The sequence below is a fragment of the Hyperolius riggenbachi genome, chromosome 3 (assembly GCF_040937935.1).
Source record: "Hyperolius riggenbachi isolate aHypRig1 chromosome 3, aHypRig1.pri, whole genome shotgun sequence".
NCBI classification, from domain to species: Eukaryota; Metazoa; Chordata; class Amphibia; order Anura; family Hyperoliidae; genus Hyperolius; species Hyperolius riggenbachi.
Genome location: NC_090648.1, coordinates 208,701,555 through 208,829,774, shown reverse-complemented (window position 1 = coordinate 208,829,774; position 128,220 = coordinate 208,701,555). Strand labels below are relative to the sequence as shown.

The window sequence follows — 128,220 nt, the reverse complement described above, 5'->3', positions numbered from 1 at the left end:
GTTTGTATATTTATCGTTATTTGCATGTGTGATCACGTGTATTGCTGTGCATATGGGTCGCATATGTTTGCATCTTATTTGCATCATTGTATGTATGTATATATGTACCGTATTTTTCGGAATATAAGACGCTCCGGCATATAAGACGCACCTAGGTTTAGAGGGCAAAAATCAGGAAAAAAAAAAAAAAACTAAACCTATGTGCGTCTATACTGCAGGGGCGTCTTATGGACATTTATCCCCCAAAAACATTTTCTAAGCTACTCTATCTACACTACACTGCCCAGTTACACTACACTATGCCCTATTTCCCCATCAGTTACACTACAATACACTATACAGTAATACACTACACTTAAACTAAACTACACTGCACTAAACTACACTGCACTAAACTACACTGCACTAAACTACACTGCACTAAACTACACTGCACTACACTGTACTAAACTACACTGCACTACACTGCACTAAACTCCAATTAACTACACTACACTACACTACAATACACTACAATACACTTTCATACATTACCTGATCTTGCAGCCGCGATCCTCCCCCCGGCTGTCGGCGATCCTCTTCAGCATCCTCCTTTCATCCTGGGTCCCGCAGTGCGATCCTCTTCAGTGGCAGCGGTAGGCAGGGGCACTGGCCGCCTACCGCTGTGCAGAGCCGCCGGGGTCCGCTGGGCCATCTCCATAAACACTTCCGGGGTCCGCTGGGCCATCTGCATAATCGCCGCTGGAGTCCGCTGGGTCCTCTGAATAATAGCCGCTGGAGTCCGCTGGGTCCTCTGAATAATAGCCGCTGGAGTTCGCTGGGTCGCCGCCTCCATACACGCAGTCATCTGCACTAGCCGCGCACGTGCGCCAGGGGTCATGCATGACGTCATGCATGACCCCTGGCGCACGTGCGCGGCTAGTGCAGATGACTGCGTGTATGGAGGCGGCGACCCAGCGAACTCCAGCGGCTATTATTCAGAGGACCCAGCGGACTCCAGCGGCTATTATTCAGAGGACCCAGCGGACTCCAGCGGCGATTATGCAGATGGCCCAGCGGACCCCGGAAGTGTTTATGGAGATGGCCCAGCGGACCCCGGCGGCTCTGCACAGCGGTAGGCGGCCAGTGCCCCTGCCTACCGCTGCCACTGAAGAGGATCGCACTGCGGGACCCAGGATGAAAGGAGGATGCTGAAGAGGATCGCCGACAGCCGGGGGGAGGATCGCGGCTGCAAGATCAGGTAATGTATAGCGGCATTTCAGCTTCCCTGCGCACTCTGCGTTGATTTTTTTTTGTATCTTTAGAATATAAGACGCACCCACATTTCTCCCCAAAATTTGGGGAAGAAAAAGTGCGTCTTATATTCCGAAAAATACGGTATATATCACTGCAATTCCTGGTTGTTTGTACATAGCTTGCTGTGCATGTTGTTGCATTTATGCACCATATGGTTTTCATTAAACACTTTTGCACACTTCTGTTCCTGTTTCAGCATTTCTGCAAATTGTGGTCAATCCTTGCCATACCTACTTGCTTCGTGACACATTCATAATCTGCTTCACATTAAGATAAAAATAATAATCCTAATATGTATTTGTAGTTTTACAGTATATTTAGTTATAATAATAATAATTCCTTTTTTTGTATAGCGCCTTTCTCCTGCCGGACTCAAAGCGCTTATGAGGCAGCCACTAGAGCGCACTCAGTAGGCAGTAGCAGTGTTAGGGAGTTTCGCCCAAAGAAATCCTTACTGAATAGGTGCTGGCTTACTGAACAGGCATAGCCGAGATTCGACACAGGTCTCATGTGTCAGAGGCAGAGCCCTTAACCATTACACTATCCAGCCACCAGTTATAATAAGAAGCTGTGATTTCCTTAATGTTATTGTGTGTTTTGTCACAACAAGATATTTGTACTGTTTGTTTTTGCTTTTTTAAATACACAACTTTGTATGCATACATTTGTAATCACACAGGATGTTCAGTAAAAACATGGCTGACTGTCAATTTAAAGGACACCTGAAACAATCATGTACCAAATCCAGTCAAACTTTAGTCAAACATCTGATCTGCATCTGAGCTGCATGCTTGTCCAGTGTTCATAGCTAAAAGTATTAGAGGCAGAGCTGGGCAATTTGCATTAAATATAATCTGGCAGTCCCCAAATTCCAATATCCCTTTCTCTTCAGGTGTCCTTTAACCACTTCCAGACCATGCTGATGGAAATCTACATCCCTTTTTTACACCTGTTACTTCTGTCAGGGCAGAGATTTCCATCCTCCCCGCCGCACGCTCCCTCTGCTATCGTCGATTGCGCCGCTCTCTCACCACTGCAGCCCACTCGCTCTGCCTTTGGTATGACGGCAGAGTTCCCTGAGCTGGACAGGAGCCGATTTAATTGGCTCCTGACCTCATGATCACTGTAAGCTAATCACATTGGCTCACATTGATGACAGGGTCAGGAGCCAATTAAATTGGCTGCTGACAGGCTCAGGGAGCTCTGCTGTCATAGGGACGGCAGAGCGAGGGGCTACAAAGATGGAAGATCGGCATGAATGGCGGTGACATTGGTAAGCGCCGTTTTTTTAAACCAACAGTCTCTGGTCTTAAAGGGGGCAGAAACTGCGGTTAATCTGTGTCTTACTTGCCACAAGCTATTGTTTAATGTTGGTCTTGTTTGTCAGCCGATATTTCTAACATATTAACATTTAGATTGGTTATAAATGAAAAAACAAAATAACTAGTGTATTTAAAGAAGAACTCCAGTGTCATATAGAAGAATGTAGTAAATTATTCAGGATACACACTTTAATAATCCTTGTTTCAATATCAGAAACACTTCCTATATCTATATATTGCTATATATTGGTATGTAACCCCAGTAGTGATGCTCAAATACCCCTTTTTAAAATTCGAGTTTGGTCGAATTCGAATAGTAAATTATTCGAGGTCAGTCGAATATTCGAGTCGAATAATTTTTACTATTCGATTCGACTTTGGACTTCGAGCTCACTATTCGAGTCGGTATTCGAGCTCACTATTCGAGCAGACTATTCGAATTGGCCTTAAATAGCTTCCAACACTTGTTTTGAGGGTGAATGATGCAAGAAACATCTTTTTTTCCAAGTAACAACAGCAAGTGATTATGTGGGGATGTTCCTTTAAAAAAAAATGTGGAAAGAGAAGTTGTGTCCTAAATTTTGTTCAGTAGTGTTACTGTATATACTTGTTCTTCTTCTTCTTTATCTTTCTTCTTCTTCTTCTAGATCTTCTTCTTCTATATCTTCTTCTTCTTCTTCTTCTTCTTCATCTTCTTCTTCTTCATCATCTTCTTCTTCTTCTTCTTCATCATCTTCTTCTTCTTCTTCATCATCTTCTTCTTCTTCTTCTTCTTCATCATCATCTTCTTCTTCTTCTTCTTCTTCATCATCTTCTTCTTCTTCTTCTTCATCATCATCATCTTCTTCTTCTTCTTCTTCATCATCATCTTCTTCTTCTTCATCATCTTCTTCTTCTTCTTCTTCATCATCATCTTCTTCTTCTTCTTCTTCTTCATCATCTTCTTCTTCTTCTTCTTCTTCATCATCTTCTTCTTCTTCTTCTTCATCTTCTTCTTCTTCTTCTTCTTCTTCTTCTTCTTCTTCTTCTTTTTCATCTTCTTCTTCATCATCTTCACGTATTTCTCTTTTCAATTTTTTTTTAAAGAAATGCAGCTATTTTTGAGCGTAACAAATAGCTGGTGGGCGCACGCATGTTGGAAGCGCCATTGTATGTGCTCCCTGGCAGTGGAAACACAAAGACAGCAGGAGGTAAATTCAGCAGCAGGAGGAGGAGGATGAGTGTGTGGCAGCAGGCAGTCAATGAGGCAGGCAGCTCGCCGTGACATAATAGCCCTGGTACCTAGCGGTGATACCAGGGCTGTAAATAAACACAACAGGAGGTCCCAGACAGCGGTCGTGCAGCCCACATTGTGTCCAATACACAACTGGGACAACACAGTTTTCAACCCGGGCACCTCAGAAAAATTAAACCTTTTTTTTTTTTTTTAATGGTTTGTTTGGTTTTGGTTTTGCAACCAATATAGCTATTGTTTGACGTAATAGCTGGCGGCAGAGTGGCAGCAGAAGGTAATTCTGTGTACCCTGGCAGTGGGAAACACAGACAGACAGCAACAGCAGCAGGAGGAATGGAGGAGTAATGTGAGCAGCTATTGTTTGACGTAATAGCTGGTGGCAGAGTGGCAGCAGAAGGTAAATCATCTGTGTAGTGTACCCTGGCAGTGGGAAACACAGACAGACAGCAGCAGCAGCAGCAGGAGGAGGTGTGGAGGAGCAGTGTGAGTGTGGCAGCAGGTAGGCAGCGTGACATAATAGCCCTGGTACCTAGCGGTGATACCAGGGCTGTAAATAAACACAACAGGAGGTCCCAGACAGGGGTCGTGCAGCCCACATTGTGTCCAATACACAACTGGGACAACACAGTTTTCAACCCGGGCACCTCAGAAAAATTAAACCTTTTTTTTTTTTAATGGTTTGTTTGGTTTTGGTTTTGCAACCAATATAGCTATTGTTTGACGTAATAGCTGGTGGCAGAGTGGCAGCAGAAGGTAATTCTGTGTACCCTGGCAGTGGGAAACACAGACAGACAGCAACAGCAGCAGGAGGAATGGAGGAGTAATGTGAGCAGCTATTGTTTGACGTAATAGCTGGTGGCAGAGTGGCAGCAGAAGGTAAATCATCTGTGTACCCTGGCAGTGGGAAACACAGACAGACAGCAGCAGCAGCAGCAGGAGGAGGTATGGAGGAGCAGTGTGAGTGTGGCAGCAGGTAGGCAGCGTGACATAATAGCCCTGGTACCTAGCGGTGATACCAGGGCTGTAAATAAACACAACAGGAGGTCCCAGACAGCGGTCGTGCAGCCCACATTGTGTCCAATACACAACTGGGACAACACAGTTTTCAACCCGGGCACCTCAGAAAAATTAAACCTTTTTTTTTTTTTAATGGTTTTTTGGTTTTTGGTTTTACAACCAATATAGCTATTGTTTGACGTAATAGCTGGTGGCAGAGTGGCAGCAGAAGAAGGTAATTCTGTGTACCCTGGCAGTGGGAAACACAGACAGACAGCAGAAGGGCAGTACACAGCAGCCCACTGTAGGTGTAAAATGTGTGGCTGCAGGCGACGTAATAGTCAAAGTGAACCAGGCTGGCTTAGTGAGCAGGAGCCAGGAGGTGTTAAAGGGTGGTAAGGCACATTAACGATGGTTCCGGCAGCCAGTTCATGTCCCCCTCTCGCCGACAACAGGGGCCAGGAACTCGCCTTCCACCCACGCCTGGTTCATCTTGAGAAACGTCAGTCTGTCCACAGACTTGTGAGACAGACGTGAGCGTTTCTCGGTGACCACGCCACCAGCTGCACTGAAGCAGCGCTCGGACAGCACGCTGGAAGGGGGGCAGGACAGCACTTCCAGGGCGTACTGCGCCAGCTCGCTCCAGATCTCCATGCGCTTGACCCAATACTCCATGGGATCAACAGGGGCATCGCTGTCAAGCCCGCTGTACGACCCCATGTAGTCAGCCACCATGCGGGTCAGGCGCTGGCTGTGACCGGAGGAGGATGCTGCTGCATGCATCTCCTCTCTAGTCACTGCTGCCGGAGCCTCTACAGTCCTGTAGAGCTCGTGGCTGAGAGACAGCAGGTCTGTGGGGCGCTTGCTGCTGCTGGATGCAGGCACCTGCTGCTGCCTCTGTGCTGGCTGCTGGACAGTGGGGGTGGAAGGCTGGGGGAAGGCTTCCTCCAAGCGCTCAACAAGGGCCTGCTGCAAGCTCCTTATTTGTTGCGCTGGGTCTCCTCCTGCAGGCGGCAGGAACTGGCTCAACTTCCCCTTGAGGCGTGGGTCCAACATTATGCTGATCCAGATGTCCTCCCTCTGCTTCATCTGGATCACCCTGGGGTCCCTGCGCAGGCACGTCAGCATGTGCGCTGCCATTGGGAAGAGGCGGGCCACGTCTGCTGGCACATCGACGTCAGTGCTGTCCTCATCCTCCTCCTCTGCCGCCTCATCCTCTCTCCACCCCCGCACCAACTCAGCTGCGCTGTGCTGATCCCCCTCATCAGCAGCCAGGTCAGGGACCTCCACCAAGTCCTCCTCCTCCTCCCCCTCAGAGGTGGACTGCGCAGCTGGTTGCCGCTCCTGCTGGTCCAAGGCTGCCGCTCCCTGTTCCAGCAAAGCATCGAGGGCCCTGTTCAGCAGAGAAACCAGGGGCACCCACTCGCAGACCATAGCATGGTCCCTGCTCACCATGTTTGTGGCCTGCAGGAAGGGAGCCAGCACAAAGCACACCTGCTGCATGTGCCTCCAGTCATCATCGGGGACGATGGACGGGATGTTGCTGGTCTTGTCCCTTCTCTGAGCTGCGGAAACAGTGGCCAGGGCAAGGTACTGTTTGACAGCGTGCCTCTGTTCAACCAGACGCTCCAACATCGCCAGGGTGGAGTTCCAGCGAGTCGGAACGTCAAGGATCAGCCGATGGCGTGGCAGATCCAGCTCCTTTTGCACGTCTTCCAGGCTCGCACAGGCTGCAGCCGAGCGCCGGAAGTGACGCACAACATTCCTTGCCGTTTCCAGCAGTTCGCCCATCCCCTGGTAGGTGCGCAGGAACTTCTGCACCACCAGGTTCAGCACGTGGGCAAGACAGGGGATGTGGGTCAGGTTTCCCCTGTCTATTGCGGCAACCAGATTGGCCCCATTGTCGGCCACCACCTCTCCGACTCTGAGGCCTCTGGGGGTCAGCCAAATCCTCTCCTGCTCCTGGAGTTTGGCCAACACATGGGTTGCCGTCAGCTTGGTCTTCCCAAGGCTGACCAAGTGCAGCAGCGCTTGGCAGTGGCGGGCCTTCACGCTGCTGCTGAGGCGGGGGGTTTGGCCAGGTGTGCCGGAGGATGGCAGAGGATCGGAGGAACCTGCTGCAGTTCCCCTGACCCTGCGGGGTGGCACCACCCACTGTGTTGCTGCTGCTGCTGTGCCCGCTGCTGCTCTCCCATCCTCACCCCCTTCCACCAAGCTGACCCAGTGGACAGTGAAGGACAGGTAGCGGCCTGTCCCGAAGCGGCTGCTCCAGGAGTCCATGGTGACGTGGACCCTTTCACCAACCGCGTGCTCCAGCCCTCGCTCCACATTGGCCATCACAAAGCGGTGCAGTGCAGGAATGGCCTTGCGGGCAAAGAAGTGTCTGCTGGGGAGCTGCCAGTCTGGGGCTGCGCAAGCAAGCAGCGCACGAATGTCGCTCCCCTCCTGCACGAGCGTGTACGGCAGGAGTTGGGAGCACATGGCCCGTGCCAGCAAGCCGTTCAGCTGCCGCACGTGACGGCTGCTGGGAGGCAGAGCCCTAACCACCCCCTGGAAGGACTCGCTCAAAAGGCTCTGGCGTGGCCTTTTGCTGACACGGGAATCAGCAGACACAGCAGAGGAGGCCACTGAGGACTGGCTGCCAGAACAGGCCTCAGTGTCGGCGGCAGGAGTTGCAGAGGGGGGAGGAGCAGTGCGTTTCCGCACTCCTGCTGGTGCTGCTGGAGGAGCAGGAGGGCGGGTGGCTGCTGTTGCTGCTGCTGCTGCTGAAGGCTGTGCAGTGATGGGTGTGGTGCCACTGCCAGCACCAGATGCCTTCAGCCTCTGGAACTCCTCATGCTGGTGGAAATGTTTAGCCGCAAGGTGGTTGATGAGCGAGCTGGTGCAGAACTTTAAGGGGTCTGCACCTCTGCTCAACTTCCGCTGACAGTGGTTGCAAGTGGCGTACTTGCTGTACACAGTGGGCATGGTGAAATATCGCCAGATTGGTGACTTAAACATCCCCCTACGGCATGGAAGCGCTGCTGCCTGTCTCCCTGTGGTGGTTGGGGGGGGGGGCTTGGGGGGCTTGGGTGCGGCTGGTGGTGGTACTGGCAGATGCTGCTGCTGCTGCTGCTGAGCCTGAGACACCAGCAGGCTGTGGGACCTGCCTACTGCTGCTGCCAATGCTTGCAATGATGCGCCTCCTTGCAAGGCCCACAAGAGCATCCTCCTCCTCCTCCTCAGAGCTGCTGAGGACGACATCCCCTGGAGGTGGTGGCACCCAGTCTCTGTCTGTCACCGGGTCATCATCATCCTCCCCCTCCTGAAACATGTCCTGCTGGGATGAGGACCCCCCAAACTCCTCTCCTGATGCATGGATGGGCTGCTTGACTGTCGCCACAGTCTTGCTGTCCAATCCCTCATCCCCCAAAGTGCCCATCAGCATCTCCTCCTCAAGATCGCCAACAACAGCAGACAATTTACTCATGATGCCTGGGGTCAAAAGACTGCTGAATGACAGGTCGGCGAGTGACGGTGAACTGGCCTCCTCCCCAGACCCTGCTGGGCGGCTGCTGCGAACAGGGGTGGTGGTGGTGGTGGTGGTGAGGGTGGAGGCCTCGGATGCAGAGCTGATGGCGGGCTGCTCATCCTCCGTCATGAGTTGCACCACAGTGTCTGCATCCTTTTCCTCAATGGGACGTTTCCGACCCGGCTGGAGGAAAATGGGAGCAGGTGCTACACGCTGCTGCTGCTGTGTCTCTGCAGCGTGAGTTGCAGATGCTCCTGCTGGGCGGCGCCCAAGGCGTCCACGGCCAGTGGCTATGGGAGGAATGTTAGCCACTGACGCTGCTGCTGCTGCTGCGGAACTGTGCATGGTGGCGCGCCCGCGGCCGCGGCTTGCCACAATGCTGCTCCCTCTCCTCCTGATTCCCTTGCTGCCCTTCCCCTTGCCCAAACCGCGCTGGCTGCCACTTCCAGACATCTTAAATGTTTTGGGCGTATAGACAAAAGTTTTGTAAAAGGGCGGCTGAAAAGTGGGGTACTTTAATGGAGTGGGTTGGTTGGTGAGGTGACTGAGTGAGTGTCCCCTAGTACAGTAAGTAAGTAGTAACAGTCAGGAAGTACAACTAGCAGTTACAATAATCAGTAGTAATCACAAGTAAATTTAGTGTGTGTACACTCAGACAGTGAGTGCACGCACGCAGGAGCTAGTAGCCTATGGACAGTGACTGAGTGTCCTAGACTCCTAGTACAGTAAGAGTAAGTAGTAACAGTAAGTAGAACTAACTAATTACGATAATCAGTCAGCGATCAGAAGGAAATAGAGTGTGTGTTGTGTGTGTACACTCAGACAGTGAGTGCACGCACGCAGGAGCTAGTAGCCTATGAACACAGTGACTGAGTGTCCTAGACTCCTAGTACAGTAAGAGTAAGTAGTAACAGTAAGTAGAACTAACTAATTACAATAATCAATCAGCGATCAGAAGGAAATGGAGTGTGGGTGTGTGTACACTCAGACAGTGAGTGCACGCACGCAGGAGCTAGTAGCCTATGAACACAGTGACTGAGTGTCCTAGACTCCTAGTACAGTAAGAGTAAGTAGTAACAGTAAGTAGAACTAACTAATTACAATAATCAATCAGCGATCAGAAGGAAATGGAGTGTGGGTGTGTGTACACTCAGACAGTGAGTGCACGCACGCAGGAGCTAGTAGCCTATGAACACAGTGACTGAGTGTCCTAGACTCCTAGTACAGTAAGAGTAAGTAGTAACAGTAAGTAGAACTAACTAATTACAATAATCAATCAGCGATCAGAAGGAAATGGAGTGTGGGTGTGTGTACACTCAGACAGTGAGTGCACGCACGCAGGAGCTAGTAGCCTATGAACACAGTGACTGAGTGTCCTAGACTCCTAGTACAGTAAGAGTAAGTAGTAACAGTAAGTAGAACTAACTAATTACAATAATCAATCAGCGATCAGAAGGAAATGGAGTGTGGGTGTGTGTACACTCAGACAGTGAGTGCACGCACGCAGGAGCTAGAAGCCTATGAACACAGTGACTGAGTGTCCTAGACTCCTAGTACAGTAAGAGTAAGTAGTAACAGTAAGTAGAACTAACTAATTACAATAATCAATCAGCGATCAGAAGGAAATAGAGTGTGGGTGGTGTGTGTACACTCAGACAGTGAGTGACCGCACGCAGGAGCTAGTAGCCTATGGACAGTGACTGAGTGTCCTAGACTCCTAGTACAGTAAGAGTAAGTAATAACAGTAAGTAGAACTAACTAATTACAATAATCAATCAGCGATCAGAAGGAAATGGAGTGTGGGTGTGTGTACACTCAGACAGTGAGTGCACGCACGCAGGAGCTAGTAGCCTATGAACACAGTGACTGAGTGTCCTAGACTCCTAGTACAGTAAGAGTAAGTAGTAACAGTAAGTAGAACTAACTAATTACAATAATCAATCAGCGATCAGAAGGAAATGGAGTGTGGGTGTGTGTACACTCAGACAGTGAGTGCACGCACGCAGGAGCTAGAAGCCTATGAACACAGTGACTGAGTGTCCTAGACTCCTAGTACAGTAAGAGTAAGTAGTAACAGTAAGTAGAACTAACTAATTACAATAATCAATCAGCGATCAGAAGGAAATAGAGTGTGGGTGGTGTGTGTACACTCAGACAGTGAGTGACCGCACGCAGGAGCTAGTAGCCTATGGACAGTGACTGAGTGTCCTAGACTCCTAGTACAGTAAGAGTAAGTATTAACAGTAAGTACAACTAACTAATTACGATAATCAATCAGCGATCAGAAGGAAATGGAGTGTGGGTGTGTGTACACTCAGACAGTGAGTGCACGCACGCAGGAGCTAGTAGCCTATGAACACAGTGACTGAGTGTCCTAGACTCCTAGTACAGTAAGAGTAAGTAGTAACAGTAAGTAGAACTAACTAATTACGATAATCAATCAGCGATCAGAAGGAAATGGAGTGTGGGTGTGTGTACACTCAGACAGTGAGTGCACGCACGCAGGAGCTAGTAGCCTATGGACAGTGACTGAGTGTCCTAGACTCCTAGTACAGTAAGAGTAAGTAGTAACAGTAAGTACAACTAACTAATTACGATAATCAATCAGCGATCAGAAGGAAATAGAGTGTGTGTTGTGTGTGTACACTCAGACAGTGAGTGCAGTGCGCACACGCAGGAGCTAGTAGCCTATATGAACAGTGACAGTGAGTGTCCCTACGGGTACAGTAAGAGTAAGTAGTAAGTAAGTACAACTAACTAACAATAATCTATCAGTAATCAGAAGGAAATAGAGTGTGTGTACACACAGACAGTGAGTGAGTGCACACACGCAGGAGCTAGCTAGTAGCCTATAAACAGTGACAGTCAGTGAGTGTCCTACTCCTAGTACAGTATAACTACAATACTATTAGTAAAGGACAGCAGAAATACTGGTATAGATGAGAGAAATAAACAGAGGACAGCTGCCCACAGAGGCAAGGCCCCCCTTAGGCCTAAACCTGTAAGCTTGCAGCAGCTGCCTGTCTCTAATGTAACACACAAGCTACTAACTAAAATACAATGTCTATCTAACTAACAACAATATAGGTGTATATGGCAGGTGTAGGTGAGCAAAAACGCTAGGTAAATGATCACAATAGAGCACTTGCTAAGCCAAAGCACAAAGGAGCAACTCTCTCTCTGTACAAGTCTCAGGCAAGCATGGAGAAACGGAACATGGCGGCCGCTATTTATAGGGTAGGGGCTGGCCAGGGTCCCCCTCTGTGATTGGCTGCCGTCAGAGGGCCTGGGAGCCCTCTGATTGGCTCTAAGGACATCAATCTGGGCTATGACGCTATTCGAGCTCGGTACCGAGCTCGAATAGCGCCGGGTTGCTCGAATAGCTCGAATAGTGAATGGGCTATTCGAGTGTACTCGGATAGCCCATTCGAATAGCTACAGCTATTCGGAGCTCGAATACCGAGCTCGAATAGCTGAAAAAGAGCTCGAATATTCGAGCTACTCGAATATTCGAGCTCTGCTGAGCACCACTGAACCCCAGTGATGTTTGGCCTAGGCTGTAGATATGCAGAGCATTCTGGGAGACCAGGTAATATTTGTACTGGCTTCAGAACACAGTAAACAAACATTCAGCACTCCCTCTGTACCATATGATGCTGCTTCCACCCCTCTCTTTCATGCTCAAGCTGTGGTTTAAAGGGGGTATTAAGGGATGGGGGTACATACTCTTTAACAGCTGCATAATTGTGACAATTATCTAAACATCTGGTTGAAGTAAGTGAATTACCTGTACTTTAACTGCTTCCGGACTGAAGCAGTATGAATCTACGTCCAGCAGGTGGTGCTGCGGCTCTGACTGGACTTAGGTTCTACTGCCACAGTACTCCGCTCTATCATTGTTACTGCCGATCTCACCGCTCTACACCTGCCGCAATTCGCTTGCTCTGCCGTCTCTATGACGGTAGAGCTCTGTGAGCACGTCAGGAGCCACTTTCATTGGCCCCTGACCATCTGATCACTGTGAGCCAATCATATTGGCTCACATTGATAGACAGCGTCAGAAGCCAATGAAAGCAGTTCCTGACCAGCTAACAGCACTCTGCCGTCATAGAGACGGCAGAGAGAGGAGCCTGCGAAGTGGTGGGTATGTGCAGCGATTCGCTGGGAGGCGGCGTTTTACGGTACCAGCAGTGCCTGGTTCTTAATGGGGCAGAGACTGCTGGTACAGAAATGGTTAAAAATGTCTGAGTTTCCTATATTCACTAGAACTGGAGACATTACTCTATAAAACAGAAAACATGGTGAGTTTAAGCTGCTTTACTGGTAAGTGATTTTTTTTTTTACAGGTATGACTATTCGCTCTTGCTCTTTTTGGGGCAGTAAGATGCAGAAAATACTGTGTTGTCTCAGATTAAAAAGGTTGGTAGCAACAGTAAGGCAGTGTTATATATGGATAGTCAATACAGTGTTTAACCATACAATCTTAGTACACTATCTTTTTGAAAATAATTGTAATTTCTACCTACGACACATTCTTAGCTCATCAGCTTTTGATATATGCATATTCCTTTGATTAAATACATTTTTGTTAAAACACTATCAATAGAATTAATACAGATTGACTTTATAATGATTTGCCCAATGTTTCTTTTTAATGTTTTGTTGGGAAAACATAGTCACTATAGGAATATATAACATAAATATACCCATCAACTCTTTAAGTCTGTACGGAAAATTGAAAGCCAAGTACACATTTTGAACATCATCCTGCTTTAAAACTTCTTGCTTTTACTGATGGCTAACACGGTACAATACCCTACTGCTATTACTATAGTGGTGGAAAGCATTTTCTTCCAGTTTCTCTAGATTTTTTTTACATATGCTTCAATTATATTCATAAAAAGTATGGAAAAAAATGGCATAACTATTTTTCTTGCTATCTTAAAATCTTTCACCCCTTTTAAATTTCCCAAAAACTCTTTCAAGTTCTCATGTTTGAAAAGTGGCAGAAATGTTTTCTACCCAAATAACAGAATTTTTTTTTGCCAATTTAAAGAGGAACTCCAGTGAAAATAATGTAATACAAAATTGCTTCATTTTTACAATAATTATGTATAAATGATTTAGTCAGTGTTTTCCCATTGTAAACTCTTTCCTCTATCGTCTTTGCTACTGGCAAACAAGAAAAAAACTAGATAGCACCAACTGTCATTATCTAGATCCACAATCACTAACAATGTGATAGGCTAACAGGTTGTTGTTTTTGTTATAGATATACATATGTACAGAGGGAGATACTGCTTGCTTGGCAGTTGGAAACAACCGTTATTTCACACAATGCAACAAGGTTCACAGACAGTTAAATTGACTCTGTAGTATGGAAGGGACTTTTAACCATTTAAAGAATGTGAAAATAATGTAATAAAAAAGTGCTTCATTTTTACAATAATTATGTATAAATGATTTAGTCAGTGTTTGCCCATTGTATAATCTTTCCTCTCCCTGATTTACTTTCTGACATTTACCACATTGTTACACTTTTACTGCTGGCAGGTGATGTAAGTGGAAGGAGATGCTGCTTGCTTTTTTGGCATTTGGATCCAGCTGTAAACAGCTGTTGTTTCCAACATTGCAATGGGGTTCACAGACAGGAAACTGTCAGGACCATGGTCCTGACATCCCACTGTGGGAGGGGTTTCACCACAATATCAGCCATACAGAGCCCCCTGATGATCCGTTTGTGTAAAGGTAAATATTTCTTATGGGAAATGGGGTATCAGCCACTGATTGGGATGAAGTTCAATTCTTGGTCACGGTTTCTCTTTAAGTGCACATGTCTGGCACTATCTGGTATCCCCCTTAGTCAGGGTTAATGGAATAGCCACCCACTCCTAAATAAATAAATAGGTAAAAGAGTGTATGACAGTGGGTTCCTAAGGTTTAGAGGAGGGTCGGGGAGTCCAGACTTTTTCTTATTTTATTAAAGAAAAAACATTGCTTCAAAAATGACATACAAATAAATATAGCATTGATTTATGCTTTCATGGGTGCTTTATAAATTTTCCCGGAGGAGTAAGTATTTAAATGGCCTGATACTTAGTAAAACTGTGATCTGGATGTTTGGTGATAGCAAACTTGGTAAATCAGGCACTGGGCCTGATCCAATTCACTTTTTTCTCCTAAGTTTTCTCCTAGGTGATATTTTTACATTATAATTAACCTCACTGGCATTATAATTATTTCTAGATTTAAGGTCTAAAGCCATAACCTTTTTTTTACAAGCTTTTAGACCCTAAAAACAAGAAGTAAAAAAATACATTTGGGAGGTCTGCAGCAACTCCTGCATGAAACTTACTCAGGCACGGGATTACCACCCTGTTCTGCGGCTTTTCGTCTCGAGCCTAACTCGGGATTACCGCTAAGGAGGTTAAAATGCATTTTATGCCATCAGCAAGAAAACTTAGGCAGTACTTTTTCACCAGCTTTTTGATTCTTTTTCAACTGCAGAGTGCAAAAGTTATTTTAAACACAATATGAAAAATTATCTCCTGGGAGAAAACGTATGACATGAAGTGAATTGCATTGGACTCTTGGGTATTTTTTTGTACTAAGTTATTCATATATTTTATAGACAAAATGTATACATTCATCACTTGCAACACACATTTCTATAGAAACAAAAAACTTTTCAAATAAGTTAGGAAACACAGAAATCCAGATTAATCCTCTGGAAAAGTGTACAGCTAAGAGGGAGATACCTAGTTTCTACTTACATTACATCCATCCACTTCTCAATGGAATTGCAAATACAAAGCTAATGAGAAAATTACTGCAAACTTCTCTGTAGCCTCATACCCACCGTAGAAAAACCTCAGCCAAGACAATCTTTCTGCAGAGTCTCTTTGAAAATTTAGCATGTGTACAGCTGCCCAGTGACATGGTTCTTGACAATGGGAATATTCTGAATATTCTGTAATAGGTACTCACTCTAAAGTTGTCCATTAAGGATCTGATTTTACCAAATGTTTGAACTTCTGATTTATTGGTGTGGACAGTGTTTATGGAACCAATCAAATACAAATAATTGTCCTATTAATCGTTTATTGATCCATTTTGTAGATTGATTCCATATGAAATTATCGAATTGGTTATATTTTTCTGATTAAGATTCTCTTAAAATCCCCAGGGTAATGAGCACAGGTGTATGCGGGTACACATGCTGCCCTTTTAATTGCATAAGGCTTACATCTACAGTATATCCTTGTGCCAAACCTGGTGGCACAGAGGACATAGATAAATCGGCAATTGTAAAAACGTTAATCTTTCGTTTAAATAGTGAAACGTATAATAACGTTTAAAAAAAAAATTACTAAGTAACCCTCCCTGTACCTACCCCTAACCCCTAGACCCCGCTGTTGATGCCTAAACCTAAGACCCCCCCCTGTTGGTGCCTAAGTAACCCTCCCTGTACCTACCCCTAACCCCTAGACCCCCCTGTTAGTGCCTAAACCTAAGACCCCCCTGTTGGTGCCTAAACCTAAGACCCCCCTGTTAGTGCCTAAACCTAAGACCCCCCTGTTGGTGCCTAAACCTAAGACCCCCCTGTTGGTGCCTAAACCTAAGACCCCCTGTTGGTGCCTAAACCTAAGACCCCCCTGTTGGTGCCTAAACCTAAGACCCCCTGTTGGTGCCTAAACCTAAGACCCCCTGTTGGTGCCTAAACCTAAGACCCCCCTGTTGGTTTTTTCGTTTAAAAATAATGTAAGAAAAAAAAAGTACTGTTTTTCGTTTAAAAATAATGTTTGGAAAAAAATATTGTACTGTGTTTCGTTTAAAAATAATATTTAAAAATGTATAAATCATTAAATAATGTGTAATCATGAGAAACAGTAATAAAACATTAAGTCTCCGGGCGCCGCTTTTAAAACGTTAGTTTTCTCCGGCGCCCTTTTTTCCTATCGGGCGCCCATTAAACGATATTTATTATAGGAGTGAATGGCGGCGCCCGATTTGTCCACTAGCCTCAGGCGCCCGAATTTACTGTTACCCATAGATACAGTATATTGTAGCTGTGTCATAACTAGTTCAAGATGCTTTTGCGAGGCTCACTTGTCAGGCTCACTTAACAGTGGATTTGGGTTACGGGGGCTATACAGGAGACCCCAGTTGGTTACGATGATTTAGACTTGGATTACAGTAAATGGCAATAAGATAAACTTCTGGAAATGTATTTTTTTGTTTCAAATTGTGTAATTGGACAGAAAGTCAATTTAGTAAAAAAAAAAAAAGGCAAGCACTTAGTTGTCCAGATGGAACGGTAGAGCAAAATAGCTTTACACAAATATTGGCACAAAAACAAGAGAACAGCTAACAGTGGCCTTACTGTGTCATCACATAATTTTAAAGATCATTGGGTAATTGGGGGGTAGCTCAAAAGTTGGAAGACAATTATTATTACTATTATTACTATTGTAATCATAGGGAGAGTAAGTCATAGAATCATACCGAGAGAGCACAGAAGCCAGCGTTCCACAGTGAGTGTAAGACCCAAATCAGCTTCCCAGGACAAAATGGAGTTAGGTTTAGTAACCTCTAGTGGCTGGGAGATGATAGAATAGAGATAACATATTAGGCCACCCTCTACGGGTTTCTCAAAATATTTTCATGAGGGTGTTTTATTCATTTGCTCACAGTTAGATTTTTTTTAAAAAATGTTTAATTTAAATTTGGTACCCTTACACCCATTTCACTTGTGGATTATTGATATCTTGGGTCCCCCTTATAAATGGGAGGGGGGGGGGAGCTCCAGATTTCACAATAAATCACCGCTCATGCTTATCCTCACATGGGTGTAAAAAAACTACCTCTTCTTGAGGTGGGAATGAACATCTAGTCCTTGACATTCTACCACAGTACTTAACTTAGGAGATGATTTCCATACCCCTCTCACAGCGTATTCCCTGAATCCAATAACCACGTGGGCTGGTATTGTTAAGGAGGCAGAACTCCATGCTCAGCAGCTTAGTTGTCTTGGGCTATACCAGTCATCATGGGGGATAAGAGGTTAAAAAAAGCTTGGTGTGAGTCATGCTGTTTCTTTTAATGTTTAGCAAAAAAATTAAAGTGGAATATAACCCTACATTTCATCTTTGCACTAAAACATTATTTACATCATATTATATGCAACCAGCATTTTTTTTACTAGACCAGCATTCAAAGGGTTACACACAGGGCTTGAAAGTTGAGTGCAATGAAATGCTGCCGCATCCAAACTTCAGATAATGTTATATTGTGTTTACTTAAATGTATCAAGTGAGGAATGTGACGCATTCTCTGACTGCAGAGAAGCTGCTGGAGACAGAGAGACACTGAAAGCTTGTCTCCCTGCAAAACAGCAATGAATAAAACCAGTTATTAATAAAATGCAAAGTCAGGTCACAAAGCAAAAAACTGTACTTTTGGGAACCTATAACTTCTAAATAAATAACAATACGTATGCACAAATGCAAATATGATAACCGTATAGCATATAAAAAGAAGGTAAACATGTTTTCATTGAATATTATGTCAGGGTTTTAAACCGCTTTAATAAGATTAAAATAAATGCACGTGTGTTTATATAATAATATGTGTAGATATAATAATGTGGTAAACCTGTCTGTTATTTCAATATTTTGTTTTAATGTTTTTATCAGTGTTTAAACAGTATAAATAAATAAATAGAAATGCAGTTGAACTTTCACATTAACATCAATTTTATATTGAAACAGTAAGGCAAAAAAGTTAACATAAGCATGACAGAAGAATGGTCAATCCTGTTTAACATTAACAGGTAAAGAAGTTAAACACAGTATATAAATCCTATGGATGCATACCAGTGAACAGGTATTCACCCACAAGCACACTGATTTCTCCCCCCCCCCTGCCCCAGATCGCCCACAGCACCCCTCAGACCCCCCCCTGCCCACCCCCCAGACCCCTGTTTGCACCCAATCACCCCCCTAATCACCCATCAATCACTCCCTGTCACTATCTGTAAACGCTATTTTTTTTTACCCCCCCCCCTGCCCCCTCCTGATCACCCCCCCCCACCCCTCAGATTCTCCCCAGACCCCCCCCCCCTGTGTACTGTATGCATCTAACCCCCTGATCACCTGTCAATCACCTGTCAATAACCCATCAATCACCCCCTGTCACTGCCACCCATCAATCAGCCCCTAACCTGCCCCTTGCGGGCAATCTGATCACCCACCCACACCAAAAGATCGCCCGCAGATCCGACGTCAGATCACCTCCCAAGTGCAGTGTTTACATCTGTTCTCTACCCTAAACACCCACTAATTACCCACTAATTACCCATCAATGGGCAGCACGGTGGCGTAGTGGTTAGCGCTCTCGCCTTGCAGCGCTGGGTCCCTAGTTCGAATCCCAGCCAGGGCACTTTCTGCAAAGAGTTTGTATGTTCTCTCCGTGTCTGCGTGGGTTTCCTCCGGGCACTCCGGTTTCCTCCCACATTCCAAAAACATACGGATAAGCTAATTGGCTCCCCCTAAAAAAAAATTGGCCCTAGACTACAGTACTTACACTACATAATATATACATATGGCAATGGTAGGGATTAGATTGTGAGCTCCTTTGAGGGACAGTTAGTGACAAGATATATATATATATATGTACACTGTACAGCGCTGCGTAATATGTCGGCGCTATATAAATACTAAATAATAATAATTATAATAATCAATCACCCCCTATCACCACCTGTCACTGTTACCCATTAGATCAGACCCTAATCTGCCCCTTGCGGGCACCCAATCAACCGCCTACACGCTCAGATTGCCCTCAGACCCCCCCCCCCCCCCCTTATCAATTCGCCAGTGCATTAGTTACATCTGCTCTTCCCTGTAATAACCCACTGATCACCTGTCAATCACCCATCAATCACCCCCTGGCACTGCCACCCATCAATTTGCCCCTAACCTGCCCCTTGCAGGCAATCTGATCACCCACCCACACCAATAGATCGCCCGCAGATCCGACGTCAGATCACCTCCCAAGTGCAGTGTTTACATCTGTTCTCTACCCTAAACACCCACTAATTACCCATCAATCACCCCCTATCACCACCTGTCACTTTTACCCATCAGATCAGACCCTAATCTGCCCCTTGCGGGCACCCAATCACCCGCCTACATGCTCAGATTGCCCTCAGAGCCCCCCTTATCAATTCGCCAGTGAATTAGTTACATCTGTTCTTCCCTGTAATAACCCACTGATCACCTGTCAATCACCTGTCACTGCCACCCATCAATCACCTCCTGTCACTGCCACCCATCAATCACTCCCTTGCACTGCCACCCATCAATCACCCCCTGTCACTGCCACTCATCAATCAGCCCCTAACCTGCCCCTTGTGGGCAATCTGATCACCCACCCACACCAATAGTTCGCCCGCAGATCCGACGTCAGATCACCTCCCAAGTGCAGTGTTTATATCTGTTCTCTACCCTAAACACCCACTAATTACCCATCAATCACCCCCTGTCACTGCTACCTATCAGATTAGACCCCTATCTGCCCCTAGGGCACTCAATCACCCGCCCACACCCTCAGAATGCCCTCAGGCCCCAGGCCTGATCACCTCGCCAGTGCATTGCTTGCATCTATTCCCCCCTCTAATCACACCTTAAGACACCCATCAATCACCTCCTGTCACCCCCTAGCACACCTACCCATCAGATCAGGCCCTAATTTGCCCCGTGTGGGCTCCTGATCACTCGGCCAAACCCTCAGATCCCCCTCAGACCCCCTTCCGATCACCTCCCCAGTGCATTGATTGCATCTATTTTCCCCTCTAACCACCCCCTGAGACACCCATCAATCACCTCCTGTCACCCCCCTAGCACTCCTATCCATCAGATCAGGCCCAATACAACCTGTCATCTAAAAGGCCACCCTGCATATGACCGGTTCCACAAAATTCGCCCCCTCATAGACCACCTGTCATCAAAATTTGCAGATGCTTATACCCCTGAACAGTCATTTTGAGACATTTGGTTTCCAGACTACTCACGGTTTTGGGCCCGTAAAAGGCGGTATAGGAACCCCACAAACTGACCCCATTTTAGAAAAAAGACACCCCAATGTATTCTGTTAGGTGTATGACGAGTTCATAGAAGATTTTATTTTTTGTCAAAAGTTAGCGGAAATTGATTTTTTTTTTTTTCACAAAGTGTCATTTTTCACTAACTTGTGACAAAAAATAAAATCTTCTATGAACTCGCCATACACCTAACGGAATACCTTTGGGTGTCTTCTTTCTAAAATGGGGTCACTTGTGGGGTTCCTATACTGCCCTGGCATTTTAGGGGCCCTAAACCGTGAGGAGTAGTCTAGAAAACAAATGCCTCAAAATGACCTGTGATTAGGACGTTGGGCCCCTTAGCGCACCTAGGCTGCAAAAAAGTGTCACACATGTAATATCGCCGTACTCAGGAGAAGTAGTATAATGTGTTTTGGGGTGTATTTTTACACATACCCATGCTGAGTGGGAGAAATCTCTCTGTAAATGGACAATTGTGTGTAAAAAAAATCAAACAATTGTCATTTACAGAGATATTTCTCCCACCCAGCATGGGTATGTGTAAAAATACACCCCAAAACACATTATACTACTTCTCCTGAGTACGGCGGTACCACATATGTGGCACTTTTTTACACCCTAAGTACGCTAAGGGGCCCAAAGTCCAATGAGTACCTTTAGGATTTCACAGGTCATTTTGCGACATTTGGTTTCAAGACTACTCCTCACGGTTTAGGGCCCCTAAAATGCCAGGGCAGTATAGGAACCCCACAAATGACCCCATTCTAGAAAGAACACACCCAAACGTATTCCGTTAGGAGTATAGTGAGTTCATAGAAGATTTTATTTTTTGTCACAAGTTAGCGGAAAATGACACTTTGTGAAAAAAAACAATTAAAATCAATTTCCGCTAACTTGTGACAAAAAAATAAAAACTTCTATGAACTCACCATACTCCTAACGGAATACCTTGGGGTGTCTTCTTTCTAAAATGGGGTCATTAGTGGGGTTCCTATACTGCCCTGGCATTTTAGGGGCCCTAAAGTGTGAGGAGTAGTCTTGAAACAAAAATGACCTGTGAAATCCTAAAGGTACTCATTGGACTTTGGGCCCCTTAGCGCGGTTAGGCTGCAAAAAAGTGCCAATCATGTGGTATCGCCGTACTCGGGAGAAGTAGTATAATGTGTTTTGGGGTGTATTTTTACACATACCCATGCTGGGTGGGAGAAATAACTCTGTAAATGACAATCTTTTGATTTTTTTACACACAATTGTCCATTTACAGAGTTATTTCTCCCACCCAGCATGGGTATGTGTAAAAATACACCCCAAAACACATTGTACTACTTCTCCCGAGTACGGTGATACCACATGTGTGGCACTTTTTTGCACCCTAACTGCGCTAAGGGGCCCAAAGTCCAATGAGTACCTTTAGGATTTCACAGGTCATTTTGAGAAATTTTGTTTCAAGACTACTCCTCGCGGTTTAGGGCCCCTAAAATGCCAGGGCAGTATAGGAACCACACAAATGACTCCATTTTAGAAAGAAGACACCCCAAGGTATTCTGTTAGTAGTACGGTGAGTTCATAGAAGATTTTATTTTTTGTCACAAGTTAGCGGAAATTGATTTTTATTGTTTTTTTTCACAAAGTGCCATTTTCCGCTAACTTGTGACAAAAAATAAAATCTTCTATGAACTCACCGTACTACTAACGGAATACCTTGGGGTGTCTTCTTTCTAAAATGGGGTCATTTGTGGTGTTCCTATACTGTCCTGGCATTTTAGGGGCCCTAAACCGTGAGGAGTAGTCTTGAAACGAAATTTCTCAAAATGACCTGTGAAATCCTAAAGGTACTCATTGGACCTTGGGCCCCTTAGCGCAGTTAGGGTGCAAAAAAGTGCCACACATGTGGTATCGCCGTACTCAGGAGAAGTAGTATAATGTGTTTTGGGGTGTATTTTTACACATACCCATGCTGAGTGGGAGAAAGATCTCTGTAAATGGACAATTGTGTGTAAAAAAAATTAAAAAATTGTCATTTACAGAGATATTTCTCTCACCCAGCATCGGTATGTGTAAAAATACACCCCAAAACACATTATACTACTTCTCCTGAGTATGGCAATACCACATGTGTGGCACTTTTTTGCAGCCTAACTGCGCTAAGGGGCCCAAAGTCCAATGAGCACCTTTAGGCTTTACAGGGGTGCTTACAAATTAGCACCCCCCAAAATGCGAGGACAGTAAACACACCCCACAAATGACCCCATTTTGGAAAGTAGACACTTCAAGGTATTCATAGAGGGGCATGGTGAGTCCGTAGCAGATTTCATTTTTTTTTTGTCGCAAGTTAGAAGAAATGGAAACTTTTTTTTTTTGTCACAAAGTGTCATTTTCCGCTTACTTGTGACAAAAATTAATATCGTCTATGAACTCACTATGCCTCTCAGTGAATACTTTGGGATGTCTTCTTTCCAAAATGGGGTCATTTGGGGGGTATTTATACTATCCTGGAATTCTAGCCCCTCATGAAACATGTCAGGTGGTCAGAAAAGTCATAGATGCTGGAAAATGGGAAAATTCACTTTTTGCACCATAGTTTGTAAACGCTATAACTTTTACCCAAACCAATAAATATACACTGAATGGGTTTTTTTTTATCAAAAACATGTTTGTCCACATTTTTCGCGCTGCATGTATACAGAAATTTTACTTTATTTGAAAAATGTCAGCACAGAAAGTTAAAAAAATCATTTTTTTGCCAAAATTCATGTCTTTTTTGATGAATATAATAAAAAGTAAGAATCGCAGGAGCAATCAAATAGCACCAAAAGAAAGCTTTATTAGTGACAAGAAAAGGAGCCAAAATTCATTTAGGTGGTAGGTTGTATGAGCGAGCAATAAACCGTGAAAGCTGCAGTGGTCTGAATGGAAAAAAAGTGGCCGGTCCTTAAGGGGGGTAAAGCCCACGGTCCTCAAGTGGTTAAGCCTCTATCGGTTGGGTGAATTTATGTTATCCTAATAGGGTTCACCTTATGAGCCCTGTCTCATGCAAGGTGGGGCTTGCTTGAATGGCAGCTACTAATGAGAGAGATTAAAACAAGCATATGAAAATGTGTAGTTTTCCTAAGTACTCAATAAACTCTATAGTAAGGATACATAAATATATTTTGTAATAGTTGCAATTATGGTTAAAAAGATCTTTGTATAATCCACTTGTGCTTAAAAACAGTAATACCATTCATATTTTAGATTATTATAGAAAAAATGAGAAAAGGAACGAGAAGAAAGGGAAAGATACATCAGGGAAGGTGGGAAATGTTTCCGTGGTTGTATTGGCATATTTGATGAGTAGTAACGAGGCTAGCCTCTCATGCCGAAATTAATTTAGGACCTTCTGAATTCCCATAGTAGTTTTCTATTTGAGGCAACCAGACCTTTTAAAAAATATCTACGTTGTCAGTAAGAATTGCTTTCAATGTTTCGAAAAGTAAATAAACTGCCCCAGTTTAAGACTCTTGTCTTATGCCTAGCTTTGGAGCACTCCCACCATATGTGGAAATATGTACCCTCACCATTACAACTCTGAAACACTTTCCGGTGTTATATCCCTTGATCTAAGAGAGACGAGTGAGGTACCATCTGTATAAAAGTTTGTAGTTAGTTTCTATCAAATTTGCTGAGATCGAGCCTCTAGGACTTGGTCTTTAAATATATTGTAAGTCTTCCACGTCCAGGGTGATACCTAGTTCTTGCTCCCATATGATAATATATTTTAGTGTTGAGTGTTCAACTGTCAATTCTAAGTATAAGATGGAAATAATAGCAGGGGAGAAAGGGTCCTCATCACAGTGATGTTCAAAAATGGTCCTGGTAAGGGGGTATCAGTTGTTTGGAGGACAGCATGAGCATAATGGGCAACCTGGATCAATCAATAGCTCTCGGACTCCAGCATAGCTGTTTGATCTCGGAGTTGTGAGATTGACATGAACCCAGTGTCTTGTTATTTTAAGATTCCAGTGGCATTGTAATCATTTGTTAGGGCCTTTTTCTACTAGCCTGCAATTTGCGATTTGATTCTGATCGCAAATCGCAAGGTACATTAAACTAATGGAAACTGCAGCAGCAATTTCCATTAGTGCGATCCGATTGCGATGCGATTTTGGTCAAAGCGCAATCGTCGTCCTGCCGCATTTTGTATGCGATTGAGCTGTACTATAATGAGTATAGTAGCTCAATCGCAATCGCATGGTGGAAATTGAATTGCGATCGCATTTCATAGTGGAAAAGAGCCCTCTCTGAAGCCTCTTTAAAAATCAGTTTTTAGCTTTTATTTATGTTAAGGATCTAAAACGGCGCTACCCCGTGGCTAAATGAGGGTTTTATCACCCTCAAATCCTAGGGCAAAAATTCACGACTTTCTTGGTCATGGATTTTGCTGCCAAGGGAGGCAGAGCTTACCGCTGTAGCTCTGCCTCCATTCGCGTCAATCCACCACAGATCTCTGCCTCTCCCCTGCCCCTCTCAGTGAAAGAAGACTGAAAGGAGCGGGGAGAGGCGGTGATCAGCGGGGATTAATGCGAGGAGAGGCAGAGCTACTACAAAAAGCTCTGCCTCCTCCAGGAAATGCTCCTCTGTTTTTGCCCTGGGGATTTGAGGGTGATAAAACCCTTGTTCAGCCGCGGGATAACGGAGTTTTAGATCAGGCATAGATCCTTAAAGGATACCCGAACTGAAATGTGACATAATGAGAAAGACATGTGTATGTACAGTGCCTAGCAAACTAATAACTATGCTGTGTTCCTTTTTTTTCTTTCTCTGTCTGAAAGAGTTAAATATCAGGTATGTAAGTGGCTGACTCAGTCCTGACTCAGACAGGAAGTGGCTACAGTGTGACCCTCACTGATAAGAAATTCCCCTTTTTATCTCTTTCTTGCTCTCAGAAGCCATTTTCTGCTAGGAAAGTGTTTTATAGTTGGAATTTCTTATCAGTGATGGTCACACTGTAGTCACTTCCTGTCTGAGTCAGAACTGAGTCAGCCACTTACATACCTGATATTTAACTATTTCAGGCAGAGAAAGAAAAAAAGGAACACAGCATAGTTATTTGTGTGCTAGGCACTGTACATACACATGTCTATCTCATCATGTCACATGTCAGTTGAGGTATCCTTTAACATAAATAAGAACTAAAAGCTGATTTTTAAAGAGGCTTCAGAGTCTCTTTTAAGTACAGGTTTATTTGGCAGTTTCAGGCTGTGATATTACAAGTACCATCTTTTATCAGTTTTGTCTTATGCAGCCATGCATTGTACATTCCTAGCATCAGAGAGTTTTTGAGGTTTGTTTTACATATAAGAATAAAACTGCAATGGACTGTACAAATACACTGCTGTTTATCTGGATCATTGACAGTGTGGAAGAATCTGTACAGAATATCCTGTGCAAATAAAATGGTCAGCTGGGAATATTTATAGTACACTAATCAGTAAGCCTATGAAGGCTAACCATGAGTTGCACAATGCTTAGAAAATGAGGATATTGTTATATTCTGGCACTGAGTCAACCATTTCTGTGAAATATTTAGACTGTTGGGCTAGGTGTTCAAAACAAACACAATAAAAAATGTAAAGAGGAAAGCTAAATACAAGGGGATTTTGAAATCAAAACTGCTATGCTACTGTGTTTTACAATAACATTAAAAATATTACGCAAAGTTTCAGTCACTTTTACTTTATTGAATTATTTACCAGGATATATCCTTGAAAATATAATACAGCATTTTCAGATTAAAATACCTTAAGCCTCATTTTACTGTACATAACTAACATTACATACTTTTCCACCACACATTAGTTTTGCTTTTTATTTCTTAACTGTCAGCACATTTTAGTTGGCCATACATTTATAGATTTCCACCCAAAGTTACAAAACGAATGATTCCTTTCTGGAAAGAATCAATTCAGAAGGCATTGATACCTGCCATACGCTGCACATCAATTTCCAATAGATTCCAGCAGGGAATCTATTGAGAATTGATTGAACTGTATAGTTGCACTGCTCGATGCAGTGCAAAGCTATAGGCCATCGATCTGCCAATGCTCTTGCCCCCATCCTGTCTGATCGATACTTTTGATCAGTTTTCATGAAGGAATCAATTCCTACTCACACACTGCACATCAGAATTGGCCGAACTGCAGTGTTGCACTGCTTGATGCAGTACAACACTATGTGTCGTTGATCTACTGCCGCTCCTTCCCTGCCCCCCAGTTACCTTAATATTCCGTCCTGTCTGATCTATACTTTTGATACATTTTTTGTCAAAATTGACTGAAAGTTGTTTGATTGGAAATTGTGGGGGAATTGATCCTTTGCAAATTGATTGAATCTCCAGGGAATCGAACGTAAAAACGGATAAGTGTATGGGCACCTTTAGAATTTTATTGAAAGGATTTCTCAGTACATACATACACATTTGCCTGATCCCCTTATGTAGAAGCAAATCTAAGCATCATTAAGTGCTGAAACAGCTTCATAAATTCCTTGACTCACATGGTAACAGAAACAAATAAATAAGCAAACATTCACTGTGTTTTAATTCTCCAGCACTTGCATTTTTGGTTTAGAAGTCCTTCAGCAGATTACGCTACTGGTGCAGACTTCTGCAGCTCACTCTAGAGCAGAGAGTTGTCCTTTTTAGTTAAGGGGTGCCTTTCTCAGTTAGCATGGGGCTCCAGTTCTGTAATCTGAAACCTGTATTTGATACCCGTCCACAACCCAGTTAGTTCCTGCAGCTATATTAAAAACCGCAAAATGCGGCATATTGTAGTTAAAAGATCATACAAGGCTATAGCGAAAGAGAGTGTTCCTGTTGCCCTTAGCTCTCAGGATCCCAATTATTTATCATGTCCACAACTAGAGCCAGGACAAGGTCCTCCAGCACCCAAGGCTGAGACATCAACTTACGCCCCTCCATTCCTCTCACTCCAGCCGTCACACACTAATTGATATTAGAATAAGATTCGCCCCAGGGCCCCCAGCCCCCCCCAACACCTTAATCTCTAGTTATCTGGCTTGCAGTCACTGCCATGTATCCACTTTTCTTATTTCTCTTTGCTTCAAACACAATAGGGGAATGATAGCTGAGTGAGCTGTGCGCACCTCCTACACTGCACCCTAAGGCTGGAGCCTCTCTCGCCTCTGCCTCAGCCCGGCCCTGTCTCCAACATATTTAACAAAATAGAGGACCTACCAAGCCAACCCTTCATTGGTTGGTTTGATCCATCATGCACCAAATGGGAAGTTACTTTTTGCAGACACCAAGCATACTTTACAAGTGTTTGATGTGTTAGAAATGGAAAGGAGCACGGCAGACTTTCTTTTATGATGAGCAAAAGGAGTTTATATTAAAATTCTTATTTTTTATGATTTTTTTTTTTAATAAAAATTAATTTTGCTGTTTTGATACCTTTTACCTGTAGACATGAGGCTGTGCAATGGGGTTTTTGCCCTCAGCTTAGTCACTTTATTTATGGTAAAGTAGGTGGATCATATATGTTCCTAACCTTCTAATTAGTTTTCAGTGGATGTGCAGGAGGTATTATATAATTATTTAGTACTTACCACTGACATCTTTTGCAGGGCTTTACAGAATACATAGTTGTGTCACGAACTGTCCCTAATGCTGGGAATACACCATACAATTTTCTGTTAGATTCTTCTGTTAGATTTTCTGTTAGATTTACTGTAAATAGATTATTTTCTGAAGAGACTGGTCATTATCTTTGGTGCATTGTCTTCTAGTTATCTCCTGCTGAGTAGAACAATGCTAATTGCTAGTAGAACAATGCCTAATTGTTAGGCAGATAGATGGTTAGATAGATAATTTCCAACATGTTGGACGTTATCTATCTGGCAAGTAAATCTAACAGAAAATCTAACATAAAATTGTATGGTGTATTCCCAGCATTAGGAGGGCTCACACTCTAATCTCTACTATAGTCATATGTCCATCATCCCAGCTGGGGACAAGTCTAGGGCCAATTTAGGGGAAGCCAATTATTTATGTTTGGACGATAAAAGAAAAACACAGTCCAATCTAGTGTAGTGTGTTAGTGACAATAAGATACAGTGTACTATAAGTTTTTATTACATAGTGAATTATCTGCACTCCAGTCAGGTTTTTTCAGCATGGGCAGCTCCCTCCCCTCTCAGACTAGCTGAACCTGGGAGCAGAGACCTGTCTGTGAGGGATAAACAAAGCACACACACAGAGCCTGCAGGGGGTGTGGAGGGGGCATGCATAACTTCTCCCTATCACAGCAGAGGCAGCACATTCCTCTCTGGGCCGACAAAGCTTGACAAAGAAAAGAAGATTAGATATATTGGACAGCACGGTGGCGTAGTGGTTAGCGCTCTCGCCTTGCAGCGCTGGGTCCTTGGTTCAAATCCCAGCCAGGTCAATATCTGCAAGAAGTTTGCATGTTCTCGCCGTGTCTATGTGGGTTTCCTCCAGGCACTCAGTTTTCCTCCCACATCTCACAAACATACAGATAAGTTAATTGGCTTCCCCCTAAAATCGTCACTAGACTATGATACATGCACTGCACGATACATACATAGACATATGACTATGGTAGGGACTAGATTGTGAGCCCCTCTGAGGGACAGTTAGTGACAAGACTATGTACTCTGTACAGCGCTGCATAATATGTTGGCGCTATATAAATACTTAAATAAATAAATATATTACAGAGACAGTGCAACTAGAAAAGACTACAGTAATCCAGACTACATTAGAACAGGCATAGGAACTTATAGGATAGAAGAAATAAGACTGAAAATTTTGTTACAGAGTCTCTTTAACTCCAGGCTTCCTACAGCCCCATGAGGTACGTTGGCTGCTTCACCGTCCTCTCCGTTGCTTTGTAATCCTCCCCAGTAGTCTGGCTGTCCGCACTCTTCTGCGTATGCGCTGCTCAGCCGTGCGCCCTCCCCAGTTGTGCTTCCCCAGCTGTGAGTATTCTGCGCCTATGCATTAGTACTGCAAGAATGCTCCTGGGCACGGGAGCGCAGCGGGGGTGCACGCAGCTTGGTCGGGCATGCGCAGAAATGCACGCCTGTCTAGATTACCTGGAGGCATAGTAAAACAACGGAGCGGCCGTTGAGGATGGAGAGGAAGCCCCAGGTAAGTATAAATACACCCCTAAGCGACATCATAGGTACACTTTAATGCAAAATTAATTAGAGCAAATAATAAGTTTTATACTGTAAATGTTCATTTTGCAGAAATGCTCATGCATTCACATGCTTGTGTGCTGCAGGATTGCGCACCCCTCAATGGAGGAGTGTGATATGGTTAAAGGGCCTATCTAGACAATTAGTAATTTCACGTCGTTCCCCTTTAACTTCTACAAAACCATGGTTACCAAATAATATTACAGTATGTTTAGTTATGTTGATGGTTAAAACAATTTCCATGAAAGGGGAACTTCTTAATAGCACTTATACATGTTTAAGTTCAGGTGAAATACTGGCATGGCATGCACATCAGATATGAAACTGATAATATATTCTTGAAGTATAGATTGTCGGAAAGAGCAAATAGGAAGAGAGCTGTGGCAGAAGTGCCTGAAATGGAGAGAAGACTGTTGCTATTGTAGTCAGTAAACACAGTCTCTAAAGTTTCAGTGGAATGTAGTGCTTGGAAGTGAGCTCACAATGGGTCAAGTGTGTATTCTGAAGCAAGTAAAAGGGTGATGAAATTATGAATAGAAAGTTTAACGACTTTCCTCAAGGTTAATAAGGAAAGACTGGAGGAAACCTGAGACAGCCAGTTCAATAAGAAGCTGTTGTGGACTATACAGGTCCAAAACGGACGAAACAAATGCTTGTTATATGAATCATAACTTTGCTACTAATTTGCACTGATTTATTTGCAGAACAAAATCCCAAAAACAGCATTTATCTTGGTATAATTTAACTTTAAATTAAACTATGAATGTGTTTGTTTTACAAGTATGAAATACTAGATGACAATAAAAAAGGTGTTTTTATTGTTTCATTAATGGAAAGATGTTAAAGTTAGTTCAGCATAGCTCCTCTGTCTTTTATCATATCAATAGAAAGGATGACTAGCTGGCAAGCGACCATGCCAACCCACAAGTACAATCAGATTGGCACAGTCCCCCTGACTACCTTTGCACATATCAGTATATCAGTATTGTCACTCTGCACTATTCTCTTGTGGGGATTTATAAATGCTATCCTAGGCACTATTGTGATGTTAAAGAGAAACTTTACTGGAAAGTAGTAGTGGGAGAAAAATAAATCAATACATTCCAATGGGAGACATTAAAGAGAACCCGAGGCAGATTTATTAAATCTTAATAGGACACAGAGGCATGTTCAGTGCACAATTACATGCCTCTGTGTCTTTCTTCTGACGCTGCCAGTCCCCTCGGTCTCTGCTGTCCCCCCCGATAAATAGTGTCAGGCTAGCGACAATCTGCTTGAAGTACTCCTGGGTCGCGGCTTAGAGGAAGCTAGCAGAGGCAGGGAGCAGCAGGGGGAACCACGCCATGGAGGAGGCAGGGGAGGCTATGCAGGGAAAACTGATTGACAAGCTACCAGTTAAACATCAGGCTAGCGACAAGAAGATTTTTATCAGGGGGACAGCAAAGCTGGGGGGGGGGAGGGGACTGTCGGCAGCAGAAGAAGGACACAGAGGCAGGTCATTGTGCACAGAACATGCCTCTGTGTCCTATTAAGATTTAATAAATCCACCACGGATTCTCGTTAAGAAATGAAGAAACGCCATGTAATTTGCTCATGTTGTTTGATCCACAGTGAGCCTGCTAGCCATTGTCTTTGCTACTGGCAAACAAGAAAAAAACTAGATAGCACCAACTGTCATTATATCTAGATCCACAACCACTAACAATGTGATAGGCTAACAGGTTGTTGTTTTTTATAGATATACATATGTACAGAGGGAGATACTGCTTGCTTGGCAGTTGGAAACAACCGTTATTTCCCACAATGCAACAAGGTTCACAGACAGTTAAATTGACTCTGTAGTAGGGAAGGGACTTTTAACCATTTAAAGAATGTGAAAATAATGTAATAAAAAGTGCTTCATTTTTACAATAATTATGTATAAATGATGTAGTCAGTGTTTGCCCATTGTAAAATCTTTCCTCTCCATGATTTACATTCTGACATTTATCACATGGTGACATTTTTACTGCTGCCAGGTCATATAAGTAGAAGGAGATGCTGCTTGCTTTTTTGGCAGTTGGAAAATGCTGTAAACAGCTGTTATTTTCCATAATGCAACAAGGCTTCCACAGTGCGATGTCAGAACCATGGTCCTGACATCACACTGTGGGTGGAGTTTCACCACAATATCAGCCATACAGAGCCCCCTGATGAATCGTTTGTAAAAAGGAAAATATTTCTCATGGAAAAGGGGGTATCAGCTACTGATTGGGATAAAGTTCAATTCTTGGTTACAGTCTCTATTTAAGGCTCATTGGCTCAAGCCTTATAAGGGTTTTTTTTTTTTTTTTGCTTTCCTCCGTATCATTTGGCATATGTGTGGGTCCAGGGCAGTAATGTACCAATTTTTTTTTTCTGGTGGAACTTGATGCATATCTTTTTTTTTTCAACCAAACTATGAATACACTTTTATATCCTGAGTATACCAAGATAGAAGTGTTTAAAAATACTATTGATATTTCTGTTCCTAAAAAAACGTTTCTTCTGTGTTATGATTTTTCACACAGTGTTTTGCAAACCACTGAAGCACAGCTGGCTGGTGTGCTGTGCTTGGATAGTGTACTAGTTAAGGGCACTGCCTCTGCGTACATTTAAACACTGCATGCTAATTTGGGCAGGTCATAAACCGGAAAAAAAATATATAGTTGAAAGGGCACAGGCAATAGTGGTAGTACTCTCAGCATGTGGTACACTCAGCATACTAACGCCACAACCCACAGTGCTGGTAATACTTTGGACCTAATTTTCTCCAAAGCCATTGCACTTACCAACCTGGACATTACACCATTCCCCATCTCCGACCACCACCTCATCACCTTCACCCTCACTCCATCCAGCACCCTCTGTCCCCCTCCCCAAACTGGACGTTGCCAGAGAGATCTGCGCAACCTTGACCCCAATGTACTAGCCACACCCCTCCACTCTCTCTCCTCCTCCCTCCCCAGCCTAACCTGCCCCAACGAAGCGGCAGCTCAATACAACAGTAACCTCTCCGCAGCCTTAGACCATGCGGCTCCCCTGACCTTTCGTACCAACAGTCGCCCCAACCCCCAACCTTGGCACACTGCCCTCACAAAAAAACTACAAAATGAGACACGAGCTGCAGAACGCAAATGGAGGAAATCCCGCAACAACAATGATTTCCTGGGATACAAGACCAAGTTGCAGACGTACCATACTGCCCTCGCTGATAGTAAACAGACATACTTCACTCACTTGATCGCTACCCAAGCCTCCAACCCACGTCGTCTTTTTGCCACCTTTAATGCCCTACTTAACCCCACACCTCGCCCCCCCAACCTCCACCCTCTCAGCCACTGACCTATCTAACTACTTTATCAACAAAATTACAACCATCCGGAAGGATATTTCTCTCCTCCACTCTATCGCCCCCGCCTCCCCACCACATCCGACTCCTGCCTCTTTCTCCTCCCTTACCTCCTTCAATCCTGTCACGGTGGAGGAAGTCAACCAGCTACTGGCAACTTCACCTGCCACTTCCTGCCCCCTAGATCCGGTCCCATCTGATTCTCTGCGCCCACATTTTTCTCATCTGGCCCCTGTCCTCACCCATCTGTTCAACCTCTCCTTCTCCACCGGCATCTTCCCCTCTGTATTCAAACAGGCCACTGTGCTTCCCCTGCTAAAGAAATCTTCACTTGACCCTGCTCTGCCATCCAACTACCGCCCAATTTCTCTCCTCCCTTTTGCCTCAAAAATTCTTGAACGCCTGGCCCACCAACGCCTGACCAACTTCCTTAACTCCAACTCCCTTCTCGATCCCCTGCAATCTGGTTTTCGCACAGCCCATTCTACAGAAACCGCCCTCACCAAAGTGGTAAACGACCTTGCCCTTGCCAAAGCCGAAGGTAAATACTCCATCCTGCTCCTCCTGGACCTCTCCTTCGGCATTTGACATTGTCGACCACTCCCTCCTCCTCCACTCCCTGCAGCTAATGGGCATTCAGGACCTAGCCTTAGCCTGGATCTCCTCCTACCTCTCCAACCGCTCCTTTACAACATTTTTCAATGGCTCCTCATCCACTCCTGCACCCCTTTCAGTTGGTGTTCCTCAAGGTTCCGTCCTAGGACCCCTACTGTTCTCAGTCTATACTGCCTCAATTAGCAAAATCATCTCCTTCATGGGTTTCAATTACCACCTGTATGCCGACGACACCCAGATATATCTCCACACCCCAGACCTCTCCTCCTCTACCATGGACAAAGTCTCTGCCTGCCTCACATCCATTTCCTCCTGGATGGCTGCCAGGTACCTGAAGCTTAATTTGGACAAGACTGAGCTTCTAATATTCCCACCCCGCACAGCTGCACCCCTCCCAGATCTGCACGTCACTATTGAAAATGCTACCATCCGCCCTACCTCCTAAGCCCGCTGTCTAGGCGTTACTCTGGACTCTGAACTTTCCTTTACCACCCACATCCAAGGTATTGCCAGATCCTGCAACTTCCACCTCCGCAACATCTCCAAGATCCGCTCCTACCTGTCCCCTGACACCACTAAACTCCTTATCCACGCCCTTGTCATCTCCCGCCTAGACTACAGCAATTCTCTTTTATCTGGCCTCCCCTCTAACCGTACTGACCCACTTAAATTGGTAATGAATGCGGCAGCCAGACTGATACATTCTACTCACCGCAGAGCCTCTACAACTCCGCTCTGTAAAGCACTACACTGGCTCCCCATCAGCTTTAGGATCAATTTCAAAATCCTGTCCTTTGCCTACAAATCAGTGCACAAGACCTGCCCAACCTACATCTCTGATCTGGTCCACAGGCACATACCAGCCCGCCCCCTCCGATCCTCCAATGACCTGCGCCTAGTCGCACCACGCATAATTCAGTCACACGCACGATTGCAGGACTTCACCAGGGCTGCCCCTACTCTCTGGAACTCTCTCCCACCAGCCGTCAGACTCGCCCCCACCTTTAATACCTTCAAACAAGCTCTCAAGACTCACCTCTTCACGCTCGCATACCCCCCTACACCAGCACCATAATATGTTCTGTTAGACCCCCTCTCAAAAGACGCACCTGTTGTCTCCACCCCACCCTTTAGATTGTAAGCCTCCGGCAGGGCCCTCCTCCCTAACGTATCCAGCTTGATTATGCAATCTTACTCACAACCACCCCTCTTGTAGACTCGAACAGTCTCTATTTTGACCTATGACACTGTATTGTTATCAAATCATTTGCATGATCTTGTTTTGTTGTGAGTTTCCATATGTTCTACCTGTATGTTAACCCATTTATCTATTGTGCAGCGCTGCGTAATATGTTGGCGCTTTATAAATACAATAAATAATAATAATAATAATAATAATAGAATATTGGTACATTTACCAATATTCTACTACTTAATACATATAGTGAAATATCTGTAATATTTGTCGCTATTTTACTATGACCTAACTAGAGATGGGCCGAACGGTTCGCCGGCGAACGGTTCCACGCGAACTTCGGTGGTTCGCGTTCGCGTCCCGCTGGCGAACCTTTGCGGAAGTTCGGTTCGCCCCATAATGCACCTTGAGGGTCAACTTTGACCCTCTACATCACAGTCAGCAGGCCCAGTGTAGCCAATTAGGCTACACTAGCCCCTGGAGCCCCACCCCCCCCTTATATAAGGCAGGCAGCGGCGGCCATTACGGTCACTCGTGTGCTGCCTGCGTTAGTGAGAGTAGAGCGAGCTGCTGCAGACTGTCTCTCAGGGAAAGATTAGTTAGGCTTAACTTGTTCCTGGCTGGCTGCATACCTGTTCTGTGAACCCACCACTGCATACCTGTACTGTGAACCCACCACTTCATACCTGTTCAGTGAACCTGCCACTGCATACCTGTGCTGTGAACCCACCACTGCATACCTGTTCTGTGAACCCACCACTGCATACCTGTGCTGTGAACCCATCACTGCATACCTGTTCAGTGAACCTGCCACTGCATACCTGTGCTGTGAACCCATCACTTCATACCTGTTCAGTGAACCTGCCACTGCATACCTGTGCTGTGAACCCACCACTGCATACCTGTTCTGTGAACCCACCACTGCATACCTGTGCTGTGAACCCACCACTGCATACCTGTTCTGTGAACCCACCACTGCATACCTGTTCTGTGAACCCACCACTGCATACCTGTTCAGTGAACCCACCACTGCATACCTGTTGTGTTCAGTGAACCCACCACTGCATACCTGTTCTGTTCAGTGGACCCGCCACTGTATACCTGTTTAGTGAACCCGCCACTGCATACCTGTTGTGTTCAGTGAACCTGCCACTGCATACCTGTTCTGTGAACCCGCCACTGTATACCTGTTCTGTTCAGTGAACCCGCCACTGTATACCTGTTCAGTGAACCCGCCACTGCATACCTGTTGTGTTCAGTGAACCCACCACTGTATACCTGTACTGTTCAGTGAACCCGCCACTGCATACCTGTTCAGTGAACCCGCCACTGCATACCTGTTGTGTTCAGTGAACCCGCCACTGCATACCTGTTGTGTTCAGTGAACCCGCCACTGCATACCTGTTGTGTTCAGTGAACCCGCCACTGCATACCTGTTGTGTTCAGTGAACCCGCCACTGTATACCTGTACTGTTCAGTGAACCCGCCACTGCATACCTGTTCAGTGAACCCGCCACTGCATACCTGTTGTGTTCAGTGAACCCGCCACTGCATACCTGTTCTGTTCAGTGGACCCACCACTGTATACCTGTTTAGTGAACCCGCCACTGCATACCTGTTGTGTTCAGTGAACCTGCCACTGCATACCTGTTCTGTGAACCCGCCACTGTATACCTGTTCTGTTCAGTGAACCCGCCACTGTATACCTGTTCAGTGAACCCGCCACTGCATACCTGTTGTGTTCAGTGAACCCGCCACTGTATACCTGTACTGTTCAGTGAACCCGCCACTGCATACCTGTTCAGTGAACCCGCCACTGCATACCTGTTGTGTTCAGTGAACCCGCCACTGCATACCTGTTGTGTTCAGTGAACCCGCCACTGCATACCTGTTGTGTTCAGTGAACCTGCCACTGTATACCTGTACTGTTCAGTGAACCCGCCACTGCATACCTGTTCTGTTCAGTGAACCTGCCACTGTATACCTGTACTGTTCAGTGAACCTGCCACTGCATACCTGTTCTGTTCAGTGAACCTGCCACTGCATACCTGTTCTGTGAACCCGCCACTGTATACCTGTTCTGTTCAGTGAACCCGCCACTGTATACCTGTTCAGTGAACCCGCCACTGTATACCTGTTCTGTTCAGTGAACCCGCCACTGTATACCTGTTCAGTGAACCCGCCACTGCATACCTGTTGTGTTCAGTGAACCCGCCACTGTATACCTGTACTGTTCAGTGAACCCGCCACTGCATACCTGTTCAGTGAACCCGCCACTGCATACCTGTTGTGTTCAGTGAACCCGCCACTGCATACCTGTTGTGTTCAGTGAACCCGCCACTGTATACCTGTACTGTTCAGTGAACCCGCGACTGCATACCTGTTCAGTGAACCCGCCACTGCATACCTGTTGTGTTCAGTGAACCCGCCACTGCATACCTGTTGTGTTCAGTGAACCCGACACTGCATACCTGTTGTGTTCAGTGAACCTGCCACTGCATACCTGTTGTGTTCAGTGAACCCGCCACTGCATACCTGTTGTGTTCAGTGAACCCGCCACTGCATACTTGTTGTGTTCAGTGAACCCACCGCATCAGTGCGCATACCTGTGCAGTTAAGTGAACCCACCTACCTACGTGAGTGCACGCAGTGTGATATACCACTCCGTGCATACCCGATATGGACAAAACAGGTAGAGGAAGAGGTAGTGCCAGAGCCAGAGGAAGGCCACCCGGCAGGTCTGCGCGAGGTCGTGTAAATGTAATTTCGTGTGGACCTGGCCCACAGTACAGTGCTCGGAAGAAGGCACGTCCCATCACCTCCCAAGATTGTCAGGACGTGGTTGAGTATTTAGCATCTTGCTCAGCCACCAGCGCTACTACTAGCACCACTTCCGCTGCATTTGACACTTCGCAAGAATTATTTAGTGGTGAAATCACTGATGCACAGCCATTGTTGTTACAGCCAGATGATTTTTCACCAGCTCATATGTCTGCGTTACGCGGCAACACTATGGATGTAACGTGTAAGGAGGATGAAGGACCTACTGATGGTGCATGTTTGGATTTTTCTGAGGCAAGCGAAGCTGGGCAGGATGATTACGATGCTGATGATGATAGGGATCCTCTGTATGTTCCCAATAGAGGAGATGAAGAGGGGGACAGTTCAGAGGGGGAGTCAGAGAGTAGTAGGAGGAGAGAAGTTGCTGAAAGAAGCTGGGGCAGCTCTTCGTCAGAAACAGCTGGTGGCAGAGTCAGGCACCATGTATCGCCACCTATGTACAGCCAGCCAACTTGCCCTTCAGCATCAGCTGCTGAAGTCCCCATAGTGCCCACATCCCAGGGTGGCTCAGCGGTGTGGAAATTTTTTAATGTGTGTGCCTCAGATCGGACCAAAGCCATCTGTTCGCTCTGCCAACAAAAATTGAGCCGTGGAAAGGCCAACACTCACGTAGGGACAAGTGCCTTACGAAGGCACCTGGAGAAAAGGCACAAACAGCAATGGGATGGCCACCTGAGCAAAAGCAGCAGCAGCACACAAAAGAAAAGTCACCCTCCTTCTCCTCTTCCTCCTTCAGGTGCATCATCTGCTTCTGCCCCTTTCTCCCTTGCACCTTCACAGGCACCCTCCTCCACTCCGCCTCTGCCCTTGAGCGGTTCCTGCTCCTCTGCCCACAGCAGCAGTCAGGTGTCCGTGAAGGAAATGTTTGAGCGGAAGAAGCCAATTTCGGCCAGTCACCCCCTTGCCCGGCGTCTGACAGCTGGCGTGGCGGAACTGTTAGCTCGGCAGCTGTTACCATACCAGCTGGTGGACTCTGAGGCCTTCCGTAAATTTGTGGCCATCGGAACACCGCAGTGGAAGATTCCAGGCCGCACTTATTTTTCGAGAAAGGCCATACCCCAACTGCACCGTGAAGTTGAGAGGCAAGTGGTGTCATCTCTTGCGAAGAGCGTTGGGTCAAGGGTACACCTGACCACGGATGCCTGGTCTGCCAAGCACGGGCAGGGCCGCTACATTACGTACACAGCCCATTGGGTGAACCTGGTGGTGAACGATGGCAAGCAGGGCGCAGCGGACCAAATTGTGACACCTCCACGGCTTGCAGGCAGGCCTCCTGCCACCTCCTCTCCTCCTGCTACATGCTCTTCGCTGTCCTCCTCCTCCTTGGCTGAGTGGCAGTTCTCCTCTCCAGCTACACAGCCCCAGCTCCGCAGGGCCTATGCTGTATGCCAGGTACGACGCTGTCACGCCATCTTAGACATGTCTTGTCTCAAAGCGGAGAGTCACACTGGAGCAGCTCTCCTGGCTGCTCTTAAGAAACAGGTGGATGAGTGGCTGACCCCGCACCACCTGGAGATAGGCAACGTGGTGTGCGACAACGGCAGCAATCTGCTTGCCGCTTTGCATATGGGGAAGCTGACACACATACCCTGCATGGCACATGTCATGAATCTAGTTGTTCAAAGATTTGTGGCAAAGTACCCTGGCTTAGCGGATGTCCTGAAGCAGGCCAGGAAGTTCTGTGGGCATTTGAGGCGGTCTTACACAGCCATGGCACGATTTGCAGAAATTCAGCGGAAAAACAACATGCCGGTGAGACGCCTCATTTGCGATAGCCCGACTCGCTGGAATTCGACCCTGCTCATGTTCTCCCGCCTGCTAGAACAGAAGAAAGCCGTCACCCACTACCTCTACAACTACAGTAGAATGAAACAGTCTGGGAAGATGGGGATGTTCTGGCCCGACAACTGGACACTGATGAAAAATGCATGCAGGCTCATGCGGCCGTTTGAGGAGGTGACCAACCTGGTGAGCCGCAGTGAGGGCACCATCAGCGACTTAATTCCCTACGCTTACTTCTTGGAGCGTGCTGTGCGTAGAGTGGCGGATGAAGCTGTGAATGAGCGTGACCAGGAACCGTTACGGCAGGAACAGGCATGGGACCAATTTTCATCAGACCCAGCTGTTTCCTCAACACCTGCGGCAGCACAGAGGGGGGAGGAGGAGGAAGAAGAGAAGTCGTGTGCAGAAGACGAGTCAGACTCAGAGGATGATGAGCAAGGTGTTTCTTTGGGGGAGGAGGAGGAGGAGGGGACGGCGGCAGGAGAACACCCGCAGCAGGCGTCGCAGGGGGCTTGTGCTGCTCAACCTTCCCGTGGTATTGTTCGCGGCTGGGGGGAGGAGGTTGACTTACATGACGTCACTGAGGAAGAGCAAGAGGAGATGGAGGGTACTGGATCCGACTTTGTGCAGATGTCGTCTTTTATGCTGTCCTGCCTGTTGAGGGACCCCCGTATAAAAAACCTCAAGGGGAATGAGCTGTACTGGGTGGCCACACTACTAGACCCTCGGTACAGGCACAAAGTGGCGGACCTGTTACCAACTCACCGGAAGGTGGAAAGGATGCAGCACATGCAGAACCAGCTGTCAACTATGCTTTACAATGCCTTTAAGGGTGATGTGACAGCACAACGCCAGCAAGGTACCACTGCCACTAATCCTCCTCCCGTGTCCACGCAGTCAAAGACAGGACGCTCCAGCGATCTCATGGTGATGTCGGACATGCGGACGTTCTTTAGTCCAACGCCTCGCCGTAGCCCTTCCGGATCCACCCTCCACCAACGCCTGGAACGGCAGGTAGCCGACTACCTGGCCTTAAGTGTGGATGTAGACACTGCTGTGAACAGCGATGAGGAACCCTTGAACTACTGGGTGCGCAGGCTTGACCTGTGGCCAGAGCTGTCCCAATTTGCCATCCAACTTCTCTCCTGCCCTGCCGCAAGCGTCCTGTCAGAAAGGACCTTCAGCGCAGCTGGAGGCATTGTCACAGAGAAGAGAAGTCGCCTAAATCACAAAAGTGTTAAGTACCTCACCTTTATCAAAATGAATGAGGCATGGATCCCGGAGGGCTGCTGCCCGCCCCAAGACTAAGTCAGTCCCCGCACACACAGCATCTCTGCCTGCACGCCGTGTGACTGGCTGCCTGGGCTGCCCCAAGAAGACTAAGTCGCTCCCAGTCCCTCCACACAGCATGTCTGCCTGCAGGCCGCTTGACTACCTTCTCAGCCACCACCAACAGGGTCCGGGACTCCAGGCGGATTGCTGAATTTTTTAGGCCGCTGCTAGCAGCGGCCGCTGTAATAATTTTTCTGGTGCGTGTACATGACTGCCTAATTTTTCTGCCTGCACTGCGGGCAGCTGAAACAACAAAAGAAAAGGCATGTACATGCGCCCATTCCCCTTCGTGATCATTACCGTATTTGTCGCCGTATAAGACGCACTTTTTCTCCCCCAAAAATGGGGAGAAAAAGTCCCTGCGTCTTATACGGCAAAGGCAGGGAATCCCCAACTTAATAACGCCCGCCGATCCGAACCGCCGACCCGCCGCCACGTTGGGGATTCCCTGCCTTTCTGTGCCTGCCTTTCTGTGCCCGCCTGCGTCTCCTGGCCCCCAGATTGAGTGTTAATAGTGGCGGCAACTTACCTTTGCCAGGCTCCCGCGCTGATCCTAGATCATTGCGCTGCCCCCCGCTAGCTTCCTCTGCCTCCCCCCTCTGTATCTGGCCCCCCCGGGTGAAGGAATAAGTATCGGCAGCTTACCTCCGCAGTGCGCCCGCGATGACTGCAGACGTCCGTCTTCCAGGCACTTCTCGCTCTAGTGGCCGGCTTGAACTGCGCGTCATCAGTTCAAGCCGGCCACTAGAGCGAGAAGTGCCTGGAAGACGGACGTCTGCAGTCATCGCGGGCGCACTGCGGAGGTAAGCTGCCGATACTTATTCCTACACCCGGGGGGGCCAGATACAGAGGGGGGAGGCAGAGGAGGCTAGCGGGGGGCAGCGCAATGATCTAGGATCAGCGCGGGAGCCTGGCAAAGGTAAGTTGTTGCCGCTATTAACACTCAATCTGGGGGCCAGGAGACTCGGGCAGGTGGGAGGGAGGAAGGCAGGGGGGCAAATGAGGGCACATGGGGGCACCGGAGCACACATGAGGAGGCACCAGAAAAACACATGGGGGCACAGGAGGACACATGGGGGGGCACAGGAGCACACATGGGGGGCACAGGAGGACACATGGGGGCACAGGTCACATGGGGGGCACAGGACACATGGGGGCAGATGAGGACACACAGGAGAACCCATGGGGGGCACAGGAGGACACATGGGGGCACAGGAGGATACACAGGAGAACACATGGGGGGCACAGGAGGACACATGGGGGGCACAGGAGGACACATGGGGGGCACAGAAGGACACACAGGAGAACACATGGGGGGCACAGGAGGACACATGGGGGGCACAGAAGGAAACACAGGAGAACACATGGGGGGCACAGGAGGACACATGGGAGGCACAGAAAGACATGGGGGCACAGGAGGACACATGGGGGCACAGGAGGACACATGGGGGCACAGGGGGACACACAGAAGGACACATAGGGATATGGGGGGCACAGGAGCACACATGAGGACACACAGAAGGACATGTACAAGACGCTCCTGGAATATGGACGCACCAGGTTTAGTATTTTTTTTTTCCCTGGTTTTTGCCCTCTAAACCTGGGTGCGTCTTATATTCCGGAGCGTCTTATACGGCGCGAAATACGGTACCTTGCCGTGGTGAAGGGGCTTGCGTATCACAATGAAGCAATGACCGGCGCCTAGATGAGTGTCTCGGGGGGCACACAAAAGATAATAAGGTCGTTGCTTCATTGTGGTCAGACCAAATTTGATCAGCTGGACAGTCACTGTTCTGTCATTCAGCTACATCAGCCAGGCGACCATATGGGCTGTAAAGCCACCAAAACCTGCACTCTCGCCATGGTGCGCACCAGTCCAACACGGCCATCACTACACAAACAGCTGTTTGCGGTGCGTTACACGGTGAGTTTGGTGTGTCAGTGTGAAGCAGTACCTTAATTACACTACCTGATTGATGTATACACATGCAAGATGTTTTAAAGCACTTTAGGCCTGTCATTTAGCATTCAATGTGATTTCTGCCCTTAAAACGCTGCTTTGCGTCAAATCCAGATTTTTCCCCGGGACTTTTGGCATGTATCCCACTCCGCCATGCCCCCCCTCCAGGAGTTAGACCCCTTGAAACATCTTTTCCATCAGTTTTGTGGCCAGCATAATTATTTTTTTTTTCAAAGTTCGCATCCCCATTGAAGTCTATTGAGGTTCGCGAACTTTAACGCGAACCGAACGTTACGCGAAAGTTCGCGAACCTAAAATCGGAGGTTCGGCCCATCTCTAGACCTAACCTCTCCCTACTCTCACACAGAACCCCCCTTGGTGGTGCCTAACCTTAATCCCCCCATTGAGCAACTATACTGAACCTCCACCGTAGGTGCCTAACCTTAACTCTCCTAACCTTAACCTCCCCACCCCTTATGCCCCCCTGACCCCAAACCCCCCAGAAAAATGTGGGCGCCACGCTAAATAGCAGGTGTAAGGGCTGTTATTAGTAGCTGCAGTTTGCATTGCATGTGCCACACTATTTAGCGGGCACCCAAATTGATCTGTTCTGCCGCCTCTGATCTAGGAAACCAAGGTTCAAATCTTGGCTCTTCCCATTTAGTAAGCCAGTACCTATTCAGTAAGGAGTCCTTACCTGCATCTCTCAAGCACTTTGAGTCCAGCAGGAGAAAAGCACTATACAAATGTTAGAATTATTATTTGACCGAATTAACTAGTGGCGATTTGTAGACTGCATTATCGGAAGGCCATAGTTAATGCTGAGATAAGGGTATGTTAACCAAGAGGACACACATGCTGGCTTAGTGGTTAGCTAGTGCCCCAGGTTTGAATCATAGCTAGGACACTATCTGCATGGAGGTTTTATGTTCTACCCATATTTGAATAGGTTTGTCCCTGGTGCTCTGGTTTCCTCTAATATCTGAAAAACATATAGGGCAATTGTTTTGGGGAAAACATACTTGTATGTAAGTTGGATCAATCATTTTTTACAATGAAAAGCTTCCAGAGTGCAAAAGGCCATGTTTTGCATGCATTTCCACCACACAGAGGCAACAAGCAATTAATTACATATAGGTGGGGTTTTTTTCCATACAGGGCCTGTAGGTAAATGTTTTAGCCCATTCGCTGGAATAGAGATGGTTATGGGTCGCAGGGTCAGAAAAACGTCACAAGGTACCTCATGCTTGTATTTTGTTGCCTTGGAAAATACAATAGATTTTTTTGCTAGCGATGGTATAATGAATCAATCTAATATTCAGCCTTGTATAAGCAGACCCCTGAATATTTAGTTATGTGTTCACGATTAAACCCAGGAGACATTTAATAATACTGGAGACATGGTGGTCGGGATTTGCTCTCTAGGTGCGGCTCAGTTTATCTACCGCAACAAGAGCACAACCTGAAAAACAAACAAAATAAATTGTGGAAACATGAATCTGTAAGTACAGATGCAATATACAGTGGTGGCTACAGCTTCAAATTTTTTAAGGGGCACAAAGGGGGCACGATGGCAGGCTGGTGGGGCCCGTTTGAGTGATCAAAATCAATGTTTGTATGGCGAGCTTTAGAAATGTTTTGACGAATTCATGTGATAAAATCAAGGCTAACTAGTTCAGCAATGATAGAGGCCAAATGTAAACAGCAAGGAAAAGGGAAGAGGCAGGAGAGAGAGAAACACTTACGGCTTGATTCACAAAGCCATGCTAACTGTTTAGCACGGGTGTGCTAAACAGTTAGCACGTGAAGTGCCGTTCGCGGACTTTTGCAAAAGTCCAGTACTTGTGGCATTCTATAACCCACCTCATATGACATAATCAGCTTGTGGTTCTCTTGGGAAATCACTCTTCATTGTCTTCAATGACAGTGATTTGCGAGGGAAATATTCAATGACCCATGTCATAATCAACAATCTTCTGTTTGTTGTTGGCTTTGGCAAGTCAACTTAACAGCTTATCTGACCATTTCAGCAATATGCAGCATTCAACTCTTCCGAGATCTCTGTGAAGGGACATGTTGTACTAGTGGAGCCTGATCACGCTAATATTGTATTATATTATTTATTTATTGTATTTATAAAGCGCCAACATGTTACGCAGCGCTGGACATTAGTTTAGGTTACAGACAATGTTTAGGGGTGACATACAGCAAAATGACAATACAGGAATACAAGAAAGACCAGATCACGCAGCACATTATGAGCATAAGGTAATGCTTAGTCAGTCACTGGATGGAGCATGGAGATTAGGCAAGTTAGGTTCACTCAGATGCATAGTATGGGTTCACAGTAATGGAGGTGCATGATCAGGTAGGACACAAAAAGAGGAGGACCCTGCCCAAAGGCTTACAATCTAGAGTGAGAGGTGAGGACACGAAAGGTAGGGGACCAGAGTTCAGCTGTGGGTTTAGAGCACTTGTGAGGGGTAGTAGGCCAGAGTGAAGAGTTTTGAGGGCCTTCTTGAAGATGTTGAAGGAGGGGGCTGCCCTAATGGGTGGAGGTAGGGAGTTCCATAGTGTTGGAGCAGCTCTTGAGAAGTCCTGCAGGCGTGCATGGGACTGGGTGATGCGGGGGGCGGTTAGGCGAAGTTCATTGGAAGAGCGGAGTGAGCGGCTAGGTGTGTACCTCTAAATAAGATCGGAAATGTAGGTTGGACAGGTTTTGTGGACAGATTTGTAGGTCAGACACAGTATCTTGAATCTGATTCTGGACTGGATAGGAAGCCAGTGGAGGGATTCAAGGAGGGGATCCGCCGTGGTGGAGCGATGGGAGCAGTGGATAATTCTGGCTGCCGCATTCATGATGGACTGCAGTGGGGCTGTTCGGGTCATAGGGAGACCAGACAGCAGGGTATTGCAGTAGTCAAGGCGGGAAATTATGAGGGCATGGATGAGGAGATTGGTAGCGGCAGAGGTCAGGAAAGGGTGAATCTTACAGATGTCTTACGAAGGTGGAAGTTGCAGGACTTTGTGAGGTTTTGGATGTGGGGAGTGAAGGAGAGTGCGGAGTCCAGGGTGACACCCAGACAGCGGGCTTGAGAGGTAGGGCGAATGGTAGTGTGGTTAACCGTGACATGCACATCTGGGAGGTTCATGGATGGTCGGGGTGGGAAGAACATAAAGCTACCTCAACTTCCTTTTTGATTTTAAACTGTTTTTAAAAAGCTTTAATCAATCACCTCTTTTACCCTATTTGTGCCTTAAATGTGAGGCTCATAGACCTACACCAGGGAGCAGGGGAAGGAATGGTAACGTTTACACTTACATGCATACTTACTTGTAATACATCTTTTTTTCTTCTTGACTCTGCCCCTTTAATCTTCACAATTTCTGCTCCTGTGCAAAGGCACAACCCCAAAACATTAGGCAAATAGCTTGGAGAGTGGCTATGTTGAAAATGAATAGGATAGGTGAGAAAGGGGGAGGACATAGTGGAGTGGAGAGACAGATCAGAGTTGAGTGGGTGAGTATCAGGAAAGGCAATGTGGAGTGAAAGATAAATTAGTGGTGGTTGGTTAGGTGTGTGTCTCAACAAGTGACACATTGGGAGTGGACACTGCAGGCCACATTCTTGAACTAATGAAGTCCACCAAACTCACTTACCTGGGAATTTCATGCTTTTCCCTCTCAGACCACCACTTGATCAGGTTCTCACTTTCAGCATCCTGTCCTTCTTGCCCTCTGCCTCCCCCAGGTCACTGGCAAAGAGATCTTCATAATCTCAACCCCAAAATCCACTTGCACTCTTGACTTCCTCTACTCCTCCCTCCTGAAATTGTCCTGTCCCAACCAAGCCACTGCCCATTATAACCTCATTCTTTCATTTACCCTAGATGCAGCTGCTTACTCCCCAGCCCCTCAGCCCTGGCACACAACTCACACCAGCACCCTCCAAAAAGCTGCTTGAGCCTCTTTATTACTATCGATAACACATCCATCCACCCTATCTCTTAAACCCGCTGCTTGGGTGTCAGCATTGACTCTCAGCAACCGCCTTCTTATCCTGTATCCAGAATGTCTCTGGGCTGTGACACTTCCATCTCTGCGACATTGCCACAATCCACCCCTACCTAACCCAGAGCCGGGACAAGGTCCTCCAGCACCCAAGGCTGAGACACCAAAGTGCGCCCCTCCATCACTCCCACCCCAGCCGCGACCACCACACACTGATTGCTATTGGACTAAGAGGCGCCCCAGGGCCCCCAACCCCTTAATCTCTAGTTATCTGGCATGCAGTCACTTCCATGTATCCCCTCTTCTTATTTCTCTCTGCTTCAAACACAATAGGGGAATGATAGCTGAGGGAGTTGTGCCCCCCCTACTACACTGCGCCCTGAGGGCCCTCTTCCCCGTGCGCTCTATTTCGACCACCATATAATATTAAGGAGACCCCCAGAGCTCCCGCCGGGGCCGGAGCACATTGCTGAAGCCCCCCATGCAGCTGCGCCGTCACCCCTTTCAATATACTGTACATACCACTGCTAATTAAGTGCCGCCTCTCGCCGCAATTTAATTACAGTGTATGTGTCACTGTAATTACTGTGTATTGGAGCCCCAGCAAAGCATATTTGAATCTTCCAATTTTTTTTTTAATTCATACAGTGCAAAGAGAAAAAAACATAACAAGGCAGTAAAAATGCACCTTTATTTCAAAATAAAAAATGGTCACTACTGTACACATTGTGCTAGCAAAATAATTTAAGTGTAATAAACTGAATAAATAATGAACACCATTTGTAATTTCTATTTACAGTAGCACTATTTTTAGAAGAAGAGAAGAGTTGGCCGGTCAACAGTTCTTCCTTCAGACGAGGCAAGAATATGCCAGATTAACATAGAAGAGGTAAAGGATGAAAGAATATTTAAAAACAGGTAGATAATGGTGCTAAATTTTAGTAAAGTTTTAAAAGCAGGAATGTGGTAGCGTGCGGCCCCTCATGGAACTTTCCTAAGAGATGCAATTAAGAATGATAATTTTTTTTCCATCACACGACATTTTTTAAAGGAATCTGAGCACCTTTACATGAAAAAATATAAAATGAGCCTTCCCGTCAGGGAGGGTTGTAATAGAATGTGCCTTGGGGGTACTGGGGGTTGGGGTGATCAGCATTACTTACCTATGGGAGAGTTGCTCCTCTAGCCCCCCGCCCCTATTGGGATTCACCAGCTACCCCAGGGAACCACCGCAGGAACTGCAGTTTGAAGCTGCCATGGTGGTGTCATGCACCTCCTACCACCAAAATGCATGCTGGAAGATGTACTCACGTTGGCAGACCATATCTCCCGTCATGCATTGCGGTGACTGGGAGTGTGCAACACCACCGGAAGCATGACATTTCATATGTGCCTGGCAGTAATCTTTTATCCTAGATGGGTGCTGTCACAATAACAGTGTGAGTGAAGAGTCAAGAGGCATTTCACTCATGTGTCTGTGTTTTTTACAGCCTATTAGGAAAAGTTCTCACTTTCCATGCATGTTGTTTTACACGATTATCAATAGCAATACACAAACTGACCAAATAGGCGGAAGACAAATCACGTACAATACGACCAGCCACTGGCTTGATGGGGCTTCACAGATACGGTTTTACTCAACTATACTGTGAACATTGTGTCAAGGCTTCATGGGACACACAGAGTATATACATAACCTTAACCTCTTGACGACCAGCTAACGCCGATTGGCGTAAACTGGTCGTCTGCGGGTTACCATGGAAACGGCCGCTCAATCGAGCGGCCTTTCCATGTCAGTTCACGGAGGGTGTCTCAGTGAACAGCCGGAGAGCCGCCGATCGCAGCTCTCCGGCAAAATGTAAACAGGCGGGGAAGAAATCCCCGCTGTTTACATCATACGGCGCTGCTGCGCAGCAGCGCCGTTAGGCAGATCGGCGATCCCCGGCCTCTGATTGGCCGGGGATCGCCGGCATATGATAGGCTGAAGCCTATCCTTCAATGCGCAGGACGGAACTCCGTCCTGCGCATTACGGAGAGAGGGAGGGAGGGAGGTAAGGAGCGGGAGGGCAGAAATGGCTGCGGAGGGGGGCTTTGAGAAGCCCCCCCCGCAAAACGCAGATGGCCGGCGGCGATCAGACTCCCCCAGCAGGACATCCCCCTAGTGGGGAAAAAAGGGGGGTAGTCTGATCGCCCTGCTGGACTCCTGATCGGTGCTGCGGGCTGTAGAGCCCACGCAGCACCGATCAGTGTAAAATCCACTGGTCGGCAAGTGGTTAAAAATCGAATATGACACATTACTTACTTGTTCATTTATTTAGCAAAAACTTCCAAGACAAATATATTTCAGTTTTATGAAGTGACATTATATTACTTATATTATTCCAATAGACAAACAAAGACAATAGTGCACCAATTTGGAAGCAGTAATATTCTGTGCAGACAGAAAATATGTGCAATAATCCAAATCAGCCACCGTATAGTTTGTAATTATTTAGTGTAATGGATATCAAGCTCCAGGTCAAGACTTTCCAATGAAATCCACAGCACAAACTGTAAGGGTAGTTTAATACTATACCTCTTGCATTGCGCATCCTCAAAAATCCGATGCAATGCGACGCACACAGTCCATAGCGTTATGCTTGCACCACAACCGAGAACGTGCACATCAGCCAGTAACACTGAGAATGCTGCACGTTATTCCAATGGAAATTGCAGAACTGCACCACAAGTGCACCAGTGTGGAAGTGCCATTGGAATATGATTACATTGCGGTGCTTATGATGTCTGTTGAGTCATAACGCAACTGACGTAGTATGAAATGACTTTAAAGCACCAACCACTTCCACACTTTCCATATTCTCTATTTCTTCCTGTTTTATATATTTATGATAAACACAATAAAAAACATCACTATACATTCTGAAATGCAACTTATGTTTTAACTTATTTTTGTAAATCACCATGTAAAATGTGAGTAAAAGTTGTGCTTCAAGCAACAGTTCGTGGTAGATTTATTTTTACCTGCTGACGTATAAAATAGATGAAGGCTGACAATTACCGCTGACATGTGAAACCCTGATGAAGTACATTGGAGAACCACTAATTTAGTGTAATCAGAGGAAAGCCGATCTGAGGTTGGTTGCTATTTCATGTGTACATACAATACATTCATGCTTGTGATAAAATGCATTAAGTGTTTAGCTTAATTACTAAGTAAGAAAGTACATATACATAGAAATGTCATATCGCAGTCTCATTTTCAGCTATTGTTTTTCTTTGCTCCCTCTTGCACGATGTTCCTTCATCTCGAAATACAGCCTGAAGAATGGTCAGTAGAGTAACTTCTCCCCCGTGGCTCCCTTGGCGACCGACAAGGTAATAGACAAAAGGATTTATGGTACTATTGAGAGAACAGAACACCGAAAATATATCCATCATGGGAAACGGTGGCATGATATGGTGTTTGTACCAAGCCAGTATTAAAATTCTCATTGGCATTCCAAATGCAAGAAAAACCACAACGGTCACTGTGATGACCACATATAACTTCTTATACTGTCTTTGCTGAAATCGTGCCCCTACTTTAATCAGCAGAATTAGGCTTGACACAATCATAAATGGAATGAATATCACAAAGCTAAAGCAACAAATAATAATAAAGACAACTTTACACTCCTTGCTGGATTCTTCCACCAGGCCCTTGCGGTTGTATGTAACATTGTAACAAAACGCTAGCTCCAGCACACTTATGACACACGAAGTAATCCATATGAAGGTGCATATGACCGAAGACAGATGAGGTGGTCTCTTGCAGTGATACCACATTGGATAAAGGACAGACAGGCACCTTTCGATACTTATAGCTGTAAGAAGGCACAAGCTGGTGGTGTAACCAAATATACAAGATAGATGAAGGGCGTGTATAGTACCGATAAAGTGGACATCTTCAAAGTGATTCTGTGGCATAAGGCCGAAAACCATTTCAAGAACAGTTAATATAAATACGGAAAGCAGGAAACCAGCATCAGCCATGGCCAGGTTTAAGATATAGATAGTGGAAGTATTCCTCTTTATTTTAAAACAGAGGTACCACACCACTAAGCTATTGCCAGTCAGACCTATTATTGACACGATCATAATTATGGGCGAGATGATCATATTGAATACTGGCTTAAACAGCATGGTATGGTTATTCCAATACATCGCATCTTCTGTAGAAAGCTGAGCTGTGATGTTTTCTGGATCCATTATACAGGCCTACAAAGTGGGCAATGTTGCTAGTGCTCCTCCTCACACAAAAGAATGACTTAGTACCGTATGACGATTTGCTCAGCTTGAGTCACAGTTGTTATCTAGAAAGTACATTTATTTCAACCACAGATAGGTTTGAAAAGTTGTAGAAGGACATTTTCTTTTTCTTCTTCAGTAATTCCCTTCATTGCTGCTCATTTGCTGTTAATGAAATGTAATACCACAATGAATTCAAACATGCTCAGCAATAAAAGTAACAAATATTTGTTCTTTAAGTTGTGATTGCAATAACTGTATACGAGGTGAGCCTTAGGTCCAAAAATGGATAGATACCTAAGAAGAAGGTAGCCTCTGAATCCTGCAGAGGCTTCCCATGCCAGGTCTGCTCGCAGACCTCCGAAAGAAATCCAACAAGAGCTTGCCGGATTTCTGATTGCATCTGCGGTCCACTTTATGCACAAGAGCTCTGTGCTATGGCTCAGTGCTACTGTGCAAGCATGGACATGCTTGTGCATAAAGAGAAGTGTGGCCCAGATCTTTCAAAGGGTCTTGGAGAGTGGTGGTATCAGGAGCAAGGAGGACACTGGAAGCCTCTTGGGGATCTTAGGTATGTATGTATGTATCAGGTTCATCTGGGTTCACTTTATAGGGAAAGTGAACTTTTTGAAAATGCTACCTTCCTGTCTTTTTTCCCCCGAACCTCTAGATACTTTTTTCTTGCTCTATAGGTAAGCAGTCGCTACAAATGTTATTCAGTGCAGTTGCTAACAGTTAAGGCGCACTATAGCAGCATTTTGCCACTGCTCCAGAATGTCATACTTGTTAGCATCTGCAATGGATAACATCAATAGCAACTGCTTAGCATTTTAATTATTGAGGTTAATTGTAGCTACTTAAGAAGGCCCTAACATTGGTAGACACGCTGGATTAAACTCGGCTAAGGCGGCCGTTAAGGACCATCTAGCGTGCATACACAGGAGCCCCCAGATGTAGCCCCCTGTTGTTTTTTTGCTACCTCGATGTCTTTTCAGTCACCTCTGTTTTGCCGCTGTCAGCCCCGGTAAAGTCTGCAACTGGGCTCAGTCATGGACTGCTGTGCAAGCCCGGTACTGGCCATGCACCTCCCTGATAATGCTCCCATGACTGGTAATGTTTTGCGCATGCACAGTTCCTTAAAGCTAATGGGAATCGATTTAGAAATAAAAAAGTCAGATACTCACCTAAGGAGAGAGAAGGCTCGGTCCTAATGAGACTTCCCTCTCCTCTCCCGATGCCCGGTCCCGCTCAGGATCCCCTGTAGCAGTATTCGACCAGTTCGGTCAAATACTGCCACTTCCGCCGCCGAAGGGAGGTTTCGGAAGTCTTCGGGAGCACTCGGGCTCCCGAAGACGATCCACTCCATACTGCGCATGCGTGAGCGCCCCTTTATGACACACTTGCGCGTGTCTATGACGCACTGCGTGCGCAGTATGGAGCCGCCTGTCTTCGGGAGGACTCGGCTCCCGAAGACTTCCGAAGTCCCCGCAGCGGGGGATTTGAATGGAGGATCCTGAGGGCACCGGGAGATGAGATGGAAGGCTCATTAGGACTCAGAGCCTTCCCTCTCCTTAGGTGAGTATCTGACTTTTTTTTTTTAGGAGGGGTAACATTAGCTTTAAGACTGTAACTGCGCTTGTGCAGAACGCTCTTAAAGATGGGAGCACAATGGCCCGAAACCGTGCATGTGCAGTGGCCCACAAACCAGCTGGATCACAGACTTCACAGCAGCATAGCGTATTGGATCAGAAAGATATTGAGAGGTCTTACAGGCCACAGCAGGCTGGAGAAAGCCACAGGAAGCCCCATCCACCACCGGGATCTTTGAGTACTACTGAAGAGAGGGATGTTGAAGGAATCATGGAAAAGCATTTCTGGCTGAAGTAAGTTCAGCCCTCTGCCAGGAGAAAGCTCCACCCACCACCTGGGAGCCTATAAGATCTTTTTTGTATTGCGCTTCTCTGCCACCTTCACTCACAATTACCTCTTGCACCCCTCTACCCAGCAGCACTCATGGTGACCACTTCCACAGTAACCTATCAATGGCACCTGTCACTGCCTATTTAGGAGATGGAACAAAAAGGCTGCCTACTGCAATCTAGGGGGCTGGTGGGAGACATGAAGTCTGCCTGATACTGCTATCAAGGGAAGGGTAAGGGGGGATGGGGGCAGAGACTGCCTAAGGGCTGGTTCACATTACATTTATAAATGTAAAAATTCTTGCTAATGTAATGCTATTTGTTTGTTCTCAGGAGGGTAATTGTATTATAATAGCCACACTTACTGGAGAAGTGTGAGGGGGAATTATTATACTGATCACACTTCAGGACTGAGGGGGGGGGGTGGCAATTGGCCTGCTTGCTATGGTGTTACTGGGGCAGGGGGAAATAAGATGATTGATGTGGGGTTGGTACTGGAGCTTAGGTGGATCGGGGGAATGGAATTTTCTCAGGAGGGCACCATGCTTATAGTCTGTTCCAGTACACTTTATCTTGCTACTGAACTATCACTGCTTCTAACTAGTTTTTTTTTATATATTTTATTTACAATTTTGATCTATAATGCCCTTGTTTGTTCAAGTAACTAGTCTGTAAATATTTATCTGTGTAGTGCCACAGGTGAGAACCAAATTGATGCTATAGAATCAATAATAATAATAATAATGGCAGACAGATTGTTATATAATTAGCAACAAGAGATTTTGATTGGTTCATCTAAAGCCATCTCATGGTCAGTGCTGGCTTTGCACTCTATATAGCGATGATCACTAACTTATCATCCCTGTATGGAATTGGGTTTCATTTGGCTCCATGGAATCCATTGTAACCCAATTCTGGCAAATCAAGTGAGGAAATGCACAACTCTCCTTTTTTAATGCCTGTTTACAGGTACTTCATTATTTTCTAGCATACTACAATTGAGATTTAATGGGATTGAGTGATCCAAAGTTATATTGTCCTAGCATTATGAAGTTATTTATCCAGCTGAATTTTGGATTCACTTACAAAACATAGCAATTACAGTAAACAGAGCGATGATGAGGACATCATATTTACACAGCTATTTACTACATAAAGACTAATGGGCTGTGCAACATAAACACTGTGGCCTAAACTGAAATTAACCTTTTATGCAGATTTTACATTCATCATTTTCCCGACAAAAACCGGAGGCAATTTTTTGTTTCTTTGCTACCGGGCAATCTGTGTTTGTGATTTTTTAAATCACAGGACAGGTTGTACAGAAAAAAAAAATTGCCAGTTAAGTCATGTCCCTAATGCTATGAATTATCTACTGTATGCATTTAGCTATCTGCCTGAAATTCACATTTTAAAAGGAAAATTAAAGCAACAATTAAAGAAAATCACCATTCAGTACAGAAAGGTTCTCACGTCCCTAATGCTATGATTTATTTATGCATTTAGCTATCTGCCTGAAATTCATATTTTACAAGGAAAAGTAAAGCAACAATTAATGAAAATCATCATTCAGTACAGAAAGGTTCCCAGTAACAAATGACAAGCATTATTTCTGCTTTCCTACCTCGATTCATAAGCAGATAATAATTACATGTATGTGTGGTTGCAACGGTATATAATGCTTTGCTGGAGTCTCATATTATTTTCAATTTTAGGGGTTCAATTTTAACTTTGAAGTATGCACAGTGTGATGTAAAATCTCGTTAATTCAGCTCTTATGTAAAAATAAATAAGCTTTTTAGCACTCTCCTGTTATCAGTATTGTTTTCTCAGCCAGATGAACGTCTTTTGTTCCAAAAATATACCAAGGTGCTTAATTTTCCTTCAGATACCAGAAAAATAGTTTGACTAGAGTATAAACCTAGGGGAGAAACTTAGGCTGCTACTTTTAAAATGCCCATCTCCATATAATATTGCTGGTGAGCCAATAGCACAACCTGGTGTCTAATGGTTCCACTCTCTTCCCCCTACAGCAGACCTGGTGTCCTGTGGTCACCCCTCCCTCTTCTATACAGCATATCTGGTGTCTGCTGGTCCAACCTTCCTCATTTATATGTTACCTGGTGTCTAATGGTCCACCCTCCCTCCCCCATACATTGCACCTGGTGTCCAGTGGTCCACTCTCCATTACCTATACAGCATTACCTGGTGTTTAGTGGTCCCGTCCCCCATACAACGTAGCTTCCAGAACTTCAAATTAATTATCAAGCCAATTTTTACCAAAATTCAACAACGTATAAGATTTGACCTACTATGTATTTCAACTCTGCTTATGAGAGGAAAAGCTAAGGTTACTCAGTGTCTGATAAATTAATTCCTTTAAGCTATAGTAATGCATTGCAAAGCCACAGTGCTAAATAAAGTCAATATAAAGTAATGTTTGTTGAAATACTTTGCACAGGTGTTTAAAAGAAAAGTCAACTCAATAGTTGTTGGCAACCTTTTCTGTATCTGTACCTGAAATAATTTGCTGTGACTAAAGCCTGTGTTCTCTCTAGCCAATCACCCGTTCTGAGGCTGGCACCATCCAGTGTCTCTTATGGGAAGGATCAGAACATTGCAATGGTTCCATGCATTGCATCTTCATATTATTCAGCACAACTTACAGGCACTTGACAGAAATCTGGAAAGAGAGAAATTAATACATCAGCAGTGCACATCTAAAAATGCTTGCTGAGGTGTAAACAAAGCAGCTATATGAATTTCATGCATTAATAAAGGTTTTTGTAATAGATAGCGGAGATACCGTCGCAGAGGCAAGCGGCATGGCGGCTATCTTCGCGTATCAGCCAGCGGCCTCGGCCAAGCAGTTACATGCTGGTGCTCTGTCTGGTCCTTCTATTGCACATAGATTGAGGGCTACGCGCGCGCGCGCACCAGGCGACAGGACCTTTATGCGAATAGAAGGGGAGTCAGCTGATCTGCCAAGTCAGCTGACTCCAACAGTACGCTGGATTGGCTGAATGACTGGGGCGGCGCTGTGGAGCATTTCTGTATATATAGTACCAGCCTGTCAGTTGCTCCGTGTCTGCTGTTGCGAATGCTAACGTGTTAGCGCTCAGACCTTAGTCAGATCCCAAAGTGTGCTAGAACCAGCTGGAGCTGGGGATCCACACTTAGCGGATTCTGTTGATAGCTTAAAGTACTATTTGCATTGTATTATCTGTTATGACCTTCTGCTTGCCTTTACTATTCTCCTGCTTTCTGATTCTGTGCCTTCGCCTATCTGATCCAGTTGCTGACTCTGCCTGAACTTAACTCTGAGTTAGCCTTCTGTCTCTGTACTGTATCTGTCCATACGTTGCCGATCCTGCCTGTCTGACTATCCTGTCCTCACCAGTGGGCCTAGCCACTGTTGAGGGATTCATAGTATTGAGTCATCTGCTTCTCAAGTGATCTCACTAGCTGCAGTTCAGTCTTAATCACCTGCCCCTCAGATGATCATTACTTGTAGCATATTTGTAAACACCTGCTCCTCAGGTGTTACTGGCTGCAGTACAGTCTTAATCACTTACTCCTCAGGTGAAAGCCCTGACTGCTGTACAGTCTTACACACCTGCTCCTCAGGTGTCCACTGGCTGCAGTACAGTCTTAATCACTTGCTCCTCAGGTGAAAACCCTGACTGCAGTACAGTCTTAATCACCTGCTCCTCAGGTGATTCCCGGCTGCAGTACAGTCTGAATCACCCGCTCCTCGGGTGATCTTATCTGTACTGCATTACGTCTCCAGCTTGGTGGGCAAATACTCTTGTGTTCTATTGAGATACCTATCTCCACCAGCTCCTCTGGGGTAGCAGGTATCTCTATCATTACTGTTGCACCAAACACCTGTCCTTACATTGGTTGTCCTGGTTCTGGCTATACTAATATTATTGGTGATTCTGCAGATCACACATAGTCAGGTATAGCATCTGTATTATTGGTGATACTGCAGATCACCAATAATCAGAGAAATCTGTCTCGCTGACACCAATCGTTACAGTTTTACATTTTTTGTTGATTATACCTGCAGATTTAGTACAATTACATGTGCATGTGTTCTATTATAATTATTATTTATTGTATTTATAAAGCACCAATATGTTATGCAGCACTGGACACAGCACTGGACAATAAATATATACAGTATAAGGATGACAAACATAACAAGCTTAAACAACATAGGACAAACCTATACAAGGCAAACGGTACAAGATACATGATCATGCGATTTTGAGCTGGTTAGGTAGGACCAGTAATACAAGTATGAGGCTGTCATAGGAAAGGAGCACATGATCATGTAGAATACACTAGGGAAGGGAGGACCCTACTAAAGGCTTACAATATAAGGGGGAGGGGGGGAGAGGTGGACAAACTAGGTAGGGCTGTGGAATAAACACAGAACATTTATATCGTGCTTTTCTCCTGGCGGACTCAAAGTGCCAGAGCTGCAGCCACTAGGACACGCTCTACAGGCAGTAGCAGTGTTAGGGAGACTTGCCCATGGTCTCCTACTGAATAGGTGTTGGCTTACTGATCAGGCAGAGCTGAGATTCAAACCCAGGTCTCCTGTGTCAGAGGCAGAGCCCTTAACCATTACACTAATAAATATTCAGTAGAGAGTTACTGTGTGGCAGGGGGTGTGTAGGCCATCTTAAAGAGGGGGGTTTTGAAGGTTTGCTTGAATGCGTTGAAGGAGGGAGCCAGTCTGATGGGCAGTGGAAAGGAGTTCCACAGGGTGGGGGCAGCTTTCGAGAAATTCTGCAGGCGCGCATGGGAGTAGGAAATGTGTGGGGAAAGTTTGGCGAAGGTCGTCGGAGGAATGGAGGTGACGACCTGGTATATACCTGTGATACAATACTAGCACAGAGTCTAGGCATGTGCAACTCCCTATCAGGTTTAAAGCAAACCTGACGCAATACATAGGGAAGTCCTGGTCCTCAGTCCGTCCACCATTAAAGTTATATGACCGTCTGTGTCTTCAGTACTCCGTAGGCAGCCTTCAGAAGGACTCGCGTCCCCGAGTGATTTTGAATATGGGCATTTGTGTACTGCACATGTAGCACGGATGTGCTTGTCTCCAGAAGTACTCAGGGAGACATGTACTTCAAAGACTACCAGAGGAGTGCTGAAGAGGTATTTGACCTAGCAGGTAGAATAACTTCAATAGGGGGTGTCAGTGGAACATATTAGTAACATAGGTATGTATCTAACCTAAAGTAAGTTTCCACACTTAAGGTTCACTTTAAGGCCTCGATTCACAAAGCCGTGATAAATGCTATGACGGCCGTGATAAACTTAGCACGTGGGTTAGCATGCGTACAGGTTTGTGCGTGTAATAGTAAAGGTTTGCGTGCATTAACTTTCCCCGTTCACGCGCTAACCCGCGTGCTAAGTTTATCACGGCCATGATAGCAATTATCACATTGATTAACATTGGTTAAAAATGCACATGAAAACAGACGAGTGTGAATGCTGCTTCAAAGAGGATCTGTACTGAAAATAATGTAATGATCAGACTTGCTTATTTTTTACGATATTACTTTATACATTATTTAGCATTCGATCGATGTAAAATCTTCGCTCACCATGATTTTTATTCTAAAATTTAGCACAGGCAGCAAATTCTTTACTGCTGGCATTGCTGCATTGCTGTGGAATGTTTGCTTACTCTGGTTCTGAAGCCAGTAGAAATAATAGCTTTGTCAGGCTTTGTCAGGGGTCGATCCAGGTGGCAATCAGGGTAATCCGGGTTCAAGCAGCGGCGGCAACAGATGATCCAATCGAGAAGCGTGGTCAGGGACAGGCAGAAGTCGGCAATGATAAGGCAATCTAGGATTAAGCTTAGTCAAGAGACAGGCAAAGTCGGCAACAACACTGGCAAACAGGTGTGAGCGCAGTCTAAGCAAAAGGCTATCACGGGCAATGACTGAGGCGCTCACTAACCATTTATACAAGGGCTAACCAATCGAGAGCTAAGGAATCCAAAATGACCAATACGCTTATCAGCTGACACGCAATACACCACGTGGTTACTATTTACATCGGCGGAGGGCGCACCAAGTACGTGTCCTCCGCCTGTCCAATGAGCGCTGCACAGGGTCCTGTGCTCCAGCTATACCAGCGGCTCGCCAAGACCCGAAAGTCAGAGCTGCAGCTCGGTTCTCGGCGTTCCGCCGCTGACGTGCACCGGCGGTGCTCACAATACCCCCTCCCCTAGAAGTGGACTCTGGACACTCCACTCAAGGTTTATCAGGACATTTCTCTCATAATAAACCCCCAGACATGAATTCATTCTTAACAGTTTGATCCACCTCAAGGAACAGTTTTGACTGTTCATAGAATCCCCTTGAGGTGCGCCATGTGTTACCTTATTTCGAATACAAACAGAACATGACCTGACAAAAGCACCAACATCCTTTTTAAGAGAAGGCCACTAAACATCCCTTCTGAGAAATTCAACAGTTTTTTTAACCCTGGGATGACCTCCGAGTTTATTCTCATGAAATTGCTTACAAACTATCACTCTAAGGTCATAAGGAACAAACAACTTCCCAGGTGGCTATCTCGAGGAACCTGGTCTTGCATTTTGAGCAATTGATCGGAAAGATCAGAAGACAATTTGCCAACGGAAATAACACATTTCTTAGAAATTAAAGATACAGAACCCTTGTCATAATTTTCTTTCTCAAAAACCCCTGCACCAGCTGGTGGGGAAAAGGTTCCAATGAACCCCTTTGGTAATTTGTTCTGGATATACTCCCTCCTGGCCCTCTTCTCTGGCTTGGGCAGTTTAGAGAGATGACCCTGAGGAGGCATACAGCCAGAGGGAATTTCAACAGTAGACTCACAAGACTTATGAAAAGACAATTCACAAACATTAGAGACTTTCTGTTCATTGAGCCTAGTACAAGCCAACAACTTTTTTTGCAAACAGTTATCATTGCATTGGGCAGACCAGCTAATAAGTTTACCAGACCACCAATCAAACACTGGGTTATGCTCTCTCAACCATGGTAACCCAAGAATGACAAGATAAGAAGGCAATTTCATACAATAGAACTTTGTGGTTTCAAAATGTCAAGTCCCTACTTGTAGGGAAACTTTAGTAGTCAACCTTAACCTCTGACTTTGTCATAATACAGAATTATCAGCAGCAGTAATGTGTATCGATTCAGACACTGCAGTTGTCTGAATGGATAGATTTTCAGCTAATGAGATATTTTATTTATTTATTTATTTATTGTATTTATAAAACACCAACATATTACGCAGCGCTGATATCCATGAGGTTAATTCCAGATCCACAATCAACAAGAGCCTGGCAACTGTACACATTTTTCCCTTGTGTAATAGTAACTGGCAACATAATCAGATTATCTTCTTGCGAGAAATACTGAGTTCACTCACCCCCAGATAAACATTCAGATTTTTGTGATTTCGTGGGACATGATTGGACCATATGTCCATCTTTTCCTCAATAGAAACATAGTCCTTCTACTTTTCTACGACGTCTTTCTGTATAAGAGAGACTTGTGACCCCTAATTGCATAGGTTCCTCAGTGTCTGCTGGAATATCCTCATAAGCAGGAACTATTTCAGCAATTAACATTTGATATCTTCCCTGGTGACGTTGTCTGACCCGCCTGTCAACCCGGATTACCAAGGTAATAGCTCCTTCCAGGGAGGAAGGTACTGGATTACCTACAAGAATATCATTAACAATATCAGATAGTCCCAACAGAAATTGGTCCATGAGAGCAGAATCATTCCAGTTAGTTGAGACTGCCCATCACCTGAATTCTGTAGCCTATTCTTCAACAGTGCGACGAACTTGCCGCAAATTCCTTAATTTCAGTACTGCAGTAGAGATACCATCAGGATCAGAGTACAAGACAGCCATGGCTTTAAACAAGTTATCCACTGAAGTTAAGGTTTCATGTTCAGAAGGTAGGCCATAGGCAACAGAGATGTAACAAAGGACACTCTTTGAGATTCTGAACCAGAGGATTAAGAACGAACCTTGAAATATGTTAGACAGTTGAAATTACTGAATTGAGATCTGGCGCCAGAAAATTTCTCCGGAAGAGGCATTTCAGGATCCTTTGGAGGAGGTATAGAACGTTCAACAGAACTCTCGATACGAGAAAGGGCATTTGCCAGTTGAATTAGCTTAACCTTTTGAGCAGATACTTGTTTTATGAGCTGATTGACAGCCCCTGTGAGGAGCAACATGTGTTGCGGTAATTCCCCCCATGGTGGAGACCCCCCCCCCCCTCCCCCGTTTCCTTTTTAAATGAAGAGATCGGGCCTGTGATACTGCCAGGTTTGTCTGGTTCCCTGCTAGATGTAGCATACAGATTGACAGATAGCATTCACCAAACTCAGCAATGAGTAATACAACACAGAATACTTAACAGTCACCTGAGGCCTAAAGGCTGAGGCAGTCCAGATGAAAGCAAGGATAGCAGGCTAGGGATGAAGCAGTTCAATTATTAAACAGATACATCGTCAGTTCCAGGCCAAAGTCAGTCCAGGCAGAGTTCATGGAAGTCCTTAAACATGCAGGGGTCAATCCAGGCGGCAATCAGGGTAATCCAGGTTCAAGCAGAGTTGACAACAGATGATCTAATCGAGAAGCATGGTCAGGGACAGGCAGAAGTTGGCAACGATAAGGCAATCTAGGGTTAAACTTAGTCAAGAGGCAGGCAAAGTCGGCAACAACACTGGCAAACGGGTGGGAGCGCAGCCTCAGCAACAAGCCCAGCATAGGCTATCACGGGCAATGACTGAGGGCGCTCACTAAACATTTATACAAGGGCTAAGCAATCGGGAGCTAAGGAATCCAAAATGACCAATACGCTCAGCGTGCCAGCTGATCAGCTGACACGCAATACACCACGTGGTTACTGTTTACATCAGCGGAGGGCGCACAGAGTACGCGTCCTCTGCCTGTCCAATGAGGGCTGCACAGGCTCCCGCGCTCCAGTGACACCAGCGGCTTGCCGAGACCCGGAAGTCAGAGCCGCAGCTCGGTTCTCAGCGTTCCGCCGCTGACGTGCGCCAGCGGCGCTCACAACCTTGGCTTCCAAAATGCCCTGTGGAAGGGGGGGGGGGGGGGGGGGGAGAGAACTCCACATTGCTAAATAGCCTAGGCTACACATCACTAGCAGGACGGGGTTAGATATCAATATATAGCAATTTATAGCTATAGAAAGTTTTTGATACTTAAACCAGGATAAGTCATACAATATCATAACTAGAACTATTGTATTTCTCTATGAATAAACAGTGCAAAATGTAAATATGTTAATATTCATTTTACATGTGTTAAGTGCAGTATTGATAATAGGATAGTCGTTTTTTGATGTTTGTACCAAAGTAATCCTTTCTGATTTAGATTTCTTATCTTCAGATAAATTATTAGAAACTGTAAAATAAACAATGCCACTAAAATGAAAAAAAAAAAAAAGCGTGTGTGTTTGCGTAAAGGGATGGGGGAGTTTGTAAAAATGTGAATTAAAGTCACATACACAGTACAACGAAATAAGAAATTAAATAATTAAAAAATAAATAAATAAATCTCACTACAACAGTTCTTGGTTACCATTCTACATCCCTCAATATGATCCGATATGAAAGTTGTATTTCAATAAATCCAGGGCAGTTTTGCTGGATGACTTCTGATCACTGTTGACTGAAGATGATCGTCAGACTGGTGATTCTCTAGTAATTTTGGGCTCTTGGGTCCTTATTCAATTCACCTTTTCTCCAATATTTTCTCCTTGGATATAATTTTTCATTATATAAATAACTTTTAAATAACTTTTTAGCACTCTACAGTTAAAAAGGTACCAAAAAGATGGTGAAAAAGCACTGTCAAAATTATTACGTTTTTTACTGGTGGCTTAAAAGGCGTTGGGCCTTAGGCAATTCACTTTTTCTCCTACGTTTTCTTCTAAGGAATATTTTCACCATCTTCTCAATAAAATGCCTTTTAGGCCACCGTCAAGCAAGAAAATACTCCGAATAATTATGACAGTACTTATTTACTTACTTTTTGGTACTTTTTTAATTGCAGAACGCTGAAAAGTTATTTTAAACAGAGGATGAAAAGAAGATGAAAAAGTGAGTTGAATAAGGGCCACAGTGTCTGGATCTTATGGAATTTTTATCGTATCCTCAGATGATTTTTGTATCGGTTTAGTATATGCTTATAAAATAAAGCCGATTTGGAATAACTAGTCTGTTTGTGGCCCATGATTGGTTATAAAACATCATATGTCTGCCTATTTGAGATTCTTACAATATTCTCTTTGTTCTCTGATAACTGCTATCTAATATAAACAGCATTTATTTTTAAATACATATATAATGCCTGGCAGTGGCATTACTACAAAACATGCCCCCCCCCCCCCCAGCAAAACTTTGATGGGGACCTCAATGTTATAACTCCTTCCCTTGCCTCCGATTATTGACCCTCTCAGCCTGGAGGCCCATCTTGCAAGGGTCATAAAACCATTCTGGCCATCATATGTGTAGGGAGAGCAGAGATCGGCACTAGATGCATCCAGGCCTCATCTGTGGGGTTGGGTAAATTACTGTGCACGAGTTGGTCTCTGAGGAAGCGAGCAGTGCTGGCAAAACGGCTGTCAGGCTACATACACTTGCCATGTCTGTTTTGCTGTGGGATGAAATAAAGGGGTGTTAGCATTGCAACTTACCTGATGCTCAGATTATTTTTCTCTTTCAAATATTATGCTGGCCATCATAATGTTTACACCCATAACAACTGGAGGATGGACCCACTGTATATGAGGGAGTGAAGGTTAGTAGTTTGGGGGTCTACTTCTCAGCTCCTAAACTGTCCCACTTTAAGAATATATATATATATATATATATATATATATATATATATATATATATATTAACTTTGCTCAAGTAAAGCTTTATTATTTCCATTCTCACCGATTCAGGTCGGGACGGTGTTTCCAGCCACACTCCATGTATGAGCCGTGTATGTGAGTTTCTGCACGGTGCAGGTGCCAGTATGGTCTCCGCTTGCAGAGTAGCATGAAGGTGCTCATGCACTGAGGAAAAGGCTCTATGCTATTGTTATCACATGTGTGTAGACCATACTACCACAAGTGCATACATGTAAGGAAAGTGAGGCCTCAAGAACAAGTATCTAACTTTTACTTTTTTTGGTCACAGGTACTCTTTAAAGCGAACCTGAGGTGAGAGGGATATGGAGGCTGACACGTTTGTTTCCTTTTAAATAATACACATTGCCTAGCTGTCATGCTGATCCTCGACCTCTAATACTTTTAACCATAGACCATGAACAAGCATGCAGAACACATGTTCTGACTACAGTGGGTTGCAAAAGTATTCGGCCCCCTTGAAGTTTTCCACATTTTGTCATATTACTGCCACAAACATGAATCAATTATATTGTAATTCCACATGAAAGACCAACACAAAGTGGTGTACATGTGAGAAGTGGAATTAAAACCATACATGATTCCAAACATTTTTTACAAATAAATAACTGCAAAGTGGTGTGTGCATAATTATTCGGCCCCCTTTGATCTGAGTGCAGTCAGTTGCCTATAGAGATTGCCTGATGAGTGCTAATGACTAAATAGAGTGCACCTGTGTGTAGTTTAATGCCAGTACAAATACAGCTGCTCTGTGAGGGCCTCAGAGGTTGTCTACGAGAATATTGAGAGCAACAACACCGTGAAGTCCAAAGGACACACAAGACAGGTCAGGGATCAAGTTATTGAGAAATTTAAAGCAGGCTTAAGCTACAAAAAGATTTCCAAAGCCTTGAACATCCCACGGAGCACTGTTCAAGTGATCATTCAGAAATGGAAGGAGTATGGCACAAATGTACACCTACCAAAACAAGGCCATCCACCTAAACTCACAGGCCGAACAAGGAGAGCGCTGATCAGAAATGCAGTCAAGAGGCCCATGGTGACTCTGGATGAGCTGCAGAGATCTACAGCTCAGGTGGGAGACTCTGTCCATAGGACAACCAGGGGCGTAGCAATAGGGGGTGCAGAGGTAGCGACCGCATCGGGGCCCTTGGGCCAGAGGGGCCCCGAAGGGCCCTCCCTCAACTACAGTATTAGCTCTCTATTGGTCCTGTGCTCTTAATAATCACTTCTATAGATACTTTGAATAGTGGTAATCATTAACAAACTGTTCCCCATCCCCTCCTTGCACCTCTGACACTGTAGTTGCCATTGGTAGGTTTTGGTGCGCCGTATCAATTGTTATGTATAGAGTGCTTGGGGGGCCCCATTGTATAACTTGCATCGGGGCCCACAGCTCCTTAGCTACGCCACTGAGGACAACTATTAGTCATGCACTGTACACAGTTGGTCTTTATGGAAGAGTAGCAAGAAGAAAGGCATTGTTAACAGAAAGCATAAGAAGTCCCGTTTGCAGTTTGCCACAAGCCATGTGGGGGACACAGCAACCATGTGGAAGAAGGTGCTCTGGTCAGATGAGACCAAAATGGAACATTGGTCTCACGCTATGTGTGGCAGAAAACTAACACTGCACATCACTCTGAACACACCATCCCCACTGTCAAATATGGTGGTGGCAGCATCATGCTCGGGGGTGCATCTCTTCAGCAGGGACAGGGAAGCTGGTCAGAGTTGATGGGAAGATGGATGGAGCCAAATACAGGGCAAACTTGGAAGAAAACCTCTTGGAGACTGCAAAAGACTTAAGACTGGGGCGGAGGTTCACCTTCCAGCAGGACAATGACCCTAAACATAAAGCAATGGGCAACAATGAAATGGTTTAAAACAAAACATATCTATGTGTTAGAATGGCCCAGTCAAAGTCCAGATCTAAATACAATTGAGAATCTGTGGCAAGATCTGAAAACTGCTGTTCACAAACGCTGTCCATCTAATCTGACTGAGCTGGAGCTGTTTTGCAAAGAAGAATGGGCAAGGATTTCAGTCTCTAGATGTGCAAAGCTGGTAGAGACATACCCTAAAAGACTGGCAGCTGTAATTGCAGCAAAAGGTGGTTCTACAAATTGTTGACTCAGGGGGGCCGAATAATTACGCACACCCCACTTTACAGTTATTTATTTTTTAAAAATGTTTGGAATGATGTATGATTTTCGATCCACTTCTCACATGTACACCACTTTGTATTGGTCTTTCACGTGGAATTACAATAAAATTGATGCATGTTTGTGGCAGTAATGTGACAAAATGTGGAAGAGAAACTTCAAGGGGGCCGAATACTTTTGCAACCCACTGTAGATTAGCTGCATGCTTGTTTCAGGTGTGTGATTCAGACACTACTGATGCCAGAAAGATCAACTAGATGGCCAGGCAACTGGTATTGTTTAAAAGGAAATAAATATGGCAGCTTCCATAGGTCTCACACCTCGTTTTCCTTTTAAAAATCTACAAATGTATAAAGGTCTGCCTTTTGATTATGAAGTCTTCATGTTCCGCATAACCAGACATGTGATGAGGGGGTTGTTCTATATATAAATATTTCTAATACCAATTTGGCTGCACAGCAGAAAAACATCCTACACATACATTGCTTACATTGTGCATTTTGCTTTTGAGCAATGCAGTACTGAAATGTGACAATGCAAACTGTAATTCCTACTTTTTCAGAGTGTTAATGTGGTGCAGTGAATGTGTTGAGGCTGCAGATGTGTACGGTTTTCATTGAGATTTTACACAATAACAATGTAACAGTTTTGTTATAAATCACTGGAAAATGTGGTTCATGCGGTTTACTGTTCCTTTATTAATGGCCACCATCACCGTTGATGGACATTTTATCCCCAAAACAATCTGACAACAGTTTATAAAATGTTACACTTCCAGAGGAGTAGCCATAGTATTTTACAATTCTGTTTCGTTCTCTCTTATTGATTCCTTTATGGACCCGGAGGGTATATTTTGATTCTAAAGGGTATCTTAGAGGGTAAGTCTGTTACACTGGTTAACTGCTATGCTCCCAACGCCTCTAAAACTGCATTTATACATCTCCTGACTTCCCAATTAGATAGGCTATCGGCATCACATTTGATTATTGCAGGAGACTTCAATGCTGTAGCTAATCCTTTTTTGGACAGATCGATACAATCCCCTTTTGCTCAAACCTTTCCTAGAAGACTCACTAGACTTCTCTCGAGATCTAATGTTATTGACATTTGGAGAGCCCATAATATCGGTTGCAAACAGTATACTTTTTTTTCTCACCCCCGCCAATCCTATGCTCGTTTAGATTATATTTTTTTGTCCCCAGTACTTGCTTCCAACTCCTCAACCTCAGATATTGTTACGTGTAGTTGGTCTGACCATCATATGGTTCAGTCTACTATGGTCGGCTTTGGTTTACCCTTTAGTCCCAGCAATTGGAGACTCAATAATTCTCTTTTGGCTGAGGAGTCGGACAGATTATCTGTGATGGGTGAGTTGGAGGAATATTTTGTCTTTAACAATGAGGATAATACTTCATCTGTTCTTAGATGGGCAGCCCATAAGCCGGTTTTAAGAGGCGTCTTTATAGCTAAAGCAGCTCGTGCAAAAAAACGTAGGTTACAAAAGATTCTTTCACTATCAGCTGAACTTGATTCGCTATACAAGCGTCATTTCGGAACTATGACTAGAGATATTTTGCACGAAATTAATTTGAAACGTACCCAACTGAATTCTTTATTAGACACCTCTCATGCTAAGGCATTGAAGTTTTCTAAGGCAACGTTTTTGCTCCGAGGCAATAATCCCTCTACTCAATTTGCTCACAAACTTAACCAGTATTATAAACCCCCTCACGTTTAGGGATGGTCGGAAATGCCAATTTCCGATTCCGCGGTAAATCCGCATTCCGCCATTGCCAAATACCGATTCCGCTTTCCGCTACCAATTTCCGCATTCCGATGTGGAATTTCCGCCGGAAATCGCGGAAATTCTGCCTGACTTTAACATCGATTTTCTCAAAAACTATAAGGTCTTTTTGAAAACTTTTTTGCATCTTGTTCAGGACATTCGGTTTAACGTCGGCGGATCTTTACTGTAATGTAAATGCAGAAAATAGGCAGATTTTCTGCATTTTACATTACAGTAAAAATCCGCCGACTTTAGCGGTTAATAGCAAAGCCCCCGTAAGTCCTATAAACACCAAATTTTCAGGGTTTATTAAACAGAATCTCCTGAACAAGATGCAAAAAAAAGTTTTCAAAAAGACCTTATAGTTTTTGAGAAAATCGATGTTAAAGTCGGGCGGAATTTCCGCGATTTCCGGCGGAAATTCCGCGATTTCCGGCGGAAATCCGCCTAATGCATTTGCAGTACCGATTTCCGCATTCCGATTTCCGATCGGAATTTCGGAAATTGCATTTCCGCAGAATCCGAATGAGCATCCCTACTCACGTTTATAAATTGAAAAGTTCTAGAGGCGTTGAGGAGGTTCTTCCTCCAAAAGTTTTAAAAATCTTTGAGGCGTATTATCGGAACCTTCTGGGTACCGAAGTATCATCTAATACCACTGAGCTCAAAGCATGGCTTGATGCCCTACATCTGCCTGTCTTGACTTCTGAACAATTGAATTCGCTCAATGCTCCGATTACAACCACAAAGGTGCTTGCTGCAATTAAGTCTCTTAAGCCTTCTACTGCTCCGGGCCCAGATGGGTTTTCTCCTTTATATTATAAAAAATGTGCAGACATACTCTCGGTCCCCTTGACCTCGATGTTCAATGCTATACTTCAGGGTGAAAAACTCCCTCCTGATATGCTTTTGGCTTCCATGTCCCTGCTTCCCAAGCCGGATGCTGATCACTCCTCTCCGGCTGGGTTTAGACCTATTTCCATTCTCAATAATGACATTAAACTGTTTGCTAAGATCCTGGCTACTAGATTGGGTTCTATGGTAGGTAACCTTGTAGCTCCTACTCAAACTGGGTTTATTCCCGGTAGACAAGGCTCTGATAATGTTAGATTGGCTGTAAACATCTTGCAAGACGCTGAGCTTAAAAAATCTAGATTCTTGATGTTAGGTTTAGATATTAGTAAAGCCTTTGATTCATTGGGTTGGCAATACTTAATTACAGCATTGGAGGGCTTTGGCCTATCTGGACCTATTATCACTGCAGTTTCAGCTTTGTATAATTCTCCATCCACTATAATTCGCATTCCTGGAGCTTCTTCTGCACCTGTCTCTCTCAAAAGAGGCACTCGTCAGGGTTGCCCTCTTTCGCCATTGCTATTTGCTCTTGCTTTAGAGCCTCTGGCGGTTGCGATCAGACGACATCCCGATATACATGGGTACAGAGCTGATAATGTTAAATTGGCCTTATATGCTGATGATGCTCTCCTGTTCTTGACTAGACTCTTGACCTCTTTGCCTAGTTTTTTTTCAGTTATTAGATACATTTGCCACTTTTTCTGGTCTCAAGGTTAATCCTTCTAAATCCACAGCCCTCCCAGTTAATTTGTATCCTCATACGATTAACTGGCTGGAAACTACTTACAGTTTCAAATGGAGTAGATCTAAATTTAAATACTTGGGAGTGTTTCTTACGCCTTGTTATGGGGATCTGTATGGAGCTAATTTTTCACATACAGTTACTATTATCACTCAACTTCTGAAAACCTGGCCCTCATAGAAGGTCTCATGGCTTGGAAGAAGTATAGCATGCAAGATGATCATTCTCCCTAAATTATTATATTTATTCCGCATGCTCCCTATAACTATGACTAAGAAATCTCTGTCTGGTCTGCAATCTCAAATAAATAAATTTGTCTGGGATGGCAAGCCTGCTAGAGTTCGAGCACAGATTCTTTATAGATCTCCCCTACAGGGTGGTATTGGTTTACCGAGTTTGTGGCATTACTATTTGGCTGCTAAACTTGGTCAAATTCTGGATTGGGGTACAGATTCTAACCCCCCTGCTTGGTATCAGTTTGAATCGATCTCAATTTCTCCTTTCTATTTATCATCCTTGGTCATGGTTGCAGCTAAAAAAGATATAACAGCTCTTTCTGGCAAGAACAGGATTGTATCATCACTAGTCACGTTATGGATTTCCATGGCTACTTCATATAACCTTATGTCCTTTCCCTCCCCCAGGACTTCTATTTTTGGTAATCCTCGATTTGTTCCTGCTTTAGGAACCCCCAGATGTTTTCCTGGTGGAGAGATAAGGGCCTTTTTACGGCCAACAAGTTCTGGATTAGGGATGTCCCAGTGACATTTAATATGCTTCGATTTGGTCAAGATGCCCCCTTGGAAGAGGCGTTTAGATTTTGTCAAATTAAACATTATTTTTTATAGTTATTTCCTTCCTTTCCAATGTTTGATCCTACAGCTTTTGAATCGCTTTACTTCGGGTTTGCTCGTTGTAAAGGTCTCATTTCTTTATTGTATGCATTGCTATTGGGACGTGAAAATGCGGACAAAATGCCATATATGAGGGCCTGGGAACAGGAATTGGGAATTCAGCTTACGCAATATGATTGGTCCCTTATCTGGACTGCAGTCTCCAAGGTGGTAAAGTCAAATATGGTGAAAGATACGGCGGTTAAGCTTTTGTTTCGGTGGTATTATACCCCGGTTAAAATTCATAAAATGTATCCCTCAGCCTCTTCATCTTGCTTTCGAGGTTGTGGTATGGAAGGGTTTCTGGTGCATGTTTTTTGGGATTTCCCTCGTGCACAACGTTTTTGGGACTCATGGAAAAATTTAATATGAGATGTGTTTGGTTTTCCAATCTCTTTGACTGCCCCCCAGGCCATTTTATATATGGCTAATGATGAAGTTCCTGGAAGTTTCCGGCCCTTATATAGATACATGTTATTGGCTGCCCAATGGTCAATAGCCCTCCAGTGGAAATCCACTGGTTTGGAGTTAGCTTTGGTTACTCAGCGTCTTGACTTGATGATGTTAATTGATCGAGTCTATTATTATAGTGTTGAGAATATAACAAGATTTGATCTTATTTGGGATGCATGGAAAACGTATAGACAATTTTAGTTCCCCTTGGACAGATGTGTGATGGGTTTCTATTTGTTTTAATACCTCTATGACATTCGGGACTCTTGTGTTTAGACAGGATGTTATTTTTCTTTTTCCTTTTTTGTTTTTTTGTTTTTTGTTTTTATTTTGGGGTTGGTTTTAGTTTAGAGGTTTTTCTTTCAGTCAAGAAGAGCAACGTACTATAGAACTTATTAGATTGGACTGATCCCTAGGATCTCAGTAGGAGGCACTCTTGTGCCCCATTTCCTAGGTTGAACGGTATGGACATTGGTATTTCGCTCTTCAATATATATATGCGTAGGATGTGTATCCATGTTTGATATCATTCTTTTTTTTTTGTATTTGTTCTGCTATCTCTAGCTTGTTGTTGTATTTGCCTTATTGTACAATAAAGCTCTTTATAAAAAAAAAATGTTACTCTTCTAAATCAAAAGCATTTCAGTTGAAATCCACTGTCTTATGAGATGAAGGTTTTAATACTTTGGTATTATTATTTAAGTGCATATTACGGTCAGAGCCTATTCCTTTTCAACGGCTGTAGGCTATCAAGATCTTTGAGGAAGTAAACAGATCTGACACGTATGCTTATGTCTTCAATCCCATGTGTATACAGATTAAATTAAGCAAATGACCTTGATTCATTTTCTTAGTGCACGTTTCATTGTGCATACTGAATAGGATTACATTTTACATTACAATTTTTTTTTGCAGAAATTAATGTCCAACTGGACCAAAGCAGAGCCCACCCCCAGTATCACTGCACCACACCAGTGGAAACTAAGGGAGGCACCGTGGCCTTTATGCTTTATAAAATTAGCAGGCATCTATTTCCATATAATATCTTATGCTGGGAATACACAATGAGATTTTTCAGCAGATTTACTATCCGATCGATTTTCTGATCGTTTTTCTAATCGATTTCCATTCACTTCTATGAGAAATGGATCTGAAAAACTATCGAAAATCAGATCGGACCTGTCGGAAATTATCTATCGAAACATCTAACTGCCAAAAAATCTCATGGTGTATTCTCAGTATGACAGCCTCTGCTCTTTCTCCATACCAGCTGTACACAATACTGTATTTTGTATTTGCAGATAATCTAGTTTAAAGGGAGCCCGCGGTGGGCTCATATAATTTAAAAAAAATGTAGGCTACCTGATCTGGGGGGCTGGACAGATCAGGTAGCCGCCGCCGCCGCCACCTCCGCTGCTCTCTGCAGCTCCTGAGGCATGCTAGGGCACACTTTCACTTTCTTGACCTCTGGGTCACGGCGCTGGAAGGAGAGAGATCTCTCTCTCTCAGTGTGCAGGGATGCGGGGAAGAGGCAAGAGGCGCAACCAGGGAGAGAAAGCTGCCCAATGGGCAGCTCTGGAAAGCCTGAAGGAACACCCCTAGTGGGCTTTTGCGCAGGGAAACCCTCCGAGATAGTGACAAATATTGTTGCTAATTTTTGGGGGGCTGGGGGGCCCACAGCGCGGTAGTGTGGGGACACAGAGGCATGTCATGAGGCAGAGAACATGCCTCTGTGTCCCATCTGCCCCCCCGCCTCACGTTCACTTTAAATAGAGTGTACTTGCTGGGTACTGTTTCTGTTCGGTAAGTTGGCACCTATTCAGTAAGGAGTCATTGGGCAAGACTCCCTAACACTACTGGGTGTGCCCTTAGTAGTTGCAGCTCTCTAGCGCTTTGAATCTGACAGAAGAAAAGTGCTATACAAATGTTAGAATTATCACTGTTAATTATGATTAGCGTTTAGTACTTTTTGTGTCCCTGACAACCAATGGAGAAGATTCCCCTAACAAGTTGTATTAATGAAACAAATGTGGCGTAGCTAAGCTGAGTTGATGTCATCATGATGGACGCACATGTTGGTGGAGGAACTTGAACCAGCTCTGACTACCTTTGGGGATTATACAATACAATACAATACAATAACATTTCTATAGCGCTTTTCTCCCATAGGACTCAAAGCGCTTAGGCTCTCTCAGATTCAGTAATTAGTAGGATGAAGTATTCACACAACAAAAGTTACATTTCTGCAAATGCCAGACTGAATAGGTGGGTTTTCAGTCTGGATTTAAACACGTCCAGGGATGGGGCTGTCCTGATCTGTTGAGGTAAAGAGTTCCAAAACGTAGGGGCAGCATGACAGAAGGCTCTGGGACCAAAAGTTTCTAAGTGGACTCTGGGTATGACTAGATTATTAGAACCTGTGGATCTGAGAATGCGGGGATTGCTACACAGCTGTAACATATCTTTCATGTATCCAGGGCCTAGATTATTCAGGGATTTAAATGTCAGTAGGCCGATCTTGAATAGGACCCTCCATTCTATAGGTAGCCAGTGAAGGGAATGCAGGACTGGCGTTATGTGGCAGTGACGGGGTTGGTTGGTTAGCAGTCTGGCAGCAGTATTCTGTATCAGCTGTAGGCGGTACAAGGCCTTTTTTGGAAGGCCAGTGTAGAGAGCATTGCAGTAGTCCAGTCGGGATGTGATGAAGGCGTGGACTAAGGTTGGCAGATCTTCTGGGGGTATGAGGTGCTTGATTTTTGCAATGTTCTTCAGGTGAAAATAGGATGATTTCACCACAGCAGAGATTTGAGTTCTGAAGTTTAAATCCCCATCAATTAGAACTCCCAGGCTACGCACATGATCAGAGCTGCATAGATCCGTGCCTCCTATTCCCAGTGGTGAAGACTGCAAGTTAAGTTGTTTTGTTATCATGCTCTGCCCTCCAATCAGAAGGACTTCAGTTTTGTCTGCATTTAGTTTCAGACAGTTGTCATTCATCCATTGCTGTAGTTCACGTAAGCAGGCGTTTATAGTTAGACTTGGGTCTGTCACACCAGGCTTGAAGGAAAGATATAGTTGGGTGTCGTCTGCATAGCAGTGGTATGACAGGCCATGTTTTTGGATTAGTTTTCCCAACGGTAGCATGTAAATCGTGAAAAGCAGGGGAGAGAGGATTGAGCCCTGGGGCACCCCATACTTAAGTGTTACAGGGGTGGACAGGAAGGGCCCCATAGACACTTTGTGGGTTCTGCCACTCAAGAAGGATTGGAACCACTGAAGTACTATGCCATCAATGCCGCAGTATTCCTGTAGCCGGTTTATCAAGATGTCATGGTCAACTGTGTCAAAGGCTGCAGAAAGGTCTAGCAGTATGAGGATCGAGCACTCTCCTCTGTCTCTTGCCATGAGCAGGTGGTTGCATATTTGGATGAGGGCAGTTTCAGTGCTGTGGTGTTTCCTGAAGCCAGACTGGAATGGGTCATAACTGTTATTTTGTAGGATTCTGGCTTCTAGCTGGAGGTATACAGCTTTTTCAATTAGCTTTCCCAGAAAGGGGAGGTTAGAGACAGGTCTGTAGCTGGTCATTGCTTCTGGGTCCAGGGAGGGTTTTTTGAGGAGAGGCCTGATGATTGCTTCCTTCACAGAGGTCCTTTGAAGACTCGATATTAAGTTTTTGACATGCTGGGTTGCAGAGTTTTTCCACTGTGCGGAACAGTTGGGCTGGTTTGTTAACTGCATTTGCAATCTCTTGTGATAGAAAGGATGATTTTTTTCCCGTGATTACCTTTTGGTAGCTCTTCAAGTGGAAGATTAAAGACGAGAGCCTGGGTTTATGGCTGTTACATGCTGATTTTATACAACATATGTAAGAAGAATGGCTTTTTTATATTTTGCTAAGCAGAGGTTTATGCAACATAAGCATGCCTTTTGTGTATTTGTGGATACTGAATATTCCTAACTAGAAGTAAGGTATCAGTTCAGACTGTATTGGATTCAGGCCTCTGCTCATACTGAGGGTTAATTGACTGCTAGAATTTCTGGTCCAGCATGGGGGTGGAGTCAAAGCACATCTCCATCAATTTCTATTGGTGTAGTGCATGAACAACAATGGTAGACTTTGACCTTTAGGCCTTCACTATTGTCTATTTTGTTCTTTGTACAGTGCTAAGAAAGATGTTGGTACTATATAAATGAAAATCATAATAATAAAAATAATAAGTCCTTTAGATAGAGCAGCAAACCAAAAAAGTAGAGCTGTATGGAACATGATGATCTGGGCTGGTTTGGTTTATATTCTATAGGAATTAATGTAGTGGAGCATTTGCTCTATAAGTTAGATCCATTAGTTAGTCTTCTCCGAAAGTAAACTGCAAATATACATAATTGCATGCAGAGATAAAGTGGTTTGTTCCACAAGCATTTTATCATCGTCGCATATGTGGTATACAACGTGCCGTCAAGTTAGAATGCTTAAAATATTTTTTTAAATCAAAAATCCATTTTTCATAAGAAGTAAAAATCTAATAAAAAAAATGTAATGCTCCATAACACAGTTTGCTCTATTGCTACTTTAAACATCACTAAGAATTAAAAGAAAACAAAAAAGTCTGTTTTGAAATGTATAGCTATAGACACAACATACATCAATACATTAAAGTGCCAAAAAGTGGAAGTCAAGGGAGCTTCAAAGCAACTCCTTTTCTCATATCCATGGTAACCTGAGTGACTGGCTGCTGTCTATGTCATTACCCTTCACAGTTGCAGCACAATGTGGAGTCACCTTTACTCTATACCTGCAAATTGGAATTTCTATTCCAGCTATCAGTTCATGTTACAAACAGCATTTTGGACCTCTATCAGTGTTTTGGAGCTACAAAGGTGACCATAATTCTACCAGTTGTTTTGCATCACTATGGAAATGCTAAAACCCTCTGCAGAGGAGCATATTACAATGACCTGTTAAAAACCATATCTTCCTTTCATACGGATATAACATTTGGAATATGTATTTGTTTACTGTAGTGCTGTCTATCTTAAATGATCCTGTTGCTCAAAATATAACACAGTGCTGTGAACTGCAATAGACAATGCAGTGTTGGCAACCGAATCAGCAAAAATGGATGCCTGCGACCAAATTTGGTAGTCGCCATAGACTGTAATGTTAACAGCAGCACCCAGTGGGCAGTTTGGTGCCCAGAGGCAATGGGCTAGCCAAGACTCGGAAATATCAGTGGAGGGAGAGATAGCAGCGGAAAGGGAGAAAATGAGCAGTGGAGGGATAGATAGCAGCAGCGGGGGTAAGTGATCGGGGTCATGGGGTTTGGCTATTACATACCTGAACTCCACATCATTGCTAATGGGTTATCTGTAAGTGGGAGTGGGGGAGGGGGGAGTAATAAGGGTAGGTTAGTATTACTAATAGGGGGAAGGGTTAGTGTGAGTGGAAGATTAGGTAGAGCAATAATACAATATCAGTAAAAGGACTAGTGGCTTTCTCTCAGCGTCCGCATTACCCCGGCACCCTTATTGCACGTACACATTGGCAAGAATTCTATTTTTCAGGCAAATATTTTATAGCAATTCCTACACTAAAAGACCATTATTGATTTACAGCTATCCAGAAGTAGAATGATACTTCAGTTTACTCACACTTAAAGCAGCAGTGTCAGTCATACTATCCCAGGAAAGCAAAACAAAACATATATGAGTAGATAAAAACTTGTTCTACTTACATAACACATGTATTGTACTATCCACGTTTTGATTTCAGTGAATTTTATATAGTAAATAAAGAGAATTCTGTTTCAGGTATTTTCCATTTTTACTACTTTTGAAGCCAATCCTGATGTAATTTCCTCCCTTACTCTTTTTTTCTCCTTGAAACTGCACTGTCATATCTAGTTTGCTTTGTAAACATGTGAGCACAGCATTGATCGTATTTCAGCAGCTTCAAGCTGAACTGCCCTCAGCCAATGAGTGTGGAGCAGGAATGTGGGAGGGGAGATATCAAGCTAACCTCTCCTCGGCGATGTACCAAATGGACATAGCAAGGAAATGAGCAGCGCTACTTAAAAACAGACCAGTGCCTACCTGCAAAAGAGTGCAAGCCCCACTTGTGGGGTTGAATACACACCGAGCATACACATGACCTGTCTACCACTAGAGGAGGATGTTGGTTTCCATTAACAGCTTGCATGCAACCTATTAAGTACTCGTCCCTCCCACTGTGAAGAAGTCAATCCTCCATGGGAGGGGCCTAACACTAACTAAATCCTAACCTATGTATATGCATAGCCTGGGTGCGGCTAATCAAATAAAATTGAAAATTGCGCAAAAGGTGGATCAGCGCAACACCAGGCCGCCTCCGAATAGCCTCCATCAGAGATGCGCTGAGCCAGGTACCAAATGGAGCCAGGTTGACTTAGATAAGATTTATTACAGCAGAAACATTTCTGATTATATTGGAATGCTTGCAATGCAGGGTCAGGTTGTAGACTGCATAATAAACACAGAGCAGTGGGTAAATGGAATTTTATTTTATAACTGACAATCCCGCTTTAACACATCAGTTGAGTACATGAACCTACACAGCAGGCTTCTGAAGTCATTAGACCAATGAGGAGCGATGGGAAAATTCAAGAATGCTTTGCAGTACACCCAATCAATTCAGAGTTGGGACAGCATGAGAAGATGTGGGCAGGCACCAGGAGCTTCAGTCAAGATGTAATAAAGACTTCAGGAGATTACAATGCTTGGGACTTCTTGTAAGACATCAGTTATGGTGGGGGACATAACAACATGTTTATTTCCTGGTATCATTTTTAAAATAAATGTGTGTGTTTTATTCAATATGTCTTTGCTTTAAAGAGACTCTGAAGCGAGTCTAAATTCACTTTTTTAACTTGTAGCCATGTTAAGAACTATAAGCCCTGCTAAACCGCCGCTTTCCCGCAGAAAAACGAGGGGTTTATACCCCTCAAATCCCCTCTGCTGTGTCCGGGGAGCGCTTCCTCATAGAGGCAGTGCTTATGGCTGTAGCTCTGCCTCTTGGCGCGTCAATCCCCGCTGACCGCCGCCTCTCCCCGCCTCTCCCCGCCCCTCTCAATCTTCCTTCACAGAGAGGGGCGGGGGAGAGGCGGAGATTCGGGCGGCAATTGGCGCGCATGGAGGCCGAGCTGCAGCTGAAAGCTCTGCCTCCATGAGCAGCAAAATCCCCAACCAAGAAAGTCGTAGATTTTACAGGGGGGATTTGGGGGGTATAAACCCCTCGCTTTGCCGTGGGATGGCGGAGGTTTAGCAGGGCTTATAGTGCTTAACATGGCTACAAGTTAAAAAAGTGAATTTAGACTCGTTTCAGAGTCTCTTCAATTTATACTAATTGTAGGAATGGGTAAGTGGTTCTGTTGCAACACTTTATTCATTTTTCTGAAATAGTGAATGTCTAAAGTGCTTCCAGAGTCCATCTGAAAGGGAACCTGAAGTGAGTCATATGGCTACTATATTTAGATCCTTTTAAGCAATCCCAGTTGCCTGGCAGTCATATTTGGCTGCAGTAGTGTCTGAATCACACACCAGAAACAAGCATGTGGCTAATCCAGTCAGACTTCAGGCAGAAACATCTGATCTATATGCTTGTACAGTGTCAATGGCTAAAAGTATTAGAGGCAGATGATCAGGAAGGCAGCCAGGCAATTTGCATGGTTTAGGCTGCCTTCACAGTGGGACGTTACAGGCGCACGTTAGAGCAGCCTGTAACGCAGCCCACCGCACAGCAATGAAAAATCAATGGGCTGTTCACACTGCCCACGTTGCGTTACATTGTAACGCAGCACGTTTAAAGAAAGTGCTGCATGCTGTACGTTATAGCGGTTGTTTTTTTTTTTTTAGGAGGAGAGGAGGGGAGAATCTGCTATTGTTAGCCACATGGCTAATTAATATTCACTGCACTGCAGTGTAGTGATGGGAAGTTCGGCTCGATTCATTGAATCGATTTATTGAAAAGAGCCGGACTTCCCATCACTAGGTTCAGTCCTGCTGCTGCTTTGAATCGATTCTGAACAGTAGAGATAGGAAGTCCGGCTGTTTTCAATGAATCGATTCCCATCACTTCTGCTGTATTTTCTTCCTGGAGCAGCTGCTGATTGGCTGGCGGACCACGTGATGCGGAGTGTTCCGATCACGTGGTCCCTGCAAGGTATGAGACAAAAAAGGCACACCAACAGCCGCACAATGCGGCTCACTCTGGCGTCCACCTCCAACACCACCATGCGTTGCATTAGAGGCACGTTATGTGACCTTAATGTCCCCTAAAACGCAACGTCTTGGTGGGAAAGAGCCAAAATTTCCAATACAAAGACACGTCGGTAGGTAGGCTGGTGCTGGACCTCCAGGCAATGTGCAAGTAATTTTCATGAAGGAGTCCGCACACAAACCGTAGAAGCAATAAACGTGAAGTATTTATTCTCCCATCACATACATGTGCAGACACGGTCTGACCTGCTTAGGTCGACGCACGTTTCGGGGCCACGCAGGGTCCCCTTTGTCAAGACAGATAGCAGATAAGACAAGTCTGCTATCTGTCTTGACAAAGGGGACCCTGCGTGGCCCCGAAACGTGCGTCGACCTAAGCAGGTCAGACCATGTCTGCACATGTATGTGATGGGAGAATAAATACTTCACGTTTATTGCTTCTACGGTTTGTGTGCGGACTCCTTCATGAAAATTGGTGGGAAAGAGGCCTTAAAAATACATATGTCAGGAAATATGTAAACCTCCATATTCCTTTAACGTCAAGTGTGACCTGGTGCCAGCTCCCATCTTACTGTGGTCCCTCCCACAGTGTCTCCAGAAGAGTCCAAGCATTCTACTTGCCTGGCACCCTCTTCAGAGTTTAGCACACATCTTGTAACAAAACCTGTCCTTGCCCTGCTACTGATGTTTCCCTGCCTCTTTCCTACAGCTTATGTTCTCCCACAGCAAACTTGCATCTTTAGGCATGTGTTTGCCACCCAGTGGCAACTTTTGGGAACCACAGCCACACTTGCCTTTCTTGTTCTTTCCAAATAAATAGACTTAAAGAGTAACTGTCAGGCTGCAGAAGCTAATTTAAACCTCTATTCTCCTGTGTTAAACAGTTTAGAAGGAAGCTCAAAAGCCATTAGTGAAGATAAACATTTCAGTTACCTTTGATGTGTGCTTATCTTAAAGTCTGTTATAGACCCATAAAGACGCAAGCCGCAGCTAAACTGCAAAGCATTCTGGGGCCCTCCCCTCGGCTGCTAATGAGACGGTACAGGAGCTTCTAATCAGTCCAGCGCGAAGCACTGATAAATCTCGGGGCAGAGTACACTGCAGGAGTCAGCTATTGTTCCTAGCCACATGGCTCATTAATATTCACTGCACACCGTGTTGTTCAAGAACGAGCTTATCTGTGATCAGAAGCAGGCAGGACATGACGACACATTTGGCTTCACAAACATGGAGCCTGCCATGAGCTGTCAGGAGCATCTATCTCTGCATATACTATATACAAATTCTGTGAAATCCAAACGTGGACAGTGAAATGCATATGTAATGTAAGTACAGCCAATCTTTAGCTACTGATATATGTGTTTATTTTCTCTGAGACCCTATACCTAACAGCTCCTCTTTAACTATTTAGATATGCTAATCATTCTTTCCATCAGTGCTAAGCAACAGGTGAGTAATGATTTGGTCATGCAGATTATTGTCGTGACTGAACCCTACCAGCAGAACAACGATCTGTGTGTGCAAACCGTATTGTGGCTAAAACAAGACCAGAAGATCACTAAGGAAACACTGATGTCTGCACAATGGATAAGAGAATTGAATGTGTTTATTTACAAAAGTGAAACAATATAAATACACACACAATATACAGTGGGGTGCGAAAGTTTGGGCAACCATGTAATCGTCATGATTTTTCTGTATAAATCATTGGTTGTTATTATAAAAATGTCAGTTAAATATATCATATAGGAGACACACACAGTGATACTTGAGAAGTGAAATTAAGTTTATTGGATTTACAGAAAGTGTGCAATAATTGTTTAAACAAAATTAGGCAGGTGCATAAATTTGATAACATAAAAAAGAAATGAAATAAAAATTTAGTAGATCCTCCTTTTGCAGAAATTACAGCCTCTAAATGCTTCCTGTAGGTTCCATTGAGAGTCTGGATTCTGATTGAAGGTATTTTGGACCATTCCGCTTTACAAAACATCTCTAGTTCATTCAGGTTTGATGGCTTCCAAGCATGGACAGCTCTCTTTAAATCACACCACAGATTTTCAATTATATTCAGGTCTGGGGACTAAAATGGCCATTCCAGAACATTGTACTTGTTCTCTGCACTCTGCATGAATGCCTTAGTGCAGTGGTCCTCAAACTAAGGCCCGTGGGCCAAATGTGGCCCCCTGAGGCTTTTTTACCGCCCCCTCCCCCCCCCCCCCCCCCACACACACACACATGTATTATAAATGTGGTCAGCTACATCTTTAAATATTGGTGGGCTGTATATAGAATGAAGCCAAAAAGCAGTAATTCGCTGGTTTCCAATCAAATTCCACATCAGGTGACACTGTTATCCAATTGGACTGCAGGTTGTCACCTGGGTATGCTTTACTGTCTGGTGCACAAAGACTTCTACATCATTTTATGTATATTTCGGCCCCCCAGCAGTCTGAAGTATGTTGACCCAGCCCCCGACCCAAAGCGTTTGGGGATCCCTGCCTTAGTGGATTTTGAGCAGTGTTTAGGGTTGTTGTCTCCAGATCCAGTCCTGGCGCAGCTTCAGCTTTGTCACTGATTCCTGGACATTGGTCCCCAGAATCTGCTGATACTGAGTGGAATCCATGTTTCCCTCAACTTTGACAACATTTTCAGTCTTTGCACTGGCCACAAAGCCCCACAGCATGATGGAACCACCACCATATTTTACTGTAGGTAGCAGGTGTTTTTCCTGGAATGCTCCTATTCTTTTTCCTCCATGCATAATGCGGCTTGTTATGCCCAAATAACTCAATTTTAGCTTCATCAGTCCACAGCACCTTATTCCAAAATGAAGCTGGCTTGCCAAAATATACTTTAGCATACCTCAAGCGGCTCTGTTTGTTTGTGGACGGAGAAAAGGCTTCCTCTGCATCACTTTCGCATACAGCATCTCCTTGTGTAAAGTGTACCAAATGGTTGAATGATGCACAGTGACTCCATCTGCAGCAAGATGATGTTGTAGGTCTTTGGTGCTGGTCTGTGGGTTGACTCTGACTGTTCTCACCATTTGTCACTTCTGTTTAGCCGAGATTTTTCATGGTCTGCCACATCGAGCCTTAACTTGAACTGAGCCTGTCATCTTCCATTATCCTTAGTATGTTCCTAACTGTGGAAACAGCTGAAATCTCTGAGACAGCTTTCTGTATCCTTTCCCTAAACCATGATGGTGAACAATCTTTGTCTTCAGGTCATTTGAGAGTTGGTCTGAGACCCCATGTTGCTACTCTTTAGAGAAAATTAAAAGAAGAGGGGAACTTACAATTGACCCCCTTAAATACTCTTTCTCATAATTGTATTCACCTGTGTTTGTAGGTCAGGGGTCACTGAGCTTACCAAGCCAATTTGAGTTCCAATAATTTGTTCTAAAGGTTTTGGAATAAAAAAAAAGACACATTTATGCACCTGCTTAATTTTATTTAAACAATTATTGCGCACTTTCTGTAAATCTAAAAATATTCTCAAATATCACTGTGTGTGTCTCCTATATGATATATTTAAATGACATTTTAATTGCAACAACCAACGATTTATACAGGAAAATCATGATGTTTAACAAGGTTGCCCAAACTTTCGCATCCCACTTTATATGTTATGGCCAGAACCCGAAGTGAAAGCTAGAAGTGGCCATGCCCCTGCGGCCAATGTGCAAAATGGATTAGAATTCAGGCTGGCATTGTTCATCTCCCCCGGCTCCTCCCTCCGAGTTCTGGCACCCGTGGACACTTGCATCCTAACCCCGCCCCCTCCTCCCCGAGTTGTTTGTAGCATCAGGAAAGGAGGGATTCCTGCCATTCGTTCCTGCAGAGGTGTGCTGGCAGAATCAATGTCTGCAGCGTTCCCGCTGTGCTTACCTGCTGCAACGAACGACACTGGGGGGGGGGGGGGGGGGGGGAGTGTGCCTGGCTGCCCCAGAACTCGGGGGGAGGAGCCGGAGCCGGGGGTGATGAATGATGCCGGCCTGAATTCCAATCCATTTCGCACATTGGCCGCAGGGACACGGCCACTTCTAGCTTTGACCGGCCAGAACCCGAAGTGGGCAGACTTTGGGTTCTGGCCGTAACATATATACAATCGAAAACACACGGTGCACCGCAAATACCAGAATACCACCCTATCTAACTAGCTTACTATATAAAATATATATAGGCAATGATCACACAATACAGCATATGTACAAAGGCAAATATACAGTAGCACAATTTGCACAATAACGTGCAGGAGTAGTACACCTAATCAGCAAACAGGCGAGTAATCAGACCGGTGAGAGTCAAACCAGAATATCAGGCAATAACAGTAGGCAAAGAATAGTCTGGCTTTGCAAGAATCAATACCAGGGAGTCAGAATATCAGGAGTAGGGAGCAAGGGACACAGAACCAATGACCAGATTCACAAGGCTGTAAGCATCAATGATTTAGCAATGCGCTGCTGGAGAAACTGGCTTAAAGAGAATCTGTAACTAAAAACAATCCCCTGGGGGTTACTCACCTCGGTAGGGGGAAGCTTCTGGATCCGATCGAGGCTTCCCCCATCCTCCTGTGTCTTACGGCGGTCTTGCTGTGCCCCTCCGAACAGCGGGGATGTAAATATTTACCTTCCCGGTTCCAGCGCAGATGTAGTAGTGGCTCTCCGCTCGAAAATAGCCGATCTCTGTCGGTCCGCTCTACTGCGCATGCGCAAGTCTCCTACACCTGCGCAGTAGAGCGAACCCGACAGAGATCGGCTATTTCCACCTATTTCCGTGCGGAGAGCCGCAACAGCGGCCCTGCTGGAGCCAGAAAGGGTAAATATTGCACAGCCTGACAAATTGTCGGCTGTGCGTTCCGTAGGCTGCAGCGAGACCGCCGTGGGACACAGGAGGATGGGGGGAAGCCTCGATAGGATCCGGAGGCTTCCCCCTACCAAGGTGAGTACCCACCAAGGGAACTTTTTGTTAGTTACAGAGTCTCTTTAAATATGCAGTACTTTGGTCAGGTGACAGTCCAGAAAAGTCCTCAGAGTTCCAACTGCAGGTGAGCCGAGTAATCGAACAGTTCCCAGAAAGAGGAGAGACATCTGATGTTGGACAGCGGAAGTCCACACAAGAGTTCATTAGTGCTGCCACCAGCAGGATAACAAAGGCATGGGTCATGACATTACCCCTTCCTTCAGGAGCGGACTCTGATTGCGCCACCAGATTTCCAGAATTACATTGCCCTGGGTCCCAAAAGACCAAAAAGGCTGGCTGAAAACACTAAGGATGATCAGGCAATTGGAAATCACCAGGCAATATAACAAGCCGGGCAGCAACCCTGGAAGATCTGGTAAGGCAGCAACCTGCAGGCAAGATAGCAAGGACCCTCAGGCTGGACAGCAAACTAAGCACCATCAGGAGAAGCAGCAGATTGGGCACTACCCGGAGGAATAGTAGACCAGTGTACCGCTGGGGGGTCATACTTTCTGACCACCCAGCACAACAAGGCTAAGAGCTGGATAATGGAAGAGGCTACACAGGCTGCCCAGAGCAACTGCAGCTCTGGGCTTCTGATAAGACGCAATGACAGCGCAATGCGATGTTGCGCTGCTCTTGCAAAAGCAAACATTCAGACAGATACAAGACAGACTGGAGTGAGGTAGCCAATAGCAACCACAGCAATGGCTACCTGCAAGGACAGGACTAGGAGGACAGAGGCTGACAGAATGAATGCTTGCTAATCTAGTCACTGCCACAGTGACAGCAAGCATTCACAATGACAAGAGTGAGGTAACCAACAGCAACCACAGCAATGGCTACCTTGCAAGGACAGAACAGAATAGTCAGGAAATAGCAGAGTCAAAAGGCAGGCAAATGTAATATATAGACAAATATACAATAGATATGATTTCCTAGCGTATTACAATTTACAGCTCTCATTGAAACTACAAACGACTGACTAACATATGTATATATCAACAATGAACCGATATATAACATAGGCAAGGAAGACTGGCTAGGAACTGGAGCAATACAGGGAACAAGGCTAGGGAAAACAAAATCTCTATACTAGAAGGAGTCCGTATATATGTCCCAGTTGGAAATATATAACGTAGCTCCACAGGAAAACTGAACTAAGACAAGGAATATATTTTACAAGGGACCCAGTAACAGCTTAGAAAGAGCTGAGACTATGACGGGTCGGGGTCTAGCAGGAGAGGCAGGCCTTTATGCTGGCATCAGCCAATAGATGCAAGCATGCAAATCTCCACACAGCTGAATGGTAATCACTCAATCCTGTGCTGGCCTGAATACCATTTGCTAGCTGAAAGACCATCATAACAAATGCATGCAATACTATGCAAGAACATGCATGCAGGAAATCCAGGGCTATCTGGCTGCAGCTCAGCTGCAGCAAACCATTAGTGGAATAATGACAGTATTCTGAGCTGTCCAGAACTGCAGAGCAATTGCAAATGACAAAGTGACTCACTGCGAATGCACAACCGAATGCAAACTGACAAACCAGAACTGTCCATTTGCGACTCCACCTGCAATGGACAGAACACGTCACAGGAGGAATCCTAACAACCGGGCACCACCAGGAGGAATAGCAGACCGGGCATCACCAGGAGGAACAGCAGACTGGGCAGCGCCAGGAGGGCCAGCAACAATTTGAGGCTGCTGGATAACAGCAGAACTCTGTAATGCCAGGTAGCAGCAGGAGCTCAAGGCTGTGACAACTGAGCAGTAGGAAAAATAAGAGAAAGCTGAACACGAGCAAGAGTCTGTGGTAATTGAGTGCCAGCAAAAGTCTTTGGAAATAGGGTGCCAACAGAGGAGCACAAAACTGTCTGGACCTTAGGCTGGGCATTCGACTGGACCTTAGGCTGAGCATCCGGCTGGACCTTAGGCTGAGCATCCGACTGGACTTTAGGCTGAGCATCTGGCTGGACCTTAGGCTGAGCATCCGGCTAAACCTTAGGCTGAGTAGCTGGCTGGACCTCTGCGGAACTGGCAGGCTGGCACACTGTGGGGCTAGCAGGCTGGCACACTGCGGGAATTGGCTGGAGGCTGCACTGGACAGGAATTGGTTGGAGGCTGCACCAGACAGGAATCCGCTGGAGGCTGCACTGGACAGGAATTGGCTGGAGGCTGCACTGGACAGGAATTGGCTGGAGGCTGCACTGGACAGGAATTGGCTGGAGGCTGCACTGGAAAGGAATTGGCTGGAGGCAGCACTGGACAGGAATTGGCTGGAGGCTGTACCAGACAGGAATCGACTGGAGGCTGCACCAGATAGGAAACGGCTGGAGGTTGTATGTGCTGAATGGAGGCAGTGGGAAAATATTTTCTTTTCAGTTTGATTTTCTGGCAGTGTCTGGCAGCAAGAATGGACTTTTGTTTTTTCACTTGATGTGGTTTGGACCAGGTTATGGGTCTGACAGCAGTTTACAATGAGGTTACTACAGACAACGGATGTGCAGGTTGTGAATTATGGACATGATAGTCATAGTTGGAGGTATTGAGAGAGTTACCAGAAAGAGGAAGATATTTAAACTCTATTTAAACTCTGAGAACAGAATGGCAGACAAATCAAATTCCAGTCAATCACAGAGCAAGATGCCTGTACACCAATCACTGAGGTCCTGGATCTCAGTGATTGATGTATGGGCATCTTGACCTGTGATTGGCTGGACTTTGATTTGTCTGAGTATATATAATGTGATTTACACTATTTTTAACAGTCTTCATGTTATATGTTGTTTCTGTCGAAATAAAAGAGCATGCAAATTGGTGGTGCTGGTCTACATCTTTACATGGACATCTGTAGTACTGCCAGACCAACCTAGGCACATCGTATCTGAGAACATAGAGAAGTGTTCCACTACCTCCTTGTATGTTTGTTAGATAAGGGCATTTGAACAGTGTTTAGCTTAGAGTGGGCGTATCATGACAACTAACAAAATAGGACACCTCTACATTACAAATCACCTCATTATTTACAGTAATTACCGTACTTCTTACTTAGATGTGTCACAGCTGTTGGAAGTGTATATTTGGGAAAAAAACCTTTTCTAAGATAATCAAAAAGGCAAAAAAAGAAGTCCTCTTATAGGCGATCCACCATGCCCACTTGTCAACAATTATTCAGATAGAGAGAGAACTGTTATCCTTTAAGGAAAAAATCCTTGGACACAATCTTGCAGTACAAAATCGTAGTTGAAAACTTTATTGGCACAGTACAAAAATGTTAAAAAGATTTTAGTTCCTTCGTGTGTATGGTAGTTATGAGCGTTATTAAAAACAAAAGAAGCTTTAATGAAATCAGAAGTGGCATGGTTTGACTTGATATATAGCATGATCAAAACAAGGGGCTTAATATTGATTTAGGTGCAGGCAACGACACACGTTCGTTTCGGGCTTTCACTGAAACCCTTCATCAGGCCACCATATATATATACAAAGATAATTCTAATGGGCCCAGCTTACACCAAGAGCCAATACTACACAAACAGGAGAGAAAAAGGGGCATCTGAGCCTACCAGACGTACAAGCCACAATCCCTTCGGCAGATAAAAAGATCCAAGCAGTAGAGATGGCCTGAACGGTTCGCCGGCGAACTTTGTGTGGTTTGCGATCGCATGCGAACACGAACTTTCCCGGAAGTTCGGTTCGCACCCATAGTGCACCATTAGGGTCAACTTTGACCCTCTACACCACAGTCAGCAGGCCCATTGTAGCCAATCAGGCTACACTATCTCCTGGAGCCACCCCACCCCTTATATAAGGCAGGCAGCGCCGGCCATTACAGTCACTCGTGTCCCTGCAGTAATTAGTGAATGGAAAGCTGCTGGCAGACTCTCATAGGAAAAGATTAGTTAGGCTCTTGGAAGCTTGTTAGCTTCCTCCTGGCTGATTTTTATTCCTAAAATAGCACCCCACAATAGCTCTTTTGAGTGCTAATCTTGTTCTTGTGCTTTTTTTTCTCCTCCTCCTTCTCCTCTTCCTCTATTGTCTTCCAGGGATCTTGTCTTCCAGGGATTTGTAGGATGTCAAAAGCCAGCTCACATACATTGGCTAGGAATCGAACCCAGGTCAGCTGCTTGGAAGGCAGCTATGCTCACCACTATACCACCAACGCTACAGGCTGAAACTTCTTGGAGCAGATTTACTTCCTTCTTCCAAAAGACACACATACATCCCCATAAAATAATTCAACAGCAACTGCGTGCACAGTCTCTGTGGCACAATCGGTTAGCACATTCAGCTGTTAACCTGAAAGGTTGGTGGTTCAAGCCCACCCAGGGACAGCCTTGCCTTTTGCATTCAACAGTTGTCCAAAGAGAACCCCAGATAGCCATGTAGAATCATCTCTTTCTCTCTCTGGGCTTGAACCACCAAACTTTCAGTTAACAGCCGAACATGCTAACTGATTGCACCACAGAGACTGTGCACGCAGTTGTTGCTAAACGATTTTATGTGGATGCATGTGTGTCTTGTGGAGGGAGGAAAAAAGTCTGCTCCAAGAAGTTTAACGCCACTTTAACCATTTTAGCCTCCTGGTCGTAGCAGCTACGTCCAGGAGGCCATGCGCGCTCCCGCGGCCGATCGCATGCGTACACGCACGCTCCCGGCCGTGGATCGTTAGCCCAGGAATCAATCAATTGGGCCATGGTGCCCGATGATTGATTCCTCTCCCCTGCAGAAAAAGCGACAGCTTCTCTCGGAAGCTTCACTTGTTCTGGCTCTTGTGTCCCCATGCGTCCCTCTAAGCGTATATGTTACGCTTAGAGTGACGTCATGTAAACAAACTCATGGCTGCCATCTTGCGGCCAAAAAGTAAAACTACAACTAAATGTAAAAAAAAATAGAAATCAACACATATTGACATAAAAAAAATTCAGTTTACATCCCACCCTCCCACAAATACCCAAATAAAATGTTTAATATAAAAAAAAAAAAAAAACATGTAAATATTTACCTAAGGGTCTAAACTTTTTAAATATCGATGTAAAGATGAAATATTTCTTTTATTTTAAACTTGTAAATAGTGATGGATGCAAAACGGAAAAAATGCACCTTTATTTCCAAATAAAACATTGTGATAGGGACATAATTTAAACGATGTAATAACCGGGACAAATGGGCAAATACAATACGTGACTTTTAATTATGGAGACATGTAGTATTTTAAAACTGAGAAATAATGTTTTTTTTTCCGTTTTTTTCTTATTCTTCCTGTTAAAATGCATTTACAGTAAAGTGGCTCTTAGCAAAATGTACCACCCAAAGAAAGCCTAATTGGTGGCGGAAAAAACAAGCTGTAGATCAGTTCATTGTGATAAATAGTGATAAAGTTATAGGCTAATGAATGGGAGGTGATAATTGCTCAGATGCATAAAGTGAAAACGACTGTAGGCTGAAGTGGTTAAACAAAACCTGTATATATCAAATTTCCACATATATTTCTATGATCCTTTCATGATGACAAAGGCCAGAAAGAAGTAGGCAAAGGAGTGCCCATTTTTCCGTACGGCTAAGCGGTCTCACTCACTTTTTCCTACAACAAAGAATCTGCTGTACAGCAGCAGAGTGGCGCAGCGTAAGCATGCTGAGCCCATAACCCAGAGGTCGATGGATCGAAACCATCCTCTGCTAGGTGTACTTTGGTTTTTACACCTTGCTTTACCACATGGGCCAATCGGTGGCCATAGCCCCGTAAGAGAAAGTTTGATTAGGGCCTTGCTGTAACATAGATAGTAGTGTAACTATTTCAACTAATGTACCCTTCTTAAACTTGAAGGTTATATTCAAACGTAAGCAGAGTGGTGCAGCGGAAGCGTGCTGGGCCCATAACCCAGAGATTGAAGTTTCCATAGCCCTGTAAGAGAAAGTGTAATAAGGGCCCTGCCATAATATAGATATTAGGGTAGCTTAGACTACTCCTGGGCCTTTCTTATAGTTAAAGAGATGAGTGAACTGTGACACCACACTTAAAAAAAAAAACAGCAAACAGAGAAGCTTCCCCATATTGGAGCATTGAATTTGGTAAAGTCTTAAGCAAATGTGTTGTAAGACACAAGTAAGCTTTAGGTTAGCAGGAATGGTTGCATGGCCACCTAGCTTTTCATCCTTCCCACCCTTGCCCTGGAATCTTCCAGACTTCAAATTGCTGTCCTTTGCTGTGTGTGTTACACCAGCATCATCCAGGGGGGCACATGATCTATCTGAAGTCTTGAATTGAAGCCTGTAAGCAGTATCACCATGTGTCCCACTGCTTTCATCTAGCAAATTAGGCAAATAAGCAAGCTCATTTTTTTCTTGGGTATATCACAATGGTACATGCTAGGCTGGCTTCAGCATGTAGCATTGGTCGTACAGTGGTGAGCATAGCTGCCTTTCAAGCAGTTGACCTGGGTTTGATTCCAGGCCAATGTATGAGAGGTTGCTTTTGACATCCTACAACTCCCTAAGCAAGCTCATTTTTCTCTTGGGTATATCACAATGGTACATGCTAGGCTGGCTTCAGCATGTAGTGTTGGTGGTATAGTGGTGAGCATAGCTGCCTTCAAAGCAGTTGACCTGGGTTTGATTCCTGGCCAATGTATGTGAGGTTGCTTTTGACATCCTACAAATCCCTGGAAGACAAGACAAGGAGGAGGAGGAGAAGGAGGAAGGGAGGAAGGAGGAAGGGAGGAAGGAGGCATAAGAACAAGATTAGCTCTCAAAAGAGCTATTGTGGGGTGCTATTTTAGGAATAGTAATCAGCCAGGAGCAAGCTAACAAGCTTACAAGAGCCTAACTAATCTTTCCCTATGAGAGTCTGCCAGCAGCTTTCCCTTCACTAATTACTACAGGGACATGAACAACGATAATGGCCGGCGCTGCCTGCCTTATATAAGGGGTGGGGTGGCTCCAGGAGATAGTGTAGCCTGATTGGCTACAACGGGCCTGCTGACTGTGATGTAGAGGGTCAAAGTTGACCCTAATGGTGCACGATGGGGGCGAACCAAACTTCCGGGAAAGTTCGTGTTCGCATGCGATCGCGAACCACCTGAAGTTCGCCTGGAACTGCTCGCCGGCGAACCGTTTGGGCCATCTCTACTCAAGAGAAAAATACTGTTCTTTCTCACACCAAGCACAAAGAAACTAGTAATGAATTCTACGTTATTTTATATTTGTTGTACAAAAACACGACTACCAGACTGCTAATCTATTTTCATACTTGTAAAACACACTACGACTCATTACCACAATGATTTAACCATTTCCAGACCGTGCTAGTTGAAATCTACGTTCTGTTTGTGGCTGCTTATTTCTGACAGGACGTAGATTTCAAAATCCATACCACGCATTTCCGCTGTACCACTGATTGAGCCGCTCTCAGTATGACAACAGAGCTCTCTGAGCCGTTCAAGAGATGATTTAATTGACTCTTGACCCCATCCTCACAGGGAGACGATCTCATTGGCTCACATTGATCACAGGGTCAGGAGACAATGAAATTGGTTCCTAACCGGCTCACAGAACCCTGCCATTATAGAGACGGCAGAGTGGATGGGCTGAGGCGATGGGTGAGCAGCGTGACCGGTGATTCCGTGCGGCATGACATTGGCGAGCCCTGGTATTTGGTACCAGTTGTCTCTGGTCCTTATGGGGCCAGAGACGGCTGGTACCTAAGTGGTTAAGGGAGTTATCACGTGTATATCTACTTAATTAGGCATTTGTCTGCTCAAAGCTTTAGCATACCAAATAATTTTTGTTGAACAAACAATATATTTCAGTTCCCAAATACTGTATGCTCTTTTGCTTAAGCTTTTCACAGCGTTGTGTTAGTGATATTTATTTTAGCATGTAATACCTAATGTCAATTTAAAATCTAAGCAGGGACATTTATGTATATATAAGGACGTGGTAAGTGACGCAATGGCTTTGTTTCACCTATCAGTGATGAAACTTGGCTTTGATATCTTTATCCTAATCCTTTGTGAAAATATGTTTGTCAAATCTGCCACTTGATCTCACAAAGCTGAAATTGCCACTACAAACAAACACAGAACATTTATATCGCGCTTTTCTCCTGGCGGACTCAAAGCGCCACTACAGACACGTTTACAGGATACTTATCCTTCCCGCTTCAGGTGACACTATTTTACACAGGTTAAAAATCTTCAGCCACAGAGAAAATTAAGACTCAGTTCACATTGGTGTTAAATGCGACAGTCACAGCTGTCATGGCATTCGTCGCTCAAACACTGTTAATTCAAATGAATGGACAGCGCTTCTTAACCACTTGAGGACCTAGGGCTTTCTACCCCTTAAGGACCGGCCACTTTTTTTCCATTCAGACCACTGCAGCTTTCACGGTTTATTGCTCGCTCATACAACCTACCACCTAAATGAATTTTGGCTCCTTTTCTTGTCACTAATAAAGCTTTCTTTTGATGCTATTTGATTGCTCCTGCGATTTTTACTTTTTATTATATTCATCAAAAAAGACATGAATTTTGGCAAAAAAATGATTTTTTTAACTTTCTGTGCTGACATTTTTCAAATAAAGTAAAATTTCTGTATACATGCAGCGCGAAAAATGTGGACAAACATGTTTTTGATTAAAAAAAACCCATTCAGTGTATATTTATTGGTTTGGGTAAAAGTTATAGCGTTTACAAACTATGGTGCCAAAAGTGAATTTTCCCATTTTCAAGCATCTCTGACTTTTCTGACCCCCTGTCATGTTTCATGAGGGGCTAGAATTCCAGGATAGTATAAATACCCCCCAAATGACCCCATTTTGGAAAGAAGACATCCCAAAGTATTCACTGAGAGGCATAGTGAGTTCATAGAAGATATTATTTTTTGTCACAAGTAAGCGGAAAATGACACTTTGTGAGGAAAAAAAAAAAAAAAAAAAAGTTTCCATTTCTTCTAACTTGCGACAAAAAAAAATGAAATCTGCCACGGACTCACCATGCCCCTCTCTGAATACCTTGAAGGGTCTACTTTCCAAAATGGGATCATTTGTGGGGTGTGTTTACTGTCCTGACATTTTGGGGGGTGCTAAATTGTAAGCACCCCTGTAAAGCCTAAAGGTGCTCATTGGACTTTGGACCCCTTAGCGCAGTTAGGCTGCAAAAAAGTGCCACACATGTGGTATTGCCGTACTCAGGAGAAGTAGTATAATGTGTTTTGAGGTGTATTTTTACACATACCCATGCTGGGTGGGAGAAATATCTCTGTAAATGACAATTTGTTAATTTTTTTTACACACAATTGTCCATTTACAGAGATATTTCTCCCACTCAGCATGGGTATGTGTAAAAATACACCACAAAACACATTATACTACTTCTCCTGAGTACGGCGATACCACATGTGTGGCACTTTTTTGCACCCTAACTGCGCTAAAGGGCCCAAAGTCCAATGAGTACCTTTAGGATTTCACAGGTCATTTTGAGAAATTTCGTTTCAAGACTACTCCTCACGGTTTAGGGCCCCTAAAATGCCAGGGCAGTATAGGAACCCCACAAGTGACCCCATTTTAGAAAGAAGACACCCCAAGGTATTCCGTTAGTAGTATGGCGAGTTCATAGAAGATTTTATTTTTTGTCACAAGTTAGCGGAAAATGACACTTTGTGAAAAAACACAATTAAAATCAATTTCCGCTAACTTTTGACAAAAAATAAAATCTTCTATGAACTCACCATACTCCTAACGGAATACCTTGGGGTGTCTTCTTTCTAAAATGGGGTCATTTGTGGGGTTCCTATACTGCCCTGGCATTTTAGGGGCCCTAAACCGTGAGGAGTAGTCTTGAAACGAAATTTCTCAAAATGACCTGTGAAATCCTAAAGGTACTCATTGGACTTTGGGCCCTTTAGCGCACTTAGGGTGCAAAAAAGTGCCACACATGTGGTATCGCCATACTCGGGAGAAGTAGTACAATGTGTTTTGGGGTGTATTTTTACACATACCCATGCTGGGTGGGAGAAATTTCTATGTAAATGGACAATTGTGTGTAAAAAAATCAAACAATTGTCATTTACAGAGATATTTCTCCCACTTAGCATGGGTATGTGTAAAAATACACCCCAAAACGCATTATACTACTTCTCCTGAGTACGGCAATACCACATGTGTGGCACTTTTTTACACCCTAAGTACGCTAAGGGGCCCAAAGTCCAATGAGTACCTTTAGGATTTCACAGGTCATTTTTGTTTCAAGACTACTCCTCACGGTTTAGGGCCCCTAAAATGCCAGGGCAGTATAGGAACCCCACTAATGACCCCATTTTAGAAAGAAGACACCCCAAGGTATTCCGTTAGGAGTATGGTGAGTTCATAGAAGTTTTTATTTTTTTGTCACAAGTTAGCGGAAATTGATTTTAATAGTTTTTTTTCACAAAGTGTCATTTTCCGCTAACTTGTGACAAAAAATAAAATCTTCTATGAACTCACCATACTCCGTACGGAATACCTTTGGGTGTCTTCTTTCTAGAATGGGGTCATTTGTGGGGTTCCTATACTGCCCTGGCATTTTAGGGGCCCTAAACCGTGAGGAGTAGTCTTGAAACCAAATGTCGCAAAATGACCTGTGAAATCCTAAAGGTACTCATTGGACTTTGGGCCCCTTAGCGTACTTAGGGTGTAAAAAAGTGCCACACATGTGGTACCGCTGTACTCAGGAGAAGTAGTATAATGCGTTTTGGGGTGTATTTTTACACATACCCATGCTAAGTGGGAGAAATATCTCTGTAAATGACAATTGTTTGATTTTTTTACACACAATTGTCCATTTACATAGAAATTTCTCCCACCCAGCATGGGTATGTGTAAAAATACACCCCAAAACACATTATACTACTTTTCCTGAGTACGGCGGTACCACATGTGTGACACTTTTTTGCAGCCTAGGTGCGCTAAGGGGCCCAACGTCCTATTCACAGGTCATTTTGAAGCATTTGTTTTCTAGACTACTCCTCGCGGTTTAGGGCCCCTAAAATGCCAGGGCAGTATAGGAACCCCACAAGTGACCCCATTTTAGAAAGAAGACACCCCAAGGTATTCCGTTAGGTGTATGGCAAGTTCATAGAAGATTTTATTTTTTGTCACAAGTTAGTGAAAAATGACACTTTGTGAAAAAAAACTAATAAAAATTAATTTCCGCTAACTTTTGACAAAAAATTAAATCTTCTATGAACTCGTCATACACCTAACATAATACCTTGGGGTGTCTTTTTTTTCTAAAATGGGGTCACTTGTGGGGTTCCTATACCGCCCTGGCATTTTACAGGCCCAAAACCGTAAATAGTATGGAAACCAAATGTCTCAAAATGACTGTTCAGGGGTATAAGCATCTGCAAATTTTGATGACAGGTGGTCTATGAGGGGGCGAATTTTGTGGAACCGGTCATAAGCAGGGTGGGCTTTTAGATGACAGGTTGTATTGGGCCTGATCTGATGGATAGGAGTGCTAGGGGGGTGACAGGAGGTGATTGATGGGTGTCTCAGGGGGTGGTTAGAGGGGAAAATAGATGCAATCCATGCACTGGGGAGGTGATCGGAAGGGGGTCTGAGGGTTTGGCCGAGTGATCAGGAGCCCACACGGGGCAAATTGGGGCCTGATCTGATGGGTAGGTGTGCTAGGGGGTGACAGGAGGTGATTGATGGGTGTCTCAAGGTGTGATTAGAGGGGGGAATGGATGCAAGCAATGCACTGGCGAGGTGATCAGGGCTGGGGTCTGAGGGCATTCTGAGGGTGTGGGCGGGTGATTGAGTGCCCTAGGGGCAGATAGGGGTCTAATCTGATAGGTAGCAGTGACAGGGGGTGATTGATGGGTAATTAGTGGGTGTTTAGGGTAGAGAATAGATGGAAACACTGCGCTTGGGTGGTGATCTGATGTCGGATCTGCGGGCGATCTATTGGTGTGGGTGGGTGATCAGTTTGCCCGCAAGGGGCAGGTTAGGGGCTGATTGATGGGTGGCAGTGACAGCGGGTGATTGATGGGTGGCAGTGACAGGGGGTGATTGATGGGTGGCAGTGACAGGGGGTGATTGATGGGTGATTGATAGGTGATTGACAGGTAATCAGTGGGTTATTACAGGGGAGAACAGATGTAAATATTGCACTGGCGAATTGATAAGGGGGGGTCTGAGGGCAATCTGAGCGTGTAGGCGGTCGATTGGGTGCCCGCAAGGGGCAGATTAGGGTCTGATCTGATAGGTAACAGTGACAGGTGGTGATAGGGAGTGATTGATGGGTGATTGATGGGTAATTAGTGGGTGTTTAGAGGAGAGAATAGATGGAAACACTGCGCTTGGGTGGTGATCTGATGTCGGATCTGCGGGCGATCTATTGGTGTGGGTGGGTGATCAGATTGCCCGCAAGGGGCAGGTTAGGGGCTGATTGTTGGGTGGCAGTGACAGGGGGTGATTGATGGGTGATAGGTGATTGGCAGGTGATTGACAGGTGATCAGTGGGTTATTACAGGGAAGGACAGATGTAATTAATGCACTGGCGAATTGATAAGGGGGGGGGGGGGGTCTGAGGGCAATCTGAGCGTGTGGGCGGGTGATTGGGTGCCCGCAAGGGGCAGATTAGGGTCTGATCTGATAGGTAACAGTGACAGGTGGTGATAGGGGGTGATTGATGGGTAATTAGTGGGTGTTTAGAGAAGATAACAGATGTAAACGATACATTTGGGAGGTAATCTGACGGCGGGTTTGCGGGCGATCTAATGGTGTGGGTGGGTGATCAGATTGCCCGCAAGGGGCAGGTTAGGGGCTGATTGATGGGTGGCAGTGACAGGGGGTGATTGATGGGTGATAGGTGATTGGCAGGTGATTGACAGGTGATCAGTGGGTTATTACAGGGAAGAACAGATGTAATTAATGCACTGGTGAATTGATAAGGGGGGGTCAGAGGGCAATCTGAGCGTGTGGGCGGGTGATTGGGTGCCCGCAAGGGGCAGATTAGGGTCTGATCTGATAGGTAAAAGTGACAAGTGGTGATAGGGGGTGATTGATGGGTGATTGATGGGTAATTAGTGGGTGTTTAGAGGAGAGAATAGATGTAAACAATGGATTTGGGAGGTGATCTGATGTCGGATCTGTGGGCGATCTATTGGTGTGGGGGGGTGATCAGATTGCCCGCAAGGGGCAGGTTAGGGGCTGATTGATGGGTGGCAGTGACAGGGGGTGATTGACGGGTGATTGATGGGTGATTGACGGGTGATTGACAGGTGATTGACAGGTGATTGACAGGTGATCAGGGGGATAGATGCATACAGTAAACAGGGGGGGGTGGTCTGGGGGGGGGGTCTGGGGAGAATCTGAGGGGTGGGGGGTGATCAGGAGGGGGCAGGGAGCAGGGGGGGGGATAAAAAAAAAATAGCGTTGACAGATAGTGACAGGGAGTGATTGATGGGTGATTAGGGGGGTGATTGGGTGCAAACAGGGGTCTGGGGGGTGGGCAGGGGGGGGGTCTGATGGGTGCTGTGGGCGATCTGGGGCGGGGGGGGGAGAAAATCAGTGTGCTTGGTGCAGACTAGGGTGGCTGCAGCCTGCCCTGGTGGTCCCTCGGACACTGGGACCACCAGGGCAGGAGGCAGCCTGTATAATACACTTTGTAAACATTACAAAGTGTATTATACACTTTGTATGCGGCGATCGCGGGGTTAACATCCCGCCGGCGCTTCCGTATAGCCGGCGGGATGTTGCGGCGAGCGAGCGGTGACAGGCGCCGGCGGAGGATCGCGTCACGGATGACGCGATCGCTCCGCCCATGCCCTTAAATGGACCGCCGCCTCTGTGGGTGAGGCCGTCCTGCAGGGCTCCACTTCCCCGCCGCCCCTGTGTAGTGGGCGGTCGGGAAGTGGTTAACAACAATACCGGCTTTTCCCAATATTCATGTAAACGCTGTGCTTGATCCCGCCCTCTTGTCCTGGACGCTATATGCAACTTTCATGTTCAGAATTTCTGTGTCCCACTATGAAGCTCCATAGTAGATATACTTCCTGAACAGCACACCTCACTTGCTATTGGTCCTTTCTGCACGGTCCAGTCAGTGTGGCTTACAGACTTGAAATCCAATGAAGTAGTAGACCAGCAGTGAAGATTTTCAATTTTCTGTTTAATTCACAAAGACAGTGAATGAATATACAGCCATCACCCGGTGTAGGTATCAGGTGTAAGTATAGCTCTCAGGTATAAATAGCTCTCAGATGCTCACAGCGCTGTAGGGCACACCGAGAGTCCGCTCAAAACGGCGACTGTCCGTTGTGCTTTATTGCCCGGTTGCAATGTAAACACACTCATTTCCAAGTGTGCCCTACAGCGCTGTGAGCATCTGAAAGCTATTTATACCTGAGAGCTATACTTACACCTGATACCTACACCGGGTGATGGCTGTATATTCACTGTCTTTGTGAATGAAACAGAAAATTGAAAATCTTCACTGCTGGTCTACTACTTCACCACTATGGGGCTCAAAATTCGGCACAATGACTTAACAACGGGAACCAATGACAAACACTTCCCTGAAAACAGAGAAGCATTTGGCATTGGTTCCCGTTGCTCAGCTAAGCAAGATTTTGCTGAGCACCCATCTAAACTGGCCCCAATGTTTTCAAATAAATAAATAAACTTGATGTAAGCAATAGCATAGCTCTAGCATTTAATAAATACTGTAACAGGACATGCATATACATGGTTTTAAAGGGAACCGAGCAGCATTTTTAGCCCCCATGGCATCCCAATAGCACATTAAAAATGCATGCTAACAATGTGGCTCATTAATAAAAAAAACTTCCATTTTACCTAATTTAAATGTCTGCTAGAGGCTTTTATTACCCTACTTCCCCAGCCTGCCATACAGAAAACATAAGGACTGCTGTAATTAGCAGTAGCAATGAGCAAACAAAAGCTGTCATCAGCAGGAGTTTGTGTGCGTGTGTGTGTGTGTGTGTGGGGGGGGGGTAGTACGCTGTGCTTCAAACAGTTTAGAGAAGTCACACTTGATTACCTTCACACCTTCCCTCTGGATAAGGGCAGAGGGAAGGAAGAGAGGAGAAATGGCAGCTCCTACAGCTATTAGAAACCAGGACAAACTGCAGAAAAAAAGCTGCTTGGGTCCCCAGAACACTTTTTTACCATGACACCTAGATTCATAGATACATACATAAATACACTAGACTGCTCCCCTTGCTTAACCTATTTTAGTTTTCTATTCAGAGAATTCTATTCTGAGAAGTGATTTATTTAAAAAATAAATCCTACCCATAGTGTAACTCTACAAATAGCCAGGAGGCCACACCATAAAACAGATTATCTGCTGAAAAGTCAATGATATTTCCCATTCAAGGTAAGCCAAGTCTCTGTAGGAGGTCAGTTTGAAGGCCCAACTACAAATAATTACCATCAGTGAAATGTGTTTACAACTCTGGCAATCAACTAGCCCTGGTTTCATGGAGCTACAGTACACTGAAAGTCACTGTTTCACAGTATGAAGCAAGAAGCCATGTCCTTTGTTTGAGATGAGATCGTAAAGGTATGTCTAGTTCTAATATGACCTTTCATGTCTCTGGCTATGAAACAATAGATGCAATTTATTTAATTATCGTACATGATCAGCGTCCATTAGAAAGTCTGGGGAATATCAGCTAATAATGCTTAGACCTTGGTTTGTTATGTCTGTTGTTATGTCTGTTCCTTATGTTCTATATGTTAAGGTTGAAGGTTATTACTTATAGCCATTTCTCTTCTTGGAAACCAACTACAAGTCAAACCAGACGATATACCTACACTGGCGGGTGGCCTTATGGCCATCTGGTCCCGCCGGTTTTAGTAATTGGGCTCACCCCCCTTGATGACTACCCTAAGGGTTGTGTAAATGTCAGATAAGGGGCTCTCCTCCTGATTAATGACTTGTCTAGTGTTGGGCGAACACCTAGATGTTCGGGTTCGCGAACGTTCGCCGAACATCGCCGCGATGTTCGGGTGTTCGCGCCGAACTCCGAACATAATGGAAGTCAATGGGGAACCGAACTTTCGTGCTTTGTAAAGCTTCCTTACATGCTACATACCCCAAATTAGCAGGGTATGTGCACCTTGGGAGTGGGTACAAGAGGAAAAAAAATATTTGAAAAAGAGCTTATAGTTTTTGAGAAAATTGATTGTAAAGTTTCAAAGGAAAAACTGTCTTTTAAATGTGGAAAATGTCATGTTTCTTTGCACAGGTAACATGCTTTTTGTCGCCATGCAGTCATAAATGTAATACAGAGAAGAGGTTCCAGGAAAAGGGACCGGTAACGCTAACCCAGCAGCAGCAGCACACGTGATGGAACAGGAGCAGGCGCAGGAGGAGAAGGCCATGCTTTTTGAGACACAACAACCCAGGCCTTGCATGAGGACAAGAAGCGTGCGGATAGCATGCTTTTTACCGCCATGCAGTCATAAATGTAATAAAGATAAGAGGTTCAATAAACAGGGACCGGGCGTCAACGCTAACCCAGCAGCAGCAGACGTGATGGAACAGGAGGAAGCGCAGGAGGAGAAGGCCACGCTTTCAGGTGCAACTCAGGCCTTGCATGAGGACAAAAAAATGTGTGCGCAAAGCAATGCAATGAGTAGTTTTCAGGACACAATGGGCTATTCGGAGGAGCTATTCCCACCCCCACAATCTTCTACCTGTGAAAGGTCAATGGAACAGCCACAAATGTTGTGCCCGGATTCACAACCTTTTTCTGTGGAAAATGCACCTCGCACTGAAATGCAAGGCGAGGCCGAGGATGAACATGACGTCAACAACTCAACATGACGCAAAATGGGGGCGGAACAGAAAACTGCTTTCAATGTTTTGAAGGCCTTAATTGCCTCCGGTGGCCAGTTAGATGCATCATTCATCACACCCAAATCCCAGAGCAATGTGTGCAGGAATTTGAATCTCAGGAGGTGTACCGAGATCATCTGGACAAGTGACCAAGTGACAAGTGACAAAGTGACCAGTGACAAAGTGACAAAGTGACAAAATGACAAAGTGAGAAAATGACAAAGTGACAAGTGACAAAGTGACAAGTGACAAAATGACAAAGTGACAAGTGACAAAGTGACAAGTGACAAAATGACAAAGTGACAAAGTGAGAAGTGACAAGTGACAAAGTGACAAGTGACAAAATGACAAAGTGACAAGTGACAAAGTGACCAGTGACAAAGTGACAACTGACAAAGTGACAAAATGACAAAGTGACAAAGTGACAAAGTGACCAGTGACAAAGTGACAACTGAGAGGTTGTTCTGGGGAGCTCCACTGCACTCAGTCGCATATGAGGAGAGGTCTCGTCGAACTGCTGATCCTCCTCAGCTTGCTCAAAGCCTTGAGGGTTCCTGAAGATCCTCTGCTTGGAGTTCGCCGGGGTTCAGCTTGGTGTCGGGGTCGGCGGCGTCCTCCTCACTCCAACGTGGCAGATCTTCTGTTGAAGGAAAAAAAAACAAACATTGTTAAAAGTCCAGTACCGCTTCTGAAGGACTCACCAAGAGATGCAGGAGCGCTTCAATCTAGCGCACCATCGCTCGCTGGGTGATGTCCCTGCCTACGCGCTGGAATTCTACGCTGCACATGCTAGCACGCTTTTGCGCAGTGCCGAGGCGCATTCCAGCAGCTAGTAGCTACCAAGCTTCTGTGGATCTGATTGGGCCACCATGTTGGATCTCTGCCAAGTCCTCCAAAATTTTGAGCAATCCACGTTGCGTGACTGAGCAGTGACAACTCTACAGTCAGCATTACAATACCACTGCTGTGTTTACTGAAGAAATCAATGTTGAAGATGGAAACCGCTGGCATGATGCAAGTGGGGGATTCTGAAGATGAAAACGATCAGCGTGATGATACCAACATCAGGCAACCTGCCTCAGGAAACGCTGGTCCCAGCTATGACAAAGAACAGGACGAGGAACAGCTGGAGTTGGAGCAGGAATTGGATGCCCCCACTGCCGAGGGACAGAGCGGTGCACGTTGGACTTCCACAATTTAGCGGGAAAGGACAGCAGAAGAGGAAGAAAGTGATGCTGGTGACGAATATGGTGCATCACAACAATCACAACGCTTACAAGAACATGAAGACAGAGGAGTCTGGCAGGACTCTCTGGCACACATGGCTCAATTCATGCTAGACTGCATTGAACGCGGCCCGCGCATTATTCACTATTCATTATTATTCATTATTCTGGAATCTGGACAACACCAATTACTGGGTTTATACCCAGTTTATACAAACACAATGTTAAAAAACTGATTGAAGAAAGTGTCAGACAGGTCAAAAATGGAACAATTCCAGCAGGCCCTTGAGGATGGAGACTTTAGAGAGGAGATTGACATCCTCCTCCTTCTCTAGCCAGTTGTACGCCGACAGACTGACTTCAGCAAACCCAGGAGGACCAGGAGGGCAGCAAAGAACACAAGCTGCTGCTAGTGCCGAAAAGGGAATGGTATTGGCAGTGTCCTTGGAGTGGGAACATTTTCTGACACCCATGCAGCAGCCCACAGAACAGCAATCGGGCAGTTCCACGTCCTCCAACACCAATCGCCTGGAGAAGATGGTCAAGGTCCAGGACTACATGTCAGATGGCGTAGCTGTGTTGAACAATCCATCTGCAGACAGACGGTGAGTGTGACAGGCAGCACAGAAGGACCATGGCAACTCACTCATAGTACCACAGTTTGATAGTGCTGCCCAAAAAATTATATGGATCCGTGGACCCGGGCACTGCGGGCAGTACTGGGAAGTGGGAATGCAGATTTTAGTACCTAAACACACGATACAACATGTTTTCCGGGGTCGGACTCTGAGGCACATACAGATGGTCCCGATCATCATCCTCATCATACAACTCTTCTCCTGAGTCTGACCCACCCACCACCTCTGCCACCCCAACATCCCCAGACACAGACCCCTCATCGTCCTCAACATTAACTTGGGATGCTGGCCTGAGCCAGACCTCCTCCTCCACATCAGGCCCCATCATCCCCTCAATGGCAGCCCTCATTAATCGTTCTGGCGACGGACCGATGGATACAACATTCTCCTCCGGAGAGGGCTGCTGCTGACCACTGGCTGCTGGGGTGGATGTTATAGCTTGCGTGGGGCGTTGGCTGTTGCTGTTGTTGGGAGTGCTGCTCACAGCGGAGGTCTCTGAGGAACTCATGGTGAACTCATATAGTGGTTGGCGGTGAGTGGAGTATTACTGATCCCAGCAATATACACACTGACTGGCAGAGTACGCAATGCTATATAGTCTGGCTGAGCGGTGTACACAGAGTGGCAGTACACACAATGCTATATAGTCTGGCTGAGCCGTGTACACAGAGTGGCAGTACACACAATGCTATATAGTCTGGCTGAGCGGTGTACACAGAGTGGCAGTACACACAATGCTATATAGTCTGGCTGAGCCGTGTACACAGAGTGGCAGTACACACAATGCTATATAGTCTGGCTGAACCGTGTACACAGAGTGTCAGTAAACAATGCTATATATAGCGTGGCTGAGCGAGGTACACAGTGGCAGTACACACAATGCTATATAGTCTGGCTGAGCGGTGTACACAGAGTGTCAGTAAACAATGGTATATAGTCTGGCTGAGCGGTGTACACAGAGTGGCAGTAAACACAATGCTATATATAGCGTGGCTGAGCGAGGTGCACAGTGGCAGTACACACAATGCTATATAGTCAGGCTAAGCCGTGTACACAGAGTGTCAGAAAACACAATGCTATATATAGCGTGGCTGAGCGAGGTGCACAGTGGCAGTACACACAATGCTATATAGTCTGGCTGAGCCGTGTACACAGAGTGGCAGTAAACACAATGCTATATATAGCGTGGCTGAGCGAGGTACACAGTGGCAGTACACACAATGCTATATAGTCAGGCTAAGCCGTGTACACAGAGTGTCAGAAAACACAATGCTATATATAGCGTGGCTGAGCGAGGTGCACAGTGGCAGTACACACAATGCTATATAGCCAGGCTAAGCCGTGTACACAGAGTGTCAGAAAACACAATGCTATATATAGCATGGCTGAGCGAGGTACACAGTGGCAGTAAACAATGCTATATATAGTGTGCCTGAGGAGCGGTGTACTACTGTTCCCAGCAGCGACACACAATGACTGGGGGGGACCCTGGCTAGCGTGGCTGGAGAGCGAACTACCCTGCCTGCCTACCCAAAGCTAAACCCACAGACAAATGGCGGAGATATGACGTGGTTCGGGTATTTATTTACCCGAACCACGTGACCGTTCGGCCAATCAGAGCGCGTTCGGGCCCGAACCACGTGACCCGTTCGGCCAATCACAGCGCTAGCCGAACGTTCGGGGAACGTTCAGCCATGCGCTCTTAGTTCGGCCATGTGGCCGAACTCGAACATCACCCGAACAGGGTGATGTTCTGCAGAACCCGAACAGTGGCGAACACTGTTCGCCCAACATTAGACTTGTCCTGTTAAGTATAATGATGGTATCTCTTTTTCATTGTTCCGCATTTGTACAATGAGCTGTGTACCCCAATAATTTGTAGTGAACTGCCTATCTTACCTGTTACAATTTACAATAAAAAACTTTGTATAACGAAAAAGAAAGTCTGGGGAATATAAGACCAAGACTTCTAGAAAATCTCAGAATAGTCTTTAGACTGGTTAAAATCAATATCTCCGAAGTGTGCAAGTGGCTTTGTACAGGCCAATTTATTCCACAAAGTATTTCAGCATCATACTTTGTTTGCACAACCCCAGAAGTGGCACAACATTAGAAAAGCACTCACATGTCACCATTATGGAAAGCTAACAACTAGGGCTATTCAAAAGTGGGTGTTTGGAAGCTGCCGACTCGTGTAGTTTTGATGAAACTTTCCCAATTTGATCTAATTTTGAAAGTTACATTTTTTTGAATGATGGATTGAGTTTGTTCCTACCTAATTTTTATATGACGGGTCCAAGTTATAAGCCACATCAAAATGTATTCTTCAACTCTTTATGATTAAAATGAGGTCACAGATATGTAATTTGATAAACTAGATGCCCACCAAACCCATTATTCTCAAGGTGTGCCTATGACTTTTTTGCAGTTCATTCAGGTAGGTGCTGGTTAGTGTTAGGAGTAGGTGGTGAATGGTTAGGGTTAGGAGTACTTGTTGGTTGGTTAGGGTTAAGCATAGTTAGTGGAGGGTTCAGGTGACAGGGTACAGTGGGTGATAGAAGAATATTGGTTAAATTACTGATATTCCATTACTGTTTTTTAGTGCCTGTTACCATTATTTTTGCACCCATTTTAGATACATACTATCTATGCCTAACACTAACTATTTTTATATTTATAGCCACTATATTTATAGCTGCAGTTTCTATAGTGGGCAGTCCCATCACCCGCTATTTTATCGGGCAACTCTGGCGCCCAAATTTACTGTTAAAGGGACTCTGAGCAGTCCCCTAAAATTAAAATTTCACTTACCTTGGGCTTCCTCTGGCCCACCGTAGGCCGCGAGGTCCCCCCGCGTCATCCTGGCTCCTGCCCGTTAACGACAACACCCGGGCCGGGTTTTGGGCCAGCTCTTTCTGGTCTTTGACGCCACTCGTCATCACGCCAGCCGCTATGCGTATGATTTAACCGCGCATGCGCAGGACTGTCACGCCGGACCCCGTGATGACGCATAGCGGCCGGCATGATGACGAGCAGCGTCAAAGACCAGGAAGAGCTGTCCCGACACCCGGCACGGGTGTCGCCGGTAACGGGAGCTACTGGAGGGATACGGGCAGGAGCCAGGAAGACCCCGGGGGACCTCGCAACCTACAGTGGGCCGGAGGAGGCCCAAGGTAAGTGATTTATTTATTTTAAGGAACTGCTCAGAGTCCCTTTAAGGCTGATATTTTGGCGTTTTACTGGGCGCCTGTGGCGGCACACAAATTTATCAGCATGCACTGCACCCAAATTTATGTGACCCCACCACAGTAGCTTCTGTCACCTCAGAACACAGACCTGAGGTAACAAACTGCTGTGAGAGAGACTCAGTTAAAGAGAGGCCACATTTGTGTCCATGGAAAACACTGACGTTTTATTTTTCGCACCCTTTGCATGTTTTTGTCTCGTGCAGTCTATGGAAATGGTACACGCGTTGCAATTTCATGCGGCCGGGAATCAGTTTTCATCTGTGAATTGTGGCTGAATTGGAACAAGCGTGAGCATTGCCATTGAAAAGCATTACCTGCGATTTTGCATAGCGTAAAATTGCAAGTGCATTCCAGCAAAGCCTTACTATTTAGCTAACATTGTTACTTGTTTTTTATGAATGATTACTGTTACTGGCTGTAACCAATCATCAGTCAAGTATAAGATAAGTATCCATGTGAAGATGGATCAGGGATCAGTAGCAACCAGCGATCATGCACCAATCTATCTTCACTATCATGGTAACAACCATGTGAACGATTGTTTAGTCCATTGTTTATATAATCGCAGTAAGATTATCACGGTGGGCAATGGCGATTTGAGCGATTTGGTTGCTCAGTGATCCGTCACGTCAGGCGCAATTGCTGCACATCGCTAAGCATAGTTTAACTAATTTTCGTTAAACAATATTACAGGATATCATTAAAAATGATTATTTTTTGTTAAGAAAGTCGCTCATCATGAAAAAAGTCAATGCAAAAATCGTGTAGTGGAAATGGACCTTCAGGGACCCCATGTTCCTCTTGCACCAATCATTGCTGCCTTGGGTGGGGGTCTCAGGGGCGCTCATAAACACAGTTTTTAAAAAATATATTTTTATTCAATACATTTTTTCCTTTTTTTAAATCAATGATCACTAATATCTGATTGAGGGACACTGAGGACACCGATTTTTCAAGGAATCACATGATCCCTTGGGCCAATCACTGCAGCCACAGGGGCCAGGGGATCACATAATCCTTTTGACCAATCACTGATGCATGTACCACAGTTAATAGGCCCGCGGTATGGTATTGGACTCATGGTACCAAAGGTAAACTTCTCGACTGCCCGGTCATGCGTGGCTGCAGATGAAGATGGTGGCTACTTGGCTGTTTGTAGGTAAAGGCACAGTGTAAGCGGCTGGATGGAGATGGGAGTCAGTGTCTCGGGAGGTCTGAGTAGCACGCTCTCCCAGCACAGAACCGTGCTGGGAGAGCATGCTACTCAAACCTCCCTAGATCCCTAGATGCTGAGCTCCTTTCCGGCCGGTCGAGAAGTTTACCCATGGTATCGTGAGTCCATTGCCATACAGTGGTCCATTATCTGAGGTACATGCATCAGCTGACCAGTGTTTGTTCCCTGGACCCCTATTAGCAGATACAGGTATTTAGGGGTTTTGACACATTACCTACCGTATGAAGCAGTTACTGCATGAGGCACTTTGATGTCAAATTCATCTTGTTATATGCATCTGCTGGCTAAAACCATTTGAACTGCTATTGCAACCAATTACTAGCCATACCATAATCTAAGGCCTTTGGTGTGCATCTGGTGGTGGGTAGTTTAATGAAATACTGTAAGGTGGCAGTTCAAGATTTTTATAGGCTTTGGCTGGACAATCCTTGTCTGCATTAACCTTACGGTGACATTTTGAAGTGATCGAGAGAGTGCCCTCCCAGCATTGTTTTTAATGCGGTTTTTAACAATGCTAGTGTGACAAGTCACTCACTTTTTTGTCATTTGCTAATTAAAGACGTATATTTATAAGCACGAGTCACTTCCTTTCAAATTATTCAATCTCTAGCTACAGGATTTTTTTCCAGATTAAAAACAAACCAATGTTAGTAGGCAGCAACATATGAAAAGCCATACTCTGCACTTTCCAGGCAGCAAATGATTGACACTCACCACACTGACAGGAAGTTCCTTTCCCATGATTGGACCTGCTCGCGGAGATGGATAGCGTAGTTTGTCTGTCCTTGTTGCTCTCTCACACCCCACCTTATCTACCACAGCCTTTGTGGCTGTAAAATGTGTGCCGAAGTTCCTGTATTCCTTCGCCACAATAAAAGGCCTCTTGGACAAGTGCCTGGCTTCCTCTCCACTCTTCCTGTTGAACACAAACCAATGTTAACTCATTACATTCAAAAGTACAGTCACACAGCCACCTGTGATGCAGACAGTGATAAAAAACCACAGATAGATAAAAATGGAGCATATTAGTCTCCAAAAAACCTGCAATGATTTGTTTTTCCTGAAGGCAATTCACTGTAACGAGGTTCCACTTAGATGGAGGGAAGGTGGCTGCACTTCTGAGTGGACATTATAGTAACACTTGTTATGGATAGGCATTATTTTTGCACTTGTTTTAAAGAGACTCTGAAGCGAGAATAAATCTCGCTTCAGAGCTCATAGTTAGCAGGGGCATGTGTGCCCCTGCTAAACCGCCGCAATAGCGCCGCTAAACGGGGGTCCCTTCACCCCCAAACCCCCCACTGCGACACTTGGTCGCAGACTTGGTTGCTCCTGGAGGCAGGGCTAACGGCTGCAGCCCTGCCTCCAGTCACGTCTATCAGCGGCGCATCGCCGCCTCTCCCCCGCCCCTCTCAGTGAAGGAAGACTGAGAGGGGCGGGGGAGAGACGGAGATACGCGCTGACAGACGCGCGTGGGGCAGGGCTGCGGCGGTTAGCCCTGTCGAAACCAGGAAGCGCTCCCCCGCATTACGGAGGGGATTTGGGGGATCAGGGACCCACGATAAGCCGCAGGATAGCGGCGGTTTAGCAGGGGCACACGTGCCCCTGCTATCTATGAGGTCTGAAGCGAGATTTATTCTCGCTTCAGACTCTCTTTAAGTAGACATAATGGCTACACTGGTTATGGGGGACATTAGGGCTGCACTTGTTATATGGCGGGCATGGCTATATTGATAAAGAACCACCAGGGATATGATGGATGGGGCGTGACTTACATCAGGTTGATTATGGAAGGGTGGAAAGGGTACCAGGAATGCCTTGAGCTATGAACATGAACTTCCCCGAACTCTCATCTCTCTGTTTGTGTCATTGCATCGCTGCAATCAGGCCCAGTAATCTGGCTAAGTCACGCCAGTCTGCTCTTCTGCGCATGTGTGGGCCGCGCATGCGCAGAAGAGCAGATTGGCGTGCTTCAGGTTTACAGATATGGGCAGCACTGTGGCGTAGTGGTTAGCACTCTTGCCTTGGAACACTGGGTCCCCGGTTTGAATCCCAGCCAGGTCAACATCTGCAAGGAGTTTGTATGTTCTCCAACGTGTCTACATGGATTTCCTCCGGGCACTCAGGTTTCCTCCCGCATCCCAAAAACATAAAGATAAGTTACTTGGCTTTCCCCTAAATTGGCCTTAGACTATGATACATGCACTACACAACACATACATAGACACATGACTATGGTAGGGACTAGATTGTGAGCCCCTCTGAGGGACAGTTAGTGACAAGAAAATATACTCTGTACAGCGCTGCAGAAGATGTCAGCACTATATAAATACTAAATAATAATAACAAGGGCCCATATGCAATTCACTTTTTCTCCTAGGTGATATTTTCACAATTTGTCATAAAATGCCTTTTAAGCCACCAGAAAGCAAGAAAATACTCAAAATAAGTTTGATATTACCTTTACCACAACCTTTGGGTACTTAAAGTATGCTAAGAGTTAAAGAGACTCTGTAACAAAAATGTATTCCTGTTTTCTACCATCTTACAAGTTGCTAAACCTATTCCGATGTGCTCTGGCTTACTGCAGCACTATCTACTATCACTGTCTCTGTAATAAATCACTGTCTCTGTAATAAATCAATGTATCTTTCCACTGTCGGACTTGTTGCCCTGTGTCTGGAAGGCTGCCAACTCTTCCGTGCTGATCTGTTATGCACTCCCCCCTCCAGGCCCCTCTATGCACACTCCAGAGTGTGTGTTATTTACATAAGCCGGCAGCGTCTCTGCTCTCTTATCAGTGAGATAAGAGAGCTGGATAAAAATCCTCCTCTGTTAGGCTGTGAAAGGAGCTGGGCTGACAAATATTGAGGAATTACAGACACCGGGCAGAGCTGTCTGCAGGAAGAAACGATCAGCCTGGCTGTCACTATTCAGTGGATGAGAGCTGCAGGGGACAAAAGGTAAACACACAAATGATCTTTTAAAATTCAAAAGGAAGGCTGTATACAGCCTGCTTGTGTTATGATGTATTTTCTATGTGTGGACATACTGTGCATCAACCTACTTCCTGTTTTAGTGGCCATTTTGTTTGTTTCTAAACAAACTTTTTAAAACTGTTTTTGACTACTTTTAATGTGGCGGAGTGCGGCGAAATTGTGACAGAGGGGAATAGGAGATGTCCCCTAACGCACTGGTATGTTTACTTTTTTGCGATTTTAACAATACAGATTCTCTTTAATGGTCGATGAAGAAATATAACTGCACTATTCATGATTTCTTTATTTCACAATACTGTATGTATTGTCACCTCCATTACATACATAATAATCTGCTTCTTTTTTACCTATGTTTAACAATCTGTTTTTATCATGTTCTGATTCTTCTCTCTTTCTGTAAATTATATGTTTGCATTGCTTATCATATCTGTGCAGATATTACCAGCACTTCATCGCAAACTGAATACAGACCTAATGCAGAGTCATTTGTTCATCAGCGTGAACAATAGCAAGTAAAATTCTATTAGCTTTAAATATAGCTTGTTAATTTAGCTGTATTTAAAGATACAATAAAACCCTAATTATCCAGAACTCAGCTAACCAGACTTCTCAAACAACCAGAAAAAAAATCCTGGTCTTGCAGGGTGCATCAATGTACTTTTACACTTCTCTATACAGTAACACACCACTGTTACATTAAGCTATCTCTGTCCTTAGTCTTAATTTGTTTTTTAATTACTGTATTTCAACATTAATACAGAGCTTATGCTATGTATATAGAGTGGGGTAAAGTACCATTTCTTAGCTAGGCCTATTTTTAACATCGAGTCTCAAGCAACCAGAAACCACACTAAGGGTTGATCCACATTTGTCAGGTTGCAGATTGGAATGCAGTTTTTCTAAAAACTGATCCGTTTTTCAAAATATTGAGCTTTTGCAGCATACGTTTCCAGTCCATTTAAACATATGTCAAAAACGTGTTTCTACTGGATAAAGAGGTCCACAAAGATGACGCTGGGGGAGGAGCAGGCAGTAGGCAATCTGCTTTGACATCTATTTTGTGTGCAAAAGTTCTCTGTGTAGAGGGAGATCCGATTGTGTGTTGCCTTTCATTGCCTCCGCGGGTATCCAGGCTCCATGAAAATCTGCAAAATCCGGACTCTCCGTTCAGTTTTCTAAAACGGAGCCAACGGATCCATTTTTTTAAGTGTGTGAAGACGGCTGCTATTTATAACATTGGTATCCGTGGCTCCAGTGGCGTAGCTAAGGAGCTGTGGGCCCCGATGCAAGTTTTACATGGGGCCCCCCAAGCACTCTATACGTAACAATTGATATGGCGCACCAAAACCTGCCAATGGCAGCTACAGTGTCAGAGGTGCAAGAAGGGGATGGGGAACAGTTTGTTAATGATTACCACTATTCAAAGTATCTATAGAAGTGATTATTATGAGCACAGGACCAATAGAGAGCTAATACTGTAGTTGAGGGAGGGCCCTTTGGGGCCCCTCTGGCCCAAGGGCCCCGATGCGGTCGCTACCTCTGCACCCCCTATTGCTACGCCCCTGCGTGGCTCCGTTTTTTCCAGGGCAAAAAAACTGAACCACTGATACGGTTTTGAAACTAATGTGATCCGGCCCTTATCAACTGATCCCTGTTGGGGCCGGATAATGGGGGTTTTACTGTAATAGCAATCTCTTCTACTATTACAGTCACTCATGTTCCATTTACAGTGGGGAGTTGCGTTGCAACCCCCGTAAAAAGTGTTATGTATGTGGAGCGATGCAATACAGTGAGGCTTAGAGTTGAAGTGTGCTTCACTGCAACTGTTAACGGGTGCGTAATCCATTATTGCACAGAAGACATCACGTGATGCCAGTGGATTCCAACGCATCGCACTTCGAATGCACCAATTTGAATGTACCACTACAATATCATTGCATTGCATTAGCAATGCAAATATATTGTCCAATGCAACACAGCACTGTGAACGCTGCCTTATACTTTTCTTTTCATACATTTTAACCAGTCAAAACAAATGAGCACCAAAACGGAAACACTTATTTGTAATATGCCATATGTTTCTTACACATATGCGTAGGGGTGCGTGTTCCTGCGCAAACTAAACAAAAAATACAAACTAAAACTGTACATTTAATTTTATGTGGTTGTCTGTAACAATTTCCTCTTAAGATCAGCTGCTTAATATACCCATACATCAACTCTTATCCAAATAATTCCAGCAGCAATATACCACTGTGTTGAAAACAGTCATCTTACAGACTGTGTGTTAAGCTAGCCATACACATATTGATTTTTGTTTTCGATCTTTAGATTGGAATCAAGGGTGAATGGGATACACTTTCAGGTGTTTGATCGATGAAAAGTCATTGATATCAGGCTGGGAATTTAAATTCTTTTAATCGAGCAGCATGGAAGATTTCAGTGGATTGCACAGGGATTGGCTGTCATTTTCGGCTACTTCAACTATTGATTGATTTACTGTTTCTGACCATGTGCTTTCACATCGATCTCATTACAAACTTTCAGTGATCCAAATACATATCCAGTTCATAATTTGGATGAAATCTATCCAATATTGCAACTGCCTTGATCAATTTCTTCTTATCACAATAATATCAGAACTCAAAAGTATGGCTATCTTTATTGTGTGCTGCTGATTGTGCAGAGATAAGTAAGCATCACCATGCACTGCATACATTTAAAAAAGTAGCGAGTTAATTTAGGCGTGACGTTAAATAACAATATTACTAGCAATGTCGGTAAATAACAATTCAAGCGCATTGTTAAATAACAAAAACAGTAAATAATTTAATTGTGGTATTACGTTATCTGTAAATTTACCGATAATGTTGAACCTAACTATAACCTAACCTTTCCCTACTCTCACACAGAACCCTTCTCTGGTGATGCCTAACTCTAAGCCCCACCCCCTGTGGTTCCTAACCCTAAGACTCCACTGGTGGTGCCTAACCCTAAGACCCCCCCTGGTGGTGCCTAACCCTAAGACCCCCTGGTGGTGCCTAACCCTAAGACCCCCCTGGTGGTGCCTAACCCTAAGACTTCCCCCGCAGTGGTGCCTAACCCTAAGACCCCCCTGCTGGTGCCTAACCCTAAGACCCCCTGGTGGTGCCTAACCCTAAGACCCCCCTGGTGGTGCCTAACCCTAAGACCCCCTGGTGGTGCCTAACCCTAAGACCCCCCTGGTGGTGCCTAACCCTAAGACTTCCCCCGCAGTGGTGCCTAACCTTAACACCCCCTGATGCCAGCTAACAATAATACGATAAATTTCAATGTTATTGGAGCCACCCGCTTAATAGTATAACAGCTTTCTATATTATGATAAATAACAATTGTGCTCACAGATATCGATAAATAACAATTGAACCCATTTTGGCCACAACTTTTTCAACTGCTCCTCATGCACTGTCCCAAGAGCTTCTGTGCATGCACATCATGTAAAAGAAGAAAAATTATAGGGGAGGGAATTTTTATTTTTAATACAGTACTCTACTGTTGCTTAAGGATACAGTAGTTCATTTAACAAAATAAACATTGCTTAGGTGTAATACTGTGTACACTGGCAAATGGTATTAATAAATAATAGCATGTTTTCAATATAACAAATTCATTTCAGCTTTTATTTACGTTGTCATTGGCATGTATAAGATCCTTTGCCCATGATTGAAATTTTATGGAACATTAAATTCCCCCCAAATGGCAGTTATTGCTTCAAATTTCAATTAAAAGCAATAGGACATTGAAAGGGAAGGTTATTGCTTGAGAATTGTTTACATTAAACACTCGATCTGCTTTGGAAAGCCTGGAAGTGACATCATCCAAATATTAATTTCTGTAGTGCACAATTAATCATCATCATAGAATCAGTACAGCAACTTAAATAAACACTTACCTTGTTTATTTTCTTCCAGTGAGAATCAGCCCTGCTGCAGATGATCTCTTCATGCTTCACTCATTAGGCATAAGCATCACCAGCTACTTAGACTACATCAGCCCATCCACAGTACACACTACAGCAGAATAAACGCAAACGTTTACCTATTTTATGAGCAATTAAAAAAAATCATAATAAGGTGATTCAACTCTTTTCCTCAGATGTCCTTGGAAATACATATTTCTTGAGGAAAAAAATACAAATAAAAGCAGAGACAGCAATGTGGTAGCTGATCCCAGTGTTGTGAGGTAGACAGAAGCGATCTGGCTCTCCACTCTAGTTTATAGTGTGCAAAGGCCCCTTGTAAACGCAAAGAAAAAAAAGAAAGAAAATATTTTCATTCTGGCAGTAGAGTAAAATTCTACCAAAATCAGCAGCTACAGAGGATGTTTAGAAAATAAAAAACATCACAGACACACATACGCATAAACTGCTACCCTAGTCTGAGCTAAAACTGGATGCATCACTAAAAGTTTAACCATTTGCTGCCTTCAATGCAGGCTTGTCAAGCTCAAATGAAACAGAACACAGCTGATTAAGATAACTGAATTATCTGAAGGAAATGGAAAAATATTATAATTTTCTGGGAATTAATTTCCTTCACTAATTATTATGATTTCAACCCTAAAATAAAGAGGCATTAATTGATTGTATGTACCTTTTGCTGCCTTGTTCAATTTAAAGGAAACCTAAAGTGAGGGGAATATGGAGGCTGAAATATTAATTAATTTTAAACTATACCCTTTGCCTGGTTGTTCTGCTGATCCTCTGCCTCTAATACTTATAGCCATATAAGTATTGAACTGAACCAGCAAAGAGTTTAGATGTTTCTGTCAAAATTCTTCCAAGATTAGCTTCATGCATGTTTCAGGTGTGTGATTCAGACACTACTGAAGCCTAACAGATCAGCAAGATGCCAGGCAACTGGTATTGTTCAAAAGGAAACAAATATGGAAGCCTCCACATTCCTATCATTTCAGGTTCCATTAAAAGGATACCTTAGTCCTAAATATAATAGGAAATGGACACCCTGTGTGTGTGGTGGTGGGGGGGGGGGGGGGGGAGGGAGGGAGGTGCACCTAAACTTACTTCACCACCCGTGGCCCGGTGTCTCCCTCCCATCATCTGTAAACGGCCCTGTTGAAAAGCCCTAGTTGGCGGATGCGCAGCAATTCCCTGGGAGTATGTGCACACTTTCCCGGGAAGACGTATCCGGCACACATGGTCACCAGGTGCATTAGTGGACACACTGCGCATGCTCATGCACTATGTCCCGGTCAGGTGACCTTGTGCGCCGGCTACGTCTTCCCAGGGAAGTGTGCACATATACCCGGGGACTTTACAACAGGGCTGTTTACACATGATGGGAAGGAGACACCGGGCCACAGGAGGTGCAGTAAGTCTATGCGCACCCCCCCCCCCCACACACACACACACAGGGTGTCCTTTTCCGATTATATTTAGGACTAAGGTATCCTTTAAAAATTCCACTCCCTACATTTGATTACATTGAGGATAAGCACCGGTACTTACCCCTTTAGACCTTTCCATATATTGCATTGTTACGGCCTGGAATTAAAATGGAGTAACAAGAAGTTTTACAATTTGTTTATTGTGATATAAAAGAGAATTAAGAAAATACATTTTTTTTTTATTTCTAAAAGCATCCTCCCTCCTGAAATAGCACATGGTGGAACAAAACATGACTGCAATCCCAGTTATAAGACTTTCAGGTGGGCCCATATGCAATTCACTTTTTCTCCTGAGTTTTCTCCTAGGAGATAATTTTTTTATCTTCAATTTCAATGAACGTTTTACCCCTTGCAATGGAAAAAGTACCAAAAAGTATGAGAAATTGAGAAATATGAGTATTTGTTTGATTGCTGGTGCTGAAAAAGGGCATTTTATTTAGTTGTGTCAAATCATAATTTCAAACTCATCAAAATTCCCTTTAAATCACCAGCAAGCAAGAAATTACTTAAATAGTTTTGTTTGTACTTTCCCACTTACTTTTTCGATTGCAGAGTGCTGTAAAGTTATTCTAAATAGAAGATGAAAAATTATCTCCTAGGAGAAAACTCAGGAGAAAAAGTTAATTGCATATGGGCCCTTGTCTCTATCAGATTTTTAAATCTGGATGCTGCATTTTTTTCCCCATTTTGACCAGTTCTTTGTCCCCCATAACAGTTCTCTTTTGGAGTTAAACATAGGAAAAATGTTAAGATGGTACAGTAGTACAAGTTATTGTATTTAATTAATATGCATGTAATCTTCTAATTTTTTTTATTAAAAGTTACCTTCCTATTTTGCCTTGCATCCAGCTGTGACTTTCTATACACACCCAAAAGATTTAAATGCTGCTGCTTTGAAACCATGGCGAAAGTCCCCCATTTCTCATTCTTCTGCTTGTATGGCTGACTAGGATTCTTATAGTGACTTTAATTTATATTGGAAGGTGGTGCCTTCAAGGAAATGCAAGAGATGCCAGATTTCTAGGTTATTCCATGCACAGCCGTGGGACTAGCCGACTTATATCATGTACCGTTTGTTACCTCAGAGAAAGGCAACATCAGACAGCGAAACATGTAGTAAAGTTTGCAAAATACTTGAAATGTATATACTCTACTAGAAGTCTGGAAATTTAGGTCTGACTCACTAAATAAAAGTATGGGGGTCGACTTATACACGGGTTGGACCTAAATTTCTGCGTTATAGCCGTTGGACTGTGGGGGGCGCAACTCTCTCTCAACCTTTGCAGAGTGAGCCGCAGCAGTAAGCATGCTTTATAACACTCCTCCATGGAGGCTGCAATTTTTTACGTCATTAACCACCTCTAGTTATAATTCTCACTGGAATTAAACAGGGGCCTTTACCAGGCATGGCCTTTTACTGGAAGCTTTCTGTTCTTCGCCTAGCATGGTCTTTTACTGGCAGCTTTCTGTTCATTACCTAGCATGAACTTTTACTAGCAGCTTTCTGTTCATTACCTAGCATGATCTTTTACTGGCAGCTTTCTGTTCATTACCTAGCATGGTCTTTTACTGGCAGCTTTCTGTTCATTACCTAGCATGGTATTTTACTGGCAGCAGACCCGTTTCTAGGAGCCGTGCAGCCGTGCGGCAGCCCTGAGCGCAGACAGCCAAAGGGCGCTGTGAACTCTCCCTCCCTCTCCCCAGGGGACTGCAAAGTAATTAGTTCAGGGAAGCACTGTATACAGCTACACTGACTGGTCAGGGGGGAAGGGAGGCAATCTCCACCCAGGCCACCTTTCATTCAGTGATTTAGGGCCCTTTTCCACTAGCAATCGCAATCACAAATCACAAACGCCAGCGATTGCGATTGCGATTTTTCATTAATTCTGTTATGCGATTGCGATTTGTGATTTTCATTTGCATTGCATTATCATTGTAAACATCGCTCCAGCAAGCGATTGCGATTTGCGATTAGCGATTTCCAAATCGAATCACTGTAGTGGAAAATACTTCTTGTGATTTCTATGATAAAGTAACAACTCTAGCGATTTAAAAATCACTAGCGATTTGCGATTTTGCGATTCAGCAATCACAATCGCTCTAGTGGAAAAGGGCCCTTAGGGCAGGTCTGGTGTCTGGTGTATTTGGGTTTGTTGTAAGGCAATGTGAAACTTGAGGCTAGCTGATAAAAGTGCAATCAGAGGACAGGCAAGCTGGCAAATATACACAGCATGAATGATGCAGAGCTTGCCTGAAGGGTCTGTGGGCAAACATCTGTCTGGTCTCTCCCCATTGTTATTATGACTGCATGTGTGGGTAAGGTGTTATACAAGTTGAAAAGTTTTTGACAGTCCCTAGACTCCAGGAGGGCTGCTTTCTGACTTGTGTGAGGGACTGTCAGGGACAGGAGTCCTATGATAGGCAAGTAGCCTCTGTGTGATGTGCAATACAGATAAGCTCTCTGCTCCATCTCAGGCTATTCTCAATTTCTCTCCACTCCTCTGGGCTAGTGCACGCCAAAATCGCAATAGCAATCGCTAGCAATTTGTGAGTGTGATTTTGTGAAGCGATTTTCAGAGCTATTTTTTAATGAATTGCTCCAAAAAATGCTACACACTGCATGTAGCATTTTTTAGAGCAATTCATTAAAAAAAAAAACGCTCTGAAAATTGTTTAACAAAATCACACTCACAAATTGCTAGCGATTGCTATTGCGATTTTGGCGTGCACTAGCCCAGAGAGAGGAGGAGTGGAGAGAAATTGAGAATAGCCTGAGATGGAGCAGAGAGCTTATCTGTATTGCACATCACACAGAGGCCACTTGCCTGTAATCTCACACAAGTCAGAAAGTAGCCCTCCTGGATTCTAGGGACTGTCAAAAACTTTAACTTGTATAACACCTTATCCACACATGCAGTCATAATAACAATGGGGAGAGACCAGACAGATGTTTGCACACGGACCCTCCAGGCAAGCTCTGCATCATGCTGTGTATATTTACCAGCTTGCCTGTCCCCTGATTGCACTTTTATCAGCTAGCCTCAAGTTTCACATGGCCTTACAACAAACCCCAATACACCAGACACCAAACCTACCCTAAATCACTGCATGAAAGGTGGCCTGGGGGGAGATTGCCCCCCTGGCAAGTCCGCCCCTGAACTATACCGGATACCTATACTGGAGGCACCTACCTGGCTAATCTATACTGGGGGCAATTATACTGGGGCACCTATGCCTGGCTACCTATATTGGGGGGACCTATAGCCCACTACCTATACTGAGTGCAACTAGACCTAGCTAACCTATACTGCATGCACCTATACCTGACTCCTGCTTGGGGGGGGCGCAATTTTTACACTCTCGCACTGGGTGCATTTTAGCCTAGAAACTGCCCTGACTGGCAGCTTTCTGTTCTTTCATTGTTTTTCAGTAACGTTATCTACATTCTAGCAATGCATATTTATCTCTGATTCTAGCAATACATGCTGAGCTTATTTGATCTTCCTCAGTATGTAATGTAATCATCTTCACCTTATACTATGATTGAAAAGCATTGGAGAAATACCGAATCTTGGAAGTAATACATTAAGGTCAACACAGCCTTTGGCACACAGCTAAAATGTGCGTATAATGTTTACTTAGCATTTCATTTTACAAATTACACCCAGGCAAAATCACTGGAGGCAATAGTGTGGTGTTTACTTGTAAAACTGAAAAGAGCTTGGCAAAGATAAACTAATTTATTTTTCATGTGATTGAAATATTTAGAATTTTTTTTTAATCAATCTTAACTTTTTTTGTACTCTGATCACATTTGGGATTGTTCTGCAGTTCTGCATAGCGAACAGAGCAAAGTCTGCAGCATCTCTAAAGATGTCCTATACGTAACTGATACCTTAGTCCTGAACATATTGCAAAATTGATGCCCTGCGTGTGTATGTGGAGTAGTGCAAAAATTTACCGCACCTCCTTTGCCCTGGTGTCAGCCTCTTTTTAACTGCTAAGTGGCCCGGTCCTAAGTCCTGGTCGGCAGGGTTGGTGCATGCGCAGTATGTACGGCGGGAGTACACGCACACTCCCGTGGGAAAACGTACACGGCGCATGTGCCCTCTGACATACTACACTGCACAGTATATCCGCTCCCTGCTGATCTCAATTCCAGTGTGCACACTGGGTACATATTCCTGTGGAAGTGTGCGCTTAATCCCACGAATATACTGTGCATGCACCGTCAAGGACTTAGGACTGGGCTAAGTGAGGTGCTAAGTTTGTGCACTACTCCCCATACATAAACAGGGCATCATTTTTGCAACATGTTAAAGAGACTCCGTAACAAAAATTGCATCCTGTTTTTTATCATCCTACAAGTTCCAAAAGCTATTCTAATGTGTTCTGGCTTACTGCAGCACGTTCTACTATCACCATCTCTGTAATAAATCAACTTATCTCTCTCTTGTCAGACTTGTCAGGCCTGTGTCTGGAAGGCTGCCAAGTTCTTCAGTGTTGTGGTTCTGTGATGCATCTCCCCCCTCCAGGCCCCTCTCTGCACGCTGCCTGTGTATTATTTAGATTAGGGCAGCTTCTCTCTTCTCTCTTATCTTTTACAAGCTGGATAAATCCTCCTCTGAGCTGGCTGGGCTTTCACATACTGAGGAATTACATACAGGCAGAGCTGTCTGCACTCTGCAGGAAGAAACAGCCTGACACTTCAGTGGAAGATAGCTGCAGGGGGAAAGAAACACACAAATGATCTCTTGAGATTCAAAAGGAAGGGTGTATACAGCCTGCTTGTGTATGAATGTATTTTCTATCTACTTTCTGTTTTGGTGGCCATTTTGTTTGTTTATAAACAAACTTTTTAAAACTGTTTTTAACCACTTTTAATGCGGCGAGGAGCGGCGAAATTGTGACAGAGGGTAATAGTAGATGTCCCCTAACGCACTGGTATGTTTACTTTTGTGCGATTTTAACAATACAGATTCTCTTTAAGGACTAAGGTATCCTTTAACCACTTGTTGTTAGCACTACAGTATATTTAGGTTCTATAAGCCACCAGTTTGGCAGGATGACGTAAATATTGGTCTGTAATGCAGATGGGTGTAGTGCACGTTAAAACACACCTATACTTTACCAGGATATTCCACCCTAGTGTACAATCTCCACTCCAGCCTCCCTTTTTAGCAGAGAATGGCAGCAGGAAGTGATGCTGGCACTTTCTCACCTGGCTCATTCTACAGCCAGCCTCCTGTACTTGCATGTACCGGATCCTCGGATCCTAGCTTGATGATGTCATGTGATACAGGAAGCTGGTATAAGTACAAGCCATAGCAGCACTGTGATCACTGCAGGAATGGGGAGAAGCTAGAGGATACTTACAGTGGGTTGCAAAAGTATTCGGCCTCCTTGAAGTTTTCCACATTTTGTCATATTACTGCCACAAACATGAATCAATTTTATTGGAATTCCACATGAAAGACCGACACAAAGTGGTGTACACATGAGAAGTGGAACGAAAATCATACATGTTTCCAAACATTTTTTAGAAATAAATTACTGCAAAGTGGTGTGTGCATAATTATTCGGCCCCCTTTGATCTGAGTGCAGTCTGTTGCCTATAGAGATTGCCTGATGAGTGCTAATGACTAAATAGAGTGCACCTGTGTGTAATCTAATGTCAATACAAATACAGCTGCTCTGTGAGGGCCTCAGAGGTTGTCTAAGAGAATATTGGGAGCAACAACACCGTGAAGTCCAAAGAACACACAAGACAGGTCAGGGATCAAGTTATTGAGAAATTCAAAGCAGGCTTAGGCTACAAAAAGATTTCCAAAGCCTTGAACATCCCACGGAGCACTGTTCAAGCGATCATTCAGAAATGGAAGGAGTATGGCACAACTGTAAACCCACCAAGACAAGGCCATCCACCTAAACTCACAGGCCGAACAAGGAGAGCACTGATCAGAAATGCAGTCAAGAGGCCCATAGTGACTCTGGACGAGCTGCAGAGATCTACAGCTCAAGTGGGAGACTCTGTCCATAGGACAACTATTAGTCATGCACTGTACAAAGTTGGCCTTTATGGAAGAGTGGCAAGAAGAAAGCCATTGTTAACAGAAAGCATAAGAAGTCCCGTTTGCAGTTTGCCACAAGCCATGTGGGGGACACAGCAACCATGTGGAAGAAGGTGCTCTGGTCAGATGAGACCAAAACGGAACTTTTTGGCCAAAATGCAAAACGCTATGTGTGGCGGAAAACTAACACTGCACATTACTCTGAACACATCATCCCCACTGTCAAATATGGTGGTGGCAGCATCATGCTCGGGGGATGCATCTCTTCAGCAGGGACAGGGAAGCTGGTCAGAGTTGATGGGAAGATGGATGGAGCCAAATACAGGGCAAACTTGGAAGAAAACCTCTTGGAGACTGCAAAAGACTTGAGACTGGGGCGGAGGTTCACCTTCCAGCAGGACAATGACCCTAAACATAAAGCCAGGGCAACAATGGAATGGTTTAAAACAAAACATATCTATGTGTTAGAATGGCCCAGTCAAAGTCCAGATCTAAATCCAATCGACAATCTGTGGCAAGATCTGAAAACTGCTGTTCACGAACGCTGTCCATCTAATCTGACTGAGCTGGAGCTGTTTTGCAAAGAAGAATGGGCAAGGATTTCAGTCTCTAGATGTGCAAAGCTGGTAGAGACATACCCTAAAAGACTGGCAGCTGTAATTGCAGCAAAAGGTGGTTCTACAAAGTTTTGACTCAGGGGCCCGAATAATTACGCACACCCCACTTTGCAGTTATTTATTTGTAAAAAATGTTTGGAATGATGTATGATTTTTGATCACTTCTCACATGTACACTACTTTGTATTGGTCTTTCACATGGAATTCCAATAAAATTGATGCATGTTTGTGGCAGTAATGTGACAAAATGTGGAAAACTTCAAGAGGGCCAAATACTTTTGCAACCCACTGTATAAGCATTGCTTCTTGTTGCCAGGAATTGGGAGAAGCTAGAGGATACTTATAAGCATTGCTTCTTGTTGCCAATCTCTGATAGGGAGGTGGAAGAGATTAGACTACCAGAGAAAGCTATAAGAGGTGGGACGGCAATTAGATTGCCAAGGAAAACTTACTACCAGGGAAATCTATAATGGGTGAGGGGGCACAAGACTACAAGGGAAATCTATAATGGGGGAAGGGGCATTAGAACACCAAGGAAATTTACAAGTTGGGAAGAGGGGACCACTAGACTGCCAGTGAAAGCTATAAGGGGGTTGGGAGAGAACATTAACCACTTGCCGACCGCCCACTGCACAGGGGCGGCCGGAAAGTGGATCCCGCAAGGACCGCCGCCTGCACAGAGGCGTCGGTCCTTGTACGGGCATGGGCGGAGCGATCGTGTCATCCGTGACGCGATCCTCCACCGGGGATCGATGGCCGGGGATTTAGCCTCCAGCTCGCCGGCCACTTAGCAGCGCCGGCGGGCGAAGGAATACAAATCTCCGCCGATCCATGCGTATAAAATGCTTTGTAATGTATACAAAGCCTATTATACAGGCTGCCTCCTGCCCTGGTGGTCCCAGTGTCCGAGGGACCACCAGGGCAGGCTGCAGCCACCCTATGTCGCACCCAAGCACACTGATTCCCCCCCCCCCACCCCCTGATCGCCCACAGCACCCCTCAGACCCCCCCTGCCCACCCCCCAGGCCCCTGTTTGCACCCAATCACCCCCCCCTAATCACCCATCAATCACTCCCTGTCACTATCTGTCAACACTATTTTTTTTATTCCCTAAACTGCCCCCTGCTCCCTCCTGATCACCCCCACCCCTCAGATTCTCCCCAGACCCCCCCCCCCCCCCGTGTACTGTATGCCTCTATCCCCCCTGTAATAACCCACTGATCACCTGTCAATCACCCATCAATCACCCCCTGTCACTGCCACCCATCAATAAGCCTCTACCCTGCCCCTTGCGGGCAATCTGATCACCCACCCACACCAATAGATCGCCCGCAGATCCTACGTCAGATCACCTCCCAAGTGCATCGTTTACATCTGTTCTCTACCCTATACACCCACTAATTACCCATCAATCACCCCCTATCACCACCTGTCACTGTTACCCATCAGATCAGACCCTAATCTGCCCCTTGCGGGCACCCAATCACCCGCCTACACGCTCAGATTGCCCTCAGACCCCCCCCTTATCAATTCGCCAGTGCATTATTTACATCTGTTCTTCCCTGTAATAACCCACTGATCACCTGTCAATCACCCATCAATCACCCCCTGTCACTGCCACCCATCAATCAGACCCTAACCTGCCCCTTGCTGGCAATCTGATCACCCACCCACACCAATAGATCGCCCGCAGATCCGACGTCAGATCACCTCCCAAGTGCATTGTTTACATCTGTTCTCTACCCTAAACACCCACTAATTACCCATCAATCACCCCCTGTCACTGCTACCCATCAGATTAGACCCCTATCTGCCCCTAGGGCACTCAATCACCCGCCCACACCCTCAGAACGCCCTCAGACCCCAGCCCTGATCACCTCGCCAGTGCATTGCTTGCATCTATTCCCCCTCTAATCACACCTTGAGACACCCATCAATCACCTCCTGTCACCCCCTAGCACACCTACCCATCAGATCAGGCCCTAATTTGCCCCATGTGGGCTCCTGATCACTCGGCCAAACCTTCAGATCCCCCTCAGACCCACTTCCGATCACCTCCCCAGTGCATTGATAGCATCTATTTTCCCCTCTAACCACCCCCTGAGACACCCATCAATCACCTCCTGTCACCCCCCTAGCACTCCTATCCATCAGATCAGGCCCAATACAACCTGTCATCTAAAAGGCCACCCTGCTTATGACCGGTTCCACAAAATTCGCCCCCTCATAGACCACCTGTCATCAAAATTTGCAGATGCTTATACCCCTGAACAGTCATTTTGAGACATTTGATTTCCAGACTACTCACGGTTTTGGGCCCGTAAAATGCCAGGGCGGTATAGGAACCCCACAAGTGACCCCATTTTAGAAAAAAGACACCCCAAGGTATTCTGTTAGGTGTATGACGTGTTCATAGAAGATTTTATTTTTTGTCAAAAGTTAGCGGAAATTGATTTTTATTTTTTTTTTCACAAAGTGTCATTTTTCACTAACTTGTGACAAAAAATAAAATTTTCTATAAACGCGCCATACACTTAACGGAATACCTTGGGGTGTCTTCTTTCTAAAATGGGGTCACTTGTGGGGTTACTATACTGCCCTGGCATTTTAGGGGCCCTAAACCGTGAGGAGTAGTCTAGAAAACAAATGCCTCAAAATTACCTGTGAATAGGACGTTGGGCCCCTTAGCGCACCTAGGCTGCAAAAAAGTGTCACACATGTGGTATCGCTGTACTCAGGAGAAGTAGTATAATGTGTTTTGGGGTGTATTTTTACACATACCCATGCTGGGTGGGAGAAATCTCTCTGTAAATGAACAATTGTGTGTAAAAAAAATCAAGCAATTGTCATTTACAGAGATATTTTCCCCACCCAGCATGGGTATGTGTAAAAATACACCACAAAACACATTATACTACTTCTCCTGAGTACGGTGGTACCACACGTGTGGCACTTTTTTACACCCTAAGTACGCTAAGGGACCCAAAGTCCAATGAGTACCTATAGGATTTCACAGGTCATTTTACGACATTTGGTTTCAAGACTACTCCTCACGGTTTAGGGCCCCTAAAATTCCAGGGCAGTATAGGAACCCCACAAATTACCCCATTCTAGAAAGAAGACACCCAAAGGTATTCCGTTAGGAGTATGGTGAGTTCATAGAAGATTTTATTTTTGTCACAAGTTAGCGGAAAATGACACTTTGTGAAAAAAAAAACAATTAAAATCAATTTTCGCTAACTTGTGACAAAAAATAAAATGAACTCACCATACTCCTAACGGAATACCTTGGGGTGTCTTCTTTCTAAAATGGGGTCATTAGTGGGGTTCCTATACTGCCCTGGCATTTTAGGGGCCCTAAACCGTGAGGAGTAGTCTTGAAACAAAAATGACCTGTGAAATCCTAAAGGTACTCATTGGACTTTGGGCCCCTTAGCGCAGTTAGGGTGCAAAAAAGTGCCACACATGTGGTATCGCCGTACTCAGGAGAAGTAGTATAATGTGTTTTGGGGTGTATTTTTACACATACCCATGCTGAGTGGGAGAAATATCTCTGTAAATGGACAATTGTGTGTAAAAAAAAAAAACAATTGTCATTTACAGAGATATTTCTCCCACCCAGCATGGGTATGTGTAAAAATACACCCCAAAACACAAAAAAGTACCACATGTGTGGCACTTTTTTGCAGCCTAACTGCGCTAAGGGGCCCAAAGTCCAATGAGCACCTTTAGGCGTTACAGGGGTGCTTACAAATTAGCACCCCCCAAAATGCGAGGACAGTAAACACACCCCACAAATGACCCCTCAAGGTATTCAGAGAGGGGCATCGTGAGTCCGTGGCAGATTTCATTTTTTTTTGGTCACAAGTTAGCAGAAATGGAAACTGTTTTTTTTTCTTGTCACAAACTGTAATTTTCCGCTAACTTGTGACAAAACTGAGCCTCTGAGTGAATAATTTGGGATGTCTTCTTTCCAAAATGGGGTCATTTGGGGGGTATTTATACTATCCTGGAATTCTAGCCCCTCATGAAACATGACAGGTGGTCAGAAAAGTCAGAGATGCTTGAAAATGGGAAAATTCACTTTTTGCACCATAGTTTGTAAACGCTATAACTTTTACCCAAACCAATAAATATAGGCTAGCGGAGCTAAGGGCGTGGAGAGCTGGCGTGGAGGAACTTTGATTTTATACTATGCGTGTATATACTTGGAACATGTGAGTGCACTATTTTTAATCCTTTTAAAATGAAAATACGGTTTTATGCTATGAGAGGCTCTTTAGTTTGCTAGGTGTCATGAATACATTGCTCTGATGAGGATCCATCTGCTAAGAGTTTGCCACTGAAGGGATAACAAACAGGCGCATATGCTGTCTTATAATCTGGGCGGCATTGCGAGAAGGTGAGAGTTCATATATGTCGGTGTTGGGATATTTGGAAACACTTAAGGAGAGCTTACACTTGGTGTTGTCTAGAAGTGATTATTGCTGTCTGTGACCTGGCAGCCACAGTATATGGTGAGGACCTGTGAGACCCTGTACGTTCTGGTGGATGTATACACGGATGTTGTTTGCAGCACTGGGTGTTGTGAAGGAGTGGAATACCTTTCAAAACAGTATTATGCTATGGTCTTCTTTTCTTTTTTCCGAGTGATATCTCTGGAATAAGGATTCAGTGAAGCTGTGAGCGCGGTATCCTGATGGAACTAATAAATATAGGCTGAATGGGTTTTTTTTTTAATCAAAAAACATGTTTTTCCACATTTTTCGTGCTGCATATATACCCGGTTCAGCCTCACAGCTATTTTCACCTTAAGGACTGAAGCAATTTTCCCCTGTCAGCGCTGCTCTCATTCATTCGCTAATAGCTTTATCACTACTCATCACACATAAATTAATTAGATCTTGTTTTTTTCACCACAAATTTGGCTTTTGGGGGGTGACATTTGTTTTTAGTAACTACTAAAATGTCTATGTATTTTAAAGAGAAAAACGAGGGAAAAAATGAAAAAATACACTATTTCTCCAATTCCAGCCTCTATAGTTTTAAAATGAACAATGCTACAGAACATTTTACCCACACATTTTATCTGCCTATTTGTCGTGGTTATCACAAGATTTAAATTATGTCCCTAGTACATAGTATGGTGACAATATGTTATTTGGAAATAAAGGTGCATTTTTTCTATGTTGTGTTTTTTGTTTTCTCATTGCACACTACCAATGATTACAAGCCTTTATTTGAAAAAAAAACAGTAATACATCCTCATGACATACATATTTAAAAAGCGGAGTCCATAAGGTAACTATTTAAGTATTCACTTTTCAATTCTGTCACTTTTGGTGTTTTTTACAAGTGTATTAGTTTGGTGCAGAGTATATGAAAATAACAATTGCATTGCTTTTCATTTCATTTGCTGCTAAAACAAAACCACATCACATATGCCTAATCTCTCAAAGACCCCAAATACTATTCTCTTGCTTGTCCCGGTGAAAATGATACCCTATACACATAATCAGATAGCTTCTTGGCCACGCAATACTCTGTTAACCATGAGCAGCACTAATGCAATTTTCAAGGCCATTTTTTGCAACAAAAGTAATACAGTCATTCTTTGTTCGCAAAGCCCCTGGAGTGTCAGAACATTTGAAACAGGTCACAAATGTCACCATTCTGAAAACTAGAGACCCAGGCCTACTGAGATATACATATTTTAAAACAATTGGACTTCTGCGGTTTTGCTAAAATTGAATCATAACTTGGAAAATGGTATTTTTTTTACATCTTTTTTCACTTTGGC

General features: G+C 44.6%; 1 protein-coding gene across 1 annotated transcript; it reads right to left on the bottom strand.

Moving 5' to 3' along the window:
• Positions 1–48,825: 48,825 nt before the first annotated feature.
• On the bottom strand, positions 48,826–114,399 carry LOC137561292 (proto-oncogene Mas-like). Its single transcript, XM_068272553.1, has 4 exons — positions 114,219–114,399; positions 108,003–108,204; positions 55,511–55,676; positions 48,826–51,239 (listed from the first exon to the last, which is right to left on the bottom strand). The coding sequence occupies exon 4, from the start codon at positions 51,033–51,035 to the stop codon at positions 50,028–50,030; it is 1,008 nt and encodes a 335-aa protein (XP_068128654.1). The 5' UTR covers positions 51,036–51,239; positions 55,511–55,676; positions 108,003–108,204; positions 114,219–114,399; the 3' UTR covers positions 48,826–50,027.
• Between the last annotated feature and the right edge of the window lie 13,821 nt (positions 114,400–128,220).

What these genes read in the sequence shown, in the direction of transcription:
- LOC137561292 (XM_068272553.1), bottom strand. Translation starts at nt 51,035, where the DNA reads ATGGATCCAGAAAACATCACAGCTCAGCTTTCTACAGAAGATGCGATG.